Raw genomic sequence first — 141,914 nt, forward strand, 5'->3', positions numbered from 1 at the left:
TGAGGCCACAAAAACAGAAAGCTTTAGGGAGATGGAATCTTGTTTCTGTTTTGTTGTCTTTGATTTCCCAGATGGGACTTCTGGAATCGTTGTTTTGTCCCAATAAACAGCGATGTTTTTATACCTGAGTCACAGATACGTAAAGATGTGCTGTCCAATTTTACTGGGTAGATGGATGGGTGGGTAGACGGACAGACAATCTGATGGACTGATGGACGTGAAGATGGATGGATGGGGGGAACACAGAGCTAAGACAGGAGGTGATGAGTCCACAGGCATGACTGGGGCAGCTCCTTGGGGGACTCAAATGTCTTGTAGGAGCTTGGACTGCCCAACAGGGCCCGCACCTGTTGGAATGGGAGGAGTGTGAACTGGTCTGCACGGTGGACCAGTCACTCTGGCTTCAGTGTGCGCAGTCAATGGGGGGAGGAGGGAGTGCAGGCAGGGGGACCTGAGGCTGCTGCAACCTTCCAGGTAGGAAGTGGTGACGCCCATGATACAATGCTGAAACAGACCCAGAGCCGTGGACAGAGGTTAGGGGTGTCAGAGAGCAAAAATCCACGGGAGTCAGAGCCCCGGGAGGGTCTGGAAAGTGGAGAGAGATGTCCTGGGTGAGGCCCAGGTTTCTGGCAGAGCAGAGGGGTGGGGACCACCAACTGAGACAGCAGCCCAGAGAAAGAGCAGGTCTTGAAAGGGAGCAACACAGGGACTGTTCCGTACGTGTGAAATCTCAGCAAGAACTGGGGACTTGGAGCTCAGGACCTTGGTGGGACCTGGAGCTGCAGGAAGGAGAGAAGGTACTGCAACTGAAGCCTGGACACTGGCAGAATGGGAGGGACCCACGGGGTGACACTTGCAGGTTCCTAAAACGCACATTTCCTACATAGAGATCTGCATTTTCTAAAGCGGGACAGTACTTTGAATGTGGTCTGCAATCTGCTTTAGTTTTCTCTCAACAGAAACATCCTGGACATTTTCCTTTTCACTCTGATCTCATATTTAATGGCCGTTTCAACATACGTCATAAATGACTGACCGTAACCCCTCCTGCTGCGCACTTAGATTATTTCTGGGTTTTCACGGGTAGATACGCCATCCTGTGACTTTTTCCCTCTGAGATAATTGATCTTTGCGAGAGCTCCCCAGCACTCCCCGGGGATCGGGGTGGGGGGCAGGGAGGAGCAGCAGAAGGCCAGGCGCTCTCAGCGTGTGCGCCTGGGCCCAGAAGGTCTGGGGGAGGGGGCGTAGGGACCACACCATCTGGGATGAGCGAGGACACAAAGATGCCAAGGGTGGCTCTTTGAAGAAGCCCTTTCCACGTCCACAGCCAGTCTCGCGGAGCCTCTCCAGGAACTGCCGGGTGAGCCAATCACGTAAAGCCACTCAGGGAAAGCCACTCGGTAAATTCAGCAGTGCAGACACCTGGGCCTTGACTCTCCTTAGAAAGTGGGTAGGCTGCTTGAAGTTCAAGGACCTCAGTGCCTCGTGGCCGAGCACCACAGAGTTTACTTTCACTCATGCAAAGTCTCACAGCATCCAGGGTGGGTCTGAAGGGACCCAGGAGGGCAGGCTGACGGAGGCTCTCCCATCCCACTGTCTGGAACGTTCTGCCTCTTCAGTGTCCGTGGTGATGGACAGAGGCTAGGGAATCCTGAAGGGGTTGTCCACTGTCCCTCACACAGATCGCTTCTGCTCTCAGTCCCTGGGCTAGACACCGTCACGTGACTGTCAGTGAAGACAAACGGGTTACTAGGCGAGCTTTAGTCTCTACCACGTCCTCCCCTGCGGCGACTACATGAGGTCACTTCCCTCAAGCGCCCACTGTATCGCAGCAAAAGACTGGAAACAACCTGACTGTCCTTCAGTAGAACTCTGATTACATTGATTCTACACCCATCGATAGAATTTACTTTAATCAGAAAAGAGAGAAAGCGGTCATACATCAGGACATCATCTCAAAGAATGGCACGAGGCAGAGAAATTAGGGAACGCCAACTTTAGGTAGAAGGGGCTACACAGAGCTGGCCGTGTGCGGGCACCACGCCACCGCACAGGAGGCCGGTGGCACGTGTCTGTAAGGTGCTGGTGGCACTGGTGAACATGTGACACAATAGACAGAGGAGGCGGTAAAGAGCTGTACACCCGAGACCTGTGTGATTTTATTATCCAATGTCACCAGAATAAATTCGATACAACTAAAAGGGAAAAGAATGGGGTGCATGGCTGAGAACCAGGGAGACGGGCCAACTCCCCCTGCTTTTGAGCCTTGAACCACTGTAAATGCATGAACTAGTCAAACAAAGTCCAAATTATTTTGTAAAAGTCTTCATTAAAATGGACTTTGAGACCCCCTCATAGCCAAGCAGGAACTCTCTCTCTCTCTCACTCTCTCTCTCTCTCTCACACCACACACACATACACACACACACACACACACACCCAGGGCCACTGAGAAGCTCCAGGCTGCTGTCTGATGCCTCCCTGGGCTCCGTGTACAGTCACCATGTCACAACCGTGGCTGCCCAGAGCCCTAAGGAGGTCCCTGTCCCCAGGCAGACTTTTCCGCAGTGGTCATTGCTCACAGCACCTGCTGGCCTCCGGGACGGCTGCTGCCTCGCTTCCCCCAACACGGCTCATTCCAGGATGCGAGGTGGCAGGGAAGCCTCAGGCGGGACAGAGCTGAACACCTGCCCCTGGCGGGGCCTCAGCGGCCACGGGCCTTGCTGCTCCCCTCTGCAAGGTCAGGGGCCACTCGGCCCGACCACAGAAACGCCCATGACTGTGGCCTCCCCAGAGCCCCAAGAGTGAGCACCCCAGCCCTCACTTTCCTTGCAAGGGTGCCTCCTGCAGGGGGACAGGTGGCCAGGAAGGCCACGCCCACCAGCCTGGCCTCGCCCCCTGGCCCCAGTTGGACAGAAACCCCGAACCAGCCACAGCTGTGTTTTGGGCACTGTGCACACACAGGAAGACGATGTGCAAGACAGTCCAGGGCAGTGCAAGAGACCCCGGGACTCTCTCGGCAAACTTGCCAAACTCAGCCCTGGCGGGGGGCAGGTTCCAGCCCACAGAGAGGCCTGCACAGTCCCCAGTCTGCCTAATTAATTTCAAGTGTTTGGGGAAACCAGGGGACATTTGCCAAAGACAAACCTCTGCCTCCGAGTGGACAACTGGTCCCCTGGCTCACCTCCTCTCCAAGTCTAGTGCCCATGCAAGTGGGTCCCCACCGGCCCCTCTCCACCATCAGGGGCTGCAAGCCACCTCCCCTTGCCACCGCCAGCCCTGTCCTGGATGAGGTCTCAGACGCAGAGAGGAGCGGGCTTCAGGCTGTCTTGCCCCCCCCCCCCAGGGCATGACACGTGGGCCCATGTATTTCTGCAGGATGGGACTCACTGGCCCGAGGGAGGCCCCCCCAGGGCCTCGAGGCGGATCTGACAGTGAACTGCTCACTGTGCCGGGCACCAGCGGGGAGAAATGCAGAGACAATGCTCCCCTGGTTCTGGAGTGAGAGGAGGAGACACACCACAGGATGCAAATGGGAAAGACTGATACAGAGAATGACGACAAACGATGATACCCAGACCTGGGGTCCCTCGAGGGGCTGCAGTAGAGGGTGACAGGCCAGAGCTGGTTAGGGCAGTGTGGGCGGAGGTGAGAGGACCCCGGGCAGAGGGACAGCGAGGGGAGGTGAGCACGGGACGCAGAGGACAGCGAGCGGGTGCTCCAAGGACTGGAAGAGAAGCAGGGGCAGAAGGAGCCGGAAGGGCGAAGCCCAGTGCTCAGAGTCCGGGGAGGGCTCGGTGGCCCGTCCTCCGATGGCAGCCTGGCACCTGGAGGCACGGGGACTGCAGGACATCAGTGCAAGTGGGGCAGGAACAGACTCAAACTGCATTCGGATTTAAAAGTTCCAGCTGGCAAAAAGTGAAGAGACCAGGAAAAGGCGTCTGCCCCTCAGATAAACAGGCGAGGGAGCAATCAGAACACACACAAACATCTACAAGTCAGCAAGGAAAGGAAAGGACCCGAGAGGAAATGCTTCTCACAGAAGAACGCACCGGAGCCCGCACCGGGCTGCGTCCCGGGTGCTGTGGGGACTCCGCTCCATCCAGCCCCTCGAGGCTTCGGGACGCCTCGCTGCTCGCTGGCTTGTAGAAGGCTGTTGTCTCCCTGTGTCTCTTCACACCATTTGCCTCGGTGGGTGTCCCCGCATCCAAATTGCCCCTCTCTATGAGGACACCAGTCACATTGGATTCGGGGCCGCCCTAATGCCTCATACCAACTCGGTCACCTCGTTCAAGACCCTGTCTCCAAATACGGCCACACTCTCGGGTACCGGAGAACACGTCTGTGCGGCGGGCAGACACACCGCAACCCATAACATCAGAGCAACGGCAGAATGAGCTCATCCAGCTTCTCACATCCAACCAACTAGAAAGCGTGCATCCTTCCAGAAGACCGTCAACCTCTCATCGATGGAGAGGTGGGGAGGAGAATCAAGAGGAGTCCAGGGTCGCATTTATTGAGTCGTCCTGGTGTGCAGTCAAGTGCAAGGCCATAGGCCTGGGTTTGAGTCCCCAACTTTGTCCTCTACTAAGTAAGAACTTGGTCAATTTTCTGAAACCCTACAAGCCTCAGTTCCTTCCTCCCGGCAATGAGACAGAAATCTGTCTCACAGGGTGGCTCCAAGGACTAAAGAGGATGCAGCCAAAATGCCCAGGCCAGTGCCAGCACATAATAAACCCTTGATAAACAGTAGCTGTCATGACCTATGTTCCCACCGTCTTGCATGATGTAGGTGTTTAATTCATGCGTGGGGAGACAGTGGGTGAACCCGAGAACACATCAACATAAACCGATCCGTTGTCATCACTGTTTCGGGCTTAGAAGTGGCCACCGAGCGTCCTTGCTGACAGATGACAAGCGTGAGTTGAGGAGACTGCCCATGCCCCCCGCGTGTTTCCACCGGCATCTTCTGCGGGGATGGTAACGGTGCGTGTTCTCCCACTGCAGAGATTGGGAAACGTTTTCTACGTATCTGTGAGGCAGCACAATTAGGTATAATTATTCCATAATGCAAACACATTATGAATACTTACAGTACCATTTTTCCCTGCCTCTTAAGGAATCTGCTGAACTGTGTGTTCAAGGTGCCTCGTGCAACCAAAACTTGGGGACGGCGTAGGAAGGAGCAGAGGGCCTACCTGGCGGAGGCGGAGGGCACCACGGCAGTGAGCTCTCTCGTTAAGGCAGCACGGCCGCGAGGACTAAGGGAAAGCTCTCCTGGGAGAACCCACCCGGGGGAGGCGGAGGCACCTAGCGCGCTAGCAGCGAGGTCCCCGGGACCCATGCCCGCTGCCACACTGTCTCCTCTGCCCTCTACCCAGCTTCCCCTTCCGACAGCATCCTCACATGTTCACTGGTCTGTGGCACACCTTCCTCACTAGCAGGTCACAATTTCTGGTCTTAGGCAGTGTGTCCTCGAAAGCATGGCACCCCGAAGAGAGCTAGGCACACGGCAAGCACTCCGTAAACACCTGTGGAATAAATAAGCCAGTGCCTAAACGCATAAATCACTCCCCGAAGGAAGGAGCAAGGCAGAAAGGAATGAGCGTTAAGTAAGCACTTGCTATATGGGACAGTCTCATGGAAGCGTTTAATTGTCGCGGACACCCCTGGGGTCTGTATTTTATCCTCGATGCCCGGAGGAGACTGAGGCTCAGAGAGGCATTAAAAGGTGTGCCCAAGATCACACAGGTGCACAGCGGGAGAGACAAGACCGTGGCTCGGCCTTGGCGCCGCCACGGCACCGGCACCGTAGAGCCGGCTCCTGCACCTGACACCAGCACCCCAATAAAGGCACATTTTGCGTGGGCGGCCAGCGCCTCGTAAATCACCCAGATGAACAGGACCGCTGTGATGGAAAAGGAGCCATCAGACACAAAAGCTGTTTTCAAAACTGAAAGAGGGGATCCAAGTGGCCGGGGGAGGCCTTTCATCGGGGGAGCTCGTTTTCCCGACAGCTGATGGAAACCTGAACCACAGCCTCTCGACCTGAACTTCCACTTGGCCTAATTCCGTATCAAATGACAACAGTTTGCCATCTGTCCTGGGTCTGGCCCACAGAGGACCTCGAAGGGCAGATCTAATCTCCCCTCGCTTGGCCTTGACATCCAAATCCCCTCTGCTCTTACCGCAGACACAATAACAGCATTTGTGCCCCGGCCCCTCGCAGATGGCCAGGCAGCCGCCTGCTCCCTTGTCTGCCCTCCAATGGGAGACAGTCAGAGGAAGGGACGGTCACATTAAAGGGTGGGGACGCCGATTAAAGCCCTGGCAGACAGAGAGCCTTTCAAGGAGGGCACCACAGCTGAAGCTGGCGCACCTTTGCCCCGGGGTCAGCCTAAGCAACCAGCCACTCGGACAGAAAAAGCAGACTGGGTGTGACCCTGGGCCAGTCACTTTCCTTCTCTGTTCAGCTGTCTTAGCTCTAAAAATAGCTCATGGAGTTACTGTGAAGATTTGGTTTAATGGGATAACGTTTGTGAACCACCTCAGACTGACACAGAACGCGCTTCTGGAACAGGAATTGTTAGTAGCTGATTCCTTCCACTGAGAAAATGTCTGTGGAGCCCACGAGGTCCCCAGGAATGCAGCTGCGAACCTTACACTCCTCAGCATGACCCTCTCCCTGGGACTCGTCCAGAAAGTCCATGCCCCCCAGGGCTGTGAGAGACCCTCCCTGTCATTCGATTTGCCCATTCGCCTGAAATGGAGGCCACATCTGCCCAGGGACACATGGGCCGAAGCAGGAGCGGAACTCCAGACCCGAGCTCTGTCTCTCAATCCCAGCCCCGGTGCACCGCATTCTGCCCCACTTACTGTCATGTATGCCACCCCCCAAACAGAGTGGCTTCCAACAGCAGTCACGCCCTTGTTGGCATTCAACCACTAAGGCCCCCATAACTGAGAGCCCCACAGATGGGGTGGCTTCAACCACAGGGGTGATTTTGTCCTGCCATTCTGGGGGGCGGGTGCCCCAGGTCAAAGTGCCAGCACATTTGGTTTCTTCCCAGGCCTCTCTCTGTGGCTTGCAGACAGGCACCTTCTCTCTCTGTCCTCACGTGGCCTTTCCTCTGTGCGCCCACATCCCCAGGGTCTCTTCCCCTTTTTATGAAAACACCCATCTCCTTGGACAAGGGCCCCACCCTATGACTTCCTGATCCCTAATGACCTCTTTGGAGCCCCCCCCCCACCAGGGGAGGAAAGTGACCGAGTCCTAGAAGAACACGTGGGATTTGGCAGGGACACCCTGACAAAGACCATCCACCACAAACTCTGTGTTGACTGAAGACGGAGCTCGAGTCACAGCCTCCAGGCCCTCTCGAGCCAATCCAGGCTCCCTGGGACTGGCCACACCCAGCCTGGAGAGACCCCAAAGAATTCACAAGGTGGGGCTACACCTGGGGCAGGAACAGGGGGCGGACCAGCTAGAAGCAAGCCAGCGCCTATGGTCCATGAAGCCTGAATAGGGCCATTTCCCAGGCAATGTGGGGCATCTGCCTGAGTCTTAGGGAAGTCTCCGCTTTCTTACCAGGGCTGGCTGGGGCTAATGGGGAGGGTCCTTCTCATTCTAGAGACCTCTGCCCACCTGGAGCTGCTCCAGGCCACTCAGCCCCAGCCTGCCATCCAGCCCTCTCCCCGCCTGCCCCTCACCAGGGCCAGAGGGACTCGCAGTTGGTTTTTCAAATGCCTTGCCTTGGATGTCAGGATCGGGGTGGACGGAGACTGCTAGCTTCCCAGGGCGATGTGCTGAGCACCCCCCTCACCCCCCCCCAATAGGTATTAACATGGGAGCCTGACAATGCAATCAGTTGGGATGCTAAGGTGCCAGGAACTGTCCTGGTCAGACAGGTTTTACTCCCCACGAGTGTAAGATGAGGAGCGGGGACTCCAGGCAGGTTGTCCCAGGCAAGGGCCTCCTCCTGGCAAGCAGGGGCACGCTCGCAGTGACCGGCAGCTCCAAGTCCACAAGAAGGTTCTGTCTCGCTCCATGAAGTCCAAAGCAGGGTTCAGACTGGCATATGTCTCTTCTCCAAGGAGTGATTCAGGGACCCAGGGCTTCCATCCTGTGGCTTCTTCAACGTGTGGCTCCCAACGTCTCCATGCTTGGCCACGCACAAAGGGGAAGACATAGATGGAGGGCAGGGGTGGGGGTCACTCCATCTCCCCTACAAGAATGCAGACTCCGTGAGGACAGGGTGTGCAGTCTCTGTCATCCTTTCATGGATTCCAGGACCAGGAACAGAGCTTGGAGCATTACAGGCCTTCCCTAGGTCTTGGTTGGGTGAATGAATGAATGAAAAGGCTGGTAGGGCAATCAGGGCTGACTCATGCCCAGCAGGACAAGGAGACGAAATTTTAAAAATCTTTCTGCAGCCATAGAGGCTCTCCTTCTGAATCTGACTGTGGCAATTCAGGAAGCATGTCTACCCCAAGACTAGAACCCATCATCCTTAGTAAGCTGGCTCTTGTTCTGAGGCTTATTCCTCATGGTTGCAAGGTGGCTGCCATAGCCCCAAGCATCACATCTTCATACTGAAGCAATCAAAGCAAGAAGCAAAAAGGGAGACTCTAGCGAAAAGAACTCCCCATACCACCTCTCTCTTCCTGCCAGAGAAGAAAATCTTTCCCAGAAATGTTCCTGTGCGTCTCATGATCCAAAGCTGGAACACATGACTTCACCAAGCCACAGGGCAGCCTGGCAGAGGGAGAGGCAGGGTTTTGAGCACCCAGCATGGAATGTGGGCAAGGGTGAGAGGTCAACAGCCAGAAGGGATTGTCACACAAACTTAAACTTAACATCAGCTCAAAAAAAATGGACACTGCGGAGGCTGCATGGTGAAGGCCTCCAGGCCAAGTTCAGAGAGGTGCCAGGCCAGGCCCAGACTGCCGTGGGCAGCCCAATGTCTAGTGAACTAGGGCCAAGCCGGAATCTGTGACCAAGCCTCCCACCGCCCCGCTCAGAGCCCCTCCCTCAGCTCCACAGGAAGGTCCTGGAACAGCCTGTGAGTAGAGGCAGAGGTGCACCTTCTGGTGAGAAAAATCGCAAAGTTTGAGATTAAACCCTGGCTGCAAATAGCAATCGCTCCTTCGGTCAAAGCCTGCATTTCTGTGATGATTCTGTGCTTCCATTCTCTCCCCCATCAGCCGCATGAGGAGCAGACACTGGGAAGTCCCCATGCACTCGCCCCCCGCAGCCCTCCGCCCTCTGGAAGCTGTCTTACTCCGATTTAATTCCCCCTCTTTTGGCCACTTGATAAAATGTACTACAATATATTTTTCCCCAAGAAAGGACAGCTGTTTTATCAGTATTACGAAGTGCCTTCGATTTGAACTCAACTTGTAACCACAGCCGAAGACTATTTTGCTTTGAGTCCCTATTATGTGGAATGTTATTCATTACTTTTTTTTATTTCCAGCAATATGTTTTCTATCCATGTGTATCTTTTGTAACTCTTTTTTTTTACAGGAATGAATTTTTCTCTACTGCAATATTACATGAGGAGATAACACGCACACTGAACTCCAGCGTGGCTTTGACTTCTTCAAAAAGGAAAGGCACAATGGAATTGAATAAATTCTTTTCCCCGGGCCCGTCCTCAGGAACTGCCCGGTGAGAATGGGCCTCCACGGGTCCCAAAGGGCAAGGTGGGTCTTCCTGGTTACCCCAAGCCCTGGGACTTGGTGGGACCACACATGCTCAGGTCCGGGACAGGGAGGAGTTGTGCATAGCCAACCTCAGTTAAAGCTTTGTTGCGTGAAATCAAGAACGTCCCACATCCCCAGCCAAGGAGCACAGTAGCTACTGTGCTGAGGCGGCAGTGTGGCCCCTAGAGAGGTCTGAGCAGGTGACACGCTGGGATCGTCAGGGTGGCATCACTGGGTGTGATGACTCTCAGGCCTGGCTGCCAGGGTGCCACTCCTGCCCCTGCAACAGGCCAGCGCAGTGACCGAGCAAGGCACTTGGCCTCAGCTTCCTCACGTGTGCAGTGGGGATGGCAAGAACAGCTCCTTCACGGAGCTTCGTGAGCATGACATGAGTTCATGCACGTGGTGACTGGAACCAGTGCCTGGCGCCGAGGCGATGCCACACACACGCCAACCACATATCCATCAGCTTTGCAGCAGCATCCAGCAAAATTAGCGACTTCAAATGGCAGTCATTTAGTGAGCTCACAATGCTGTCGTTAGGCCATTTGGGTGGACCTCAAGTACATGGATCCTCTGCTGCCATTGGCTGGATGGATGGATGCCTCAGCTGTCAATCAACAATCTCACTCACACATCCGATCCTTAGCCAGATACGACTGGGATTACTGGGGAGCTGGGCCATGTGTCTCTCATCTTCCAGGACACCACAGGTTTGCTCACACGGTGGCAGTTGCAGTGACCCAAGAGCAGAAAGAGAAAGCAAGCCCCGTGTGCAAGCCCTTTCCAAGGTCCCCCTTGCATCGCTTTGCTAATGTTCTGGCGGCCAAAACACAGCACGTGGCCAACACCAAGGAGTAGAAAAGAGACTCCACCTCTTGGGGGGAGGGAAAGGATCTGTGACTATTTTTGCAATCTTCCACTGCCCTTACTTGTTCAGAAATGCCAAAGGCATCCAGTGAGAGTTCAGAATGCCTCTGCCAATGCGGAGTTGGATGGCAGGCTAGAAGCCCCACCACCACATGTGAGAAATGGAGACCAGCCAGTTTCACCCCTTATTCCTACTTCCAGCCCTGGATGATAGAGACTGGTTGAGTGATAGGTGGGCTTAGCCAGATGTTGATTTCTGCTGTCTAAATGGCCCTTCAGCTTTTGGGGATGGGGATGGGGCACAGGCCTGGAGCCAGCCCTTTTCCAGGGGGGCACTGAGCTCTCCGTCTGACACATCCTTCCAAGGTGGGGTTCCCTCCCCTCGGCCTCCATGATCCATAAAAGCCTGCTCTCACTGACGGCCTTCTGCTCCAAGGCACTCCTCCCCCTTGACCACTGAGCTCTGCACATAGGGAACCTGAATCTCTCAGCTGAGGCCCTCGTCAGCAGTTACCATTATTGTATAACTAGGGGCATCAGAGGCCATGCCAGGCCCAAGCTCGAGCTCCAACGACCCTCTGAGTTCAGCTGCTGGGAGACGGGGAAACACGGCTAATTGAGACTAAAGGCTGTTCTGCATAGCTTTCTAATTTTCCACAGTCTGCCCGTTCTTATTCTATAGAGGTATCCTTTTGGTAACTGACTTTCAAATACTACTCATTACATGCTGCACTTAAGTGGGGGTACTTGGGGCGGGTTGAGCTGCACGGTGGACGGAGGGGGGTCAGCTCTCCAGCAATGGGGTGCTCACAACAATGCCCACTACACATGGATGCTCGAGAGACACGGGCCCATGAAATACGCCCCCACAGTTACCAGAGCACCATAGAAATCGGGGTGCCGTCTGCTTGCAGTGAGCACATGTGTGAGCACAGACTGCCAACGCCCTTCCCCTCGTTCTGCCAGATCCTGGGAGTTTAGAGCACACGCGATCAGTGAGGAAACGGAGGTTCATTGAAGTCGCCCCATCGTTCCCAGTGCATTTCACTGTACTGCTACTATACGCCAAGCAGTAGAAATACGAACACAATTAAGGCAGCTCCCGCCTCCAAGATGTTTGCAGTGTCGGGGACAGGGATGGAGGGTGATAAAAAGACAGCCAATTGGAACAATGCAGTGGGGAAGTCACGGAGAGACAAAAGCAAATGGGGCCCAGAGGAGGGTGACCCTCAGTAGGGATTAAAGAGATGACAGTCGAGCGGAGTCTGGAAGGATGCCGGAAGTCTCCCCAGGGGCGAGGGGGCCGGGCACCCCGGCTGGAGCGGCGAACAACACTGCACACTGCAGCGGGGCTCAGAGGTTCTCCGGGCCCCACATGCCAAAGCTGAGGCAGAGTGCAGACTGCCCTCCAGGCCCCGGCCTTGACTCCGCGCCCACGGCTGTGCGGCTGTGCGTTACCCAACCATTAGCAAATACGTCCACATCTGTGCCAGAGTGGAACCTCTCGTGATCGCCACGCACTCGTGTCGCTGGGGCTGCCGTTGCACCAGCCTCATTTGGGTTCGCGTTTTCAGGTGGCCACTGCAGTCCGTTTGTAAGCCATGTAACCGTTTTGTTTTTGGAGCAATACATTGTTTTGATCCCAAGTGCTATATTCCTCACTGCGACTACCCATTTCGTTGCTGTATTTGTCTCCCCCGAATCTGGAACTATCTCCAAGCCACGCACGTAGCCTCGAAGGTGATGGCAGTCTCTTCAGTGAGCGTGTTCAAAGTAACACCCTCGTTAGAAGCACCCACATCCAGTCTGCCACCTTTTCGCCCCTGCCCAGGGGAAGGAGCCACTGTCTGGCCAGTCAGCCGCCGGGACCTTGGTTGGCTACTCTGGGCACGGGACCTGGAGCCCGAAGGCTGAGAACCCTGAGGGTTCATGGCTGACACTTGTCCTCCATTCGGTGGGATTAAGTGACCCTGTCCCCATCTCCACCTTGGGGATTCAGCCAACTTACTCTCATCTAAACATACTCACTTTCAAGCCAGGGGAGCCTAGGGCTCCAGGAATTTGGATTGAAGGTTACAGGATTCTAGGAAGCTCTACTTCCTTTGACAGACAACAGTCTTATTAGGATACAATCAATACGAAACGTTTGTCTCATAAAGGCTGATGATTAAATAAAAGCCACACCTGCAGACAGAACCACCTGGGGAGGGCAGCAGCAAAGCACCGTCCCTCCAAAATGTTGGCGAAATCCCTCTCAAGGCAGCGCTAGTGTGAACCTAGAAGGATGACGGGAACCGAGAGCCCGCGAGATTCTCCTCCTCCTGCCCCCCACGTTCGGACGCTGGCTCTGCCCTGGCTGGCATGAGCCCCAGCCCAGAACCATCTCCTCAGGTGGGGAAGGTGCGGGGCACTGAGGTTCTATTGCGTACCCCTTCGGCTCCCAGAATCACAGGCCGTGAGCTACTAAAAACAAACCCGGGACCTCACGGGGCACCGGGAGAACCACTGGCATTTCTGGGCTGGGACCCACGGGCGGAGGCACCTCCGTGGGGTCTGCGGCCCTGCTTCCCCCCAAGCCAGCGAGCAGGGTGACACTGCCCCCCACTGAGAAAAGTCCACGTCCTAGAACACCCCGCGCTGCAGGTACACGGGAGAAAGGTCCGAACAGTGTGGGCGCACAGCATAAACCAGCTCGTACGTGAAAATTGCCTAATTACTGGGGAATACGGACCAGCATATAGTCCTCTGGGCAGCCAGCCCTCTGGGCAGCCAGCCCTCGGGGCTGTGTCAGAGATGAGCGCAAAACCACGGAGTTCTTCATGCCCCTCCCCCACCACATTATTACAGCAAGGGCCGTCTCTGTAAGAACTGCATAAAAACATCATATGCATTTGAATCTTTTGTGTTCATTTCATGCTTAAATAATGTGACTAATCATTGTTTCTTACTCTTTGTCCTTGAATTTTCACTGCGAAGATTTAAAGGGTATAAATTTCATCCATTAGTTTGAAGGCATACCCAGTATGCTATTTGAATGAATGAAATTTTGTTGACTTCTAGTTCAACCAGATTTTGAAACAAGACCAGTGAGCAGCTTGTCTCCTGACCTCTCCTTGTATTTCGTGCGATAGCAAACTCTCTGTGCCCAGACCTCCCTGTGGCCAGACTCTGCAAACAGGGAGGCTGTGTCATTCAGGTATCACATCCCTTTGGAAGCAACACAATTCTTCTTTTAAAGTAACTTCAGAACTCACTTATCCCAGCAAAAATTCCTTTATTGGGTGTCTCATGTCCATTGGGCATCTAGGATTAAGTCAGCAGACAATTTTTCTTCCGGTATTTCTATGAGCTTTTTGGGGAAAAGACAGCATATAGATATTGAATTATAAAAAATTATTGTTTGTAAGTGTAAATAGGGAGCAAGCAGGAGGGATATGCGAGCCAGATTGATGGGATCAGGGAAGGCTTCCTGGAGGAAGTGAAACCAAACTCTTAAAAAATCCAAAGGAATTACTTCCTTGAAAGAGAGGAGAAAGGACTGTGGGGCAGAGGGCGTGCCACGCGCCGCCAGAGGCCTGGAGGAACAGCCCATCTGCAGCACCACGAGGCACCGTCAGGTGCCTCCCACCGATGTGAACTCCGAGGGGCGAACCTCCGTTTCCAACCGGTTTTCCCACACGATTTCTAGAGCACCTTCTGGAGTCTTTCCTCTTATTCCCCTCAGGGTATGATTGAAAATGAGTGCCGTAAGTCTTTGCCATTTTTAGAAAACAGCCAGTATGAAACGGAATACACAAGCCAGGGGAATAGGGATTTTGAGGGCGATGAATGGCAATACGAGGGGAGGGGGTGGTGAGGCTCTTGGAAGAGGCCAGGTGAAGGAGGGTTCGGAGGCCATAGGAAGTAACACTCTGACCATCACAGGAAAAGTGGTGGGCCTGAAGTCCACCTCTAGAAGGGACTGGGGCCTGCGCTCCCACACACACACAACTAGGGGACATCTACGATGGCGCTTGGGTCGTTTGTTCAGGTAGAGGGTGGACTGGACCAGAGCTACGGCTTGTGCAGCCTGGAGGAGGGACCCCAGAAATCAGGGCTACACTGTGGGAAAGGAAGCATCGCAGAGCAGAGACCAACACCTGTACAGGCCGGGCAGCACCAGGATGCTGGCCACAGAATGCAGGTGTCCCCAAGATGCCACCTGCCTGCTGAGGAAAGAAAGCATCTGTGATACAGGGGACAGGTACAACTTCGACCTTGTGAGGTCTTCCAGAAATGTTCCTTCTCTGCTGTGCCGGCCACATAACATGGTACAAGTATGACCCAGCACCACCCACTCGCTGGAATTCCCAAAACTTGTAGTAACTTTGAACTGTTTTCTTACTTTCTAATATTCCCATTTTCCCAAATAAAAGGCGATTCACTCAAGGGAAACTCCTTATCAAATGCATTAATTATGCTCAATCTCTCCCACCAGGGAGCGGCGGCAAGGCCAGCGGCTCCATGGATCACTGGAGGCGCGAGGGGCCAGTGCAAGCGCCCTCATCCTCCCAGACGGGGGAATCCGCATTCACACAGCAAAACGCAGCCAAGAGCCTGAAACTCGTGTGCCGAGCCGGAGACTTAGCCACCCGATCGCTCTTGAACATTCAGTTGATCACTGTCATCCTCCTATTGTCTAAGCGCCAAGAACACAGGGGGAATGAGGGTGGACAGAAGCAGCGTTCCCTGCTGGTGAAGACCAAGGGGCGAGGGCGAGGCGTGCCTGCGGTGCAGGGCTGGAGCTCACGAGGACCCTCGGCGCACCACTGCGCGGCCCCAGTGCCAGGTCGGTGTGGGAGAAGGGGGCACAGGGCTGGCCCTTCCCTCTGTTTGGGGCTCCGCTGCAGGGCCAGCCTCCCTTTACCGTGATGGCACCACAGCTGAACTTCTCCCTCCGCCTCTGCAGGGCCAGCCTCCCTTTACCGTGATGGCACCACAGCTGAACTTCTCCCTCCGCCTTGGCCTGTGTCCCTCACGCCCCCTCGGGGGAGCTCGTGGCAGCCAATTCTGAGGACTGAATTCAGTCACATCGGGCTGAAAGCTAGAAACCGGCCCTGCTGGGAGGGTTTACACCACAGAAACTGGCAAACTGCAAACCAGAACTCCTCCAGGCCAGAAAATTGTTACGCACCACCCAGCACAAAGCTGCCCACGCCGCCAACCCCAGGACCCTCCGTCAACTTCCTGAATGAAGGGCCCCTTTCTCCCCCAGGCTCTGTTCCCAGGGGACCTGATTTAAGGCATTACAGAACCTTGGGCGGGCCCTCTGCAAACCAGCCCTGTCCCAACCCCGGGACTTGAGCATTTCGCCTCATCTCACAGAGCCTTGGGTTCCGCATCGCAAATGAGCGGCCAGGCCTGGACATGTAAGTTTGGGGCTGCTATGTGGAACACCGGTGCCCACCGATCACAGAAAGACGTCTAAGCCCACTGTGGCCCGGGATTGAAGCCCCAGGGGTCCTTGTCCATAAAGTGGGGACAAATCTCTCAGGCCGTCACAAGAAACATACAAGACCAGCGAAGAAAAGCCTCCAGTGCCCAGGCTGGAGCAGTCTCTGCAAATGAATGAAATGAGCCCCCAGCCTGTGCTTCCGGCTGCTGCTCCCAGTCTGGGGCCAAGAGCAGGGTTCATCCCTCAGCCAGAACCTGCCGAGCCCTAAATCGTGTGAGATCATTAGACAAAATAGCACACCGCACAGAGAGAAATGATCACAAGGCAGTCCAAACGCAAGGCTTCCACTCACATTTTGTCTTCTCTGCTGCGCCTTAAGCAGGAGACAATCAGAAAATTCTGGGAAAGGTTCTATGGCCACATTGTGAGATTAAACTCTCTTTAGAATCACTCCAGAGACTTCTGGTCAAGATGGAGGCATAAGTAGATACACTGTGCCTCCTCTCACAACCAAAAGGACAACGACAAATTTAAGAACAAAAAACAACCAGAACTGCCAGAAAATCGAACTGTATGGAAGTCTGACAACCAAGGAGTTAAAGAACAAACATTCGTCCAGACCGGTAGGAGGGGCAGAGATGGGCAGCCGGGCGGAGAGGACTCTCAGCAAGGTGGTGGCTGGAAAACCAGGGCAGGCGAGGTGGTGGCTCATGGACCAAGCACCGCTGGCGGACCGGATAGTCCCACATTCACATGCAGATAAACTGGAAGGAACAACTGGGGAATGAGACAGACCATGCAACCCAGGGTTCTAGCACGAGGAAATAAAGCCTCAAATCTGACTGAAAACACCTGTGTGGGTGGAGGCAGCGGCAGGAGAAACTCCTAGCCTCACAGTAGAGTTTGTTGGAGAGACCCATAGGGTCCTAGAATGTTCACAAACCCACACACCCGGGAATCAGCACCAGAAGGGCCCAATTTGCTTGTGGGTAGTGGGGGAAGTGACTGAAACCTGGGTAAAAGCTGAGCAAGCAGCATTGTTCCCTCTCAGACCCCCCCACATACAGCATCACACCGCAGTGATGTGAGTCTCCCCACTCTGTTGAACACCTAAGGCTCCGCCCCTTACTACATATCAGGCAAACCAAGACAAAAAAAAAATATGGCCGGAATGAAAGAACAGATCAAAGCTCCAGAAAAAATACAACTAAGTGATGAAGAGATAGCCAACCTATCAGATGCAGAGTTCAAAACACTAGCTATCAGGATGCTCACAGAAATGGTTGAGTACGGTCACAAAATAGAGGAAGGAGTGAAGGCTGTGCAAAGTGAAGTAAAGGAAAATGTACAGGGAACCAACAGGGATGGGAAGGAAACCCAGACTCAAATCAATAGTTCAGACGAGAACGAAGAAATAAACATTCAACCAGAATGAAATGAGGAAACAAGAATTCAAAAAAGTGAGGAGAGGCTTAGGAACCCCTGGGACAACTTTAAATGTTACAGCATCTGAATCATAGAGGTGCCAGAAGAAGAGGAAGAGCAAGAAATCGAAAACTTATTTAAGCATAACGAAGGAGAACTTCCCCAGTCTGGCAAAGGAAATAGACTTCCAGGAAGTCCAGGAAGCTCAGAGAGTCCCAAAGAAGGTGGACCCAAGGAGGAACACACCCAGGCACATCATCATTACACTAGCTAAGATTAAAGATAAGGAGAGAATCTTAAAAGCAGCAAGAGGAGAGAATTACCTACAAAGGAGTTCCCATAAGACTATCAGCTGATTTCTCAAAATGAACCTTACAGGCAAGAAGGGGCTGGAAAGAAGTATTCAAAGTCATGAAAGTCAAGGACCTACATTCCAGATTGTTGTATCCAGCAAAGCTTTCATTTAGAATGGGAGGGTAGGTAAAGTGCTTCCCAGATAAGGTCAAGTTAAAGAAGTTCATCATCACCAAGACCTTATTATATGAAATGTTAAAGGGACTTATCTAAGAAAAAGAAGATAAAAACTATGAACAGTAAAATGACAACAAACTCACAACTATCAACAACCAAACCTAAAAACAAAAATGAACTAAGCAAACAACTAGAATAGGAATAGAATCACAGAAATGGAGATCATATGGAGGGTTATCATTGGGGATGGGGAGGGGGGAGAACGGGGGAGAAGTACAGGGAATAAGTAGCATAAATGGTAGGTACAAAATAGACAGGGGGAGGGTAAGAATAGTATGGGAAATGGAGAAGCCAAAGAACTGTATGTACAACCCATGGACACGAACTAAGGGTGGGGGCGGGGGGAGGGATGTGAGTGAGGGGGGATGTGCAGGGCAGAGGGAAATAAAGGGGATAAAAAATGGGACAACTGTAATAACATAAGCAATAAAATATATTTTCAAATAAAGAAAGAATGAACCAGTTCATTGTGCTGCCCACGGTGAGGCCACTGGCTGGGGCCCTGGGAAGCTCTGCCCGGGTCCTGGCGGTACACTCTAGCTTCAGAGAAAAGGTGAGTCTTCCCTGCTACCCTCCTCCATCCAGCTACAGCTAAGGGCCGACTGTCACCAGGGACAGTGCTGCTGTGGCTCCCTCCTGGTGGAGGGCAATCGGGGGGTCTCTCGTGCCTTTCACGGAAGCCGATGGAAGCCATTTGTCTGTAGCATTCGGCTGTGCCCCTTACCGAGTCCCACATCACATGTTCGGGAACACACTCTGAGGCATGCTCCCATGCACGGTCAGCACCGTGCTTTCCTGAGCGCTGACTTGTGGTATTTGAAAATCAGCGGCAGCTGCACCCCAGGTGGGGTTCAGCAAGTATGAATACAGGGAACCCAGTTACATCTGAATTTCAGACAATGAGTGATGTTTTTAGGACAAGCACGTCCCAGGCAGTATTTGGGACATAGCAATACTGAGGAAGAACTCGGGGTTTATCTGAAAGTCAGATACTGAGCATCCTGTATGTAACCTGGCAACTCCAACTTCAGAAATCAAAGAGGAAGAGAAAATGGTGAGGTTTGGCCCCAAGCAGCGGCAGTTTCGCCTTCTGTGATGCAGGAGACGGGCATCCCTGTCAGTCGTGTCCCCAGGCCGACTCTAACTCCTTGTGGGCAGTGGCCAGTGGAGGGCCACCCACTGACTTGAAATGAGACTTCTTGGTTTGGGGACAATTTCAGAGGAACTGCCGGAGTAGTGAGGAAGACGTGGGACCATGTCCCCTCATGTCCCACACACACTGAACCCCGCTCTGGCCACTGGGAATGTCCTCTAGGTGACCTCAATCGCTGCCCCATGAGGATTTCCTGCTGGTCTGTCCCTCATAAGCCACTGAAAACGGAGGGGTGGTAGGGGTCGAGATAGGAACCTGGGTCCTTCTTCAGTTTAGTTCTGGGTTTGGTGTCTGGCTTCCCAAACAAGGACAGAGAACTCTGTTGTCCCTGGGAGGTGGCAGGAAAAGGGAGAGGGAGCGGCCTGAAACCCTGTGCCCTGCTGACCAGCCCTCGGCGGTCTGGCTCCATGGCTTCCCACCTGCATTTCCCGGCCAAACACTGGAGGAGAGGGCCAGACGCAGCCACCAGCCCGATCTGCTGATCAAAGGGACGGGGCCCACATGGTTCCCAGCACTGTAGCCCAAGTCACAGCCAAGGGAGCTGCTGAATGAGGAAGACCCCACGATGCCCTGGAAACCATAAATCAAGACCACCTTCCATGAGTCACCGGAGAACTCCAGTCTCATTCCTTGACATTCTTGCCACTTAGGTAATGACCTGACACCAACAATTTATTGCTATTTTCAACTTTCTAATTTTTGAGAAACTTCCCAAAAATGGAATGAAAACATAAAGAAAATTAGAACAGTCCAATAAGCAACAGCTAGTAGATCCAGAAACCCAAACCAGAGAAATTGGAGTGGAGAAAACAACCCAAGGACGAAGAACACGGCCCAGCCCCAAGCAGCGAGTCCTCTGGCTGGGAAGGGCCGCCGAGTCCAGGCCCGTGTGGATTTCGGAAACAGGCTTCTCAGAGGTCACCTGCTTCTGCCCACTCCTCTCCAGTCTGTCCTCAGAGCAGCTCAGGCGGGCCTTCGGAAGGGCCAGCAGGAGCCTGTCACTCCCGTGCACGTGACTGCGCTTTTCGTTTCCACCAGAACAGAATCCCAACTCCTCTCTGCAGCCCTGTGGGGGGTGGCTGGCACCCAACCCGGCTTCGTTTCCTGCCACTCCTTCCTTCGCCCACCCCTCCCCAGCCGCACTGCCCTCCTGCCCCTCAAACCCGCTGAGCTCGCACCTCCCCTCTTGGTGTTGCCTCCTTCGGGCGCTATCCTCCTCAGGTGGCTTCTGCCTTCTCGCCCCCAGGCCTCAACTCTAACATTGCCTCCTGAGATCTTCCCTGGTCCCCCTAACTAACACAGCACTCGCTGTCCCACAGACAGTCTGCAAATTCATTCTTCTGTTTCATATTCTTCATTGCATTTCTCTCTATCTGAAATTGTTGTAGTTACTTTATTTCTCATCTTCCCCCCCTCCCCACCAGATTATAAGCTCCATAACTACGAGTGAAAACCTTGTCTGTCTTAAGTCACTGCAGAATCTCCAGGGTTTAAGAGAGTGTCTGGGACAAAGTGCTCAATGTTTGACAAATAATTGAGTGCCCAGTACAACAAAGGACAAGAGGCCTTTCCAAGGCATGAAATATTGCCACACTAAGGAGTTAAGAGAAGATCCTAAAGGCTCCCTGGAGAAAAGCGGATCAGGACACACCAGACTTCCCCTCAGGAACATTAAATGCTAGGAGGCAATGGTGCGACATGAATCTGAAGGACAAGAATTTTCAACCAAGGCTTCTATTTTACCTCTCCAAACTAACAGATGCAAAGGCAGTCAGATGTCTTTTCAGACATGCAAAGATTTAAAAAATCAGTAACAACCTCCATGCATGTTTTTAAGGAAGATGAACTAGTGCGAAACAAAAGAGAGAATCAAGAAAAAGCTACAGAAACCAGGGACAGGAGACACAATAGAGCCAGTGGTCAGGAGAGGCCAGGCTCGCCCTGTGTGCGGGGCTGTGCGGGGCCCAGGACTGACTCCTGGTTGATGGAGCAAGAATCTCCAGCAGGGAGGCCTCACCTTAAAAATGAAATTGATAGATTTTCTGGTATGACTGACCATATAAAAAATCTGATGCATATTACAATGGGTCTGATGGAAAAAACTTTAAAGAATCAGAAATATGTAGAAAACTTTATAAATAATAAAAAATAAAGTCCTTTTTAATTCCAGGAAAAATAAAGTTTTACAAAAAAAAAAGAAATATCATACTACATTGAGGTAAGCAATACCTATCTAGTCAAAATCACAGAAACACTGACCATCAGTTTATCTTTCAAAACCCTAAGACCTTACCTGCTGTTACAAGAACTCGACACTTGAGAGCTACGATGGGCAGAGTTCATCGATGTCCGAGGACTCAAGGTCGGCACCCACAACACAAGCACGTCCTTCACACTAACCACAGACCCATGGAAACTGAGACTAAAGCCACAATTCACACCATTTACTAAAGACAACACCATTTACGGTCGATCCCTAGAAAATTCAACACTTAGGCATACACTTAATAAAATACGTGCAGGATCTTCATGCTGCAACTTACAAAATACTGATGAAGGAAATCAAAGAAGTTCTAAACAGACGTGCTGTATTCGTAGCTTGGAAGACTCAAGAGAGTTAAGGGCCAGTTCTCCCCAAACCGACCTATGGGTTTAATGCCATTCCTATCAAACTCCCAGCAAACATGCAAATCCCACGTAAACAGGAGTTTATTTGGAAACTTACACAGAAAGAAAAAGGCTCTTTAATAACTACAACAATCTTTTGAAAGGGCAGAGTGGGAGGAACGGTTGGAATCGGCCTACCAGACACACGGCTTCCGGCATAGCCGTGATACCCAGAACGGCGTGGCAGTGGGAGTGGGATGAAGATACGCATCGACCGGGCAGAACCGAAAACCTGGAAACACACCCATTTTGAACGTGTCCAGCTGACATTTGACAAAGGTGCAAAGCTGTTCAAAGGAGGGTAGTCTTCAAAAAATGGCCCTCGAACAACTGGGTATTTATATGTAAAAAACTGAACTTTGACTTAAAACTCAGACCTCACGCAAACAGTAGCTCAAAATGGATGACAGACCGAAGTGTAAAACACGCCACTGTAAAACTCCCAGGGGAAAACAGAAAACCTGCAGAATCTAGGGACAGACCTGACACAACACGTAAGACACAATCGATACCCTGGGGGGTGTGACGGACTGAACGTTTGTGAGCCCCCCGAATTCCAACACTGACCCTCCCTCTCCACATGCCGGGACCAGGAGTAGGGGCCTCCCCACAGTCACTGGGACTGGACGAAGTCAAGTGTAAAACCCTCATGACTGGGGTTATTTATGCCTCTGCAAAAGTCAGGAGCGCGCCTGCTTCCCCTGCGTTCTGCGCTGTGTTAACGAACAAGAAGTTGGCAGTGACATCCCAGAAGAGGACCCTCGCCAGAAGCAACCACGTCGGCACTCTCAGGCTCCCTGCCTTGGGGACAGACAGACATCGGTTTCTCTTGTTTAGAAGCCACCCGGCCCCTGGTATTTTTGCTACAGCAGCCCAGGCTAAGACAATTGAGACCCTGTAACGATTCAACCCCTGGGCAAGAGACAGGGAGAACCTTCTCTGGGGAAACTGGCCCGGAGGAAGGTAGGTGCACGGAACTTAGAAGATCGGCCCCTGATTCCCAACACCCGAATGACTCCGAGTCTGCTTATCAGCAATGTGGAACCTAGAAGATACCAGAGTAATGTCTTCAAAATACTGCAGGGAAGTTCTTTCCAATCTCTAATCCTACGTGAATCGAACTACCAGTCAAGAGAAAAAAAAAGGTAGGACATTATTTTCAGACACACAAGACTGCAAAAAATTTACCTCCCACACATCTTCTCTAATGGAGGCGATCGCCCAGATGAAAGGAATAAACCAAAGAGGGACATACTGGACCGGGAAACATGACCGCACACAGGAGAGGGGCAGAGAGGAAACCCCGGGGTGCGGAGGAGCCCCCAGGAAGGCTGCTGGGCAGGTGGGGGGCGCTCTGGAAACCCCCGCCTGAGGGCTGAGCTGGGCTGGAGAGCCAGTCACTTGTCCCCAGTGCAGACGGGCGAAGCCAGTATCTTCTACCGAAGGACGCACTAATGGACCCTCAAAGATGCCGTAAAACCGAGGCTAACTGATGAGACAGCACACGCCCGCCCTAACATCGTGAGCGGTTCCATAAAACACGGACAGCTTGACAAGACCCTTCACTGCAGTACAGAAAACACGGAAGCGTTCATCTGCCCTCCCCAAACCTGTAATGATTTCTGTTTCTGGGGAGGAGAATGGGCGCTAGGGAAAAGGAAAGGTTGTTTTGTTCGTTTTGTTTTGGTTTTTGCCATGGGTTGTTTTTAATGAAACAAAAACAGGCTTATTTTCTAGTCAGATTCTTTGGAGGTCCATGATCTTTAAATTAAGACTTTTCACTATTTACCTTTTTCTTACTGATTTTTGTATTATCTAGAATGTGCATGTATTAGCTATTCAAAAACTATTTCCTGAAAGTTAGTTTGAAGTGATGTACGGTTAGGTGAGGTCAAAGGTGCATTAGACATTCACATAAAGCACATAACGGTCCATCGATGGCTGGAGGGTCCCCTGAAAAACCACAGCAGGGCTGTGCCTGCCGTCAGCCCTGACCTCCTCGAGTTGGTGACCTGACTTTCAAAGCCAGTTCTATTTTTATCAAAGGGCAATTAGTTACAGTCATTTAAATAGCGTATGAATTTTAGCATATAAACTAACACCGGATAAAATGGCCTCCAGCCCTCTCTCCCCAGCTCCTGGCAGAGAACCAACACAATGAGGCCTCCAGATTTTCTGATCATTTGCTGAGACAAGTGACACTCTTCACCTTTGTCAAGAGGACCACGCTTTCCTTGGTGGCACCTCAGCCACCTGGCCCAAGGCCAGGGAGGCAAACTTATGAAAGATCGTAAGTGAATGTGGGCTACTAAACACATTTAAGCTGGAGATAGAACTACACCCATGCTTGGGTTCCCTTCACTAGGCTTCGCCTGCCAGGCGGCCCTTGGTCAGGAAGACTCGGCCATCACAGCTGAAGCCTGACCATGACTCGAGGGTGTTCGAGAAAGCCAGCTGGGAGAATGGCCAGGTGCTGAGCAATGCACAGTTTTCAACCCCCCTACTGCTTTCAAACTTTCAGATGAAACTACAATTCCTAGTATCTTCTAAATAGGGAAATAGAAAAAAACACCATTAGGAGTTTTTAAAAATCTGCACATTTTCTGAAGCAGAAAAACCATTCATTTCAAAACAGGACTTTGGCCCAACTGGCCGGGTGGCAGTGAGTGCTTCCCGCACACTGGGTTGAGCGGAGGTGATGGGGCGACTCGCCACCCGTTTCTCTCCGCATCTTCGTTTCCAGGTTCTGATGGTTCAGAACTAAAATGCCGATGCAACATGCCCGGTACCCGTCTAATTTCTTTTGACAACCTGCTTCACAAATTATAAAAAGTTTTGAAGTAGCTTTGAAAATGGAGAAAAGACCCACTGTCCCATTTTGCGGGGAGGAGGGACTGGAAGCAGAAAGTTAAATCAGGCCAAGCTAACACTCAGAGGGTGGGGAGCACTGGCGTGGGAACAGCTGTCGGAATTTAAAACAGAAACAGTGGGGCCTGTGGATGAGGCAGGGTGCACTGTGCGCCTATGCGTGGCTAGTCCCCAATTCTTTCTTCTAACGTCTAGCAAAATGTTTCACAAACCGAACCCGGCGAGATACAGTTCCACCAGAAGGTGCCTCAGAGGGTTTAGTTAATAATTTTGATGAGCTGAAATGGAGAAAAACATCATTTCAAATACCCACTGTTCAAAACCCGTCAACTTGAATTTGGAATATCAAACACACCTTTCTTCCACCCTCTGCCATGGTCAACCAGATAGAACCCAGCCCCAAAAGAACCCTCCGAAACGAAAAGGGGGAGGCAGCGACCCTGTCCAACGAGAGCCTTGTCAACATTCACTGTGGCCACTCGAAGTGGAGTCCAGCTTCTGCGCCACTGCACTGCAGGACAGGGAGCTCCTTCAGGGAGCCCGGGGGAGGCTGGTGATGCTGCCGTCGCGAAGACAAAAGTGAGAACCACCATATATTGGCTTTTGTCTTAATAGCCTTTTAACCAACTCTGTTAATGGACTGAATGCAATTTAGATATGGAACTTGGCTAAAACGTAGCTTCAATTGGCTATTAAAATTTAAGAGCCAACTAAGATAGCTAATTACGAAAAAAGCTCAGGCGATAATGCTACGCAGAATTAGTAATAGCAAACGACAGCCTGTCTCGCCTTATTCCCAAAGGGAAAGAAACTTCATGGAGAAGCCAAGCAGACACCGCAGCCGGCCTAACTGCATGGCTGGTGTTATGGCACACAAATCCGGCAGAGCACGGGGCCCAGCCGTACAAGGGACTGCCCGCCAGTCCCGGGGCCACCGGCCAGGGCCCATCCCGGAGGCTTGTTCTCTCACCCATGGTCGATGGGGAGCTGGTCTGCCACTGAGCCGCCATCCTGTGAAAGCCCAGTGGGGCCCGGGGAGGGAGGGCGTAAGGCACAGAACCCCTCCCCCCCACCGCCCAGTTCCAAAGGGCCGCCACTTGCAGAGAATTAGACTCTCCCTTTAGATACTTAGGTCTAAAGAACCGTTAATACCTGCTACAAAGTTGAACTTAGAGGAAAAAACGTCCGCCTTCTTTGCTCCATCACAGACACCCTCATTACGCATCCGCCGGAGCGCAGCCCGCGCGCCTGTGAAGACCCATCACGTGCGGCGGCCACTTTGAATCGGAGGTGCCGGAGTCTTTAACATCCCTCGTCAAGTGTCCCCCCGCTGTGCCTGTAAATGTCAGTCCAGTTTTTTCACGGCTGTGCACACAGATTAGAAACAGCAGGAGAGCCTGGGAGTGCGACTACAATACCAGTAAGGACTCTCGTCTTCGTGGCATTGCTCAAGTGATTCTTGGAATGCAGGGCCCTGCTGTTTTCTAATATTTACACACAACTGGAGTCATCAAGAGCAGTAAATGCAGTCTAAAGGCAGCTCGCTTCTTTTGTTAGGGACTTTTCATTCAAATGGGGATAGCAACAATAAAACCAAAAAAAAAGCATTTTAAAAAGTTCCACATTTCCCCCCAATTTTGCTGCTGAAAGACCAAGCGAGTATTATGGTGACTGTTCGGCGGGCTCGGGCTCGACCCTCCCTCCCAAACACTTCCGTGCATCACAGGGCTCACTGAAAACGGCGGGTGTTTCGGGTGTGTGACCTCAGTTGTGTTCCTGCGGGCCTGCCTGGCTTTCCCCCACCCCCGACGGCCACCGGATGGGGCCCCGGGAATCACGTGACTCCCCTCCTGCCACCTCTGCCTTGAGCCTTCCATGACATATGAAAGGCGTGTTTGGGGGCTGTAGCACCTGGAATACAGACATCTTTGAAAAGCCTGGTTGGAAACTTTTTAATAAGGGAGACCTGGCCAGGTGGCTCAGTTCATTGGAGCGTTGTTTCCCAAGTCAAAACACTACGGGTCTGGTTTCTGGGTCGGGGCACATACCCAGGTTGCAGGTTTGATCCCCAGCCCAGGCGCGCGTACCAGAGCCAACCAACCGGTATTCCTCCCTTTCTCTCTCTCCCTTAAAAAATGAATAAAAAACAAATCCTCAGGTGAGGATTAAAAATACTTTTAAAATCAGGGGAAAAATCACTGTGACTTTATGTGTACCTTTTAAAATGTCTAAATGACCCTCCTTTGAATTATAAATGGTAAGGGAGATGACATGTTTGTCACAGCTTCTACCTATCTACGCAGGCTTTTCGGGCGAGAAAGCTGGGGGTGCTAGTTGGGGGAGCAGGGACCAGGTCACAAGCCTCTGCCACTAGTGTTAACCGCATTGGGACGGCCCAACCCTTTGGGCAGGGGGGGGGGGGGGGGGGGCGATGTGCAAATCACGCGTTAGCACCAGCGTGAAGACGAAGCTTTCATTTGGGGGGTGGGGGGACTACATTTCCCGGAACAGGCAGGTCTTCTTACGGGTCCCGAAGGCACCTTTGTCCATCTAGAAAAGGTGAGGCAGTGGGCTCCTCCACCAGCGTTTCTTCACCCCAACAGAACCAGCGTGTGCTCCCCAGCTGCCGCTCGCCCTGCAGCACACGCACCACCTGAGACACGCTCAGGCTGAGCAGGCCCTTCGGGGCCTCACTCTGACCCCAAGGACTCACACCCCTAGGGCCGCGGGAGGAGAGCCAGAGAACATGCAGAAGCCACTCTCACACCTAAGAATGACTCCAAGAAGGGCCATCGTCAACGTCTGTACTGAGAATTTGGGGTCAAAGTCAGAAAGACTACTGAACACTGTGATTTTTCAGTTTTTAAACTGTAGTCCAGGTGTTATAAGGTGTTCACTTACACAACTGTGATCTCTTCCACTTACTTCTAAAAGATATCAGAAGCAGAAAGACAACCTACAGACAAATGGGAACAGGTTTCAGACCCCCCCCTCCCCCGACTCCAAACTCTGGATTCACACTTTCGGAGCCCCTCCCAGTCTCTGTGCCCCAGGCACAGATCAGCTCCACTCATGCTTTTGGAAATTCAGACTTCTGACAACAACGCTGAACTTCAAAGTCAGGAAGTTGACACTTGCAGATCATTTGCAGTTGTTTATATATAAAACTAACTGGCTCAACCCTGGCTGGTGTGGCTCAGGGGACTGAGTGCCGACCTGCGAACCAGAGGGTGGCCAGTTCCATTCCGGGTCAGCGCACTTGCCTGGGCTGCAGGCCAGGTCAGGTCACCAGCAGGGGGCGAGAGAAAGGCAACCACAAATTGGGATTTCCCTCTCTTTCTCCCTCTCCTCCCATCTAAAAAATAAATAAATAAAATCTTTAAAAAAGAACAAAGCCCTCATTTGCTCAATGCAAATTTCACAGGTAATTTCACGGCAAGACAAAATGACAAAAATCTAGGAACACAACTCAGAAGTCACAAAATGCCACTGGATTAACAGGAGAAAACCCTCCACTAGCTGAAGGACGAACACATCCTCCGCACAGTGGAGACGTTCGCACTCCGCCTGCAGAACCACAGCTAGTGGCAGCTGCCCGACCCGGACGACCAATGGCGACTGCGCAGAACCCCCGCACCACGGGAGCCGTGCGGACTGGAAGGCCCTTCCCAGCGCTAGTGCCTTGGTGTGTTGGGCACTCTGTGTAGAGCTTCGTGAATGAGGGGCACGGAATGACCCATGAACTACAGGCAAAAACCAAAAACCATACAACTTCATCTACGCGACTGTCTTAACTACGAAAAACTCTGTAGGCACGAACCAGGAGGAAAAAAATCACACAGGCAAAGGATGAGTTTGAATTGTGTTGCACTGGTGATGAGATTCTAAGTGACTTTTTTCTTTAGTTTTGACTCCTACTAATTTGATTTGGGCAATAAATAAGAATTAACAAGTTAAATGACATTAAGTCAGCATGGTGTGGGCATAAGGACAAATCAGTGAAATCAAAAAAAGTCCAGAAATGAACCCCCCTGGTGTAAGAATTTAATATATAATAAACCAAATATCACAAACCAGGGTGGTACACAGGTGGCAAAGAGAATTTATTTAGCAAGTGATACTAAAGCTACTGGGTAGCTATTTGGAAAAAAAACCCATTGTGATTTTACTTCACGGCACACACCCCCTAAAATAAATTCCACATGGATTAAAAATTTGTAAGTATTAAAACAAAAAAACCTTAAAAATTACAGTTAATGTTTCTGATTAGAGGATGGAAAATATTTTAAAACAGTGGCAGAATTTACAATGAAAAACATCAATAAATTAAGCCATAAAAATCAAACTTTGTAAAAATTAAAAATACATCAATAGAAAATAAACCAGAAAAACTCAGCAACAAACAGGACCGAGGGCTACGATTATTACTATACAAATAGTACAAACACCCACGGAAGAGCACGGTGAGCAGTCTGCAAATAAAAACTGCTCAGGTTCACTAGCCATTAAAGGAATTTACATCGTCAAATTATAAAAATTAGTAAGCCTCAGAAATGAAAAAATGTCCGTGGAGCACCTTAACCTACCGGGCAAGTGTTAAGTGATGGGTTTTTGCAAAGCAACCTGGTAACATGTGTCCGTTACCCTCTTCCTGCTGTCTCGTCTGTGGCCAGGTGGTGCCCTTCTCAGGGTCTGAAGAAGTATCTGTGCATGTGGACAAAGACTTCTGCCCCATTTTATTCATGAATAATGCTTATACTCTTGCAATACTGAAAACACACACCCAAGATCAGAGAAATGAGAGTCATGAGAGAGTATCGTGAAGCCACAAGAAAAAAGTATTAGGAAAACATAAAAATTATATGTACTGATTATTATCTGTAATAACATGGGAAGTATTTAATGTGAGCTTTAAAAGCAGAATATAAAGCTTTACATAAAGTATGATAATTATTTAAAGAGAAAAATGACGAGAGGAGAATGTCACGACATTAACAGTGACTGCCTGCCTGTAGTGGCAGCAACATAGCTCGTCCGTCTGTTCAGTTTGCTGTATGTTCCAAATGTTCCACTGCGGCCACGTTTTATCAGTACATATTGATAACCCAAATAATAAAGAAGATCACTAAAAATATAAGTTTTTAAAGATTTTATTTATTTAGTTTTGGAGAGAGGGGTAGGGAGGGAGGGAGAAAGACAGGAAGAAAAATACTGATGTGTAGAGATACACCTATCAGTTGGCTGCCTCTCACTCGCCCCAACTGGGGACCTGACCCTCAACCCAGGCATGTGCACTGACTGGAAATCAAACCAGGGACCCCTCAGTTTGCAGGCTGGCGCCCAATCCACTGAGCCACACCAGCCAGGGGTAAAAAATACAATTTTAAAGTATAAACAAGCATATAATACTCAACTATACACATACCCCTTCCCAAAAGCATACAGTTTATTTATATTCCCACCGCTAATTTGCTGCTATGCAACTTGGCTCTGTACAGACAACCCCCAGAGAAATAACTGGGGTTCGATGGCTCTGGCCTGGTCATGTTTGACCTGTCTTAAGAGATGACTTCTGAAGACCACCTCGAAGCCCTCTCCCTGCAGGGCTCTGTCAGTCACAAAGGCACACTGGTGAGTTTCTAGAAAACACAGAGCACCCATGATCCTGTTGTGGGAGAACAGGAGCCGGTCACAGGTGCAGTGAATGCAGAGGAGGTGACAGGGGAGGTGACAAAGTGAGGAACACACATCAGACACAGACGCTGACCTGATGGACGAACAAAGAATGGCAGGACTCACTGCATGCGGGGGCCGGGAGAGGGGAGAGGAAGAAGAACGGACCAGGAGGAGGAGATCGAATAGCAGGAATATTATTTAACCGTTTTTTTTTTTAAACAAAGGGGTAAGAAACACCAGCGGCTGACCGGGAAGGAAACCGGAAGGAAGCGGACAGAACAGCGCCGCAGCCGCGGCACTGAACTGCCCGGGGGCCGGCCCCCATCCAGCAGCCAACAGAGCAGCACCGAAGAGCACGCCGGCACTTGCTCCAAACAGTATGTGAGGAAGTATTTGATTTTTAATGTTCAACCAACAGGCTCTGCTGTGTCTGTGTTCTGAAAAATAAAAAAGGATACGGCACATACACAAAAACACACCATACATTTTATCCTAGTTGAGGCTCCAGTGTGTTTGAAACAGAACTCAAGGGTGAACCCAGGGTCGTACATGAACTTGGGGCCACAGCACCACTGCAGAAAGAACCCAGGCTCTGGGGGAGGCAGCGGTCTCTGCCCCGCCGACTGGGGCCGGCACTCCGTGAAGGCGCAGAGCTGCAGAGCTTGGGGAGGCGGTGGAGACGAGCCTTCACAGACAAGTCTGAGGGTCTGCTCTGCACGGCTCAGAGCGCGACCGCGGCGGGGTGAACGCTTTGCGAGAGAGCGCCACGTCCACACTGCAGCAGCGCGCAGTTCCAGTCCGCATGGGTCCAGAGCTGCTCACACTGGTACAACCTGGACAATTTTTCATCTGTCTACGTCTCACCCGTGCTATTACTTAATGTTTTCTTCAGATCAACTTGCTTTTTCTAAAAACTTAAACACCTGCACTATTCTTGTAAGAAAAATAATCTGTAAGTGAACAGTAAAATATAAAAAGAGAGAGAGAGATACCAATTAGACAGACAGACAGACAGACAAGAGATACCTAGAAAACCTGTGACCATGCCACACCTGGCAACTGTTCTCTGCCCCCTCACCACGCAGCTTGCACCCCTGCGCACTTGTGCAGCCTTCAGACATGTACACTTGATCTGTCACATATATATTACTACTCCACGTTTCTGTCACATTCTTTCCCTTCTTTATACCTCTCGTTTCGTAGAGAGGTGCTTAAGAAAGCACGGAACTGAACAAAATCAGTACAAACCAAACCTACGGCCACAACAAACTGTGTACTTGCATCAAGCAAAAAGATCCCTTTATTTTCAGCTTCGTATTTCCTTAAAAGGAAGGCCCTGGTCAAGCAGTTTACATTCTCTGGGAAACACATGGAGATTGGGAAGTACAGGTCACAGTCATTTTCTGCAAGTCTCCAGAACCTTTCACGCCAAGTGGGAGAGCTTAGAGAGTATGCATAACCTGGAGAGTCTGAAATTTTATAAGTTAGCCTATAATAAATTGTATTAAAGTATTTATTGAAGTATTTAATAAATTGTATTAAGTATTTATTTTAATTAAAAAATTATTTTTCAGAGACACAGGCCTTTCCCTGTCCCCCACCCCCCACAAGACTCACATGAAAACACTTAAAGTAGAAAAAGAAGAAAAAGTCAAATGAAAGAAAAAACAGAAAATGAGTTCACAGCATGTGATTTACTTCTGGACTCTCTTTCTCCCTCTGGAACCTTGAAGAGAAAATAAAGAAATTTAAAACATTAATCATTAATTTATAACAGCAAAATTAGAACAGAACTGTAAGTATTTCCATATAGATATTAATAGTTTAAATTTATTGATTATGATGATTTGTAGAGATGAAATTCTTACACAAAGGTATCACTGTTAATACCTTGAAGACTTTAGAAAACTGTGTCAATTTTTTAATATGTCAAGAAATATGCTAACAAAGTCTACTTTTAAGTCCCATCAAAACTCTCCCTCTGGTAAGACACACCTGTTTTATAGTGGTCCTGGAGTACAATATTCCTCAAAAAAATAAAACACCTGTCGTACAATTTAAAACATTAACCCTAATGTAAACTATAGAAACCAGGTGAGCATTCACTCCGTGAGGGAATTGATGAGGTTATGTAGCTTATGAAAAGCAAGACTCTTTATTCTAACTATGCTGCCTTTTACTGACTGATTTTTACTGTTATTCCACTGCAGTTGTCCCAATTCCCAATTCCCCCTCCGCCCCCCTCCACCCACGTCCCGCTCCCACAGTCAGGCCCCACACGCCCCCCTGCGCGGCCTTTAGAAACCTGTCACCTACACTGTGTCGGCAGGAGAGCAGGGGACTCTCCCCAGAGAGCCCTCACCACCAGGGATTAATTAAGTACATCCCAACCGCACGGCCTTCTGGAAGAGAACTGGTCTGCGTAACCTACGGCAGCCCCGTGCAACTGCCCCTGGGCTGGCACAAACCTGCAATTCTTCATTGGGAGCTTGAGACCTCCGGCTCACCAAAGAGCCTTTGTTCCCAGCCACCACCCTCCGCCCCTCCCACTCCAGCCCAGCAGAGCCAGGACGACCAGTTTAAGGCTCTGCCAGTGTGTGGGGCAGCGTGGCGGCCTGCGATCAATCAGAGAATGCACCAAACAACGAGGAGATCAATACTTCCTTTCTGAAAGGTACAAAACATTCTTTGAATCTAGGACAAACTGTCTACAACACATGTCTAACAATAAATAGTGTCTAAAGGTTTTCTGATTACCAATTTATTTAGTGACTTAACTGGAAGATCCGTTTAAAAATTAGTGTTTTTTCTTTTAATCTTTCCAATTTCTAGTTTCTATTCAACTGCCATACATTAAGTCAGTGATTTTCAATCAGTGCACTGCAAGAATGTTTCAAACGTGCAGCACCTGACTCTGCAGTCAGGGGCGCAGACCGCTTCTCCCCTAGACTGTCCAATGGGAAAAAGGACAACAGACAACACAACAGCTGTCAGGGGTAAAGGAAGCAACATTACACCTATTTTTGTCAGGCAAAAATATTTTTTGGTGTGCTACAGAATTTTTGTCATTAGTACATGTGTGCCATGCGATGAAAAAGGTTTAAAATCACTGCACTAAATTAAAACCAAATTTCAAACATTTGTAACCATCCTTCCTTCTGCCACTCAAAAGTACAGGCCATAACTATGGTCGGTTTAAACTTCGGGGTTTTTCCCTCAATTTTGATGATATGGCCTTCTTTTACAGTATCCCATGGTAGATTTTTAGGTGTTTATATCAAGAATTTTGAAATTAATTTGGCACAAAAACTGAAAATGCTGTGATCTGAGATCAGCTAAATGGTATCCCAAGATCAGGGTCAACAATCAATACCACAGCACAGCTCCCTCACAATAAAATTTGAACCTATAGTCAAACACTAAGACACTAAAGTTGACAACGGTTGCAGCCACGTCCAGGTCGTACTGTCTCATTAGCATCCCAACTCGACACTTCACTCAAATTAAGTATTGATGCTGTTGGATTTAAAGTCCGCTGCCATGGCCACCTGGAGGTCATTACCTCATTTGCCATATAATCACTACGATGCAACTCAGACACCTTGCTCATGTGTCCATTCAGTACTTCCCTAAGCATTCTGACTGCTGCAGAAAACTTTACTTCTCATCTCTAAAAAATATACTCGTTTCATAATACATTACTGCTGGTAAAACTTTCCATCCCAAAACGAGTACATGTAAGACGTGATATCTGAAAAACAGGATGTGAAGTCTGGGGACACTCTATGAATTTATAACACAGCCAGAGAAAAAAAGCAGGAAAAATCTATGCAGGAAACCCTTAAAAACATCTCTCCCTGGACTAGACCACAGATATTCAAGAGGTAAATATCAATCATGCTCTCTTCAAAGAATCCTCAAGAATGGTCCAAAATCCCAGGTACTTCAAAAATAAAAACCACCGAGACTCCTGCCGTGCACTGCCCACTCTGTGAACGGCGGTGGCAAAGCACCGGTGTACCAGCCATAAGTATCATGGCTGCATTGACTAATTTTGAGCCCAGTTCCGAAATACTGGCATGGTTTTGGAATGCCAGAGTACACACGGCTTTTTAAGGTTGATCATTCTTTGGGAGAAATTATTTGCAGCAAATAACCAAATTTTCTCAACGGATAAAAATTATGCTTTGCATAAAAATAAAAGGATTAGCGGCCTCTGTTCTTCTAGAAAACCGCCCCTTGCCCTGTCTCGTGCTGCAGGAAACCCTACACAGTGCGCGTCCTGAAAGCTTTCAGAGTGTGTTCCTATACAATAGACCCCCAACCAGTCGAAATGAGCTTAGGTGTATCAGGAAAATTATACACGTTTTCACAATGGTCTAAATAGACATTAAAGGAAAGTAGGTCCCATTTTGCTAGGCACAGCGCTCTGAAAGATCGCGCAGTGAGAAAAATCTCTCACCATATTGTAAACCACAAATTGTGTTTGAAAATAAAATTGTTAATGAAGAAACTGACATTTCTAAAGCTGCTGTTAGAGGTAACCATTCTTCAAACACACATTCACAGAGTTGGATTACATTTTTAAAAAATTCAAATGTAATAATGTGCTTTCTCCAAGTTACTTTAAACTAATAAATAGAAATATATACATTTTCCTGACCCCCCTGGCTTTTTTCCTTTTTTGGGGGGGGCTATAGAAGCAATAATATTTTATCATCTCAGGAAAGATTTCTCTCATTTTTTAATATTTAGATAGTAAAATACCTTAACTAGCCTTATACTTAGGGGAAAAATAAATTACAATGGAAAACTAAGCAATATTTAAGCAAAGCAATCCAGAGTTATGTGAATAAGGGAGAATCTGATTCTACCTCACACTTTTATAACAAAAAAATTACCTGACTGTCCTTAAATTAGCAATGGGATCCACTCTCTCCTTTTGTCATTAAATAAAACAAAAATATTAATGTATTTTCTCACAATGAAGACTATCAGTATAAGGACCTTCAATTAAAATTTCAGGTATAAATGACATATTTTATAATTGCAATCAAATTGAAAAGCATTTATGTACCAAAACAAACGCCTCAGATGCCCAGTCAACAAAGCCCAGGTAACAGTGACTCCAGGTGTCGAGAGGCCTGGGCCCTCCCCATGCACTTCTGATGGCACGTGTGCTCACTCCATCTGCGTGTGCATGCACCTCCATCTAAGTGTACGCTTCCATCTGCATGTGCATGCACTTCAGTCTGCATGTGCTCTCACTCCCAACCGCATGGGCATGCACTTCCAACTGTATGTGCATACACTTCAGTCTGCGTGTGCTCTCACTTCCAACTGCATGTGCTCTCACTTCAGTCTGCATGTGCTCTCACTTCCAACTGCATGTGCTCTCACTTCCGTCTGCATGTGCTCTCACTTCCGTCTGCATGTGCTCTCACTTCCAACTGCATGTGCATACACTTCAGTCTGCGTGTGCTCTCACTTCCATCTGCATGTGCTCTCGCTTCCAACTGCATGTGCATACACTTCAGTCTGCGTGTGTGCTCACTTCCATCTGCAATGTGCGCCAGCCTCACCAGAACTAGCATTTGGCTTCAAGGGCTTTGAAAAATAACGATTTGGGTCTTCGATTCCTTGTGTCACCACCTATGGAGAGGAAAGAGGGGCTGGCGCTTTGTGGGCAATGACCAAGCGGGGCGGGCCATTGGAGGGGCAGCTGCAGGCTGCACGTGAAGGAAGGATCCAAGCTGCCCGTCGGTGTGCAGGGACGAGAAGACTGGCAAGAGCCGCAGGCCTCTATGTCTAACCGGTTCCCAACAGCTCTGTCATCTACACTCACTACGTCTTGGGCCACACGTCTGCAAAACGAGAGATGCTCCCGGCCTACCTGCACAATCACTGTGGACAGCGAATAAAACTGCGTGTGACAAGACACAGCAACACACCCTACACAAACCTAAGGCCTTCTCCTACAATACTGACCGACTGACTGTAAAATCTCAGTGTGACGACCCAAACAGTCAACCCCTCACTTCGTGAAAGGAACGGGAATTTGTGTTTACACATGGACAAAGACAATGGGCAAGACGGTTCCACTTACGGGTCTGCACACCTTCCCCTGTCGGGGCGTCCATGCATTCCATGTCTTCCACGCTAGCTTCTGTGCTTTTCTCAACTTCTCTCTTCCGCTGCTTACGTGTGGAAGTGCAAAGAGAGAGAAAGGGATGTGGTCTCGTGGTCAATAAGCAAATGCACAAACTTACTGTATATTAGCACACATATGAATCCATACAGGTATGCTGTGTCGAAACACAAAAGAAACATACAGCACTGCCCCCTTCTCTGAATGGGACACGTCCGCAGACCCCCAGTGTGCTCCTGAAAGGGCGGAGGGCACTGAGCTCTACATATAAAGTATCCTTCATTTTCTCCTGCATACAACCCTTTGCACCACACAGCTTCCCTCTGCCACAAGCCAACTGCCAGCATCACAGCTCTTGTGATTTGGGCCCATTACTAAAATAAGGGCGACCAGAACACAAGCCCCATGGCACCGCACCAGTAAACCCAACAACCTGGATGTCTACTGAGTGACTAACAGATGGTTCACGGGTCCCGTGGGATGGCGAGGGATTTCATCACGCTGCTGAGCACAGTGCCTGATTTAAAACCTACAAACTGCTTATTTCTGAAATTCCCCATTTACTATGTTCAGACCGCCATGACTGTGAGTAACTGAAACAGGAAAGAGGAATGAGGTCTTGGGGGGTGGGGGCGGGTCTACTGTGCAGGACGCCAGGGGCAGGGGCACCGGAGGGAAGAAGGGGTGGAGGAGGGGGCAATGGGACGGAGAGAACCTTTGGGTGGCGCGCCCGCTCGTTCCACCCACACCTAACTTCTTCCGCTTCGCACAGGTCATTCCTGAAAGCCACGTTTTCACCTTCGACTGATTCACAAAAACTCTCTTTCAAAGCCGACTATTTTATCAAATTGGCATCACCACTCATTGAGGCCAATGATACTTATTCTCCCATTTTACAACATGTGTCTGTTTGGGGCGGGAGAGTGTGTATTTTCTTTCTATTTTTATTAAAAGTTTAAGAGGGCCATAACCCTTACTATAAAAGAAGGGTCTTAAAAGAACACAACTCTCTTAAAATCTCAAAAACAGGTTGGATTTTCCACCATTCTCTCAGGTCTTCCTGTTTTTCTATTTATCTCTCCAGTTGAATGTCACGTGAAAGTTGATGCTCATCATATTCTGGAACCATCCATTCTTCCCAATTATTCATTCAACTTTTCATTCCTTTCCCTCACCACACCATTTTCTAACTAGTTCATTCCTGTGTAGTTTTTAAGTCACGTAACATCCCTATATGTAGTTACAACTATAGAACGACCTTAGTAATAAATTTAAAACTCTGCATTTTTCATATAACTTTATCCCATGTAGTCTCAAATTTAAATGTGTTAAAATGCAAATTATAACTCAGAGCTTCTCTAGGTTGCCTAAAATAAGTTTGCATCATCTAGGAAATCGTCTGAGACTGGGAATTTCACACTCACGACGCATCGGCATGTCCTCCTCCGCGGTCTGTAGCAATCAACACCGGGTTAAACCCCATCTGAGACTGGTCCCTGCTCCAGGCCAGCAGAGTGTGAGGCCTGCTGGGAGCGCCTTCTCTTCCTCTTCCTGCCGGCTCCTCGGGCTCTGCCCAGGGAGAACTACCCCAGAAAGCTCAACTCTGCTCAAACCGCATTCTGCTAACACCTCCGATCGGTCGCAACTGCTGCTAACTACGTATTACAATTAATTCCACTGTTTCTAAATATTCTCAAGGGGGCTGTGAAGGATTAGAGCTCAGAGATACCCACCACGTCCCTAAAGAAAAAGCTTCACAAGTACAAGACTAACGACCTGACTGAAGCTTAGGAAACTTGAAAAGCATCCCCTTGGCAGATTTCTGTACGGGGTGTTCCTTCTCCAAACGGCCGGACAGCGGCTGCACCTCCATACAACGGAGGAGAGGGGAGGTGCCGTGCATCTTCCCTTTCCGAAGGGCTGCTTCATGATTACCACCTAAGCCCTGCTGTGCTGAACAGATTGGTTCGATAATTACATACAATAACTGCGGTGGGCAGGTAACCCTCAGCTGGCACGGGCAGCTCCCCTGCGAGAACTTCCATATGCAAACCGCACTGATGGAGCGCATTAGGTCCGTCCTTCCTGCCGGCGCCCGGGCCTGATTAAGGCCAGCCGGGACTCCAAGGTTAGCATGTCAGCAGATTTGTGATGCATTAGGCAGGAATACACACAGACACTTTTGTTCCCTCGGACCAGAATTAAGGAGGAATATTTCCAAGGTAGATTGCTTCCGTATAGGAGGAAATGCATTCTACAGTTTGGGGAAAGCAGATTTCTAAATGCTCATTACAAAGAGAGCCGTCCGACAATCATACCCAAGAACCTAGTGCATTCATCTTGTTTTCGAGCTCATTTAATAAAAAAGAGTTTTCTTAATCTCCTCCACGCAGGTAAATGACGCAGAAATGAAAATCAGACAGTATTCAACCAACGAAAGAAACACCTGTGTGGCAAGCAGGACACGTTGGGTTACACACGGAATTTCACTGATCCGCACTTCACCTGGGCCCTCCCGCCCGGCTTTCCTGGCAGTGCGTGCAGTTCGGTTAGAAAGAGCCAGTGGTCGACAGGCTACGATCTGTTGCTTTTTAAAAAACCAAAACCTTCAAGTTTGATAGTATCCAAGTACGAGGTGCCAGCTGTAAAAACAGCCACTGGGAAGCAAAGCGCAGGGGCTGCGCGTGATGCCAGACAGGCCCCGGACTCACTGCGGTGGGCACTTCATGCATTCATAGCCCTTCGTCTGTAAATGTCTGACCACTACGCTGTGTGCCTGACACGAGTACAGTGCTGTAATGTACGTCAACTGGAACTGGACAATAAATCTTTTGTTAAAAAACAGGAAGGGAATTCTGACCCATTCAACAACATAAGTGAACCTGGAGGGAGTTAACACTCAGGAAAATAAGCCGGACGGCGCACGGTCCCATGCCTGTGAGGGACCTGGGGCAGCCACACTCAAAGTCGCGTGGGGACACGGGAGCCACGGGGAGAAGAGGTGGAGGGTCACTTGGCGTTTCCTGGGCACAGAGTCTGCTCTGTGAGACGAAGAGTGTTCTGGAGGTGGAGGGTGGTGATGGTCATGCAGCAACGTGAGTGTGCTTAGCATCAGTGACCTGGGCACTTGGAAAATGGCTAAGATCTTATATTTTATGTGTACTTTAACACAATAAAATTTTAAAAGCGGCATCTAAGAACGTTATTCTTTTGATAAGGTACCGAGCACAACTCCAGACAATCTGTTGCCAGCTCTGCCTTCTGATTACACCCAAATGCTGCACTTTGTTCTCTGTTGACATCTGCGGCCCCTCGAGGGCACACACTTGTCCCTGGGCATCCAGGGGGGAACGGCTCTGGGGCCACTCCCGTGGGTGCTCAGATCAAGGGACACTCCGGTCCCGGATATAAAATGGCGTGGTACTGAGCATGTCAGCCGTATGCGCACATGCCCACGCGGGGCGTGCCTACGCATCTCTGCGTTCATGTGGATTCAGTGTAGTGCTCGGCACCCAGCAAATCCAAGTCCTGCTTTTAGAACTTTCTGGGATTTTTTCCCTTAGCACTTTCACTCCAAAGGTGATTAGACCCACAGATGCAAAACCTGAAGATACAAAGAGCTGACCGTAATTTGGTCTTCTGAGCGGAAACCCGCTTCACCAAGTGACTGTGCTGATCCGACTTTGCCACATTCCACACCAGGTCTCACCGGCACCCTCACTGGCACTTATAAATGAAACCGGTATACAGGGGTGGCTTGGTGCCATCCTGAGTTCATTCCAGAACTCGTGAGGAGCACCAGAACCGCTGAGCACCAAGCAAATGGCTGAAGCTGAAGCGTCTTCTCTTGCGGGACGACGTCATGACACAGACGTTCTAGCAACCTCAACGAGTCCCAAACCAGTGCCAAGCACTAGAACATTTTTTCTCATCAAAAGCAATGAGTAAAGGATCTGACGAGTCATGAGGCCGATGAGTCCCAAGGTCTGACTGTATCGTACAACACACACAAGAACAGCTTAGAAACTCACGAGAGAGTTGTCTTTTAATTCAGCATGGTCATCTTCAAAACATGAGGTTTATTTCAAGGGCATTGGCATATATAATACACATTGTATTTTTGAAGCATTCAAATATGCTGGGCTAAAATGCAGTTAATTAGCAGCTTCTCACTTCCAATTTAGAAACTGAAAGACAAATCAGCTTGATGCATCCAGGCTGATAATTTACTAACAGTCTAAATACTGACTGGAGACCAGTGACAGGCTTAAAGCTGCTGCAGAGGGAAAGAGAACACAAAACCTTCAGGGGCAAAAAAGCAAGCAAACAAACAAACAAGAACAACTACAGCAACAAAGCCAACTCTCTGCCTCCCAAGTCAAACCTCAAAAGATCGCGTCTAGACATTTCCAATGGCCTCTGGGAAAAGCCAGCCAGAGTCGCGGCTGCAGCTCAGGACACACATACTCGGGGACTACTGTTGGGCTGGTCCCCTTATTACCAAGTCATAAAGGGTTATTATGAAAACTTAAGAATACATAGCCTAAAACCGTTCAATGTTTGGTCCTGCATGTGTCAAAGAACGAAGAATTCTAAATATAAATGTGTCTGCACTAATCAGTCTCACTGCATTTATCTGATTAAAACCACTGCAACCACCAAGTGTACACTTTCATAAATTACTATTACATTCCTTAACGATAACCAAAAATAGGATATTTGTTACTGTGCAGTAACTAAAAAATAAAGATAGAACATATCTCCCATGAAGGTAAGCCAAACACAGCTGTTTCACACAACATTTACAAAACCAATGGATTTTAGCTAAAATTCACTACGCAGACAGAAAAAACACCCTGAGGCTGGGGACAGAAGAAAGCTGAGAAGTTGCTCCGGGTTTCTCCAATGGCGCAAAGACGGAACTCGAGCTCTCTGTTCTCAGCACCATTTCCTTCCGAGGAGCCACACGGCCCCCCGGGGCGACCCTGCCCACGAAGCGGCAGTTTCCAGTTGTCTGCCACTCGGAAGCGGCCCTTCCTGGAGTCGGAGCGCACGTCTGGCACTTGGCCTGGCCCACTCCCACGCTCCTCTCCATTTCTCTCCTACCGGGGATGCTCCCGGAGGGCACAGGCATGGTTTTTCCTTATTTGCTGACCCCTCCCTGAGCAGGTCCTTCCAGAGGAACACTGCCCCCAACCTGAGCGGGGGTGAAGACCCCACCACAGATTGCCCAAGCACCTACTGTGTGCCCGCCACTCTTACAGGCTTCATTCTCAAGTTGAAAAACAGCCATTAAAAAAAAGTATTTTCAGCTTGTATAAAAACATCACACACACACAAAGTTAAACTTCTAAAACTATTTATGTATGAAGTCATTTGAGAGTTCCCTAAATGACCCTTCCTAATAAAGTATCCAATGTAATCCCCCCCATACGGAACTTCATTCCACGAAGTAGCGAGCCGTCCGTCAGTGGAGCAGATGCCTTCGCAGTCACCCCTGACTTCATTTTGTTGTTTGCTACTGTTATTTGTTTAATTTACACTCTCTGTTGCCGGTATATTTTAGTTATCTACTCTGGAGGTGGGAAGAGGAAGTAAGCCCAAGTAGTTTTGCTAACCCTGAGGACAGGACTCAGCAAAAGAAAATACACAACTAGGAAAGTTTGGAATATTTACGTTCTTCACCAGTTCAAGCTATCTTCCTCTTCTAATGCCATGAAGAGTGAAGAACTGACCATCATTTTCTGCAAATGGTGCACCAAAAATTACTGCTAATTCATGAGCGAGCCAAAAAATACCAATGCATTTTTAGGCTTTGTCAAAATAAATAAATAAATGAAAAAATCCAGCTGGCAATCAGAAATGATTGCTTGATCCATGGGCAATACATTTTTTAGCAAAAGCACTGTTTTCACAAAGTGGGCATAATATTGTAACAGGGTGCAGCCAAGGGGGTGCCCCAAATAGAGATTTGGAATGGGGTCCAGAACTCAACGTGTCCAGGAAATATTAGAAAGATACAAGGATGTCCTCACTCTCCACAGGTGTGAGTTGGGGAAGGGACAAATGGAGCGAGAATGTGGAGAGCTGTTTTGTACAGCAAAGGCTCTGCAGCTAACCTCTGGCACAGTCATTTAACATCTCTATAACCTTTAACTGGTTGCATAGATACGTTAAATAGCTGTGGTCATGCTCTGAGCCAGGGGGATGGGAGTGACTTCCACCCAAGACGTAACTGGGGGCAGGTCCCCTGAGTTACAGCGCCTGCGTGAGAGCTTGGAGAAGATTGGCTCCACACCATGGGGCCACACCTGCCCGGACTCACTATAGCAGCCCAGTAAACTTGGAATATACAGGAATGCGGACAAGTGTAGCTGATTGTGGGAGGAGTCTGAAATGGGGCTGCAAAGGAGGACTGGCTCTGGGATTTAAACCCAGACACGGCAGCCATGAAAGGAGAGGGAACCACGCGGCTGTGGAGTGCAGAGTGGGGACCCCCACGGCCACGTGAAGGAAAGAACCATGCGGTTTTGGCCAGAGTGCAGACCCCTGCAGCTCGGTAGAAGAGGCCCACGTGGCTTTGGAGTGCTCCCTTTGGCCGCCTGGCCTGGGAAGCAGGAGAGACTTTGCCTGGAAGAAGGGTGAAAGAACTCCTGCCAGTAAGCCATGAGAAGTTGCCGCGTGGTTTTGGAGTGATTAGAGAATCTGCCTGGATGGTGACCCACCAGATGGTGGCAGGAGCCTGGATCCTGGATGGGTGCTTCTTCTCCTGAGTTACAGTACCCCGAATTAGGGCAGGGGAAGAAGGGAATGCTGTGGGCATCTGTGGTTGTCCTAAAGGACTATGATACATTAATGGGCACGGTGGGTCACTACTTTAAGTCTGTACATCTTTGAATAAAACTTTCCTTTCCTTTTCACAAATCTCTGGCATTGAGAGACATCTTTCTTCTGGCGGCGGACAGATGAGCCCAGTGGTTAGCACACAGTCCCTGGGTGAACCCCGTTGTTCTGTAACAATATGTCTCCTTGCTTATCTGGAGCGAATGTGTTTGCGTCCCTCCGGGGGCTGGGCCTGCTGAGGATGGAGAAGGGCCGCTCCGGAGCCCGGCGACACTGCATCTTCCCAGAAAAGACGCACAGCCGACTCGCAGTGAGCTGGGCAACAAGCGGAGCCTGGATCACGTGATCCGCAGGAGTACCATGTGCCAGGGATCTTGCTCTCAGCAGATTTTCATTTAATAATGGAAATCACAGCCTGGAAAAATCTCCCAATAGCATTTCTGAAACCAACACACACAATTTCCAACGCGCTGGCAACAGGGGCCTTTCCTGACTCTAGTAACACTTAAATCACGAGGCCCACAGAACTTCCAACATGGTCAAACCCGCAGTCACGCCCCAATGGAAAGCAGTTTGCACAGAGTCAGTAAACGAAGGTCTAGAAGACTCTCTGTCCCTGCATTCTCTGCTGAGTTGGAATTAACATGACCCCTGTCCGTTCACATGTCCCACTAATGTTGAAAACGCCCGTCAGTTAAAGTGTTTCAGGGGCAATTCATGAAAGAGGGGCAAATGGGTGTCCGGGTTCGCAGTAACTGTCTTCATATTTCAGGCCTCATGTTACAAGGGGATTTTTAAGTGCCTGGAGCACCGACAGAAAAAAAGCCACACAAATGCCCGAGTTAGTGGTTGCACGGCCCCGGGACAAGTCACAGAACCTCTTTCGAATTTTAGCTTCATCATTTGTAAGCAGATGTATCTCACATCAACGTTGTCAAGTTTACATGAAATAATTTAAAAGTACTTACAGGATACAGAGCAACTACATACATGTTCAACAATAACCTAAAATTTAAAGGGCTGATATCCTACCACCATCAGACCCCTGAAGACTTCCCAAAAGAAAGCGTTAAGATGCAGAACCTACAACATTTCATACCAAAAAGGCCAATAAAGACAAATATTTCAATAAAAACTGAACCCTATGTATGGACTAGTGAGGAATTAACTGATCACAAGCCATAAACGAACAAGTTTCTCACCAAATGAATCAGCCTGGAAGTTCTATTAGCAACAGGCTACCCGACTTCCCCCGGTAAGGCTGCATCCACGGAAGCCCTACTCCCCAAACTCACAGGTGGAGAACAGCAGGCACAGAACTCTGGCACTCCGGGGCCCTGCGTTATGTCCGCTACCCATAATCCTTGAGTGTAGCAATCACCACCTTCAGGAACAAAGTTAACTTCAAACTCATTAGTTTGATTTATGCTTTTTTAAACATGAGTAAGCTATGGAGCTGCATTTTGGAGTCTTTATTTCACAGTAATTACCGTCACGTCTATGTTGCAAAATCAACTTCTACCAATTCCCAGTCATTTCCTATTCAAAACAACCTATTTTAACACACGCCAAGCAAAATGTAAGCCATCTCTAGTTCATAATATCTTAGTTCAAAAGGCATTAACAGAGTCAAGCAAAAAAGTTCCACATGCTATTTTCTTGACAAGAGGAACACAGAAAGACTTGAGAAAACTTAGAGCAACATTAAAAATAGTAATGTATTAACACGTATCAATCACAATACGTGTCTAGCACTCTATCACGCGCTCCGTATATTTCATTTAACCCACACGACCATCTCATGAGCAAGACAGGTAACATTATTTGCACAAAAAAAAGCTTTTAAAAAATTCCTCCCTCATTTTAAAAAATCTTATCAACTTCGACACCCTAAATGTATACATTTAAAATACGGTTTCTCTCTATTGCCCTGTCACGCTGAAAAAGCCAGACAGACCTCCCCCACAGTTAGGGGCAGCCGGGGCAGCCTGACGAACTGTGGGCTACCCGGTACAAACACGTGCCGCATCAGGTGCAGGTGCAATCACCCCAAAGAGCCGGGGGGCGTGGCCCGGTGCAGCCGCAGGTCGCGGGTTTGCAGCGCGAAGCCCCACGCTGGTCCGGCGCTCGGCACCACGGGCCTGCTGAGCGCTGGCAGCGGGGGTTCGCTGACCAACAACCGGAGGCCCTTCTGAGGACCTCTAGAAAAGCCAGCTGGTACGACGTAGCTTAAAAAAACACAAAAACTTTGGATGCACAAAGAAAGGTGTGTGCACCCTGCTTATAAAGAACAACAAGATATACTGCCTGAAAATGAACAAATAAAATAGAAACTGCATGGCCACCCCCTAGACCTACTCAGTGGCTCTCGAGAAAAGAGAACCCAAGCGAATCCAATGAACGGTCCCCTCTTCGCTGGCCTGGGTAATAAACAAGTTCATCAAAACCCTGCAGGAAAAGAGCCAATGGAGGTATTCATGTCCTTATAACTTGCTGAGTTCCTTCCCATAAATTAAGCTCCTCTTACCCCAGATGGACAGGAAGGAATTCTCTAAGGATGAAACTCCATGTTACTGATCTTCATGGCCCAGAGGCCCAGCCTGGACCAGCTGCACGAATCACACCTTGTACGTGACTGTGGAGCATTGCTTTCGGAGGAGACCCCAGAGCCAATAACAGACCCGCACCGCCAGATGCCAGTGAGCGCCAAATGCTGACCACCAATGAACATGCCTGGCGGCGCTTTTAAAGGCAGGTTGATCATCAGACTCTCTTCTTCAGCTTTCCGTCACCCCAAAGTTCTGTGCCTTAAACAAAACTCTTAGGCTATTGATACTAAAAACTCTTCCAAGTGAGTAAGTTTGTATTTCACTCCACTTTCCAAATATGCTGTATCATAATAAATCATGGCTATAGAGAAATAAAAATTTTGCTTCATTCCATTGTTGATCAATTCTTTTTTTCTCTATTTTTTTGGCAACAGGAAGCTAATACAGTGATATCAGGTTGCTTCTTTACCGTTTATTATTCTTCCCTACCACAATGTAAGTGCAATGAGTTATTTTTCCCCTATTTTTCACTGTGATATGCTCAGAGTCAAAATGGTGGACATTATAAATATGTACATGATTGTAGGGAAATGATTGAGAATCACTTAATCCATGGCTGAAGCATGTTGACCAATTCTTACAGGTTTTACCATAAAGGATACTTGTTAGGAACATAAAGGAAAACATATATGGAATTGACTACACCTGCCCCTTTTTGAAAGACATTTGAGTCTGATAAATACAAGGAACATAGACATTTTCCCTAAACTTACTGTGGTAGTCATTTCATGATATATTTAAGTCAAAGCAAGCATTATGCCACACTCCTTAAACAGTGCTGGATGTCAACTATATCTCAATAAACCTGGGAAGACTAGAAGAACAAGGCATTAGCAAAAACGTTCATAAATGTATATGCTGATAGATGGAATCGGCTACTGAGCTGGTCTGGCTGCACGGCGCATGGGCCTCTGCAATCCGAGGACTAAGTGGACTGAAGCACCGTCCCACACACCACAGGGCTCTGAGCTGGGCCCTGGTCAGAGCACACAGAAAAGACAACTGATCCATGTTTCTCACATCAATGTTTCTCTCCTGCCACCCTCTCTGGAAAGAATCAGCAAACATACCCTCGGGTGAGGATTCAAAAATATAAATAAATAAATAAATAAATAAATAAATAAAGCAGCTACTAAGCTGAAGGAAGCAGCGTGCAGTAAAAAGAGAGTGGGATGCTTCAGCTGCAAAGCCTGACTCTGCATAAATCATATTAGGGTCTCTACGGTCCTTCGTAACTCTAAAATTGAACTTCCAAGGAATGAATAAGTTGAAAAACAAAAACTATCACTTAAATACGGAGTATCTGAAAAAACTTTAAAAATCGTGACAAAGAGTGAGCAAATATGCTAATTATAAGGATTATTAATACTATAATTTCTATACTCTCAGAATTATATTTCGCTCTGAGCTTCCTGGTAACCAGAGGAAAAAAGACATCCTGATTACACACCCCTTGCTAAAAAAGAAATGGATACTAACTTCTCAAAAGAGGAAGTTTCCCTCTTGGGAGGCCCCCAACTCTTCAGTCACCGGAGCTCTGCTTTTACCCATTTTAGAGATGTAGTGTTTACCGTTTCTTTGGGGAAATGTTCTAGGTCTTAAAAAAGGTTAAAAAAAATACTAGTCTCTGTAAGAGACCATCTCAGAACAAAAGATACACAATGAAAGTGAAGGGATAGGAAAAAATATTTCATGCAAATAAAAATGAAAAAAAGCTGGAATAGCAATCCTTACATCTGACAAAACAGACTTCAAAACAGGCCGAAGCAAGAGACAATGAAGGTCCCTGCACACTGAACAATACCAAAGGGGTGGATCCAACCCCTGTAAAGGGAAGGAGGCAGCCCTTGTAAACACAACGCCCCCAACCCAGGAGCACCGCCGACACATATACAAGAAAACCTGGATGGGCAATAACAGATGAGCAGCAATACAGTCACAGGAGGAAATGTTAACACCCCACTGTGCGCAGTGGATAGATCTTCCAGACAAAATATCAAGAAAGCAACAGCAATCTTAAAGAACACACTAGATCTGATGGGTTTAACTGATATTTACAGAGCATTTTACCCCGAAGCAGCAGAAAATACATTTTTCTCAAGTGTACATGGAACATTCTCAAAGATATACCACCTGTTAGGACACAAAATAAGTCTCAACAAATTCCAGAAGACTGAAATCATATCAAGCATTTTCTCAGATCACAATGGCATGAAACTAGAAATCAACCCGAATAAAAAACAGAAACAGTCATGTACATGGAGGCTAAGTAGCATGTTATTAAACAATGAATGACTCAACAATGAGATCAAGGAAGAAATAAAAAATTACCTGGAAACAAATGGAAATGAACACACAACATCCCAAACTCTGTGGGGCACTGCAAAAGCAGTCCTAAGAGGGAGGGAAATTCATAGCTTTACAGGCCTATCTCAAGGAATAAAAACAAACAAACAAAAAACCTCAAATAGACATTCTAACTCTACACTTAAAGGAACTTGAAATACAACAACAAGCAAAGCCCAACGTGAGTAGCAGGAAGAAAATAATATAAATCACAATAGAAATAAACAAAACACAGTCTAAAAAAACAACACAAAATATCAATAAAACCAAGAGCTGGTTACATGAAAAGATAAATAAAACTGACAAACCTTTAACCAGACTCATCAAGAAAAAAGAAGACCCAAATAAATAAACTCAGAAGTAAAAGCGGAGAACAACTGCCTGCACAGAAATACAAAGGACTGTAAGAAAACACTACAACTATATGTCAAATTGGAAAATCAGAAAAAATGGATAAATTACTAGAAACATACAATCTTCTAAAACTGAGTCAGGAAGAATCAGAGGAGCTGAAAAGACAGATTTCAAATAGTGAAATTGAAGCAGAAATCAAAACACTCTCAACAAACAATAGTCCTCGACCAAATGGCTTTACCAACAAATTATAACACACATTCAAAAAAGAACACTTACCCTTTTCAAACTATTTCAAAAAATTCAAGAGGAAGGAAGACTTCTAAGCTTGTTTTACGAGACCAGCATCACCCTAATTCCAAAACCAGAAAGACACTACAAAAAAAAACTACAGGTGAACATAGATGCTAAAATCCTCAACAAAATATTAGCAAAACAGATCCGATAAAACATTAAAAAAATCATACCCCGTGATCAGGTGGGCTCCATAAAGATTCCAGGGATGCAAGGTTGGCACGGTATTTGCAAATCAGTGAATGTGATAGATCACATAAACAAATGAAGGATAAAAGTCACATGATCACATCCATAGATACAGAATTTATGATCAAAACTCTCAGTAAAGTGGAAATAGAGGGGTCATACCTCAACATCATAAAGGCCACATATGACAAACCTACAGCCGACATCATGTTCAATGGGCAAAAACTGAAGTGTTTCCCTTAAGATCAGAAACAAGACCGAGATGCCCATTTCACTGCTCATATTCACCATAGCAGTGGAAGTCCTAGCCATAGCAATCAGACAAGAATAAAAAGATACCTAAATTGGAAAGGACGAAGTAAAATTGTCATGATTCACAGATGACATGATATTATACATAGAAAACCCTAAAGACTCCACCAAAAAACCACTAAATCTAACAAATGAATATGGCAAAACAGCATGATAAAAAATTAATATTCAGAAATCAGTAGCATTTTATATATCAATAATAAACTATCAAAAAGAGAAATTTAAAAAACACAATTTCATTTACTCTTGCAACAACAACAAAAGAATAAGGTACCGAGAAATAAATTTAGCCAAGGAGGTAAAAGACCTGTACTGAGAAAATTATAGGAAACTAAAGAAAAAAATTCATTAAGATACAAATAAGTGGAAGCATATACCATGTTCACAGACTGGAAGAATTAACATCATCAAATGTCCATACTACCCAAAGCTATCTACAAAATCAGCACCATTCCTATTAAAATGCCAATAGCATATTTCACGCATCTAGAACAAATATTCCAAAAATTTGTATGAAACCAAAAAAGATCCCAAATAGCCTCAGAAATCTTGAGCAAGAAGAACAAAGTTGGAGGGATCACAATACCTAATATCAAACTATATTACAAGGCCACTGTAATGAAAACAGCCCAGTACTGGCATTACAACAGGTATCTAGATCAATGGGACAGAACAGAGGAGCCCAAAATAGATCTGTACCTTATGGTCAATTAATGTTTGACAGAACGGACTAAAGACAGTCCCTTCAATAAACGGTGTTGGGCGAACTAAAGGGTACATGCAAAAAAAAAAGAAACTAGGCCAGCTTACACAATACACAAGAATAAACTCAAAATGGATAAAAGACTTCAATGTACAAGGGGATATGCCACCCACAAAAAAAAAAAAAACAGAATTAACTTCTGTAGGGTGGGCCCCTTTTAGGACAGGCTTCCCCCACTATGAGTCCATCTGTGTACCAGCTGGCATTGTTATAAGAAGCTACATTCAACTTCAGCAATTTTTTTCGAGGACTCTTTCAATACGTTTGCCCATTGCATGATGAGTTACTTACAAGTGCATCTGCCCACAATGCACTGAGTATTAGGCAGTTTTTGACCAAAAATGGCATCACCTCTCTCCCCCGTGCCCCAACCTCCCTATACACCCGATCAGACCCCGAGTGACCTTTTTTTGTTTCCCCAGACTAAAAAAATCCTCAGAGGAAAACGTTTGGCCGATGTGAAAGAGGTGAAACAGAAAACAGCAGAAACACTTAAAAGCATCAAAATAGACAAATTTAAAAACTGTTTTGAGAGTGGAAAATACGCCTCAGTAAGTGTATTGCATCAAACAGAGAGTATGCTGAAGATGACTGAAGTTTAAACATGTAAGAATACACAAGTTTTTATTAAATAAATTCTGAGATTTTGGGAGTGCACCCTTGTACGTCAAGAAACCATAAAAATCCTAGAAGAAAACATAAGCAGTAAAATCTCAGACATCTCTCATAGCAATATTTTTGTCAATATTATCTCCTGAGGAAAAAAATACACGAATAGTAGTATACCAAACTAAAAGTCTTCTGCACAGCAAAAGAAACCATTGACAAAATGAAATGGGAACCCACTTTATGGGAGAATTTATTTGCCAATGATATATCTGATAAGGGGTTGATTTCCAAAATGTATAAATAATTTACACTATCCAACACCAGAAAGGCGATCTAAAAAATAGGCAAAGAACCTCAACAGACACTTTTCCAAAGAGGACACACAGATAACAGACATATGAAAAGACTCTGAACATCACTAATCACCAGAGGGATGCACATTAAAACCACAGTGAGGTACCACCCCACCCGCATCACAATGACTGTCATCAATACATCAACAAACAAGTGCTGTCAAGAATGTGAAAAAAAATAAACCCTCGTGCACTGTTGGTGGCAACCCAGGCTGGTGCAGCCGCCACGGGAAACAATACAGAGTGCCCTCAGAGAATTAAAAATGGAACTGCCTTTGACCAGCAATGCCACTGCTGGGAACACACCCTAAGAATCCTGAATCACTAATTCAAAAAATCTACGCACCTTCATGTTCACCGTAGTGGTATTTGCAGTAGCCGAGATCTAGAGGCAGCCTGAGGCCCATCAGTACAAAAGTGGATAAAATCTGTGGCACAGTTACACGAGAGACTACACGGCCATAAGGAGGAGCAGGAAATCTCACCAGGGTGGGCCTGGAAAGCATGAGGCTGAGTGAACTCAGCCAGTCGGAGAGAGACAAACACCATAGGATCTCACTGCTGTGTGGACTCTAGTGACCACAATAAAATGACAAACAAGACAGAAGTAGAAGCACGAATACAAGGAGCAAACTGACAGCTGTTGGTAGGCGGGGTGGGGGACTGGATGAAAGAAGGTGAAGGAACTAGCCAAAAACACATACACATAACAACATATATACATAACACCCAGACACAGAGAACAGTGTGGTGATGGCCAGAGGGAAAGCGGGGCGGGGGGGGCCAGGGAAGTGGGCAAAGGGGGAAATGGGGACGGACAAAGACTGTGCTTAGCCTGGTGGGCACATGATACAATGTGCAGATCCTGTTTTCCTGAGATTCACACTTGAAACCCGTATGGTTTTGTGAATCAATGTCACCCCAATAAATTGAATGAATAAATGAATGAAAGAAAGACATTTGTCTGGTCCAACTCTTTCACTTTTACAAAGAAAAGGACAAAAGCCAACAAAATTATTGTATCACCTACAGTTACCTGTCCATCAAGCAGTCTCATTATCTTACCTAATCCTAACTTCCATTAATTTCTTTTTGATAATCAGAATAGCCCTGTGTCATCCATGAAGACAAAAACACAAACAAAACAGTAAACCAATAGAGGCAGTCTCCTAAGAGTTCAACCTGGTATTCACACTCTCCCCCTCAATGAAGCTTTACACATGCAGGCACGACCAACAGGACGCTCCCAGCCTTCCGAACTACTCAAAGACAGCGAACTGCAAGGCCGCAGCCGTCAGCTCTGCAGCAGACTGACCTACTCAGCTGCAAAGTCAGCCAGCCCCCAGAAGCCAAATGCTCTCCAGCACACAGGTCCGAACCGTGGTTGGCGAAGGGCAGGGGAGTGGCACTGGACACGTTCTCCCTGCACAGAGACCTTTCCTCCCCATCCAGCAAAATTTCAGAGAAAAACACTCTAGCAGCTCGCTCAAACACAACGTCAAGAAACCTGCCCTGAGGATGGAGGTGCACGCTGCACATTTAGCCGTGCATGCAAACTGTAAATTCACTGCCTTCCTGAAAAAAAACACTGCGGATTCCATGTTATCCCCCTCAGATCAAAGTTCCAGCCCACCTGCCAACCTCAAAATGGAACAGATGCAATTCACACAAAACTTACAGGAAATTTTTATTTTAATTCCAATCTCCCTTATAAGTTAGAAAAAATATTAAAAATCTTTTTATTTGCTGCTTCTTGAAAAGAGAAAATTTGTTTTTACCCCTTTTCCTTATTAGTTCGGAACATGAGATTTCCAAAGGACCCTACTGGCACTTCCAGAGTTAATGACAGTGAGACTGGTCAGTAATGCCCAAAACATTGTTCTCAAAGTAGTTTTCCTTTTCCATATCAAAACGGCTGGCACATTTTATTACATAATTTCAGAGTATAAGGGAAACGCCAATAATTATTAGAAATAATCAATAAACCAAAAAGTCAATGTACACCTGTAAAATGTAAATATTAAAGTGATGCCAGGAGTTATTACATGGCTACGCAATACTTCTACCATAAAGATCATTATTTCTTAACTTTTCTCTCTAAAAAATGATTCCCCTTACATGCATATACATGACTTTATATAATGACACTTTAGTGAAGAGCAAAATCATGGTCAAATGGTGAACATACCATCAAACAAGGAAACATCCAAATGGTGATTTTCAAATACCGATTTCCACGTCATAAACACTCTGACCAAACCAACAAACGAACAAAACTGAGGGACGAGACCGGCCGCAGGGGCTGACCTGGGAGGAAAGAACGCCCAACCGGGGAGGGGTGCCCGTGAAGCCCCTCCACCAGGGGTTACTTCCCGAGTCTGAGTCTTTGTGAAAGTAACTTGCTACTGGACATAATAAATATACAAATAATTCATTTTCCTAAAACCTACCGTATATTTTTGTATCATAAAGAGCTTGCCTATAGATAATGGTGATAAATATTTAATTGCCAAACAACGTGTCATTATTTTCTTTACTGAGACACTGATTTACTCTACTAAACTTAGTATTTGTTGAAATTATAATCACAGGGCGTCCAAAGGATAATTCAAGAACAAAATTCACCTTTGTCACAGTTTTTGTTTTCAGACCTCCATTCTCCGAAACGCCAAGTTCCAATCTGCCATCGTCCTTACTTCCTATAGACTTTAGTCCTTGCAAAAGAATGTCTTGTAAATTCTGATAAAGAGGTTTCTCGGCATAGTCCAGTAATTTCACTGTTTCCATGTATTTAGCAATTTCATCTAAAAGAATAACAATTATTTTGTAATTTTCAAAGCATAAATACATTTATCCCTTTTAAGAAAATAGTTAGTTACAGTAAAATCAGAATAAAAGTGTTTATCTTGTTAAATGATGTCTTTTCAATCACTTCTTTAATGAAAGTATGCTTCTGAACTCAAGAATTGTCAAATAGCCAAAATAAAAAAAGATGTTTTGCGATACCATGTAAAAGCAGTTTTGTAATGGTGAGGCAAAAAGATAGAAGACGTACTTAAAACTTAAAAATGCACAAAAATAACTGCTATAGTTTTAAAGTTATCAAAAATACAAAAGGATGTAAAATATAGACCATGAAGTAAAATGTGCTTAATTACAAGGAATATAGCTAATGGGGTTTCCTTGTTTTTTTTTCATCTCATTGTGTAAATGAGGAATAAAATATACCAAAAACAGGAAGCAACGCTTGGTTTTCCCATAAAAGAGAAAAATCACCTTCCGAATGATAAAAGGCTTACTGTGCTGAGGCAGAACCATATCCATAAGGAAATCTCACCAGCCAGGACCAACACCTCCCAACACTGAACATCCCTCTGTGGGCTACTCACAGGTGTGGCTCCCCAGCCCAGCCCACTCCCCTGACCCGCAGACCTGGCCACACACGGCCTCCCGTGGTGGCTGGCAGACGAACAAATGTCATCTCAAACCCCAACAAATCGGACCGACACTCTGCCCGGCCCGAGCACCTGCTACCTGTGCCTTCCCCCGTCTGGGTCACTAACTCCATCCTCCAGGTGCTCAAGCCACGACTCTTCTCTTCCCACACCTGCACTCAGCCAACGAGAGATCCCGTCGGGGCCCTGCATCGCCCCACACACCAAAGGGTTGCAGGTTCAGTCGCCAGTCAGGGTGTATACAAAAGGCAACCGATCAATGTTTCTCTCTCACATCAGTGTTCCCCTCTCTCCCCTTCTCTCTCTCTGAAATCAATAAACATATCCTCAGGTGAGGATTAAAAAAGAGAGTGAGCCTGTCGGGGATCTCATATACACCTTCACTCTTTCAATTATGTGTAACGCACCCATTAGATACCTGGCAAGATTAAAGATACTCGAGATATGAGAGGGAAACAGAGACAAAAGAAACCCTCCCTCCACCTTTGTTATTCTGACACAGGGGAGCTGCAGAAAACCTCCAGCAAACACCACCGACTCTCCAAGGCAGCCCACCCCCACCCGCACTGCCTCTTCACAGCAAGACAGAGGGTGGCCGTGGTCCAGCCAGGATGGTAAGGCAAGACGAGGAGGAGAGGCACAGACATGCGTGGAGGATTTAAAGCAGTTTATTCACAAACATGACACTGCGTGTAGAACATCCTAAGGAATCTATTTAAAAAACGACTAGAACTGGTAAACATAACAAGGTCACAGAAGCAAGGTAAGTTTGTAAAAATCTATTCTGTTTCTGTACACTAGCAACAAGCAACCGGAAAGTATTTTTGAAATACATATCCCCTAATATGGCATCAAAAGCACCAAACACAATGAAAGATGGGCACGACCTTTGCAGCAAACACTGGGAAACGGCTGAGAGGAACGGAGACGAGGGGACGGCGGGCAAACCGCACCAGCGGACTGGCAGCCTCCGTGGCGCAGCCACGTCCCTGCCCGCCTTGTGCAGCCAGTGCCCCTGCACGCAGAGTGCCAGCACGCTGGGGCGGGGCGATGTGCACCCAGTGACAAGGTGATTCTTGAATGTACACAGGTACGAAAACGACCAAGAACAGCAAAATAACAAGGTCAAGTGTAAAGAACAGAGTTGGAGGACTTAAACTACCAGATGATACCAAGCCTTCAGACAAAGGTGCAGTAATTAAGACAGCATGGTGCAAGAATAAACGGAAAGAGCAAGGAAAGAGAAGAGTCTGGAAACAGCCCCCCAGATCCGCACTTGATTTCAGACGAAGGTGGCACGCAGCGGAAGAATGGTCTCGTCAAGGAAGGCTGCTGGGCAACGGGATGCAAACGCCGGTGAGGAAACCCGGCCCCTCCCGACTTGGGCGCAGCAATTAACTGCAGGTGCGCCCCACACCTCTCCACCCGCACCTGGCACCCTATAGTTCTCAGAACCGGAAACCCCAACAGTAGGACAGGTAAACAGCAGCACTGAAAACAACAGGACACACGCAGAAACGAGAGTGAACAAACGGTGCACTGTGCGGCCGTGGGGTTCGGCGTGGTGACCGCTGTTAACGGCGCAGCCGTGTGCGCACGGAAGCCGCTCACAGCGAGTCACAGAAGCGTGCTCACTGTGAAAAAACTAAGCATGTGTGGTCAGGGATGTGTTCACTATCTTGATTTTGGTAATTATTCTACAATGTATACATGTATCAAATCATCATGTAGTATGCTTTAAATACACACGATTATGATTATTCCTCGATAAAATTAAAAATAAATAAAAACATCCAAACACCAAGCAGCAGTGGGAATGAGCCGCACAAACACATCACTGAGTGAAAGATACGGGCTCGGACAGACTAGAAGGCTGACTCCACAGGGGCTGGGACTTGCACGTTTAGTTCACGCGGTCACCCACATCCACAGGGCTCAGAAGGAACTCTGGGTGTTGGAAGTGAGCCTAGTGGTCCATTAGACCAGAGGGACAGGCTAGGACCGGCAGTGGATGCCGAGAAGCCTGCAGCGTTCTGTTTCTTCCTGTGGTCAGCAGGCTGCACCTTTAAAGAGCACGAGGTCAGGGCAGACCTCCCTGACAAAGGGACAACTGGGAAAAGGCTTGACCAGACCTCTGACTCCACCCGAACAGCCACTTCCCACTCCCGTCACTGCTACGTCCGAACCCACTGCTGCTGGTCCCTGCGGGCTCCTTTAGCGGTCTACCCTCAAACACAAGCTCGAGAGGTGTCCCCTCAACCCAGACAGGCCGTGTCACTTTCCTACTCCACGCCTTACACTCTTGCTCAAATGCCAAAGCCCTCGTGACGGCCCTGAAGGCTGCCTTCCTCGAAGACACCCGGCACTCCCCGTTCCTCCTGCCCAGAGCTCCCTGCCTCAGCTCCACGGGGTCCACGCCTCCCCTCCTCCCCACACTGCTCACAGGTCCCCAGCTCAGGGAGTCATCTGCACCCCCATTCCAAATCCCAGGCCTCCTCCCCACCTGGCTCCCTAATTCTATTCCGTGCTTCCCTCTCGTTCCCTAGTACTGACCACACAACGTGCTGGACAAGTCACTCCCTTGCTTCCTGTCTCTACTTCCGACTGGAGCCTCCGCTTCACGAGGGCAACAACTTCTGTGCTTTGTTCACAGATGTGTCCCTAATGCCTAGAACACTCCCTGGCACACAATAATCTTCCAAAAAAAATAGCTGAATGAACAGATGAAACCTGGTCCCCTCCCTGAAAGCAGTATGTAACCGGGTGGAACACCCTCACCCCGAGAGCGCACCCCGGAGAAGGAAATGCTTTCCGGGGAGCGCAGACCCATGCGAGGTCACACCCGAACTCCCACGTCACTCCGTGGGCCTCGCGACTTTTTCCTCTCGGAGGAAAAACCCCTGTGGATATAAAAGAAGTCTTCTCCTACCTGGCTTGTTTTTCCCAGGAAAACATCTGTCCATCAAACTTGCAATATCATCTCTGTACCTGTTGAGAGTTAAAGCACCAGTCACTGTCTAAAGCCCCGAGCCCCAGGAGTCATTAACATTCAACAACAGCAAACGGCCCACCAGCAGCGCCATGCTGCCTCTAAGTATGTTTACAGACACTCTCCTAAACTGAGCTGAACAAAAGACCAGGAAATCTTACTGCTTAACAAGTACTTCCTTGTTTCCACATTAGTATCAGTCAAAGCTACAGTTCCAATAAAGGAATGATGACTAGACAATGTCTGCCTCGTTGTGCGTTCGCCCAAAATGATGTACAAGTCTCCTTTACCTAATTTTGGAATCTCTAACGTAGTTAGGGTCTTTCAGATTATCCTCCCATGGAAGATGGCCACTAAGCCACTGGATCATACAGTAACCAAGTATTTCCAAGTCACCACGTCTGGATGGGGCTATGAATACAAAAGAAGTGGATTAAGCACAGTGAAATAATGTTTAAGGTTAATTTCAAGGACATATAAAGCAGTAAGGTAAAACAGTCAACTCTACAGCCCTGTTTCTCATCATAAAATTTTGACTGCATTTAATAAAAATACTGAGTATTGGGTGGTACGAAAAGGTCATTTACCTCCAACTAACAATTTACTTTAAAACCCAAACTGGCAAACTCTAGAGTTTCAAACTGAGACTATTAACCTAAGAAATAAAATATAAAACCGTGACCCATTTAATCCTGCCTCTGGAAAAACTGAAGACATCAAAAATGCTACGAGCCATTAGGAGAGCCAGAGACCTGGAGGGTTCAGCTCCCCAATCCTGGGCAGGAGGAAAGAAGTGACTGCCGAGGAGACTGACTCACTGAGCAGATGAAAAAATGCGAGTCTGCCTGATACAAAGTTACAGCTTCACGCAAACCTAGACTTTTATGGGTAAGCAACCGAAAGAAAGCCCACCACCGGGGCCTGGACCGCCTTTGCTGCGAGCACCCGCATCTCTGAGCTGTTTGGGATGCAGGAGAGAGCACAGGAGCCTGTGGCCCGCCTGGGAGTCTAGCCACGCCTCCTCGCCCACCCCTCTTTATCCTCCTCTCCTCCGAGATTTATGCAGAACTAAGGACAACGTGGGAGCTGGGCTGCAGATGTCCAAGGCGTGTTTCCTGTTCGGCTGCCCCAACGTACCCACGCCATTGTGTGCGTCAATGCTGGTGAACTCAATGGTGCCGTCGTGACGTCTTTTAGGGTCTTCCTTGTATTCTTTATGAACCCCTTCTGGGCGGTACCGGTAAGCAAGGCCATAATCTACCAGGTACACCTACAAATTTCCAAGCACCGGGACAGATTAAGGCCAGAATGATTGCAAGTAGACTGCTTTAAAGACCAGAAACAAAATACTGTCACTTAAGGGTAAATTCACTATAAGACTGTATCACCCCAACAAGTCAGATCCTACATGCGAACAATAGCAAACACTTCGTTCTAAAAGACTTTCTATTTAAAGGAAAACAGTAGGTGACCATGTAGCTGCAGTCCAGATAGTATCACCTGATTTTGTACTCTTTTTTGGATACGTGTCATAGCTGCACTTGCCGCGGGACAACCGCCACACTCCAGTGCGACCCTGCTGACTTTGCTTACACGTGACACATCAGTCGCCTTCCACGCCTCTGCATCCTCACTTGTCAAGTCATCCATGTCAATTCACTCCATAATAGGACTTCAGATTTTAAAAATGATTTCAAGAACTTCTAGATGAGGCCCTCATCTAAATATTATATATTAAAGTCAAGTCTTCAAAACTAAAACTCCATTTTAATATTATATACACACGTACCTGTGGGCATGCCCACGTGGGTCTGCAGCACACAAATCTAATAAATCTGCTTCCTCCTACGCCCCAGCCTCATACCACGTTTCCGGTCCTGGGAGCTGTCTCACAAACATGTGCAGCTGGTCACAAGAGGGACTGGAAGTACAACTGTGGAGGTGGATGCAGCCCGTACACGTAATACTAGGACGATGACCCCATCCAAAGCACATGCCCAAAGAGCAACAGAGCTGCAAACTATTTTCGTGTCGACAAAAGGCAGCACGTTTTAGTCAACTGCAAACTGAAATAGGTTGTGTTGTTATGTATTACTTTATCTAAGTCTGTTCTACTTCAGTTAATGGAATCTTATCATTCAGGTTCTTAGCTCTGTTTTATTTGCTTTTAATCTAAAATACGATGGCTGGAAATTCTGTGCCTGCCTTTAGGACTTCCCCATTGGCACGCTCTGGGGTAGCAACTTCCCTCTGTCTATGTACAGAGATCCCTTACGGCCACCATAATGGAGATGGAGGAGGAGATGCAAATATATGAGATGACAGAAGAGAAGCCTAAGGAAAAACGAAGCAAAAAGAAGCCGAACATAGGTTTGAGGAAAATAAAAATGAAGCATGGACCATCGGCATAAACACAGCTAAAATGTTTAAATAACTGTTTCTCACACAAGACGAAGCGAGAAGCCAGAGCGCACACACTGGAGTGCGTGCAGCAGCCCGACTTCACCGACACAAAATGTCGGCTACACCTGCCGTGCTGAAATCCCCAAAACAGCTATAATCAGCGAGTACAGACCCCTCTACACCAACTAAACTAACTCCAAAAAAAAAGGTAAAATAACATTAGCTTTTCTCCTTTCCTTAAAAAGTAGAAATTACAAAGGAAATGTAATAAGCAAAAAAAAAAATGCAAATCTGAATTCCAAACACTCAGGGCACAGAAATTTAGACAGCTAAGATATTTGTGTAAACCAAATGATTTGAATAATCAACATGTTAAAGACCAAATTTTCCAAGTAACAGAACACTTACATTTGATGGATTTCTTGAACAAAGGAAATAAAAAAATGACAAAGCAGACAGGCAAACATAATTCATTGGTGCACTATATAATTTTAAGTTTCCACCCCCAAATAGCTATTTGAAATTCATTTTGTATCACAAGCACTTCTTCTGAATATTATTTAGGGCAAAATAGCCAGCTTGATAAAGTGCCAACAAATTGCATCAAAAATGCAGAATGTTACCAAGAGAAAAGTGTCAAGAAGAAATATTATTATTATCACATCTACTTCAAAAAGTAAAACTTGTGCATGGGTTCCAAAGTTCACAGGGACCACATTTGTTTCCAAACCAGAGTGTTAAACAGGAGAAATGAGAGCTATAAAACTACCTGGTCAGGGTTCTTGCAGCTCAGAAGAAGATTCGAGGCCTTGATATCTCCATGCACATACTCGTGCTCGTGAACATATTCCAGAATATCCAGCTAGGAAAGCAGCACACAGAGTCAATTAACGCAGTACCTGACACCAACCAGCAGAGGACCGAGCCTCCACTCGGGAGCTTTACTGGTTAAAAACAAGAAACACGTAGTAGCTCACATACAATTCTTAAGCTTAGCTGCAAGACAGTTTTCCGAGAAAACCTTTTGGCATTGGCTTCATATATTTTCTGAAGGTCACTCCCAAAGCGATCCATTATCATAAACCTGTAACTGAAGACAAACGAAAGAAGACAATGAACAAAATATAACTGCAAAACTGACTTTGCAAAGACTACTTTCCTGTCAAAGTAGTTTTCCAGGCAATGTTTAGGGAAAAGAAGAAAGGAAAGGCACACCCTTGAAACCGTCCCCTCTACGCAGAAGTCTCGGGAGCCAGCTGCTCTCCTGCCCTCCCCCGGGAGGCCTCCTCCAGGTCTCCTGCAGCCCGAGGAGACGACTTGCCAGGTCAGACAATGCCCACAGACAACCCACCCGGTTCATTCACAGCAAAGACAAGCCAATCAGAGTAGGAATGATATCCCTGGTTTTTCTCGTAGTTAATGCATGTTTCTGGGTATTAGCTCCCCAGATAGTAAATCACCTCTCTAAGGTAGAGGTGATTTACTAATCACCTTGATTTACCTTTTATGTTGAAGCCCTTAAAAAAGATCATTTTGTTTCTTATATAAAAATAAAGATATACAGAAATCCTCACTTTTCCCTGCAACTGAATAGGTACTCAGCACTTAAAACAGTATCAAGATTATAAAAAATGTCATTTGCTATCACTATTAAATTATTTATACTGATTTCTACTTTCCCACTATTTGCATTGTTTTATTCAAATTTCCAGAAAAGTGTATGTAGATGGGTTATTTTAGAGGAGCTACTCAGAAATAACTTTCATGTTATCACTCGGTGGTAGAATTGTCTTTCCAGAAGAGTGTGGAAAAATCTTTATGCAAAGTACAGAATCATGCCTCAGCAGACGTGGCTAACTTAGAAACATTGAGGCAATTAAGGGGCTGTTTACAGAGTAGTTTCAGAGATCAGTACAGTGATCTGTGAATATAAACAAAGAACTACTTAATGTGAGGTATGAATGGATCCCATGTTGAATTAAGTATCTGTGGGCTGGTCCTTTTTCAGACTGTTAGCAGAGGATGTATTTCTGTTACCCATATATTACCTTATACTGATTTTAGACTCCTATCACTCATTTGTAAAAACCAACATGTACATGTGCCCTGGGTCTCATCCCTCAATCTTTGGAATCAGGCAGTCAACATGATCATTCCCTCTTTGTCTTAGAGGTCAAGGTACTGGAAACTCTTATATGAGTGAATACATTTGCCACTAATTGTAATGACTCTGGGCAAATCACTGTACCTCTATAGATATTAGTCATTTATTAAAGATGTCCACACAAGATTACCTCTGATTCTCTTCCAGTAGAAAAATGGGTAGAATTCTGAATTTTGTATTTGGTTTGTTGAGTTGACATTCCCTCCCCTAATGCACGTATCACACTGTGTTTTTATCTTAGAAGCCAACACCACACGTGGAAGTGGGATTCTTATGCCCTGGTGGCATTTATTCTCCTATGTTGAGTGTAATGGTCAAAAGGCTCCACTACTTATTAAAGGACAAACTACTTTCATCAGCAGTCTTCTGCTATGAAACGGGGCTCAGAGCAGGGGCGCCCACCCGCTCCAGGGGTGGGAAGTGGGTGCACGAATGCACCCGAAGTGCCCACAGCAGCCCGTGCTCAGGCCGAGGCTTCAGTCAACACCGGCTGCTATGATGGTGCTGTCTCTCCCCCTGTTGGAAGGCATCTTGATACATTTTCAGTGTGGTCTTGGCTTTTAATGATTTATTGAGTGATTTAACTAAACAAGTCGGAACCTGGAAAACCTTAATAAAGCAAGCATGATCCTCAGAGAAAAGATAAACTGGATTACCACAAGCTGGTGCGACTTCTCATCTTCACAATAACTCCATAAAGAAAGCACCACTGGCCTCACCTTACACGTGAGGAAACACGACAAAACTGAAAGTAACCAGCCCAGAACCACACCTGATGGAGTCGAATGTAAGCTAGTTCAGTGATGTTTGGGGGTATTTTTGTTGCTGCTGCAGACAATCTCTCTCCATTTCTGAACTCCTCAAGATCCCTAAGAATCTTGCGTCAGAATTCTTAAGTCAGAATCACACAATTTAGCACTTAACTGTTCTAAATGTTTCAATTGTGTTTCATGTTAGCTTTTTGGCAGCAGACAGACTTCGGACTCATAAAAAGAAGCCTCTACAGTGAAGAGAGTATGTATCTAACACGTAACACCAGATTGAGAGGGCTCCATTTTACATCAAGGACGTGGAATCTTTATTTTAAAAGACAAAAAATGTAAGGTGCATTTGGGTTTGATCCTGCTTGTCGTCTGGGTTCCGGGCAGCTGTCAGCACTCGGTGCAAGCCCTCCAGACGAGAGGCGCCCCTTCTAACCAGGCCTGAGGCCTGTTGCTACGGAGAGCGGAGGCGGCGGCAGCATCTTGCTGGCCTGCCGCACACACGACGCAGGGCCCGGAGGAAGGCCGAGCAGCAGCGCTGCAGCCGCTCAGGGTAACCTCTGCACCAAACCAGCCACACGGTGAATGCCCACAGAGAAAAGCAAAACGTGTACATTTTTACCTTTTTCCATTTTTATCATGTAGACCAGATCCCCAATACTTAGGAACACCCAGGTATTTCAGTTTATGGGTACGGATCCATTTCTGAACTAAAAATTAAAACAGATGCTTGTGATTTCAATTCTGTTAGACATAAATAATCTTTTAAGTCATTAAAAGCAAGATTTATATGCGTAATAAAAATTTTTACTTATTCATAAAAAAGTAAAGTTACTTTATAACTAATAAATAAAATGCAACTGAAAGCACTTTGATTAACCCACAGTATTTTGTTAGCCCACCCTAAACACTGTCTTTATAACGAAAATCTGCAACAAAACATTCTTAAATCAGGGTACCATAGTGCCCTGAGTGCAATTAACATCCCTACTTATGTTAAGTGTTTACTTGCTTCCACAAGATACTTTCCCGATCTAAAAGTTTATACCTCATTCGGAAAGTCTTCAGCCAGGAAATGAAACCCCAGGAGGGATGGTGGGCTTGCTCCCTTAGACTGCCAAGCCTACACCATCCTACAAGGAGACGCCTTGGGTCTGGGGCAGGGGCGCCGTACTGAGTAGCAGGAGGAGGCCCTGCTCTGTCCTTGGCAGTCTGTCCTATTTCATCAACAACAACACAGCAACCCCCAGGCCAGGCTGTGTTCTCCAGAGTCCAAGAAATCATCCAAATCAATTTGGAGATCCTTGAGCCATGCTCATGGATGAGGGCTCTCTCTCAATTTTTAACATTTCCTAAAGTATATGTCACTACTCACTTTATTCTATATACCAATACAAGTAAAATCTTGCAACACATTCATTAAGAGATCAGAATTCTGCCATACAAATCTCATTTTAAACAGAACATATTTATAAAGTTAAAAATAAAGAATCACAATGTAAGATGCAATGCTCTAGTCTCGGCAAAACAAGCGGCAGCCATGGTCAAGTGCAGACACAAGTCCTAGATGTCTTACTTTGCTCTGGTTTGGCAGCTCGCTGGTAGAACTTCAACTCCGTGAAAAGGGGTCCGTTGTCACTGGGCTCCTTGAAACACAGGCGTTAGTGAGGACTAGCAGCAGTCAAAACGACAGAGTTATTTTCAGCGAACCGTCAAAAAAGACTAAGAAGTCAATTCTTCTTACCAAACAAGGAAGTTTCGATGCTTAAATTTATAACTATATTTCAGAGTAAATCATAAACTGTTTCAGATGTTCTCAGAGAGTCCGTTAAGTCTAACATTTCTCCCCAGTTCCAATTCTGTTACGTGATAAATTATACAAAATTAAGCGTACAGCTCAGCCTTTGTGAAAGTTGAAGAAAAACATTTAAACTCACTTCATCCTCTTCAAGCAAAGACGAGCAGCCACAGTAACAATTTCACCGAGAGGCTACAAGGCATTTCTGAGATTTGATAAAACGACAATCCGTGACTCAATCAGTTAGTGGCAAAATCCCATTTCTTTCGTGTTTCTCAAGACAACTATATAGAGTTTACCAGGACTGGCAGAAGCCAACCTGACCACAAAAAGAATCTTCTGGAACTGAAGAGACCTCGGACTCTGGCCATTAACTGCGGCCTCTCCTTTCTGACATGATGCTCACGGGCCGAACCAGGGACCACACAACTTACTTCCCACGTGACAAGTGCCAATCCTGAGGAAAGGGGGGCTCAACGACAGCTGTTCCCCCCAATGTTACTGAACTACATTCATTTCACACTTTAAGGGACATGACCATACTCACAAAAGATACCTGACCAACAAGAAGCATCAGCCTGTTGGAAGTCTTGTCTTGTTTTGTTTAAAAAAATATGAAAGGGTGGGAAAGACGTTACAATTTTGTGGGCTTTAAAAAAAAATCATTGAGTTTTTTAAAGAGAAAGGAAGCGAGGAACCAGAGTGGGGTGGGGGAGCGGGGAGAGAGAGACGTTCACCGGTTGCTCCCTGCAGGTGCCCGGAGGAAAGTGGGACCTGCTCCCCAGCCAGGGCCACGTGGGCTTTTTAAACAGTAACTTTCGTCAGATTAAAATTGGTTGGTATTTATTTAGCGTTTGATATTCAGTGTTGGTATTATCCTATTTATTGAGAATCTGAGAAAAATTTTGAACAGCAGTGAAAATTTCAAACGAGAAAACTAACATTTCTAAACTGATTTTACAACTGCTTTTCTTTTAGGAAGTATGAAAAAAGTTATTTTGGACAGAATATCTGTGTAGCTGGAGTTCAAGGGTCAGAGGAGCAGCGGAAATGGTACATGAGGCCCACTGCCGTGAGAGAACATTTGTGAAAATACATCATTTCCAGGTATGCGTTTTGCAAATACTTAAAATGTGTTTTTTCATTCAAGACACCCTCACTGCCATAGATGTTAATTTTGCTCCTTGAGGTTTAAATGTAACCACTCTACACACACAGTTTAATGTCTCGGATTTCGTGTAGGTTAGAGAAATCGGAATCCAAGTTAAAGAACTCACAGGGAAACGACCAAGCCAATCCTCAGAGTCAGGCCGGACGGGTTAAGACTGAGCCCTGGACAGCGAAGAGGTGACTGGCACACAGGCACTTGGACCAGAACCTGAAAATGAGCTCGCCTGGTGCGCTGCAGCTGCGTGCTCCCCAGCCCCCCTTGCAGAGAATGGCACACAGGGACCTGGCACGCCGTCATCGCTTAGAAACAGGGCTGAACCAGCACGCGAGGGTGTGCGGGCCGAATCCCTGATGTGCGCACGCAGCGCCTCAAGGGGCCCAGGACCGGTGGCCCCTGTCCCTGCGGCAGCGGCAGCTGGACAGACACAGGCGCGTGTTCAGAGCTCATGGGGCTGAGAACGGCTTCAGCAGCAGCAAAGACTCGGTGTAAGAAACAAAAAAATGGAAATTCAAAACGAGGCATTTTGGTAAAGTTACTCTCCAAAAGCTAACTTTTAGAACAGCTCATTAATATAATTCAGGTTTGAAAGGGGTTTTCCTAAGACAAATCCTGGCTTATTACACATCAGTAGAAAATTCTGATTTATTCAATTTCAACCTATGTCATATCAAGTTTAATTTGCAGGCTTCCCTCCAGGCAGTAATTTATTGAACTTACAATAATGAGAACCGACCGTATAAACCAGACCGTCACAGTGAAAGCCTCGCTGCATGACAGCTCTCTGGGCTCATCTCGCATCTCTCTGGTCCACGGAGGACTCCATTAGAACCCAATAAGGGAACCATTCCTTGGTGCCGCACTCCGGCCAAAGCCAGCCACTTCTGTTGAAGAAACTACCTTAACTCATAACTAAAATTTTATTAACATATTTCAAATCTAAAACACTTTGCCAACTCTATAATAGCCAAGATTTAGAAAAGAAATCGGGACTGACATTTTAACTAGAATATCACTAAACGTTTCTTTAAGACTTTTAAGTGTCAAAATGAAGATGACAACAGAAAAAAATTAAAATGTGATATATTTCAATGGCACCATCTATAAGCAACTGGCTGCCATTTCAAAATGAAGCTGTATAAAGTTTCTCCTTCCTACCAAAAAATCACGATACATGAATTGAGAATTCAGGTCACTTCTCATAACGTCAGTGAGGGAACATATAAACATCAGTCTCTTTCCAAAGAACGAGACACAGGTCAATACTAGTTCACGCTGGAAAGAGGCCAAGCACAAAGCACATTCAGGACCCAGGACCCAAAGCCTGGCCTGCATGCCCAGCTCCCCTCACCCCTGACATGACCGCAGAGAGGGCGTGTGGCTGAAAGTGCTAGTTATCAAGAAGTCCATTGGCAAGAACTCACAAAGGAGAACTGTTTCTCCTTGCATTATCCAACCTATTATCATCAGTTCCCCACTTCTCCGGGCACATTCGCTCCCTGGGATAAAACACAGAGTGTCTCTCAGCTCTCGAGTCAGAGGCAAGGCTGCGGTCTCTGGACCCCAGCACTATGACTCCAAGGCTGCCCCGTAAGTCAATGAGGACGAACACCCTCAACAAAACCCGCTCATTTGGTAGAAGAGAGAATACAGTTAGCATTTCCCTAAACATTTATCTTCAACATGTATGTCTTCACTTCACTTCAAAGCCAACTGCAAAAAATCGGGGGTTAACTACAATATTTGAGGCTCTTTCGCAGAGCAAATATGCACAGTAGCAGCAACCATGATTTTGGACCTGTCTCCTGCACGAAGGTGGAAGCCCGACCAGAAGCACAGAGCATCTGAGTGCCCCCCGCTTCGAGGACCCCCCAGCAAGGATGAATGTGAGCACGCACACACATTTCACCGGATGTAACTAAGGCGCTCTGCGTGCCAGACCCCGCCAGCGGTTCTCAGCCTGGCTGCACTGAGCACCCTCTGGGAGCTGCGCTCACCGGGCCAGGCACACACAGACTCGGCCGTCACGCTGCACGGGCGGAGCTGGGGCCACTGTCCAATGCATTGTTGCATCACCAAGTCTCAAATCACGTTAAAAAGCAATCTGCCTCTATTCTCAGCAATTGCTGAGACTTTTTTCTCTGAAGACAAAACAGGTGCTCATTTTACAAAATCGGAAATATTTTGAAATATTTTCCTCTATATATAGAGGAAACATATATAGCTAGTTTATAAAACTTCCTCTATACGACAGTTCTATCTTGCCTTTCTTTTAGTAATTATATTTCCCCAGAGCAGGATTTATTCTTTGAAAGCATGGTTTTTAATAGCCCTAATGGTTTATGTTGCAAATGTTCATAAGCAGTTCAGATTTTAGCACTGAAAAGATCTGATACTCGTTTTATATGCTTATATTGATGAACCATTTCAACTTTTAATATTACAAAGCTCTGAAAACAGAAGAATTACAGTATGGACAGAGTCCCAGCACAGCCTGTCACGAGTGAAGCAATTTCAAAATGGGCTTCCTCTAAAGGCAGAGGCAAGAAATGGAAGTGGGCAGTATAAAGAAGTTAAAGAATAAATTATTCAAAAGAATAAGATAGGCATTTAAGGGCAGCTTAAAGAAAATAGTTTAAAACAAGGTCCTTAACCATGAAATAACTTAAAACCCAGTTAGAGAGAGAAACTAAAAACAGAGGCATGCCAAGGGCATCAGCAGGAGAAACTGAAATGAATGGGAATAGCACGAGCGCTACAGGGGCTCGGAGGCGCTCGGGAAAGGCTGGTGTCAGGGAAGAAACGAGCAAACCACGTCGCTGAAGTCTCTGGGAGACCAAAGAGAAAGTTAACAGTGCGTTTGTGCGCGGCGTCCCTCCAGGATCACAGACAAACGGTGACACTGAAAACATTACTGAAACGTTAGATGCAAAAGGGCCACCAACCGAATACTTACGCTGCCCTAGTCACGAAGAGGAGTGGCACGGGCCACGGGGAACAGAACTCAGGAGGAGAGGCAGAGCTCAGAACCAGGTCTGACAGCAAACGGCTTTAAACTACGAAGTGCAAGGTAATTTACCACCTTACGCAGTTAGGAAATACTTGTTACAACATGTATTTCATAACTCTAAGTAAAAAAGGTAGTAAAAGTGAAGTCACACTGAAACACAACAGAAATTCTTAGAACGCCCCATAACAAAGAAGAGGGCCATAATTCAAAATAAAACACAATTTAAAGAAGCCCAGGTGACAGAGGAGGAGACAGACCGGGTCCCACGCCAGCCCCGCCCCCCCCTGCAGGCCGCCATGCAGGCTGCCCCGCTGCAGAGCACCCCAAGGGGCTGCGTTTGCTGAACCTCCAGGTCATGAGAGGTCACGTGAGGACCTTCCTTCTTCTCACAACGGAGACTTTCTAAAGCTCTTAAGAAGAAACTAATCTTACTCGTGGATTTTAACATTTTAACTAATCAAATGCAAATAGTACTCTTCAGTTCCATGCAAGTGACCCAATTTCACAGCGGGACACCGTTCTACAAATGAGACGGAAGAAGACCCCGAGTGAACAGGCACGAAGAAAAGTGAAACGGCGGGGAAACACGCCCACGACACTTCAAAGTTACCAGCTTCCCTTCCACTTACAAACTCGAGGAAGTAACTGGGACCCAATTACCGCCCCCGCCCCCCACTGTAAACAAATACAAAAATGGGACAACATAGAACACCACTATTTTCCGCCAGCAGACAAAACAGGCAGGGCAGAACAGGGACCTGCAACACTAGAAACCAAGTGAGCCCACGATGGCCCCCACTGTGTGCTGGAGGCACCAGGGGTAAAAAGCAAGAGAATGAAGTCACAGCAGGAAAAAACACACGAGATGAGAAATTTCTTCATTTAGAAATATCAGGGACTTGCCATCAAGATGGAGGTATAAGTAAACATGCTCTACCTCCTCATGCAACCGCAGAAAGAATTACAAATAGATCTCAAAACAAATAAACACCCAGAAATGTCAGAAAAGTAAGCTGTATGGCCATCTGACAACCAAGGATTTAAAGAGGCAACAATCATCCAGATGGGTAGGAGGGGCAGGAAGAGGAAAGGGCAGAGAGGCAAGGAGACACGGTGTGGCGCCGAGAGATGCGGCGGCGGTGAAACAGGCCATCCCGCACTCACATGAGGTGGATGAAAACCGGGAGGGCTACCTAGAGAGTGAGCCATCCCAGCCCCACACAGCCGGACCACACAGCTCAGCGCTATCCTCAGTGCCAGGAGGATAAACCCCCATAACTTCCGGCTGTACAAACCAGTGAGGGTTGGGGAGGCAGAAGAAACTGCTGCATTTTCAGGAGACTCTGCTGAAAGGTCCCGCACACAGATTTAAAATATACCCAGACACCTCCCGTCTGGGATTCAGCACCAGGGCAGCAGCTGGAAGGGCATCAGTCACGCAGGGCAAATGCTCAACAACCCTCCAAAAGCCAGGTGGCGGCATGCAGTGGCACTGTCACTTCTCTAAGACCCCCCCACACACACACACACAGAGGCACAAAGCAGTACAGCAGGTGGCCCTGCCCTGGCACTTACCTAAGACTCCACCCCACAGAGTTTTCAGGGGCCTTTTCCACAACAGGCCGCACTACTAACACAGGGACTCAAAGCAGCTCCACCGGATACACAGAAACAAACCCAGGGAGGCTGCCACAGTGAGGAGACAAAGAAACGTGGCCTAAGTGAAAGAACAGAACAAAACCCCAGGAAAATAACTAAACGAAATGGAGAGGACCAATCTATCAGATGCAAAGTCCAAAACACTGGCGATCAGCATGCTCAAAGAACTTCTTGAGTACGCCAACAAACAAAAACATCTAAGAAGAAATGAAAGTTAAACTAAGTGAAATAAATAAAAATCTACAGGGAACCCAACATGGAGGAGATGAAGGTGGGATTCAAATCAATGATTTGTAACACGAGGAAGAAATAAGCATCCAACCGGAACGGCAAGAAAAAAAATTCAAAAAATGAAGGCAGTATAAGGTACCTCTGGGACATCTCCAAACTTACCAACATCCAAGTCATAGGGATGGCAGAAGAGGAAGAACAAGAAATTGAAAACTTATTTGAAAAAATGAGAGAAAATGTCCCTAATTTGGCAAAGGAAATAGACATATAAGTCCAGGAAGCACAAAGAGTCCCAAACAAGTTGGACCCAAAGTGGACCATACCAAGAGGCATCATAATTAAAATGTCAAAGGTTAAAGATCAAGAGAGAATTTTAAAAGCAGCAAGAGAAAAGCAGAGAGTTACCTACAAAGGAGTTCCCATAAGACTATCAGCTGATTTCTCAAAAGAAACTTTGCAGGCAAGAAAGGATGGGCAAGAAGTGATGAGAGGCAAGGATCTACAACCTAGATCACTCTATCCAGTAAAGCTATCATTTAGAAGGAAGGGCAGATAAAGAGCTTCCCAGATAAGGTCAAGTTAAAGGAATTCAACATCATCAAGCCATTATTACATGAAATGTTAAAGGGACATATTTTTTTTTAAAAGATCAAAACAATGAACATTAAAATGGCAACAAATGCACAATTATCAACAACTAAACCTAAAAAACAACCAAACTAAGCAAACCACCACAACGGGAACAGAATCAGAGGTACAGAAGTCATTTGGAGCATTACTGGCCGGGAGGGAGAGGGAGAGATGGGAAAAGACGCAGGGATTAAGAAGTATAATTGGACGGTACAAAAGAGACCAGGGGCTGTTGAGAACAGTACAGACAATGGAGAAGCCAGAGAACGTGTGCACACGACCCGTGGGTATGAACTAAGCAGGAGGGAGCTCGCTGGAGGGAATGGGGTAGTGGGCAAGGCAGGGCAGGGGGGGAATTGGGACAGCTGGAATAGCATAGTCAATAAAGCACATTTTAAAAAATAAATGACAACTTAAACTGTTAAAAAAGAATGCCAGAAAAATTAAAAGCCAGTCTCCCTCATGAACAAAGACACAAACACCCCTAACAAACTATTGGCAAGTCAATTCCAGCATTATGGAAAAAGCACAACACACCATAACTAAGTGGAGTGTATGTTAAGAATACAAAGTTAGTTCAACACTCAAATATCAATCAATATAAGTGCCACACTAACAGAAAAAGACGAAAAACCCTATGATCCATCTCAACAGATGCTGAAAAGGCATTAAAAAACCAAACAGCCAAAGTACAGAATGGGAGAAAATATTTACAACACGTATCTGAAAAAGGACTTATATCCAGAATACCTCTTTTACTACTCAATTATGAAAAGCAAGAAAACCTGGTTATCACAAGAAAAAAAAGTGGGGTGCAGGGCCTGGCCAGTGGCTCCGCTGACTGGAGCATCGTCCTGTGCACCAAAAGGCCGTGGGACTAATCCGGTCAGGGCACACACAGGAGGCAACTAACTGACGTCTCTCTGTCTCCCCCCTCCCTTCCCCCGCCTCTCTAAAATCGATAAACATATCCTCTGGGAAGGATTTAAAAAGTTGGGGGGACTATACTAACTCAACAAGAACAACAAAAATGTTCTTACCACTTTCACAACATAGGGTGCATCGCTGCCCACTGATTTTGAAGAATTCTTATCAGCTGTTTGAAAAAAAATGACATTTAATATCAGAACAAGAAGTAGCATTATTATAAATAGCCTGTTACTAACACTTTACTAATATTTAGGTCCATATATTGATAACCCCATAACAGGATAAATTTCAGTCCCCAAATATGTATTTCAGGATATCGTTACAATATATGTTATCAATTCTAAGGCTTTCTTTTCATGTTTTAACATGTCTGAAACTGGAATGCATCTTATAATGGAACGCATCAAATATGAAAAACTCTAAGTTAAATCTTTAATCAAAAGAACGCATGGCCTTTGATACACTAACATATGTTGAGCATTACCAAAAGAGCAACTGATGCAACTGCTTACACCTAATAACCCAGGGAATCACATGAAGTGGGAGTAAGGAAAGAGGCAGCAGAAGCTCCAACATCACTAGTTTGGGGAGCACACGCAGAGCCCGACCACCGGCCGGAACACTCGTGGAACCGCCGTGGCTGCCACTGCACCTCACAGAATGAAGGAGCACAGCCGCCCTCGAACACTGAGTCAGGAACACGGGGTTGCCAGTACCCATTAAACAAATACGTTTGCCAAGTACCTGCTATCTGCAGATTTCTAAGAAACTGATTTAGCAGTGAACAAGAACACACAATCCCTACCCTCCTGAAGCTAACACTTCCGTGGCAGGATACAGACAACAAGGAAAGCACCGACTCCGCGTGCCGGTGACGAGCGCTGTAGGGAAAACCGAGAGGAAGGGCGGGCAGGCAGTGCTGCAAGCGTGGACAAGGAGCCTCGCCACCAGGGTGTTACTGGAGCTGCGGGCTACACGCAGGGTGGGAATGAGCCGCTCAATGTCTAGGCGAAGGTCACTCCGGGCCAACGGGCCCTGGGCCCTGACGTGGGAGCCTCTGACGTGTCTGAGGAAGGCAGAGCGCCAAAGCAGCTGGAGAAAAGGAGTGAGTGCGCAGCAGCAGGAACAAGCACCAGGAGCTCCCCAGTGACACAAAGCTCTCCCTGAATGAGACGCAGAGGCACGGCTTTGAAAAGAAGCCCGATCAGGCTCTGGCTTTTAAAGAACCGTTCGGCTGGTTGGGGAGAACGGAGTGTGCGGACAGGAAACCGCGCTCTGGGTGAGACGCGAGGGAGGCCTAAACTACAGTGGCAGCAGACACGGCGGTGCTGAACTGTCAGACCGTGGACATACCCTCAAAAGAGAGCCAATGGGATGTGCTGATGAACTGGATGGAGAGGTTAAGTGGGGGAAAGGAGGGGAGGATGACCCAGGTCTTTGGTCTCAGCAACGAGAAAGGGGAAGTTGCTACTTCCAACGATGGAGAAAACCGCAGGAGTTGCTGGTACTTTGGGAGTGTCTAAAATTTGAGATCTGTATTAAATATCCAAGTTCAGATGTTAAATGTGCAGCAGATATACAGGGTGGGGCAAAGGTAGGTTTATCGTTGTTCGTGCAGAAATACAATTAGTAAATAGTAATACAAGAATAAACTCTCTCACATACTCACAACTGCACACCTGCTTTTCTCCACCCTGTGTAAGTCTTCAGTCCAGAAGAGTGATGGCAAGTTAGAAACCAAATGAGGGTCACCAACCTCTGAAACTGGAGGGGGCACCCTAGGAGATGCGCGTAGACAGAAAAGAAGACCCCCCCAGGACTGAGTCCTAAGGCAAGCAGTCCCACACTGGCGGTCCCACACTGGGGGTCCCACACTGGGGGTCCCACACTGGGGGTCCCACACTGGGAGCTGAAGAGGTGAGGAGAGGCAGACCAAGGAAACCAGGAAACCACCAGCGAGCTGGGAAGCAACGCGAACACTTCAGTGTAAAGAACACACACCGGGTCATGAAGTTGGCTCATGGGCAGAAGGGAGAGCCAAGGAACACTGACTAGATACTGAATCGGTAACAAAGCAGATTTTAAAATAAGCATTCAGTGTACGAAATATTAAACTGAGGACAGTGTACTAATAATACTGTACAATTCAAATGAGGAAAGAAGGGGAAAGAAATTCAATAATTCATTCAAACAATATGTACTGCAAAATACTCCAGGCACTAGGAACACCATAAGAAGAGCTGTCCCACCATCAAGAAGCACATGTTTATTCTGGAGAGAAGAAAAGTAATTTCAATACAGTGTGGAAAGAACTATAAAAGGATTAACACAGAGAGACCATAAATAGATCGTGCTTACCCTAAACTCAGCTTTGGAAAATTGAAGTCAAAGAAGCAACATATCCAAAGATCAAGAGGCGAAAGGGAGCATCTTAACCAAAGCACAGATTTTGAGGAGATAAGAGGGGTGAAGAAAAAGTTACAGAGAAACCAGACTGTATGAAGTGTCTTACATGCCGTTCTCAAAATTCTGGCACTTCCTCCAAATGGAACCAGGGAGACATTAAGGACATTCAAGCGGAAGGTCACAGGATCTGATCAGCAGGCGAGGCCACTCAAGCCACAACACACACAGTGGGCTGCCAGGGGACAAGGCTGCGCAGAGGACATTCACTGCTACAGTGAGAATCCAGACAGGACATGAAAACGCCCTGCACTGAGAAGGCAGTGGCAGCAAAGGACAGAAATGAATGGTCTGGGGAGCCCCTCAGTTAAAGCGACAGAACCAGATGAGATGCTGGGGGCGTTGGGGAAGGAACACTGGAGAGCGCCCTCCCAGTGTCCGGGTCTGCAGGAGTCACTGGTTCAGGTAACCCTCTCCCGGCCACAAGCAGCTCAGGAGAAAGAAGAGGATGATACGAGTTTTAGACCAGCCGGTGGGACATCGTGTAGAGGTCCTTTGTTACCTGAACCGGTTACCTGAACCGTACACACTGGCTAGGGGCCTGCACTGAGGAGATCAAGTCCTGGGCTACAGATAAAAGGCTCTGAGAGGACGGGCAAGGTCAGACCCTGATTGGGAAACCTACAGTACAGAGAAGCCATGAGACTGGGTGGGGTCACCCGAGAGGACACGCAGAATAAAGAGTGAGCCGAAGGGGGAAGGCTGGAGAACATGGGGCACCTAGGAGGACAACTGGGCACAACCAGAGAGGTAGGTGGGAAACCCAAATGAAGGTGTGTGGTCAGGAAGATGGCGGAAGCGATTTTTATGAGTGTGAAAGTGAAACCATATGAAATGCTGCAAAAAACACCCACAGGAAACTCAAAAGCAACCTGTGTAATTCCGGAGCAGAAACTGCTGAGTCTTGACTGCGGCAGTTGGGGCGAAACTGGAGGCAGTACTGATGCGGCCCCTTCCCAGATGCATCAATCCACTTCTACAGAAGTGAAGTTTTAGCACAAATAAAACTGCTAACACTCATGCAAAACAAGTCCCAAATCTGCCAAAGGGTTCACGAGCCAAGTAGCCAATGAAAAATTAAGAACCTACTTGTTTAAAGACAAGTTCCCATTCCCGCTATGGGATGTCCTGATCGACACACTCGGCAGGACAGCTTACAGAATCTGCCATATCTCAATTACAAGGTCAAAAACATACACCTGGCTAATAAAGCTACTGACCTTTCATGGTTTATGAGGACTTCACCTTAAGTCAAACACAGCCTAGTTCACCGGAATGGGTTTGGCTCTGAACTAAACTGAAGAATCAACACCTATTTCCTACTGCCCTAGAGGACTCACACTTACAAAATAGAGTCAAGCAGCGGTTTTAGAGCTGTTTTGTGAACGCGCCCCACAGACCAGCCAACCAACGGCACGCGGCCCATCAGACCTGGAGGAGGAGGGGTGAGTGCAGCTGCGCCTTCGGCTCTGGCAGCGGCTGGAGCTTCAGCATGCGTGGGCCCCACACAGCTTCTGACTGGCAGGCCTGGGGTGGGGCCTGAGAGCCGGCAGGCAGGCCAGGTCTCCCCAGGTCTCCCTTGATGCTAGCCTACACTACAATACTGGCATTCTGAGAGATGCTGCTTCAAAGAGAAAGGGGGTTCCACTACTAAAAATAAAACTTTATAAACCTCCAGGCAGAAATTAAATAATGAATTAAGTGATGGACTAACCAAATCAAGATTAAAGGTGAAAACTGAAAAATTAGACAGAAATATCAAAAGCAAACATGAAATGCATTATATCATTATAATGTTCTTGATGAAGCAGACAGCTTTAGATGTAAGCAAGCAAAATATTTTTTACATCAACAATTTAGTTAACCTATAGAATCTCAGGGCTCCACAAAAGTCCCTCAAAATTTCAAGGTAAATATGCTAACAGCATATTAAATCAGGCCTAATGCAGTCTCTAAATCATTCTCCTAATTCCACGATAATGACTATTAGGGTTATATATAGAAAGAAAAATAATCTACATCTGTTAAAGATCTGAAAACTGTCAAATTAAACCAAAACAGACAAGTCAATCCTAATTGGAAGGAGGTAGGAATAAAATCTACACCAATTTCTTCGGGTCACAGAAAAATGTAAGATTATACGTAATGCCTTAAAAACCGGATGACACAGTGCTCACTGACAGCACTAGTACAGACGCTTTGCCCTCTTTTCCAGGCTGACTAAAGCAACCGTCTTCTGTTCCGTTCCCGTGTCCGAGATGCATTTCCGCCTAATCACATAACATTAAAGTGACTGCAGACTAGGAACGTCCTATAAAAGCTCATAACTGAGAAACTGCTTTGGTAAGAAAGTACATAAACTCTGGCCCGACAAATCATGAGACGTAGGCACTCTCTTACCAAGATATATACAACCAAAGCCACCTTGGCCGATGGGCAGTCCCAGCTTCCATTCCTTTTTGGACATGTCGGTGACTACCTCCCCAGCTGCAAAGTCTTCTGCAAGACGTCTCTTTGCAGGGCCCTGTCTTCCAGCTTGTGCGGCTTTAACACGAGGCATCTTCACTGAAACACAAAACACAGCAACACTCGGGATTACAATCCTAGAAGTGTTCAAAAACGCTTTTCACTAAGGAAAGCTTCCATGCAATACAGACGCTTCTTAAATTCCTACTAATGCTAAAACTCAAAGGACATCTGTTCTAATTTATAATCCTATTTGATTATCTCTTAATTTTGGAGAGAAAACAATAAATAAAATGATCTATTTTTATTAATCAATTACTTTCAAGAAAATATTTAGTTTTAAGTGCTACTTAACAAGAAAAAAATTGCTCAATGAAGTTGAGGGGGGAAGGGTGCATTCATCCAATTAGAATGCACACTTCATTGTAATGCAGTGAGTTTATACAGGTCAATACCAATGTGATAAGAGCACAGTATACAGACTGAAAACACAAAACAACACAAAGAGAAAAGGAACAATTTTCTGAACTTAAAAATAATGTGAAGATCAAAATGAAAGACCAAGTCACATATATAAGAAAAATCAAACCAGGATAACCAACACTAAGATACAGCTTAATAAATTACTAAACTTAATAGTCAAAGAAAATATTCATTGAGCACCCAAGCCAAGAAAAAAAAGATATTTTATATGAAAAATAAAATCTGATTGTCATCACTTTGACAGCAATGCTTTATGCCAGAAAAAAATGTAATGTTATTTAAGACTTGAGGATAACAAACATAAGCTGAAGATTTTACACTCAGTTAAATTTCAAGGACAAAGACTTCAAAGTGTTACCGACATGAAAAAGGGAGAATCCACGTGAGAACAAGCCTCAGGTACCCAAAATGACTCAGCGAAGAACTGAGAGCAAGCAGCAAACAGATGCGCACTCGTAGAACCTGAGACTCAAACAGCAGTGAAGGAGAGAAGGGAGCACGTAACGGGTGTATGCTCGGACAACGCAGATGCAGTTCAACTGTGGACATCAGAGAACACCTGCAAAAGGCCATTATGCAGTAATCATATCGTGGTGATACTTGGTTTTGGGAACTCAGACTACTGTACACACAAATGTGGAATAAAGCAAATGAGTAATTTTGTGATGTTTCAATTCTATCATATTCCTGCATCCTTAAAAATCAGGACTCAAATATGGAAGAAAGAGAATTCAGATGAAAGATGTAAGGTTAAAAACCCTATATATTGGGAAATATTTTTAACTCAGATAGCATCTAACCTTTCACAAAACCATACACACACACTTTTTTATTTCCTAACCCCATCCCCCCAAAAGCTCGAAAACAATGACCAACCCAGCAGCAGTGAGCATCCCTAGTATACAAACCACACTCTCGAAATACCACTCACTACTTGTTCAAAGAAAGGAGGTAAAGAAACAGCTGAGTCCAGGCCCGGGGCTGCAAGTGCACAAGACAGACTTGGACACCTGTCGTCCGTGGATGCAAAGGAAGCTACCCCAAACCACCCCAGTCGTGTCAACTGTAAGAGGCCAGCTTGACAGATGTCCCCACTGATCAAGGACAGGCCGGTTTGTGCCAATAAGGATGACAAGCACAATGGAGTAAGGTATAAAAAGGCTAACTCCAAAGGTCTTTAACAGTAAGAAACCCTACATGGTCACCTCTAGAGGGTTAACAGAAGCATTTACCCTTTCTTGCTAATACAAATTGTACCACTGGGTAACCAACAGAAGATGAAGAAAAATTTCTCCTTTTAGAAAAATGTCAGCTAATAAATGACTAAGAATGGTTGGGTTAATACCATTTCTCCCTCCTAATGAATTAATAAATCCAGACATCAAGGCTTAACAGCTACCAACATCAAAATACAAGAGATATCAAGGCATTATATGCCTCCTGATAAAAGAATATACGACTACCCATGAAGCAGTCTTGCCAAAAAGGAAGAAAAAATACTTAGACCCTGAATCTGACCAAGCCTACCAGTTCACGGGCTGAAAGGAACACAGACAGGGTAAAACAGAGGGCGGGAAAGTAGTCAGCACAACCCCAACTGTGGGAAACCCTACGGCATGCGGAACCCACTTCCTCGACAGAAGAAGAGAAGGCATGGGGAGAAAAAAACTAGATCTAAAAAAGACCTAAAGATGGCACACATAAACCAAAACTAAGTCATGCAAATCTAAGCCCGTGTTTAGGAACGCACATCTGAGTATAAAACGATAAAGACAGGGAAGTGATTACCATAGAAACCGAAGTTACACTGGAAACGCAGAACAAAGCTGTGATTGGGACAGGCACAGAGCTGGCAAGGTTCTGTTTATGAAAGTACCTTATAATTCACTGTCTACATCTGCCGGATAAGGTTTTCTGTACAGTTAGTCTATGGTTTTAAACATTAAAAAATACTGTTCCTCTAATAAATAGTCATAAAAGATTCAAAACCAGAAATCTTTTCATACTCCACGAGCTGGTCCAACCACACACACACACACACACACACACACACACCCAGAGAGAAGGAGAAGACTCTTGTAGCAAAATCTGTACTTATTTTCTCTGAACTACTACTGGTACCCTTTTGCTTTTCAGAGGCACTTACACATCGTATTAAAGAATTTAGCTTTTTGTATTGCAAATAGTTTCCCCAATCAATCTGCCTTTTCATACCGTTTGCTTGAGCTTCTGGATTTGACGTCACCCTCAGACGTCCTCTCCCAGTCAGATTACTTTTTTCAATTACCTCCCATGTTTTCTCTCACAGTTTCATATTTTGCTGGTAAAATTTTGATCTGTCTACATTTATCATGGAATAAAATCCAAAGTGGGAATCCAGCTTTTTCCAAATGTTCATCCAGTTTTTTTCTTTTCCTGGAGAGAGCTGGTGTTCACGGAACTTCTACCATACCAACTTAACTAAGCACAAAGTTCACATAAAGTTGTCCGATGCAGGTCCTAGATTACCAGCTTCTTTATATACAAAAAGAAGAAAAAAGAGGAAGAAAGATAGATGCATTTAATTAGCACATGACACTAACTTTCTGCTTGGGCGAAAACCTCTCTCACACTTTGGTCCGTTCCACATGAATGTCAGGAAGTTGTTGAAACACACTCTGTTGCTCTACAGAAAGGCCACTGTAACACAAACTACTTCTTTTAAATGGCCCTAAATGGCCCCGGCTGGTGTAGCTCACTTGGTTGGGGCATCGTCCCATGAAGTGCAAAGTTGAGGGTTCAATCCCCACATGCCTGGGTTGTAGGTCCCCACCCTGGGCACTTAGAGAGGCAACCAATCAATGCGTGTCTCTCATCGATGTCTCTGTCCCTCTTTGCCTCCCTTCCCATCCCTAAAAATCAATAAGCACGTCCTCGGGTGAAAATATATCTAGATGATAGACAAATAGACCCTAAATGAAGCTCCCTTCCCCCTGGGCTTTCCACGGAAAAAGATGTGGACGCCTCCCAGCCCCCACAGTCCGAGGCGGGGCTCAGGGCTGGCTTCCACTGGGGGCGGGCAGGGAGTAACGGTGAATGAATGCACCTTTGGTCAAATAACACATCTCTTACAATGCTGAGAAACGTAAAGGATGTAAGCATGTATAGCCAGTTTGCCACTGCCTCGTACAAGGCAATTCAAATAATAACCATTCCTACAGAAAAAGAAAGAAAGAAAGAAGCCATACATAAGAATTGTTACAATTGTTGGAGCATACTGCTGGATTCTACTTGCTATCATTTTATTTAGGAATAAAATGGATATTCATAAGTAAAATTTTTCTGCAGTTTTTCCTACTATATTTATCTATTTTGACCTCAATATTACACTCACTTCATAAAAAGACTTTAGAAGCTCTTCCTCTTTTACCACAACACAGAGAATTTAAACAGCATTTACTCGGTCAGAGCCTCCAAGGCCTTGAAAACCTCGGCGGCAAACACCGGCCAACTCAAGTGCAGGTAAGGAAGGGGCGCGGCGCCTCCGACCCCGTGTGCCGGCCAGTGCAGCCGCGTGGAATCTGACTCACAGCAGCTGCCCCCGACTGCTCTCCCGCGTGCCCACCTCGGAGAGATGAAAACAGGCCCCCTGACATGGGCAGCAATGGTAACAGCAGCCCCATTCAAAAGAGCGGACCCTGGACGCTCACGTGTCCGTCAACAGAAAGAGATACACAATGAAATGGGTGAGCCCCCCAGACAGTGTGCAGAAAGAGAAGTCACACACCAGACAAGAGGCTGTGTGACTCCATTCCCGTGAGGCGTGACAACAGTCAGAACTCAGCCATGACGACGGATGTCACACAGGGACACCACTTGGGGGAGGCCACGACTCAGAGCTGGTGTCCAGAGGAAAGTTCCTGGGGACAGAGTGATGTTCTATATCCCAACCTGGTACCCTTAAACAGTGTGTTCCCTTCATAAAAATTACTCAAGCTGTATGTTTATGTTTTCCATTGTTTTTGATTATGTAAAATTAATAGTAATTTACATAAATCATTAGTGTTATGACAGTCAGGTACAGTCAGGAGATAAAAAACACACAAGTAAGGGAAACAGGAAACCTGAACGTAAAAATACTATCTGTAAAGGTGCTGCACCACTAAATGGGTGGCAGGGAACGCTAGGCCACGCAGGCACAGCCAGTGCACGAGGCAGTCACTCCCTACCAGGCCACCGGGAACACAGAAAAAGGAACCCTTCGTGGACAAGCCGTGGCTCCAGCCCGCTGGGTGGCCGAGTTCTCTAGGGTGCCAAGTGGGCTGGAGCTGGCCCAAAGGACTCTGCCTGCTGGGGTGCCAAGAACGTCACAAAGAAGCCTGGTTAGCAGCACACCTAAGAGGGAGAAGGAAAAAAACCAAGCACACGGCAACACGAGAGAAGCCCCTTCCGACTTGCCATGCCCCCTCCCTCACCCGCCAGCAACAAAACCTAACGCTGTGCTACAAAGGAGAGAGTGCCCACAGGGTCCAACTCGAGTGCTACCACAAGCCGAGCAGAGGACGGTGAATCATGTGCACGAGATGGAGTCATTTCCCAAGTGCACGTACACCTGGGCGACCGCACCATCGGGTCCCCTGGAGCCCTCCTCCGGCCAGCACCCACTCACTCCCCTTCTCCCGGCTTACTGGCAGCCCCTCAAAGCCTGTCGCTCACTTCAGGGAACACAAGTCTGCCAGCGTCTGAGTCCTGTCTCAGATCCCAGTGTCCCTCTTCGGCACCCTCCCAGGCCCCTATCTGACCTTCACTGCGTCTGGCAGCCCTCTTATTCAAGTTTCAGGGTTGCTTCTGTAAAACTCCTAGTTTTAGAGAACATGAAATCTTGTTTTCCAATCTCCTTGTTCTTTTGCAGGTGATTTCTGAAAATAAAGAATTATTTAAAACCAGAGTCCCTGCTAAAAAAATGTGATAACATAACCATAGCATTTGCTTCAACAAGTTAGTGTGAATTTTCTAAAGAACTAAAGCTTTGGCTGGTGTGGCTCAGCGGACGGAGCAACAGCCTGCAAACCAAAGGGTCGCAGGTTGGATTCCCAGTCAGGGCACATGCCTGGGTTGTGGGCCAGGCCAGGTCCCCAGTAGGGGGTGTGCCAGAGGCAACCACACATTGATGTTTCTCTCCCTCTTTCTCTCTCCCTTCCCCTCTGTCTAAAATAAATAAACAAAATCGTTTTTAAAAAGAACTTAAAATACTAATCTGAATTAAACAATGACATTAGAACATTACAGGTGTCCTCTAACGACGACCCAATGCCTACTTCAGGATTTCTGGCAAAGAGCACACGGGAGGCTGCTCACCTCGAGCCAGCCCCCACGGAGCTTCTGCCGCCTGGAACGGAGAGCACCCACTCTTACGAGGGCCGGCCCAACGGCAGCGTCTCGGAGAGACAGTGTGCCAGCAGCGCACTCAACCCACCGCACACCCGACCACTCCTTCCCATCCACATTAAAGGAAACGCAGACGCAAGGGAAAAGCACATCAGCATTCAAACCAGCACTGCCCCGAGCCGAAATCACTCACTGGTACACTCCACATTAGCATATCCACCAAAATTTAATTGTAAACAGAGTGATTATGGCACTAACGTTATTAAATACACAAAGCAAGCTTGGAACTATACATATTGAAATAGAATTTCAGTGGCAGATCAACTTTTATATCGGAAACAATACCCTAATTAATAGTCAGCTCTGATAATAAAATGGTCCTGTTTTTCAGATAACATTCCAAAAAAGTTCTGCTATGAATATTAAAGTGTTGTGCAGAGAGTTTTTTAATTTCAATAGCTATATTTATCACAATATGGTACTGTATTTAGACAACTGGCACTTTTCAAGTCCTGGATTCAAATTTGGAGCAATTTCTTTTTTTAATCTGTTGAAGAGACAAAAAAGTGTGAATGATTCCAACAATTCCCCTTACACTTAGTGCTACACACCCATCACACCCGACTGGAAAACGACAGCGCTGTGCAGAGCCTGTTACACACTGGACACCTAGTCACACATTTCCCGAGACAGGTGTGCACGCACGACCTGAGAGGGCCGTGCAGTTCAGGAAACTTCTTCAAAACCCTAGGCGTCTCTGATGCCTCTGGGCCGCAGACACCCTGACTCAAGGACACTGCCGCACGCACGGGACTGGTCACCACGGGACTGGTCACCGGTCCGCTGACATGGCACCCAGGGCCCCAGCTCCCCTCTGCACAGCGTAAGGCTGACTCTGGCCCTCCGCCATCTACGTTTACTGCAATTTCTCCACACCCAAGAACCTGTCAGATACGAGCTCTGGTTTCTGCACTGTTCTTACCTCTCACGGAATTTGATAAATGTTCGCTGCAAGTTCGTAAGCTCCCTGAAAAGAAAATTGTCCTGCGATGCACTGCACTTGGCAGGAATTCAAAAAGTGTGCTCTTGGACACACTTTTGTGCATGTGAGTGTTTTTTTCCTTTGAGCTCCTGACATCTAACTTCACACTTGATGGACATCACCCACCTGCGGTGGATACGGTCCCTCTTTCACGAGTCCAGCAACTCAAATCCCTCCCACGCTCCACAACGTCTATGTCGAACCCTGTTGTTCGCCTCAAAACTAGAATCCACCTTCCCGACTCATAATTCTCCAAGATGACTCATCTCCTGGTTTACAGGAAAAAAGTAAACACAAAAACACAGAAGCTTCAGATGGGAACTCCCTGTTACCAAGACCCACAGCTACAAACCACCCGCCCGCCACGTGCGGCCCAACTCCGCACCTGTCCCATCTGCCTTCTCTGCTGTCCCCACGGCGCCGGAACACGGCCCTCCTCTACCAAACACCAGGCCGTTCACCTCCACAAAACGTAACCCAGTCATTACTAACCTCCTCTCACTCATTCAACATCTCCTCCAGCTGGATCCTCCCCACCACCTTTTAAATATGCTCATGCCTCGTCCAGTTTTTAAACATTTTTGTAATCCCCCTCCACTCTCATCCTAACTGTCCTCTCCCTTTGTCTTAGTAACTGTCTGTACTCGGCTACATTTCCCTCCCCCCCTCACCCCGCAGCCCCTCCCTCCGGACTCCACCTTCAGGGTCCACTCTGACCACCCTTGCTAAGGGCACGGAATCCAAATGACACTGGCGGTCATCTCCCCGCCTGGCTCAGCAGCACTCAGCAGCACTCAGCAGCGAGATTGCTGCTCCCTGGCTGGAACTCTCTCCCTTCGCGGTCACAGTACAGGACACCCGGTCTCCCTCCCACCGCACAGGCCACACGCAGTCCAGACACCAGGGGAGACGCAGCGATGAGTGAGAGCTTCCTCTTTCCAGGCGCTGGTTCTGCTTCCTGTAGCACTAGTTTTCACAGCAAGAAACAAGGTCAACTCCGAATTTCTGAAGACAAGTAACGGTGTGTTCATTCATTCGTTCCCTCACAAACGTCTACCGATTATTGGCCCCGCACCAAGCCCTGCTCTAGACACGGGGAGCGAAACAAAGGTCCTGCCCTTGACACTTACATTCTACCAGGAAGAGACAGAAAATAAAAACAGACATAATGGATAAATGATCTAAAATTTTGAAAAATGTAGTGCCCTGTTGAAAAATGAAAAAGTAAAGTGGGTCAGGGGGACAGAGGACAGAAAGCGCAAGGCGGCAGGGGTTAGCTCGCAGCATTCAGACGGGCCACGGTCAGCCCTGTCGAGAAGGTAAGATCTGAGCGAAGACTGGGAGGAGGTGAGGACGTCAGCCCTGTGAGTACCCAGGGCAGGCGACTAGGCAGAGGGCAAGGAGCCCACATGCCCTGAGGTGGGAACATGCCCGGCAACCAAGGAAGGGGCAGATGCTGGCACAGCGGGGGTGGACACACGAGGGCCCCGGAGGAGGGGGAGGCAGAGAGCTAACAGGGACACGGAGCAAGTGGGCCCCAAAGGCCACTGCAAGGGCTCTGACTTCTGCAAAAGGGTGGACATACTTCTTCTGGAACAGGCACTGCACTTGTATTTAAATTCCCAACACCTCGACCAAAATAAAAATCATACTCCAAACACTTCAGGCAAGAAGAATTCTCCCTCAGACCAATTTCTCACTGAAGTTCTTACATTTTTATAGTTGTTGCTAACATGTATTATTCCATTCTCAAAATCCACTCCATCTCTAGACTGAACTGTATACACTTTTTATACAAATCCAAAATTCTGAGTGCCTTTTATCACTGACGTCACTTCAGGGCAGGACTGGGTTTGTAAGGGGTCGAATTCCATTCCTAAAAGCAGAGGAGAGGATTAAGCAGGGGTGTCCAACCTGTGGCCCCCGGGCTCTGCAAGGGGCCCAGGATGGCTATGACTGTGGTCCGACACAAAATCTACACGTAAATTTACTTAAAACAATACTTAGTTTTATTACTTAGACAGGTACATTTTCTATACCAGTGATCACAAATTTGGGACTTTCTCGATGATTCTGAAAGATTATTGAAAGCGCCGTGGCATAATCAGGGTTATTACGAGGACTTCTTTGCTTATTTGTGGTGGCACATACCACAAAAAGTATACACGGGCCATTCTTTCGTTCATCGGTTTCCATTAGTGTTTGTGTATCTAATGCGTGGTCCAAGACAACACTTCTTCTAACATGGCCCAGAGACACCAGAAGGCTGGGCACCCTGGATTAAACTCTATTCTCCTTTCACTTAAACTGCACACTATTTCGTAGTGCTATACCAGAGTCAATGGCTTGCAACTTTTTAACAGTAAACATAAAAACTTTTACTACGTTACACCCCTTTTTAATTCGATATAAAAATAATACTGACCCCGTAGAATTCTACATTATTACAACATGCAATGCCTGCTTCACCAACTCATTTGCTCACCGATATTTGTTGGGCACATTTCTGTGCCAGAACTGTTCTAGAAGGTGGGGAAAAGCAGTGAACAAATCAGACAAAAAAATGCCTGCCCTGACACACACGGCACTGACTTTACCTCTCGGGGAGAGGGAAACCACGGGGTTCCAGCAGAGAAGCTGCACGCTGCCTTGGGTTCTTAACACTCACCCTGGGGGATGCATCGAACAGACTGGGAGGGGCAAGGCAGAACCCACTACCGGGTGTTACAGTGGAGTTACTCCTGGGGCAACCAATGGATTCGTCCTTCCGTAACAGTGAGAATGTCAAGTCACTGACTTTTAGCCACTAAACGGAGGGCTACAGAATAACCTAGGAGGTTTTCTCGTACTCTCTTAACCTTACACAAACTACCCCCCACCCCCAAAAAACAACTCTCCAGTTGGCCAAGCAGAGACAACTGATATCAGTGTCAGATGGCCTCGGACACAAGCTCATCACCCTCCTCTGGAGTTCCGCAGCTCTATGCCTACGGCAGTTCAGTCCACCAGGAAACTGAACACGAGAACTCGCTTATTCCAAAGGCGTTCACAACACATCTCCGAAACCCGTGCCGGAAATACAAACGACAGAAAGGCGGTCTCTGGACCCGGGAAGCCGCGCCAGCTCCACGCAGGCCCACCGTCTCACCGGTGCACCACGGCACCACATCATCAGCTTCACTGCCGAATCGATAAAAAGCCCTCCAGGTGAAGAGGGCTTCTGAATCCCTGATGCAGCTGTCTATCACAGACAGTGAGCGACGCAGACACCACAAACCCAAACTCTTCGTTTCATGGTGGGACAAAGTGCCTCCCTCTCCCTCCGGTGATGGAAGACTTCAAGGTATCAGAGCTCTGACTCCGGTTCCCTCTTTTCCAATCGGGGCCAGAAAGCGCAACACCAAGGTACAAGCGAACCCGCGTCTGAGGCGGCACTGCACCACGGCAGCTGTCCATCAGCCTACCGGGACCCTGCACAAGGAAGGCCCCGCTGCGCCACAGCCCCCGCATCCGACCGTGACCATGTCCGTGCTGCACAGGGCTGTGATGCGCAGGGCTGTGACGCACCAGCCGGCCCACTGACCCAGGTGCTCTGCCCGGTGCACCTGCCTGCCGCCATTAAGTCATCACTTCAGTGCAACGGCTCTAGGACACACTGCTCTACTGGGGTAGATAATCTTAGTAACAGCCCCGTCCAGTCATCTTAGAAGTTGGGCAAAATATGCAAATTAGTATATAAATGCCAGAGGAAGAACAACAAAAATTACCCTTTTCCCATCCCATTGTATCCCAAGCCAAAATCATTCATTTATATTCCTAACTTATTTGGGATTAAGAATTACATGTATTGGTGTAGGTAGCTCCTTCCCAAACTACAGTAAGTTAAAGAACAAAATGAAACAAGAGGTCATTGGTCAACAAAGAACTTCATCACCTCTTTTCCTAAATTTCGTCAGAACAATTTGAAAGCAATACATCTAAAGATAACTCTCCTACAAATGCGCTAGCTATCAGAAATTGATTAATGCATTTGAGTAGAGCAAAGAAATCATGTGAAAAATACCACTTTTATATAGTCAATTCCCAATAATACAGAGAGTCTTCATATATTTACTACATTTCGTCCACGCAAACCCTACCGCTGAGACAGAACAGTAAGGACAGCCACAGAAATAAAAATATACTCATTACCAGCAGCATTTAATGTAAAAAGCTGAGCCACAGAAGGTGAACCATGCATTCCTGACGGGGGCACCCGATCAGTCCCCTGATTTCACTCAGAGAACCACGCGGGTGAATAAAAATATGAGAAACATTCACAGTACATGGTACCTTTAGTAACGCTAATGAATAAAAGTCAAATACAACACAACAAACCACAAGATTACAGAAGTGAACCTCAAGAAATAACAGTTCTATAAATTCAGAGCTTTATTCCTGAAAAACCTTAAGTGAAACTCAAACTATGATACAATCTTTGAAGCAATTGTCACATTCGTCATGTTTTCACACCTAAGCTGGAAAGAACTGGGTGAAGACTCTCGCTTCTAACTCTGAAAAAGGAAATGAGTATCTTTCGAAAAGAAAAATTTCTTCCTAGCCATAATTATTTTTACTTGTATTAGGAAGCCATAATTATTTTTACTTGTGATTAATGTTACAATAGTAGATTTTTGGTATAGTAAATAAAAACTTTTAAAGAGTCAAATATCCTTCCCAATGTCCATTTCCTTTAAATGATGTAACTGAGACCACATGGTACACAAGCCTGATAACCTAGGTGCCCCCACCCCTGAACGTGGCAGGTTCCCGTGAAGCCTCCGCCCCTCACTTCCTTTGTGAGTTGGATGCAGTGGGGAGAAGGTCCATCCCAAGTCCTACCAGGTGCCCAGGAACCAGGCGGGGAGCAGACCCTGCAGGAAGTGCGTTCCTCTATCTATCCCTCCGTCCCCCCCCCCATTAGAAACAGACACTCCCTGCTCTGCCTCTGCGAAGGCGGCATCATTGCTAAGAGGGGAGCAAGNGTGTCCCTGAACGTGGCAGGCTCCCATGAAGCCTCTGCCCCTCACTTCTTTGTGAGTTGGATGCAGTGGGGAGAAGGTCCATCCCAAGTCCTACCAGGTGCCCAGGAACCAGGCGGGGAGCAGACCCTGCAGGAAGTGCGTTCCTCTATCTATCCCTCCGTCCCCCCCCCCATTAGAAACAGACACTCCCTGCTCTGCCTCTGCGAAGGCGGCATCATTGCTAAGAGGGGAGCAAGTGTGAAGGTGAGGACTTCGGAAAGCAGACCAAGGCAGCTGCTAAGCCGCTGTGCAACTTCTCCCTGACCTGCTGCAGCCGGCCTGCATCTAAAAGCATTGCCGACCTGATGAGATCGTCATCACTATGTTCTTTGACTTGGGTCCGTGGAAACACACATTTTTCTTACAAACCCTGGAGAACTAGCCTACACGCACATTTAAAAAATTACTACGATGCTCACCTTTCTCACCAGATGCCCTGGTTTTTGATGGTTCAGAGGAAGTTGTGCACTGAGAGGGGGGAAGTAAAGGTGTAAAGGTGAAAAGGCAGCAGGGAGGGAGGTGGATGTGGAGTCAGAGGCCGGTGACTCCACCCTCTCAGAAGCCCTAAGCAGGGAGCTGGAAGGAAGGCTCCTTTACGCAGAGCAAACGGTTCCCAAAACTAGAAACTCTGCACTATGTTGTTAATATTCCTACACAACATTCAGCATATATTCAGTTTTGTAAATGGCAGCTTTCTCATGAGTTCTCCTGGGTGGGGCAGGGGCATACAAATGACCAGGCTGTTCACAGTAACCTCTCTGGGTGCTCGCTGTCAAGTTCAGGTGGAACAACCGCGGAACAGCGCCGCTCGCTCCTTACCCTCTCTCACAGCAGGGCTCAAAAGGAGAACATCCCTAAACACTCTGAAAGGAAATTAGGGTTACCAAATAACCAAAGTATTGGCAGAAGGGTACCACAGTCATTAAAAAATTTCATCATGAAAACATGAAAAGAACTTTTCAGAATATGAGACAAGGTTTTCTAAGAAACACACAAAATAAAACACAATATAAAGAAAATTGCTAAATTTGACAAAATAAAAATTCTCCAGATTAAAAAATAAAAATTAAAAAGTAAAAAATGCCTACAAAACATAACAAAAGGCTAATTTTCTTAGTACTTAAAAAAGTCTTTATTACAAGGAAAAAGACAAAAATGTGAAGTGGACAGGCAAACGCACAGAAAAATACAAAGAGCTTTTGGAAAATCCGCGTCAGCAGAGGAAGCGGGTGAGTGACACGACGCCCCGCCCCCCGCGCAGCCGTCCCCAGCTCCAGCAGTGGCCCCCACACAAGCACGGGTTTCCTCTGGCGCCTCCAAGGTTCCAGACCAAAGCCGAGGTCGCATCACTTACTACGTGGGTCCTTCTAACAGGTCATCTTCCCTTATCCTCACCTGAGCACGTTCTTTAAGAGAGCGGGGAAAGGAAAGGAAGAGGAGGAAGGGAGAGAGGAACACGGCCAGGGCGCCTTCCCACAGGGCGCACCTCCCACGGGGACCCAACTGGAAACCTGGGTCTGTGCCGGCCTGACAAGGAGTGAAACCCACAGCCTCTCTGTCTATAGGACAACAACCAACCAACCGAGCCACACCAGCCAGGGCCAAACAGGTCCTCCTTTAAAACACAGCCACCATACATCACTGCCACGCCTAAGGAAATTCATAATAACCCCTTACCATCTGGTAAGTACAGAGGCACCTTGGTACTCATCATTAATTTGTTCCAGAACCAGTGACAAGCGCCGACACCAACGAGCACCAAACGTTGACGCATCTTCTCTCACAGGACGGTGTTGTGACACGTACAAGTTCTAGCAACTGCGACCGGTCTCGAGCAAGCACCGAGTGCAGAATCATTTTTTCTAATCAAAATGCAACAAGTACAGGGTTGATGAGTTCTAAAGCCAAGAAGCACCAATGTACAACTGTATGTTCAAATCTCAATTGTCCCCAAAAATGTCTTCTTGTACTGGATTTTTAGTCACTGCATCTGGCTGATGTGTCTTTGAGTCTTTAATAAACAAATGCCATCTTCCTCTTTCATTTTTTCCCTTCCCCTGGTTACTGGTTCTGTAAAGTTCCCTACCTTTTGAATTTTGCTGACTGTGTCCCTACACTGTCCCTTAACCAGTCCCCCTGTAATCTGCTGTCTGCTGCTGCTGCTGCTGCTCACATCGTCTCTAGCTTAGAGCCCTGCAGCCACAGCCCACCAAGAACACACTCGTAGTTAAACAAGTCAGGAGAACACACACCACAGGGACCAGAGGGACACCTCAGTAAGAGAAGGTGTAAAGAATCTATCACAGAATTTGGGCCTTGGCTGGGTAATTTGGGGCAGGACCTAGCGAAGCAGGGTTTTCTCTAAACTGGGTGCTGTCAGAAAGTGGGGTCGTTTCTAAGTTTGGGTATCTCATGAAATCTTTTCCAAGGAAGGGGAGACTAGAAGGAAGAGGGAGCTGTAATGGGTAAGGGAGCAGCAGGCACGTTCTGGCCAGGTGCTCTGTGGGTGGCACGGCACCTCGGTCGAACTTGGGCTCCGTCTCACTCACCAGGCGCTCAGGGACACCTGGTCTGACGTGTGCCGTGGGGGACTTGCATTTAACGGGGGAACCACACGGACTCTGTGCGGGCGCAGTACCTGCCCCAAACACCAGCGCTGCTCTTTTCTCTCCCTCTGCACAAGGCAACAAAGCCCTTCCAGGAGGCCACTGTGTCCTTCTGACATGGCCCCAGCGGTCTCACTGTTTTCTAAAAAAATAAAACAAGACATTTACCTTACTTTCCAGTACAAGACATTCCGGTTTTCTCCCATACATAAGGAATGGTCTCTGAGATTCAGTTAAATAAAAATGTGAGGGATGACTGTGAATACAAGTAAAACAGTTCTATCTGTATAAAATAGAGGGACCTATATCATACATGTTACATACATATAAAAAAACATTTCAATAATTACAAAGAGAGATAATCCAGTTTGTAAAAAAAATGGGCAAAAGACTTGAACAGGCACTTCACAACACAGGATACTCAAATGGCTAATAATATATAAAAAGGAGCCCAAGTCACTAGTTATCAGAGAAATGCCAATTAAAGCCACAAGGAGATCTTCCACACAACCACAGAATGGTTTTTAAAAAAAGTTTTTAATGTTTAACTGACAAGCGGGGACAAGGCTTGGGACAAAGCGGGGACCTGGGACTCTCACGCTTTGCTGGTAGGAATAAGAACCAGTCCAGCCACTCTGGGAGACTGTCTGGCAGCATCAACCTATTAAAGCTGAAGATACACATCCACCATGCCAGCAATTCTACTCCTAGATACCAAACTAAAATGAATACACGTGACCCAAAAGATATGAACAAGAATGACTGCAGCAGCTACAAATCAGAAACTATTCAAATACCCCTCTACAACAGAATGGATAGACACAATGTGCCATATAATTCACAGTAGTTTTAAAAACCAGCCAGCTGCATTCTGACACACCTCCCTTAAAGATATGAGGTCGACGTTCCCTACCCTTGGATAATCCAGGCAGGCTGGCGTCTATTTCAACCAACGGGGTCCAGCACATGTGACGTTACAAGAATAAATAACTCTCCAGAAGCTTCCTCTGGGAATCCAGCCAATGTGCTGTGAAAAGCCAAGGCCTCGTGGAAAATCTGCAACCAGGGCAGAGGCACCTTTAACGCAGACAGCACTGCTGAGAATAAGACGTACGGCGTGTTCCCAAACAGGACAGGAAGCCAGCGCACCGAAGGATGTGCAATGTGCGACATCCGCTGTGAGCACGGGCTCTCAGCCCAAGGGCCCGGAATGCCACTGTAGGAGCTCCCCGCCCAGTGGCTGTGATTGTATCCAGTGCCAGGGAGTCTGAGCTCACCTGCTTTCCAGCGCCCTCCCCTCCTCAGGGGGACCTCTGCCTCTGGCTCCGGACATTAACCCGCCTCCAGTCGTGTAAGGCCATAAGCCCCAGTGCGGCTGAGGCCTTTCAGCGGCCAGACCTGAACCTCAGCAGTCCGCCAGGGACTCCAGAGTTGCACAGAAGCAAAGCAAACTTCAAGTGAGAGTTTCTGTCTCCATTTAAACTGTGGCTTAGACACCCCGCTGGAAAAATAAAATAGCCACGTAAAAAATAGATAAACACAGGTGCTCAGCATCCAGATGAGGCTGGTCTTCAAGACATCCCAGCTATATGTGAGTGAAGGGGCAGCCCATGACTCCTCACCCTAACTAGCCCCAACCCCGACCCAGAGTCCTCGAGCAGACTCAAATGGCTATTGTGCAGTCCACTAAGTTTGGAGCACTGTGTCACGCAGCAATCCACAACCAAAACTACTGTGTTATGCAGTAATAAATAACCAGGTCTAGAGAGCTATTTAAAAAATACAGCAAACACATGAAACAAATGGATGAATTTTAGACACAGTGTTGAATAAAAGAAGCCTGGTAAAAAGGAGTAAATAAGGCCCCACTATTTGGGGCCCTATTGGCTGGTGTAGCTCAGTGGATTGAGCGCAGGCCTGCGAACTACACGATCGCGGTTCGATTCCCAGTCAGGGCACACGCCTGGGTTGCAGGCCAGTTCCCAGCAGGGGACGCACAAGAGGCAACCATACATTGATATTTCTGTCCTTCTCTCCTTCCCTTCCCCTCTAAAGATAAATAAATAAATAATATTTTTTTAAAAAGGAGTAAATAGGGTATAATTGCATTTACATATGAGGGCGAAACCAGATAAAACTAAGTTGTAAGTATCAGAAGTCAGAAAAGTAGCTACGCTGGGTGGGAGTAGCTACTGGGAAGGGGACAGCAGAGGCTTCTGGGATGCTCAGAGTCCGTGAGTGTCTGGGTCTGGGAGGTGCTTGTCAAAAAAGAGGGAGAGAGATCACCAAGCTAGCAGACACTTCAGAACTATGCACTTTTTCCAGGATGAGCACTATTACTCCAAAAAGATTAACCAGAACTTGGTGACCGGCAGACATAAGGGTACAAAGGAGACACCAAGGACAACCCCGACTTGCCCGGCGTGACTGACCAGTAGTGCTGCTGAGGCTAAACCTGGGACAACCAAAAACAGGGGCAGGAAGCAGGAAGCAGGTCGCGTTCATGCTGTAGTCAAGTACCCGCCGCAGCACTGCACTCCCAGCCGCCAGCTCCCCAGACGGGCCTCTCAGGTCCACCCTGCCTATCCATCCACCCTCCCCTCGGTCTGCTTTGTTGCCTCCTTCCCGCCCAGCTGCTCTTAATATTGGGATTCCAGCGTGGGGGTTCCCCGGGCTTCCCTCCTCAATCCTCTTTACACACACACACACACACACACACACACCCCTTTCTCCTGTATTTTCGATCTCAGTTGAGGGCATCATCATGACCTATCTGTACTTTTGAACCAGAAACTTCAGAGTTGACCAACATTTAAGACTGCAGTTAGCTAAATCCAATAAAAGGAAAATTAACAGTATAAACATTAACTCTCATGGTGGGGCCCCAACACTAATGCATAAAAACAGATGAAGAAGATATGGTTTAAATAAACCAAGGGGTTTTGGTCAACCCTAGGTTGAATGGTATGGTCACCAAAAGGATACAGCTGACACTAAGAACAGTACGTAGAAGGCCGTAATATTCTTTCCTATATTCAGAGAAAAAAGTGCCATCTCTAGAACAAGAGCCATGCCTCAGCACTGCGCTCAGTTCTAAGATCGACAGTTTAAAAATGGAGGTGAATCGAGGAACGCCACTCGTGGTACTGACAAGAAATCAGCCTTCTAAGGAAGAGCTCACTACCTGGATGGAGACGCGCAGGTTCGAGGCCAGTGAGAAGCCCGGTAACCACCTTCACACATCGAATCCATGTGTGGAAGGGGGACTCGGCTTGTTCTCCACGTCCCCAAACGGGGGAACTGGGTGGGAAAATAACAAAGCAGACTTCCACTCAACACAAAAACTTACTCCCAGTCAAAACTTTATTGAAAACAGGACAGGCTGTCTCTAGAGCAGTCGTTCTCAACTGAAGACGATTTGTCCCCTGGCCAGGAGTGATGCTGAACATCCTAAAGCTCGGAGAACCCTCCAGAACAAAGAATCACCTGTAAAATGTCACTAGTCTCCTGGCTGAAAATGCTAGAGGCAGAGGTCCCTGTCATTGCAAGCATTCTGTTATGGACCAGATACCGTGATCATATCTAGTACGTGACTTTCAAGAAAGATAGGAAATGAGTTTCAAAAAAACCCAACACATTATCTGTTTCAATAACTCCCCAGAGAAAAACAGGGATGTTAAAATGATGATGATGGTGATGCTCATAAATGTTCACTGAACAAAGACTGTGGGCCGGGCATTGTATCAAGTGACTAATGTACACGCTTCACATTAATCCTCACGGCTACTCTGAGACAGGTATTGTCTTACCCTGATCTGAAGGTGAGCTCCGGCTGCCCTCACATCATACAGCGCTCACTGTCTGCACTCCGATCCTCCTAACCCCCAGTGTATGCATCACTGTCCAAACCATAAGTACCAAACGACTTCCGCAGCCTTTACTCTCTAGAAAACAAGTAGAGCCGCACGTATTCTACAAGCGGCAGGGCAAAGTCTGAACAGGTTTGTCCACACTGTGAACTTAGCTGGCGAGGAGAACGGGGAAAGGATTATTTGAAGCCACCCTGTGACGAAGGAGGGAACAATTATCCTCACCGTCCCCAACTGCCCACTTCGGTAAGAGCCAAGCAGCTCTTATATACCCATGGACTCTCAGTCAGACGCTGAGATTAATGATGACATCCCTTTATCCACAGGCGTGAAAGCTCGGGATGGACAGACGTTTGAACATCCCCAACTGGGAATCCTGCCCTTAACAAATACACTGGATGCAGACACATTGTTTCTTGGCTGCCGACACGCGCGCCCATCTGTCAGGATGGCACCGTGCCTGCTCACATGTTGGTCAGACTGTCACTAGGGCATAGGTGCCAAGCAATGATAGTTTTAAACGGGCAGCTTGCATAGCGCTGTACGAGCTTGCTCTTCTGCAGAAAAGCGAATTTTCTGTGATAATACCGGAGGCTCGCAATCCAAAGTGAAGTATTCTTGGTCAATTCAACATTTCAATGGGAAAAAGATCTAGAATGGTAGAAAAAAAATCAGACTAAGAAAATTAAATCAAACAGAAACAGTACTTTGAAGACAAATAAGTGGTTTCCCTAAAACTTTTCATACTGCCAAGCTTTCATTAATACACAGCGTGTTAATCTCCTATGCGTGTAGAACCCTCTACTCAACAAGCCTTCATTGATTTTTTAATGGGATAATACCCTTTTCCATGCTCTAAATTAGAAAGCAGAAATGCACGGACATTTAGTAGTCTATCTGACATTAAATAAGTTCTATTTGTTGAATGGTTATTTTTTAAATGACAGAAGTCTAATCTATATCCAAGATAATCATTTAAATGCACAAAAGAAATCAGAAACCAAACAAGACTCCCAGAGGTAAGTAGAAAAAAAGGATAATTTGTTCAGAGAGAGAAAGCAGGAGGTGAAGCGGGTGCTCAGAAAAAAGAAACCGAGTGTCGTCCTTCTCGATGAAGGAGGCGCCAAGGGCTGCCGCCCACCACGCAGCCTGACTACAGTGTTCCTGGACTCTGTCTGGGCTCCCCTTCCACCACTCAGGGTTTCTCGGATCACTGACATGACGTATCTTAATGTCCTTGCTGCCTGAATTCACTTCCCTGAGACGAAAACCTCGGGCTGCTGTCTAGGCCACGTGTCCTTGTCGGGTCCTCCGCGGTGCTGAGAACAGCTGGTCATCATCATTTTCTGCGCAGTCCTTCATACCCAAGAATCAGGGCACACTGACTAAACGGCCCCTGAGTCTCCTCTCTGCCACAAAAAATAAAAGTGATCCCACTAACTTTTCCTCTTTGGACCAATGTATCAACCCTGTTTTTATCATTTCAGTTGCTCACCTCTGGGACCTTTATTAGGCCCAATAAGAAATGTCATCCACATGAACAATGAGCCAAAAAAAATTTTTAACTACTCTTTTCCCCACATGTACAACTTACTAAAACTTCACCAATATGAAGAAGTTTGAAAGTCCAGTATAGTTCTCAGTATCCATCACCAAACATAGCAACAAAGTCTAAAATCTACCGTTATTCTTTCATAAACTATTAGGGATTTAATATTCAGAAGAGATGCCAGCTTTTCAGCTTTCTGAAAAACACATGTTATGCAAGGTTGTAATTCAAGTTAAGGGTCATGGTTACATCCGGTCCATCCAGCCAACCTACCACTGCCACACACAGCCCACAACCTACCGAGTATTATTCCTACCACACTGATTTCCTGCTCAAGCTCCCACCACGCCTTCCTAGCAGCCACCAAAACCGATTGTAAACTGCTGTCTGCCCAGCAGTTTTCCATACTCAGAACCCAACGCCCCCCTTTACTTCCCTCCCCTTCACTCCGTAGCTCCCCCAAACAGCCAGTTCTTACTTGTTTTCTCTAGGAGCTATCTTTGCTCAGCTATTCTCTAAATGTTTTCCCACTTCATCTCAAAATTACCATATTGTGCTGTGTATAACACGCACCTTTTTGCCCAAATTTTTTAGGGAAAAATAAGGATGTATTATACATGGTATAATGATTATATGCCATGGGTGTAACAATCCCATGCATAATGGGTGCAGAAACGTGGGCACGAATTATACACAGCAAATATGGTATACTTACTTCTAGGAAGACTTGAGCCGTGTCATGCCTTCATAAACCTGTACTAATTTTCATACTTAATAGCTTACTCACTTCCTGTCCTCACTCTGTGCAGTTTACTGTGTATGGCCAAATAATTTTTTCATCAATATAAGTTTTTTTTATTTTTTAAACACTAATATTTATTTATTTTAAATATATACCTTATTGATTATACCATTACAGTTGTTCTATTCCCCCCCTTCATTCCCCTCCACCCGCAAACTTCCTCCCCCACCATTCTCCCTCCCTTAGTTTATAACCACGTGTCGCAAGTTCTTTAGATTCTATATTTCCCCTACTATTCTTGCCCTCCCCCCATCTATTTTCTACCTACTATCTATGGTATTTTCTGTACCTTCTCCCCCCTTCTCCCCCTCCCACTCCCCTGTTGCTAACCCTCCATGTGTTCTTCATTTCTATGGTTCTGCTCCTGATCTAGCTGTCCTCTTGGTTTGCTTTTGTTTTAGGTGTGGTTGTTAATAACTGTGAGTTTGCTGTCCTTTCACTGTTCATATTTTTCATCTTCTTTTTCTTATATAAGTCCCTTTAGCATTTCATATAATAAGGGCTTGGTGATGATGAACTCCTTGAACTTGACCTTATCTGAGAAGTACTTTATCTGTCCTTCCATTCTAAATGAAAGTTTTGCTGGATAAAGCAATCTTGGCTGTAGGTCTTTGGATTTCATGACTTGGAATACTTCTTTCCAGCCCCTTCTTGCCTGTAAGGTCTCTTTTGAGAAATCTGCTGACAGTCTGATGGGTACTCCTTTGTAGGTGACTGTCCCCTTATCTCTTGCTGCTTCTAGGATTCTCTCCTTCATTTTAATCTTGGCTAATGTAATTATGATGTGCCTTGGTGTGTTCCTTCTTGGGTCCAACTTCTTTGGGGCTCTCTGAGCTTCCTGGATTTCCTGGAAGTCTATTTCCTTTGCCAGACTGGGGAAGTTCTCCTTTATTATTTGTTCAAATAAGTTTTCCACTAGTGGCTGTTCCTCTTCTCCTTCTGGTACTCCTATAATTGGGATGTTGGAACGTTTAAAGATGCCCTGGAGGTTCCTAAGCCTCTCCTCGTTTTTTGAATTCTCATTTCTTCATTCTTTTCTGGTTGGATGTTTTGTTCTTCCTTCTGGTCCATTCCATTGATTTGAGTCCCAGTTTCCTTTCCATCACTATTGGTTTCACGTGCATCTCCCTTCATTTCAATTAGTTTAGCCTTCATATGTTCCTCTAATTTATGACTATAATCAACCAGTTCTGTGAGCATCCTGATAAACAGTGTCTTGAACTGTGTATCTGAGAGGCTGGCAATCTCTTGGTCGCTTAGAGTTATCGGCTCTGGGACTTTGAGTTCTTCTTGCGCCATCTTTTGGGCTGTTTGTGCCTGTTACGTAGCAGGATCAGAGCCCTAGGTGTTCACCAGAGCAGGGCAACTCAGTTGCTGGGTTGTGATTCTGTATGTGGGGGCGGGGTCAAAGAGGAGCAATGGCATCCCATCTGCCGCCTCCCGCCACTGACGCCACAGGTGCTGCAGCTGCCACCGTCACCGGGGCCCGCGCATTTCGTCCCACTGCACTCGAGTGTGCCACCGCCGTCAGCCCTTGCCCCCTGGGGCCTGTGTGGTCTGTCTCACTTTGCGTGAATGTGCGACCACGGTCAGTCTGCCCCGCACCCTGACTGGTTCCGGGCTACCTGTGCGCCTAGGTCGGGGGATCTTTCCTGCCCGACCCTGCTCCGCTGCTGGCTCCGCCCCTCTTACCCATCCGGTTGAACGGTTAGTTGTTGTGGGACTTCAGTATAATTCAATTTTCTGTTCTTTGGCTGTGTCTTTGTTCTCCAAACCTTTGTTGTATTCAAACTTGGTTGTGGGAGAAGGCACAGTGTTTCCACCTATGCCTCCATCTTGGCGGAAGTCCAAATAATTTTTTAAATAAATGTTAAGATAATTTTGCAAAGAAAGGATCATCTTTTCTACAAATGATTCTGGAATAGCTGGACACCCACAGGCAACAGGAAAAGAATGAACCACGACCTAAACCCCACATCCTATGTCAGAATGACCCCAAACGACCCCAGCCCTGAACGTGAGACGTAAAGTGGGAGAGCACGCAGAAGAAACCGCAGGAGGACGTCCCCCTGATGCAGGCGAAGGGCTCTGGGACGCGGGCACCGAGAGCACAGCCACATGCGAACAGGTCGGGCTTCCTCACGAGAGAAACTGTGCTGCACAAGACACTGCGGGAGAACGACAGACGGACGCAGGCCAAGGTCATGTTTACAAATCACTTGTCTGGCACAGGCCTTGTATTCAGAACATATAAGGACACTCAATCCAACGATAAGAAAACAATCCAGCACGAAGTGGACAAACGATCTCAACAGACAAGTCACCGAATAAGGTATTAATGGCAAATGAGCGCATGAAAATGTTCGGCACCGTGAGCTGTTGGGGAAATAAAAATGGAGAGCCATGATGAGTTACCATCACATGCCCATTGTCACAGCTAACACAAAACATCGCCCACACTAAACGCTGCCTGCGACCCGGGGAAACTGAGCACCCCACACAGAGACGACAGGACTGGAAAAACAGCACAGCTACTCTGGGGCGGGACGGCAGTTTCTCACTGAGTCAAACATGCATCTGCCCCACGACCCAACAGCCGCACTGCTGGGCGTTTGCCTTGGAAAACGAAGACTTATACTCACACGAACACCTGTACATGAGTCTTCACGGCAGCTTTACCGGAAGAGCCAAAAACAGGAAACAACCCACAAGTCGTCAACGGGGGAACGGCTCAAAGAAATGCGGTGCAGATGTCACGTCCTGGGACCGGCACAGCGCCACCGCCAGAACCAGGCCACTGCGCTGACACAGCATGAATGATTAAGCCACTCACTGAATTCCAGTTTTTCCATTCTTTTTGTCTGTGTTGTGCACAGGTCCAAGGCATTTACCATGTGTAAAACCTCATGTAACCACCACAACAACTGGGACCCAGAACTGCTCTGTGACCCGGGAGAAGCCCCCTCGTGCTACCCTTTCATAGTGACACCCCACCCCCAGCCCTAACCTGGCAAAAACAAACCTGTTCGCCATCTCCATAACTTTGTAATTTCAAAAATACTATAGACATGAAATCATACAATCTCACAATCTTTTGAAGTTGGCTTTTTTCACTCACTGCAGTGCCTTCAGCTCCATCCAAACCGATGCATGCGTCACTAGTCTGCTCCTTTTTCTATGACTGGTGTTTCATTTTAGGCTGTTCCGCATTTTACTGACCCGCTGGAGGACATGTATGCTTTTTTCTGGTCTCTGGCTATCACAGCCGAAACCCCCACAAACACCATGCACAGGTTCAATGTTACTAAAAGCCTTTGCCCTGGAGCATGAATAGCCAGGGGAACACTGCTGGGCTGTACGTCAAGCACGTGTTTATCTTTTTAAGAAACTGCCAAGCTAATTTCCGAAGTGGCTGTGCCACATCACATTCCCACCAGCAACATGAGAGGTAATATGCATCTGAAAGTCACAATTTCTAAAACGTTTTCTAAAAGCTAAAAAAAAAAAACAAAACTGAGCCTTGAATGTTATAACCTGATCTCAGTTTTTAAAAAATATGTTTAATATCTTTTTCCTGACTCACGAATAAGAGACCTATTATCCCCAAACAATTTAGGAGACAATGAGTGTACTGACGGCTGCTGCCATGTTGTACAGCAAACTGCACTAAAAGGTGGAAAACGGCAGCACAGCCATTAAAAAGAGTAAAACTCTATGTCTGTCCCCCGACAGTCTGTGAAGACCAACAGTTTAACAGCCATTTGCAGCACTCAGAATTGTGAATGTGATCACAATGCATTTAGACACAGCACCAGCAAACAATGCTTGATCAGCTGCTACTCGGAAAGACGACGTGAGAGGCGTAATTCACCAGCAATTACCTCAGACAGTTAGACAGAGAACGGTCTCTCCGGGTTCCTGAAACGAGGAGCACGGCCCAGAGCAAACCCATCTGCCCCCCATGAGAACAGCAGCAAGAAGGCCAGTCTGCAATGAAAATTAAATAAACACACAGGAAGAAATTCGAAAGCCCCCAACAGAGTGGAATGGTGCTTTCCTTGCTCCTAGTGACTTCCCAGTTCTCATTTAGTCCCTTAAGGAACCAACTAGGCTGTTCCAGACACTGAGTCCACAAGACAAATGTGTCCTTCCAATACAGTAGGCATTTGATTAAAGAGTATGGTGAGTAAACCACATTTCAAGTTCCCTACAATGATAGTGAAGTGATATAAAACATACAGTTTCTATTAGTGACCAAGTTGTAGGTATTGCTAATTCTACTTGGTTTGTGTCTGCATCTGTGATTTAAAGAAATCCTAAATTTCCGTGGGAATAAAAAAAATGTATATAACAGAACACGCCCAAACCTCAAAGTAATAACCCTGCAATTTAATTATATGACTTCCATCCAGTATATCTTCCCACTTATGTGGCTTACTGATACACATTTCAGTGTGGGTTTAATGTCCATCCTAAGTACTAGGCAGTGTGAGCAGTGTCTATCATTTCAACCCCTCGAGTGCTGGCTGCCTTCCTATGGGCCACGGACCCGCGGACAGACAGGCGTTACTGCAGAGCAGCAGGAAAATCCCTGCACCCTCGTGAAGACTAAATAAATAATACGATTCACAACGTATTTTTCTCAGCTGACAAAGTTGGTGCTGCGGCTAGTAAAATTCTTAATAAGTTTACTGAAGAATATTATTAAGTAGTTTCTTATCATTAGAATTTATTGGTGAATATTAAAAATCTAATTCCTATCAGGGAGGAGGGCATACCTCATATCTCTCTAGAGAGCTTTTTCTTTTTGAAGTGTTGCCCATACATCATCCAGAACAAGAAGAACGAACACGCTTGCATCTGAGTGCAACGATTTACAACATTGGGGGAGACGGAGCAGGAATAACCGGAAAGTGCATGAAATTACCACCAAACAGCAACCTCGGCCCTGGCCAGCGTGGCCCGGTGGACTGGGAATCGTCGACAAAGTGAAAGGTCCCTGGTTCATTCTGGGTCAGGGAACTCGCCTGGGCTGCGGGTTAGATGTTTCTCTCCCTCTTTCTCCCTCCTTTCCCCTCTCTCTAAAGTAAATAAAACTTTTTTAAAAAATAAACAAACACAAACAGCAACTCAGAATGCTAGGTACTTGAATACATACATTCAGGAGGGGGGGCAGGGGGGCGCAAGTTGGGGTGGGGAGTAGGCATAAAGGACACAACCTTCTGTGCATCTTTACAACGGCCAGTACGGGAAGTTTGGTCAAAAGAGCCAAATACACCCTAGAGTACAAACACACCTTGGTTATACCACCTGGCTGAGTGCTTTGTCAGGATTCTGTCATTTTTCTAAATGAATCTTACATCTCTAACAAAAATTCCTTATTTGCTCTATTTTATCAGTAAGAATACAATTTTTCAAATGTGTCCTACACATTGACTGACTTCCTGTGTGCTGGATGCTAGACAACCAAAGTCAAGAAGAGTGACCTCTGTTCATTTAAAACAAAGAAAACTCGCTTCAACAAAACACTAGAACAGCAAGAAGAGACTGCGCCTAGCGCTTCTGGACACACAGGAGGCACAAGACAGCCGGGGACTAGATGAGCTCCTCTCTGCTCCCTCCGAAAATAACCTCGGCAAGCAGGTCGAATTTCCAACCAGTCTGAAAAATATTCTCCGGTCCTACTCGGTTACCGATACATTCTCAAACTTCATCAAGACCAACTTTTCTGAAAGCCTCACCCCCACACACATACACAAAGACGCAGAATTTAACTCCCATTAAGTTCACTGCCTGGTATCAGCATTTGCACATTTGTATGAATTCAGGAGTCACCCTTTATTTGATACAAGGTAAATTGTAAAATTTTGTTTCATTTTCAGTGAGTTTTATTCTTGAAATCAAAATTCTACTCATAGTAAATTATATCTTAGTAGGAATGGCTTTAAGAAAAAAATACGGTTGTCAAAATAAAAATCTTGTTTTTTCTCTTTGAGACATCTGAGACATTCACTTACATAGCTATCATTATTTCACATTAGTTCTTTTTTAAAAAGATTGCTGGCCTATTCAAAAAGTTTCATTTTGGGCCCTGGCTGGTGTAGCTCAGTGGATTGAGCCTGGGCCTGCGAACCACACGATCCGAGTTCGATTCCCAGTCAGGGCACATACCTGGGTTGCAGGCCAGTTCCTAGTTCCTGGTTCCTGGTTCCCGGTTCCCGGCAGGGGACGAATGAGAGGTAACCATACACTGATATTTCTCTCTCTCTCTCTCCCCCCTTCCCTTCCCCTCTAGGATAAATAAATAAAATCTTTTTTAAAAAGTTTCATTTTGGGAGCTGTCGCCATTTTGGATGCATTGCTGTTATTTTTAAACTGTACACCTACATCATGGAGTAAAACTTAGGGCAAGCTTTTCATATCACCATTTCTTGGGCACTTACTACCTGACCACATGCTGGAGTCTACACTTGACACATTACTCCATTATCTCATTTGTTTAACAAATGTCCTCTCATAATTTTTGCAGCCCTGAACGTAAAAAGCCATCACACCATATCTACAAATGGATACCATTTGTACTACATACTGGTCCTAATTTGACAGTAATGCTGACCACAAGTTTAGTGTTATCAAACTCAAGTTCGTTTTACTGTATTAGCCTGGAATGTGATCAGCAATGCTGAGACGCACAGGAAGACCATGTGATAGCTTCTGCAGACAGAGCTCCTGGGGTTACATCCCCTTCTCCAGGTGGTAGATGAACATAACCTTACCTACCCGGAAACTTAACTCCAATTACTACCTGCCATTTTGCACAAGCACAATCACAACCTGAATAAAATGATTACATAAAGAACAGTTCCTTCCCTCTAAAACTGTAGATTAAATTCTCCCCCAAAAGTATCATGCTCAGCATGCCATAAAAAGGTGTCTTTACTCTGAACTCTTAAAAACAAAATGCCGCTCTCCCTTTTTTTTTTTACTCTTGCAAATGTCAGCGTCAACAGATAGGCAATTTCGGTTTCAAAAAAAGAGAAAGGAAACTAAAGAAAGACGCTCTACAAGAGTTCCCTAAAAGCACCACCCTCTCAAAGCAAAACCGCTATTTCCAAGTTCTTCTGAAAAAGGGAGATGGGGAGGGAAGAGAATAGCCGCTAGGAAGAAAAGCAAAAACGGTTGCCTTGATAGAGAAGTTAGAAAAATGGGCGGCCTCGGTAGGAACCTAGTCTGTCTGTCTGTGTCTCCCCAGGGACTCTGGTGCTGTATGTTGAGGTTAACTAAATCACCTAAGAGTATGAGACCAAGGCCCAAAAGCTCTCCCGACGGTAGGAAAAACTGTCCATTTCCTTTAAAGACGTGCACCAGCAAAGGGTGCCGCCTTGCCGGCTAAGGAGATCTTAGACCAGAAGAGGAACTGTCAAAGGGGCCTGCAAATCCCTCGTAAAACCGCTCGGGTCTCTACTGCCTGGCGCCAAACTCTCAAGTGCAAGTTCTCACCCGGAAGGGGACAGGTGGGGACAGGAAGGCACAGGTGAGGTCCTGAAAGCTATCCTCAGGAGGATGGACTCCTTCTCCCTTCTTAGGTCTCAGTCAAACGTCACCTGCTCCGAGATGCCCCACCTCGCCCCCACCACCCGAGCCCACAATCGCCTGTCCTCGTTTTAAAGGAGCTTTTCGGCACCTGGAATGATCGTATTTGCATCTACTCTGTTTACTCTCCAGCACGCCAGCCCCGTGACAGCAGAGGAACCTCGTCGGTCCAGGCAGGCACAGACCCCATCCCTCAAATCGGCCCCGAGCACCCAGGACAAGCCGCCCCAAGACGCCGCCAGAACGCGCCACCAAGCCTGCGGGCCAGCCTGGGCGCCTGCCAGGCCCCTGTGGGCAGCCTCCGGCCGCCGCCCGGACTCGGGGGACCAAGCTGGAAAGGACGCGCGCACCGCGCCGGCCCACAGCTTCCCCGGTCGCCCAAGGTCGCAGCCGCCCGAGGTCACGGTCGCCCGGCTGCCTGGCGCCGGGCCAGCCCCCGGGAGCCCGCTGCGTGGCCCCTGCTCGGCGCCCGCGCTCTCGGACTGCGCCGCCCGCAGCCTCCCTACCCCGAGTCGCAGAGCCGTCGCCTTCTTCCTAGTATGAACTTCCCGCCGCTTTCGCCGACTCGCAACTCCGCTGCGGCACCGGCTCCCTCGCACTCTGCAGTATAGGGCTTTCCCATTGGCTCGGCGGTGAGCGGGAGAGGCGGGGCGAGCGAGAACGTCGCGGAGCGGGGCGGAGCCTGCTCTGGCTCTGCTGCCTCCCTCGGAATGCCGGGAGCCTAGGGCCCGCGCTCCCGTTGCATGCTGGGAAATGGAGTCTTTCGCAGACCGAAGAGGATCACAGTCCCTCTGGTCCTAAGAAATGTGGTTTACATGCTCTGAGTCAGTCCTGCTCAGAGGCTGTACGCCTCAAAGCCATACCACCGGAATAATTATTGCCAGTGTTCGCAGCAGCTTGACTCATTAACTGTTGACAACGAGTAGGATTTAAAAGGAGTCCTATGTTCCCATTGGCTGAGTGCCTCCTCTGCCTCCTCGACTTTAACTTACATTTTCCCACGGCTGGTGCACCTGCCCTGGAACGTTTGTGCCGCTGTGTACAAGGGCCTGCCTCTGCAAGGAAACAGCCCAGCCACTAGTTCAAACTCTAGCACTTTCACATTGTAGCTCTGTAACCTAAGTTTTAACCCCTGGAGTCTCGGTTTGCTGTTTCCATCAGGATGCAATAAAATAATCTATAGACAGTGCTTTGTGCATAGTAGGTGACCAACAGTAGATAGTATTATGTATATTACTCTGACCACCCATTGCCATGTGTCTAAATCCCTTTCAAAGCCTCTTTCAGTGTCCACCTAACCTTCTCTAGTATTTTATCTGCAATTCTCTTATGCTACAGTTTGCTTTGTACTTACAATCAGTTGCCTAAGCCTCCATCCCACCTGAGACTGTACGCTTATTGGGGAACACTGCTCTGTCCAATCACCAAAGCCACAGGCGGAGGGAGATCTGCAATGAAGCCTCACTCGCACATGTCCCTTCCAAAGCCCGGGGAAGGGCCCTAACAGTGAAGTCACATGGTTGTTTGGGATCAGGGTTTGGTTGGTTGGTTTTGGGTTTTGTATTTGCCATGTAGGATATTTTTGTATCATTTCCTTAAAGCAGACCTCCAACACTGTGTAAGCTCTAGTCCCCACAAAACTTAAGTCTCTCTGTCCATGGGACAGTGCAACATTGTCCGCGATGACTGACATTTGCCCCTCCAGCCGGCCCCCACCTCCACCAGCAGGAATCCCACAAGACTGCACAGAAAGACAAAGGGTCCTGAGGGTAGGTGTTCCCTCTGATGCTCATTGGCAAGGTCACGTCCAACTGGTCGGCTCCCTTAGCTGAAGGTCCTGTTCCCTGGCTCTCACTGCAGCTTGTGGTGACAGCGGCTCCCTCCTCCCTCCCTTTGTGCCTTAGATGTTCCAATGAAAAGCCAAGGGCTGCTGCTGAAACTCAAGTTCCTGTTCCATCCCTGTGGTTTCCATCCCCACCCCTTGGCTAGTAGTCTCATTGCACATAAACCTTCCTCAAATTATCCTCTTTCAAATGTGTCATCTGCTTCCTGTTGAGACCCTGATAGAAACACATCCGCAAGGTGAGCCCTTGATGAACACTTATCTGCAAAGGGGTCTCAGGACTCACACATATAATGGGTGTGGAACTCCCCAGCAAGACTCTGTGGTCAGAATCCAATGAGAGAAAGACATTCTACACACATGTTTACACACACTCACACGCCCACATGCATGCTAAGAAGCCTTGGAACAGAACGTATCCATCACATGGTGACCATGCTCCCTTAACCCCACCATACCCATGCAGAACACTGTCCTAGCTTTCACACTGGGTTGACGATTGGCTGACCTTAAAGCACCATTAAATCCGAGGCAGTGCACCAAGTATTCCAAGGTGAGAATGGAATATACTTAAGCTGGGGTTCAGGGCTCCCTCACCTCAGCAGGGTGACTTCCTGTTAACCGCTGCTTTGACGCATCTATGTTCCAAGGGAGGTATCAACGCCTCTAATACCACCCACACGTGCTGAGATGTCTGTCTTGCCCGTGCCGAGTGTGGCAGGACACCGGTGCAAGCTGCCATCGTGCAAACAGCATGTCTGAGGGCTGTAGGGGAGAATACAACTCTGGGACATAGGAGGTCCTCAACGAATTCAGAGGAGTAGACAGCTTGGCAGGAGGATCTGTGTTGTGCACAAGAGTGATCAGGGAGGACTTGCTGTGTGGCCGGGCTTTAGAAGTTAAGAATTTAACTAGGGAAGACAGATTCATGAATATAGTCCTGCCCCATCTTCAAAAACATCGCTACAGTCCAAGCAAATGTTTACTGAGCACCTACTGTGAGTCAGGGGTTGCACTAACCTCTGTGGGCTCTGGTTATCCTAACGTTTCAGGAGGCCCTACTGTGTGTTAGATACTATATGCTTTCACATGAGGTATCTCAATTCTTAAAAGGAAACAAATCTCAAAGAGTTTAAATGATTCCAGGTCTCCCGAATCTGCTCCTAAATATTGGTTTTTACTTCCTTTTGATGCACAACTTCAGTTCATGAGGAGACTTCTCAGAAAGAAACAATTTCAGTGCTGTGATAGAGATTTGTGAATTCTTGTATAGTCAAGTAAAGGGTTTCCTGGCTGATGGATCATCATGGATAGAACAAGGTGGCTGTGAGTGGGTTCAACCCAAGCAATAAAAGTTTTCAGCCACCCAGCAAGAGCAGACCAGCTAAAAATCCATACATGGGGTCTGTGCTGATTTGCCCTCTTTTATTCCCAGAAGCCCCTCCAACCCAGGTAACCCCACACAAAGAAAAGCCACAATAACACAGGAAGTTTGGGAAAGGGTGGGGAGGTTGCTATAGTGTGGACCACAGCAGAAAGTCTGTGATGTTCAAACAGGATCATCACTAGCAAACAACACTGCCCTGGCAGGCTACCCAGGGTGCTGGCTCCACACATGAGTCAATTCATGAGTCCTTGGCCTTGCTGCTTTCATCTGAAGAATGGGAACAACCATCCCAGCCCAACCGGTCCTCTGCCTCCCCAGGCTGATTGGGAGGTAGTCAGGTAATGTATGAGAAGAACTTTGATCTCCCAGGAACAAAAGCTAGGGTGTCATTACGCAGTGTCAGCAACACAACAACAACAACCCAAGATGCATCGCCTCCTGGGAAGAGGGAAAAGGGAGAGAGATGAGGAGCAGAATGAATTCAGACTCCTGCCTCGGGCTTCTGCTCCTCCACCCCCTTTCGAGGCCTTGCCTCCTCCCAGGTGCCCAGAGTCCTTATTTTCATTTCAGAGAGGACTTTTGAGCATCTCCCACATGCCCGTCACGGGGTCCTTCACAGACCTATCATCCAGTGGGAGAGGCAGGCTTGTCTGTTGATGCTATCAGCGTGAGTTTTGTGAGCGCTTCTGTGTTGGGCAAACCATTTCAGGAGACTCCGAGAAGCTCAGCATCCCCACGAGGAGACAAAGCCCCAGAGAACGGGACTGGTTTGCTCAAGGCCATGCTGCAGTAACCGGTAGGGGTGTCTGACTCCATGTCACCCCAATATCGAGCCCAGCTGCTGGTGGTGGAAAACGTCACGAGAGAAGAGCTAGCTGAAGGCACAGTCTGTGCAGTGAGGGTGCAAAAAAAGAGCAAGGCGTCCTGCCAGGTGTCCTGCCCAGTGTCATAGACAAAGGAACACCGACCCATATACTCTACTGACCTAACCCAGTGGCTCCCAATAGGAGTCAATCGGCTCAGCAATAGGTTCTTCTAGATTTGAAGACATTACAATGAACAATTATAGATTATCCTGAGGTCAGAAGTGAGTGATCGGGGTTTTAAAGTTTTAGGAAGACGTTCCCTACTTCTAGGAGGAAGTGTCGTCCCGATAATGATGACATCGATGATGATGATGACGCAGCTTCTCTTTTTTAAGTTTTGTTCAGCATTTTCCAGGAACTGTGCCAAGAGTTCACAGACGACATTTGAAGAAATCTTCACAATAACACTTAAAGTTTGAGGTTGTGCCCTCCCCACGGCAGAGCTAAGGAAACTGAAGCTCAGAGAAGGTTAGTATCTGGATCAAGGTCACCCAGCTAGCACATGATAGATGCAGTTTGGGCAGGTCTTGACTGATCCGAAGACCAAACATTTAGCCACTCTCCATACCGTGCAGAACATTTCCTGTGTTTTTATCTCCTGAGGTCGTTCTCAAGATGCTGTTGTTACTTTTCTTCCCCAAGTGCTGAGAAATTCATGGTACCGGAAGATGTAACGTGTGCGCCTCTGAGAAAGACTGGATTGTTTCACAGTATGCTGGCAAAGCTCCCTGAGCAGAGGGTGACGTGAGCTCTCTGAGTTGGGCCGCTTTCTGCCCACGCATCAAGAGGATTGGCGGATCTGGTCTGCAGACGCTCCGCACTCATTTCTCCTCCCTCCTGTTCTCCCTTCCTGGTGCAGAGGCTGCAGAGCTGAAACCGACATTTCCCAGACACCCTAGTGCTTAAGGCTCGGGGTGCAAATTAAGTCCCATCCGTTAGATTCCTCGGGGAAGGTGTGAAGGGCAGCACGAGGTGCCAGTACCATTGTAGAGCTGTGAGATTTCTCTGCAGCCGGGTCCAGTGCTCTGTGTCTACCTTCGGGAACATCAGAAGGCGGTTGTACTGGTGGCTGTAGCAACTTCCCAATCCTGGGGGCAGGTACAGTTGGGAATGTGTGTAGTAAAGAATTTAACTTTGCTGCAAAGGAGCTCTGGCCTTTGTCCTCGATTCCTGGGAGGTGGTCTCTAAGGCCTAGGGATGTCTTGTCTAATAAGAGTATCTTTGCTCAGCCAGGAGCCTTGAGTCACCGATGTGATTTAGGGCAGGGGCTGGTCATGCCAGAAGGATCAACGATGCAATGGGTGGTCGGTGCTTTGAGTCACGCAGTATCAGTCACCCCGTGAAGGACTAGAGCTGGAGATCAGCCCATTGGCCATCAATCACACCCTTGTGATGAAGCCCCAGTAAAAACTCAGGATGCTGAGGCTCAGGTACTGGGTTGGCAATGCTCCACGCGTGTTGTCACACACGGGTACTGGGAGAGTAGTGCTGTCATTAACTCCACAGGCAGAGGACAAATGAAGCTCCGCATCTAGAACCCATCAGTCCTCTGCGTCTTCTCTCCACCGGTCTGAACTGTGTCTTTTCCCACAATAAACCACACCCACAGGCATAACAGCCTTCAGGGAATTCTGTGAGTCCTCATGAATGATAAAAACTGAGGGTGGTTTGGGGAACCGCCCCCCGCCACGTGCAGTTGGTGTCAAAGTGAGGGTGGTGGATTCCCTCTATCAGCACCGTTACCTGGAATCCCCACAGTGTTCCCGAACCCTGAGTCCTGATGGCAGGCTCCTCCTTCTTCCCCCTTTTCACTGTGGCCCAGACTGCAGCTTCCCCTGCAAGGCATGTCTGCGATACTTCTGTGGGTTCCCTGCCAGCCCGGCCCAGCAGCAGTTTTGCAAGTACTTGACTCTGTAGTAAATCATTTTGTGCTGAAAATACGTACAACGCTTACTGTGTCCTGTGTTAAACTAACACAGGAGAGGACCTGTCCTCGATAAAGGACATCGCCCCTCTGTTCTAACACGCAAGCTTTTCACGTTTTCACGTCTCTAAAATTCAGCTGTATCTTGCAATCAATGCTAACTGTATTTAGTGTCGGTTTTATTTCTTCTTGATGAGTAACATAAAATAGTTGGGCTCTAGCAGTGGGGTACAATCCGTGGACTCTCAGATTTGATGACACTCTGGGACACCTCGTGCTGGTCTCATGAGAGCATTCCTTCCAGGTCACCTCTCCTCCGCACGCCACCTGCCACCCTGCAGACCAGGTCCAACTCCCAAACTCCCGAAGGCATGGGCCTTTCCTCCCTCCTCCCACACCACCATTTTGAAAGTGAAGACAAATGTCCCTAGGGAGAGAGAGAAGCAGCGTGGTACAGAGATAGGCGCTTGGGTTTCAGGAATGAGCCAGGCCTGGAACCCCCTTCCACCTCCTCACTGCTGTGCAACCTTGTCGAAATGACGAACCTCGCTGAGCCTCCTACCTCATGTGCACATATTTTCAGATTTGGGGGTTAAATGAGATCACATGTGAAATGTTCTCAGCCACTCAGGGAGGTTGTTTCCTCCTCCCGCTGCTCACCCCCCTGTTTCTCCTCCTAAGCAGCACGAGGCCCACCTCTCACTCCGTCTCCAGGAGCCCAGCCGCAGCAGCTGTCCTCACATTTTGTCTGTGGTCGGCCACAGACGCAGGTCAAATCCACGTACGTGTTCACATCCAGCTGCCAAGTTGCAAATGAGGAAAGGAAGGGAAGCTTTTCCAAAAACAAAAGCAAGTTGTTCCTTTCATTTTTGCCACCACCCGACTTTCATGTTTTGATTTCAGAGCTGCTCCAAGACTCTGGGACAAAAGGCACTATATATAAGCATCATTATGGGACTCAAAGGGGCTCGGAGCAAAACAAAATCCTCTTATCACAAGAGAATGGGAGAGACTTGTTGCCAAATATAGTCACGGCATGGAAAATGCATTTTTCCCCATTTTTCACACATCACCACCATCACCACCAACCTGGTTTTAACCAACCCCCTAACCTATCAATCCACAGGAAAATATTTTAAAATAATAATTGACACATTTCAGCAGTTACTGGTCGTGCCAGGCACGACCCTGAGAATTTCATAGCTAGTATCTCCCTTGGTTTTCCCAGCTGTTCTGTGGGGTACGTCCCTAAATTAACCTGTGTGGCAGGTGAGGAAATTGAGTCTTGGAGTGCTTCGGCCACTTGGCCCAAAGTGCTTCGGCCACTTGCCCAAAGCTACATGTGGTGGAGCCAGGATGTGAACTCAAATCCAACCTGAACCCATGGGAACTACGCCAATGATTGCACTCTGCCTTCGTGTCAAAGGGAACGTGGGATTAAACAGTGGAAATAGCACATGGCCCTGACCTTCAGAAATCTGGGCTCGGAGGCCGGTGCTAACTCAGGGGCCGGGAGGCGAGTTTGAGCAGACAGTGCAGGGGCTGCACTGTGTTAATACGGCTCTTTATAGCCCGCTCCCTCCTCCTGTCCATTTCTCTGCGGCCTGTGGTTCCTCTCCAGTTCTGGTCACGAGGACGGGCTCCAGCCCAAGGCCTCAGAGGAGGAACACTGCAGGGACGGGAACCAGCGAACAAAGAGGGCGATTCTCAGCTTTTACAGTTTCAAATACACTTTTGAAACTCATGGCAGAGCAGTATAATTCAGGAAGGTTTGTGAGTCAAAAGCCTGGGCCTCTGAGTCTCAGAGGTCAAGGTCTTGAAAGAAAGGCCAGGGCACAGCTGAAGTTCCAACAGACCACTGTCTGGTCTAAGTCTGGGGGTGGTGGGGGGAGGGGAAGGAAAAGGGAATCCAACTGGGGAAGGTCCAAGGTGTCTCTGAGAAGGGCCCTGTGTGTTCCTGCCCCCTCCCCACCCCACCGAGACCAATCCCAGACAGTGGTGACAATGGAACCTGTAGGGGACAGATCTGACATAGCTCAGGGGTGGGGGCTCGCCTTGACTCCCAGGCTCTGGGTTGCTTACCCTGCTCCCAGGTGTTACGGACTGAGTTGTGCACCCCCGAAAGTTCAAAGTTCACATGTTGGAGTCCTGACCTCCAGCATCTCAGAATGGGACTGTATTACAGACAGGGTCATTATGGAGGAGACTGATTAAAACAAGGCTTGCAGGAAGAGGACATGGATGCAGACACACACAGAGAGAAGGCCGCGTGAAGATTCAGGGAGAGGGCCTCAGGAGAAAACGGTCCTGCCAACACTTTGATCTTGGACTTTCAGAAGAATGAATTTCTGCTGTTCAGGTGCCCCAGCCGGTGGCGTTTTGTTATGGCAGCCCCAGCAAGCACGTGTCCGCGGTGACCAGACCTACAGCCACGGAGCGGTGTGGCTCTCACGTGAGCCACTCCCCAGCCCCCACCCCACCCTGCTTCCAGAGAGGCTTAGCGCTGCCCCCCATCCACCTCTCTTGAGCACCCACATCTTGCTGCTGCCTGGCTATGCCCCAGGCCAGAAGCCCTTTCTTCTGTCCCTCAGTTCAGAGGGCACCTCCTATGAGGCCAAAGGTGTGAACGGAGGGAGAGATGTGGGTGTCACTGTACCTTAAAATGTTCACCAACTGGACAGAATTTCTAGAAAACAGCAGAGGGACAGGAAGGCGAGCGTGTAGCACTTGTGTGATGGGCAGCCCCGGGAGGGGCTGGCTTCTTCAAGCCTCATTCTCAGCCCTGAAAGGCAGGCGTGACGACCGCCACCTAACAATGACCGAATGGGGTTTCGTACCCGGGACTGTCTGACTCCACTGTCTGACAGCTCCACGCTGCCTTAGAAAACTAGGTAAGTGGACATTTTCCCCCCTTTTCCTGCATAGATGTCTCTGTCTGACACTCTGAGAGAGAATGAATGATCAGCTAGTTGGTAAATTGTATGCAACTCAAGCAAACAAGCCAAGTGTTTGGCCTCTAACAGGTGTGGCTTGATAGCAGACATTAGTGACCATTAATAAAAGAAACCCAGGCTGTAATTCACCCGTATGTTTGAATTTCTCCAAATCTGCATTTCACACCAGGGAGCTGAGCTCAGCCAGTATTTTTATAAGCTAGCACCTGCGATAGTGGCATAAAGCATGATTTAACTGATGTAACATTTATCTTTGGAAATTAAAATATAAACCAAAGGCTGATCTGTGAGCCTGGCCATTCTTTCTTCTGTCACTGGTCTTAGAGACAAGGCCTCGGGAGTTTTAACCTCTGTCAAGCAGCTTTGAGAGGATTTAAGACTCACCACGCAGCCCCGTGATGCATCCACTAGTTTGATGGGAAGTTTATTCATTTACTGTTGGAAGGCAGTTTAATGAGCACTTACTCCACCCCTGGCACAGTGCTGGGCTGTCGGGACGCGGGTGAGCCAGCAAGATCACCATCCCTGAGAGGCCACGCTCTGCTGGGGCAGATGGACACAGAGGGACAGCTACAGGATGGGGACCGTTGCACTCTGGGAGGGGACTGCTGTCTCCACCTTCGAGTTCCCATTGAACTATCCCCTTCCAGGCCCCAGGGGAGCATTATTGGAAGTGAATGTTGGCCCTTCTCCTCCTCACTCCTCCCAAATACGAAGTGACTTGTCTGATTGGAAGACTGGCACACAGGACTCAGCATGGAGCCAAGTGTCTGTCTGTCTGTCTGTCTGTCTGTCTCTCTCTCTCTCAAAGCTGGGGTCAGCACAAGTCCTGCCTTCCTGACTCAGGTCTGGAAGCAAAAACCACTCTGTTAAGAGTCACAGGCATGGGGCAGAGACCCTCGTTGCCTCTGGTTGTATACATAGCCTTGCCCAGGGGAGTCAAGTTTAGATCTAGGGAAGACCATTGGGCCACAGGTCAAGCCGTGTTCTCCAAACCAGCTTTACTGATTGTGAAGTAGACATTCAGATATCCGCCTGTTTGCTTCTATGTCTGTATTGCAGTTTATTTGAAAACTCAGAGGGAAGGAGATGAAGTGTTGATTGCTTGAGCCCCTGAACCCCAATGGCTGTGACAGAGGTAGCAGGCAGACAGAGCAGGGGCAGTGGGCTGGGGGGCGAGGCTGGACCCTCGAGCGGACTTCTGGAGGATGAATGCATGAGAATCAGGCAGACAAGGATGGGAAGGGCATTCCCGGCAGGGGGAAGGCACATGCGAAGGCGTGGAGGATGAACGCAGCTTTGGAGCGATTGTAAAAAGCCACCCCTGCCTCGTGGACGGCACCTTCTCTAGCCGCTGCCCCTCACTCTGCATCTTTGTCTCCATCCGTGTCTTTGCCTCTTCATCTCCCCTTTGACCCCCTCTCTGACCTTTCCAGCATGCTGTCTGCCTTCTTCATACCACCCAAAGCATTCCTGCTCTGGTCCCCAGTGACCACGTGTTACTGGTTACAATGGCCACCGCTCTTATTTCGCTGGCCTCCTCAACCCCGTTGCCCACTCCCCTCTGCTCACATCACCTCCCTCCCAGCCTCTGGAACTGCCTTGCCCTCCGGTCTGTTTCCTTTTCTGAAAACTCTCCTACAGGACCGTTCTCCTGCACTGCATCTTCGGTTCCAACTTCTGTGTCTTCAAGGCCCTGTTCTCTAGCTTCACGTTCAAATACGCAGATTCCAGAGGGTGGAGACGAGGCCTGGGAATCAGCAGTGAAGAGCTGGCTTGTTAGAAGTGAGGACTGGCTATCTATGAGAACAGACAACCTACCCTAAGGAGCGAGTGTAGACCTAAAAAGAAGCCAGAGAGCTCTGGCGAAGAGCTTACACCATACTAACCCCTCACTGGACAGGAGCCAAGGGCAGGCAGAAACGGAAGGGGTTTGGGCCTTGAAAGGAAGAGGCACACAGTGGGACATCGTATTTAGCCGACTTTTCCACAGAGAACACTCCTGGGTGACTTGCCACACCATGGCTTGAACTCAGGAAGAATATGGCAATCTTACTAGCCTGAGAAGCCAAAAGATGGAGCGTGAACAGCCAAAGCTACTGGAATTCGGGGAGGTGGGGACTCCAGGAAGGAGGGCACTGTGGGGACAACCCTAAAGCCTTCATCTAACCACCCCTGATGCCTGTGGCCGATGAACGAATTGCACCCACACGAGCAAGACTTCAAGCAGCCGAAGACAGAAACAACCAGGGGGTGGGGGGGGGGGGTGTGAAAGTCAGGCCAAGGCTGTTGCCACGGCCCACTGCACAGGAAATGCAGCTGGAGTCTGAGCCCTGCCCGCTCAGCGGAGCTGGATCTGTGTCTCAGGCTGCCCACGAAACTCCCCCAAAGACCAGGACTTAAGAGGGAAGGATATGTCCTAGCACACGGGAACCAAGAAGCAGGGGTCTACCATGTCAGCAGCTGGTCTTGGGTGCACAGCTAATGGGTGAGTGCCAAAGCTGGGACTCAACCGCGGGGCTATGCCTGCAGAGCCCATGCTTCCAACCACTGCCTTTTTCCTGTTAAAGCACCCACCACCAAACTCAACCTCCAATGTCATTGCCCATTCAGCTGTTGGTCTCCTGCACTAGACCGGAGACCCGTCAGAGCAGAAAGCTTGCACGGTGCCGGGCGCACAGTCCCATGTGTATCTGTTGAATAAAGAAATGAGTGGGCTGGGATGGCTAACTCACCAAAGCCCACACACTATAATGCACTAATATGTTTTTATTAGTAGAGACGTATGATTAAAACTGCATTCCTGCCGTGTAATTCCAACCGCCCTCCCCCACACACATACACCTTATGATCCAGAGTGAATCAAGTTGCCAATGATCGCTCTGGGTTTATTGGTGGCTGGGTTTATTTGTGTGTATGCGTTACGGACCATTTTTAAGTGCGATCAGGAATTTCGAAGGGCAGCATGGGTGACTCAGTATTTTGATTAATCAGCTCAGTAGGGAAAATTCCCGTGGGTAATCAGACTGAACATAAAGACAGGGCTCCTGCTGAGAGGGAATGGAGAGGAGGGGAAAGGGGGTGGAGGAAGGCAGAGATAAGACTTTTGTAGTCAGAAAGGTGGAGTCGACGCTACGGAACTTAGAAGGTTTCTGTTTCATCACAAACTCAGGCTGGCCGCTGTTTTGGTTTCCTGTGGCTGCGCGACCAGTGACCTCAAACTTGGTGGCTTGAAACAACAGAAATGTCTTCTCTCACAGTTCTGAAGGCCAGCAGCCCAAAATCAAAGCATGAGCAGGGACCCTCTCCCCCTCAGAGGCTCTGGGGCAGACTCCTTCCTGCCTCTTCCAGCTTCTGGGGCCCCAGGCCTGCGGCCACCCCACCCCGCTCAGCCTCCAGCTTCTCCTGGCCTTCTTCCTGTGAGTGTCTCGTTTCTTTTTTAAGGAACACGGTGACTGGACTTAAGGCCCACCCTCTGTGCAGAACGGTCTCATCTCAAAATCTTTAACTTGATTACATCCACAAAGACACCGTATATATAAACAAGGTCACAGTCACAAGTACGGGGCTTAAGACGTGGACGTATCTTTTTGGAGACACAACATCACCTGCTATGTTGCCATGACTGATGTGGTTGCTTCCATTCCTTCTAATGGGACAAAAAGAGGAGGCTGTGCTGACAACTTCTCTCTGTCCCCAGGTGTCGCTGGTCACGTCTCTTGCTGCCACGCGTCCTCCCCGAGTTGGAGTCTGTTCTGACCAAGCACAACCACTGAGCAAGGTACCCCCTCTCCAGAGAAGGAGACAGAGGTCTGAGAAGGTCACACCAGCTGCCCAAGGTCAGACACCGGGAGGAGTCGAGGCCTGAACCAGGTGTGTCTTCTCCAAAACCAGGGATATGGCCATCCCACGCTGCCTAAAACAGCCCCATTATTAGAGAGCCCACACTGTATTCTTTAAGTGTATTTGTTAAAATATAAACCTCCCCTGAGGTTTCCAAGCCTTCATGGAAACCCAGGTCTTGTATTAGATTAGATCGCCTCCTTCCAGAACACAAGAGATGCGTGTGCGAGAGATGCGTGTGCGTGTGGCGAAAGAGGCGACGAGGAGGAGTGTTTGTAGGAGGGTAGATCTACAGACTGAGAAACTGGTGCCCAGAGAGGTTACGTGACTTGACCAACAGTACCCAGCTAAGCAGCAACGTGTACTCAGAAATCTGCACAAAGAAACTTGGCAGGCATCCACCAAAACTGGGCGGGGCCAAGGGCGGCCGGCCGAGGAAGCAAGCTGGAGGAGCAGAGGCCTCTTCTGACGCTGCCAACAGGCTCCCCGGGGTCAGTCCTTCCCAGGAGGCCCCCCCAGCTGTGCGGTTCAAGGAGGAGAGTTAAGGAGTGCGGAGCTGAGGGACAGAGCTGCGACTTAACCGAGGGCCCACTACAAGACTCAAGCGACCTTGAGCAAGTCACCCCACCCCCAAACCTCAGTCTCCTCTATAACTTTTAAAGCAAAAAAAGTTAGACTTCATAGTCTCAAAGGTGCCTCTAGCACTGAGCATTTAGTATTTGTAAGCTTCTACAGTGTGGGCAAGACTGAGGGCCAGCTAGAGCTAGCTCAAACCGCAAACACAGATATCCGTTGTTTCCTTTGCATCCCTCCCCACTTCCTTCATCAGCTGCTCCTCATAATCCCATGGGAAACAGCCTCTAGAACTTTCACTCCACAGTTGCAGTGGGCTCACCCTGCTCCCACCTCTGCTCTAGAGTGAGCATGTGATCCAGGCCTGGCCAATCGGTGTAGTTTGCACCCTGAGTATGGTGATTGGTTCAGGGATAGATAGGGGATCCAATATGAGCCAATGGAATTCAGCCCAGGGGCTTTTGTTGAAAATACTGGGAGGAAGAAGTTCTTCTTGAGGGTGTTACCGAGCAGTGAGAATGTGATCCTGGACCAAATGGAGGGAAGCAGGAGCAGGGAGTCTAACTGACCATGATATCAAGAGACTGGTAACCTTGCTGGAGCCCCTAGATGCATCCTCACCTGAAGCCAGAACATTTGTGAAATGTTGAGCTACATGAGACATTATAGTCCTTCCTTTTTTCCCTTTTTTCTTTTGCTTAAGCCACTTTCAGTCCTCACTTGAAATCCAAAGTTTGCCAATTGATTCAAAAGCCCTCATTTTAATGAGGAGGAAACAGAAGCCAAGAGTGGAAAAATAGCTTTTTCATGTAACCTGACAGCAGAAAGCACTTCAGAGCCCATCGAGTTCAATTCCCAGTATTTACAGATAAAGAAATTGGTGTCCAGAATAAGACAGGACTTGTTATGTATATACAACACACACACGCGCGCACACATGCACACCATCAGTCGCCTTATTGCAGTGCTGAGAAACTCGATTTATCGTCAAACATTTCATACCTCCTATTACACGTGAGAGAATTATTATCTAGCCCGGTGCCGTGAAACGCTTTTTCCCATAATGGAATTTCACTCTGGAAGTGTATTTTGGTATTAAAAGGTTTCACTTTATAATGTCGATGGTTCAGTCTGTGATCTAAAAGGCACTTAAATGCTTTGAACAAGAGGCATAGAAAGCTTTTATTGCAGAAGCCTTGCTGGATCTCCCAGTTTTGCCATTGGCCCTCCCCCGAGAAGGCTGCTCTGGGAAGCAGCCCAGGCAGCAGCAGCACAGCCCACGGCGAGGCCAGACCTCCAGCCAGGGAGGGAGATTCGGTTCCCAGACATCACAACCATTCTGGATGGACCGAGAGGCCCATCGCTCATGAGTGACAGCCAAGTCATCAGAAATGGAGCTTACGCCTCACCCCCTCCCTACCGTGGCCTGTTTCCTTGGTTGAGTCCCTTCAGCTACGATGTAAGTTCTGTAAGACTCACTTCCCGTGTTCTTGTGATGGGTCAATTAATACAGTTGCCGGGAAGCCTGATACACATGGGTGCTCCGTGATGTCCCTGGTTGGCGTCATCCTTCAATAACTGAAGGGTTCAGGTCCCCCTGAGGGAAGCGGTGCAATGCACAGAACCCTGCCCTGGGAGCCCAAAGACCACAGCCTCTCAGCTCAACACTGGGCGAGCCGTTCATTTCTCTAAGACTCCTCTTCCTCACTGACAAGGGCGCTTGAATATGCCCCAGAGTTGTCATGGTGACTCATGCTGTGCCTGGACCAATAAGGCTGCCTCAATTCCAAGTGCACCTTCCAGCTCAGTCACCCGCTACGGCACACAGGATGAGCTTGGCCCCTTGGTCACTGACCCACCCTTTGCCGATAGCTGAGGACCATGGATGCTTGGTCCACTGTCTGCCTTGTCAACAGGGGCTGGAAGCAGGACTATCCCCTGAAAATGGTGGTGGACAGAGCAGCAATGAGAAGTCAAATAAAAAATAACATCCCCCAATGGCCCTGCCAGAGCTCCAGGGTGAAATAAGTTTGGCAAATACGACATCCGTACTTCCTGTGAGGAGATTTTCAATGCCCACCAGCGTATGGAACTCCTATAGTCAAAGGGAAAAAATTAATTTTGTCTAATCTTGGGCTTCCCAAACCTAGTCCACCCCAGAATATCTTTCCCCCAAGTAACGTCTATCACCACTCCATGGCCCCAGTGGAAGGCAGAGCATTCTCGGGGACAAGGGGCAGGGGACCCCAAGATTCCAGAAGCTGAAAGGGGATCCTTCCTCTATTTCTAAGCCCCAGTATTCCTGCCAATACTTCATATGCGTCCACTCAGGCATTCCAACTCGCGGCCATTCCTTGCCCTTCACAGGAGGCGCCGGCCTGTTCTCAGTGCCTTCGTTCATTCATGCACTCACTCCCCTCCACAGAACGCACCCCACCTCCCATGTCCACTCCTTGGCAAAGACAATGCCCTCAAAAATACAACTTCTGGCTGCAAGGATGTCATTGTCTAAAAGGAAAGACAGTTACGTGCGCAGGCAATTACCAGTTACCGAGTAGAGTGACAGGTTCCATGAGATAAATCTGCACCCTATAGGGTGGGGTGGGTGGAACTGGTCAGAGGAACCTGTTTGAAGGATGAGTCACTGCTGAGGAAACAGCCAGAGGCGGCAGTAATGCTGCCTCGTCAGCAGGTGCAAAGGCTCAGAGGATGATAAGGGGGTTTCCTGATTTACAAGGAATTGAATTAGGGTGGGGAGTGGGGCATGAGGGAGGAGGAACGGGAAGGGGAGCAGAGGCCGGGCCGTGCAGAATTTGCTGAGCTGTGTATTCCGAGGAGCTTCGGAATCCTTCTGTGGCAATTAGAGAGCTGTGTGGTTGTGGGCACATGTGTGCAGGTGCACGCACATGTGTTGGGAGGGGGCGCAGGGGAGTGACATGCCTGGATTTGGGGTTAAGAACAGGAGTTCGGAGGCCCCGTGGAGAAGGGCTTGGAGCGACCACCTGGAGCCTCGGATAACAGCTGACAGGCAGGATGAGCTTTAAAAGTTAAAGATGGTGGCAAGTTCTGTCAAACTTCTGATCCAGAGATGAGTTTCTTTCCCTTCTTCTTGAATCAGGACTTGCCTTAGTGACTCGCTTGGCCAATAGAATGTGGGAGAAGAAACACAGGTGGGTTCCACACCCAGAGAGTAAGACCCCTCGGAGCTTCCACCTGGCCCTGGAAGCCTCAGGATTCCGAACTGCCAGCTTCCCTAGAAAGGACCTTAGTAATGAGGTCATTGTACATGTGATCTGTTAAGTGGGGTCACACTGGAGAAGGGCGGGCCCCTGATTCAATAGGACCAGTGTCCTTATAAAGAGGAGAAATTTGGGCACAGACGTGCACACGGGGGAACACCATGTGAAGAGCAAAATCAAGCTGCCCCAAGCCTGGGAACCACCAGCAGCGGGAGGGAGGCCAGCTGCCCATTTTCCCTAGGGACGCCACGCTATGGGGAAGCCCAGGCTAGCCATGGGGAGAAGCCTGTACTGCGGGCGACAGGCCCAGCCCCCAGCTGTTCTAGTGCCCCCCACCCAGTCATCAAACACAGAAGTGCACACGCCATCTCGGACAATCCAACCCTAGCCAACACAAGGGGAAGAAGCAGCAAGGACCAGGGCCAACGGCCAAGATCAAGGCCCCAGCACGGCCCCAGCTGGTCGAGCTGCTCAGCCATTTCCGGTTCGAACCATCTGCACGGAGGCCTCTGTGGGGCAGGGACTGGCTGTCTGGCGCCCCTGCCCCAATGCCTAGCCCACAACTCTGTGCGTGTAATTAATGGCTGTTGTCGGATGTGGCTAAGGGTCAGAGTGGTTCAGTACACGGCGAGGCATAAGCAGAACACTGGGCGGTCTCAGAGCATCAAGTCTAGTGAAACCTGTCACGTGAGGAGAGAGGAAGCAGGACACGCACACACCTCGGGCACACCTCTGATTTCATCACGCACTCTCACGCTGTCTCCTGCCCCAGCAGGAGTCCGGGCACAGCCATCACTCAGACAGCACCGGGACTGCCGCCCTCCGAGGACGAAGAGCACAGCCCAGGCACAGGGGACGTCGTTAGTGGGTGGGCTGTGCTGATTACTGCAATCCCAGGAGCCGAGCAATAGCGCTATGTCAGTCGGTGTTTCATTCCCACTACAAAACCCTGGGTCAGATCCAAGACCGCCCCGCCTCACTGCCAAAATCCGCCCTTCACGGGAGGCACTGGGGGCAATTTCCAGCCATTCATCTCCCCCCAAGGCACAGAGTCTTCCCAGAGCAGCCAAAGGCAGTGCTCAGCCTTACCTCAGCCTTCTGTGGGGGCAGGGCTGACCAAGGCCTCGGGGCGGGGGGGCCATTCTGCAGGAAGGAGGGAGACAGTCCCGGGGGGCCGAGAGCCAGCATGCGGGCCAGGCCCCCTGCTCTGGGAGCCAGAGACCTGTGCTCACTCTCCGCTCTGAGCCTGGGGGTCCCTGTCACAGGACAGCTGTTTCTATGTCTCAGGGGCATTGTGAGGCCACAGTGAGACAGAACATCTGCAAACTCCCTGTGGAGTCTGGGGGACGAAGCCTTGCGACAGGCACCAAGGGCTGTTAGGAGTTGAGCTGTGTGCCCCCAGGATGCCTGGGTTGAAGTCCTAACTGCCAGTTTCCCTAGAGAGGTGGCCGTTTTAGTGATGGGTCATTGTAGATGCAGTCTGTCAAGTGAGGTTGTACTGGAGTAGGCTGGCCCCCCATTCAATAGGACCAATGTCCTTACAAGACGGGGACATTGCACACAGACACACACAGAGGGGGATGCCCTGGGGACCACCAGCAGCCTGGGGGAGCGAGGCCTGTGGCACACCTTTCCTAGAGGGAAGCACGGCCCTGCTCACACCTTGACCTCAGACTTGTAGCCTCCAGGACTGGGAGACAGAGACGTCCTGTTGTCTGCACCTCCTGGGTAGTGGTACTTGTAAGGGTAGCCCCAGGACAATACAGGGGTCACTCGCTGACCCCTCCTGTGCCCTTGCGTCTCACATACGGAGGAGTAAGAGATGGCCCTTCCTTGCACTCAGGGGCCTTCTTGAGAGAAACACTCATGCAAAGTGATTGCTAAGTTCAAAATCAGGCAGTGCTTGGGGCACAGAAGGGGTTCCTAGACCAGCACAGGGAATCCGGAAAGGCTTCCAGGAAGAAGCGACATCTCACATTTGGGTATCTTCCAAGACCGTGAGGGACAAGTCCCCGATGTGCTAAGGGCCACTGTTATGTTCAACCTGGAGGACTCTGGCCCTAAACACATGCTCTCCTATCTCAAGATACAGCCCCACACGGCAGCGTGCAGCCAAGATAAGGATCCTTTTTCCCACACGGGGGCTCTGGTTAGGAGAGGAGCAGCTGGGTGTGAGAGAAGGCCAGCAGGTCCTCGCCATGACTTCCCTGTTCCCGCTAAACTCCACAGGGCGGATGCGGGGGGTAATTTCTAAGCCCTGCAGGGTCCAATCGGGGCTTCGACTGGAAACTAGCAGGCTTCTCTAAAAACGTTCGCCCAGTGGGAATGAGAGGAAAGTCGAACCCCAGCCCAGCCCATTCCCAAGGTCATGGACACAGCTGTGACCACCTGCTCTTTCACATCTGACAGTGCACCCACCTGTCAAGTCAACCCATCGGTGGCCTACGCGATCGGTCAGAGGTGGCAGGGGAATGGGTGGCATCATACAAAACGGCAGCCAGTTGGGAATGTGACCCAAATGGAGCCAATCAGTACCTTCCTTCCAGGATTTTGACTTGAAGAATGGGAGAAAGAGGTGAGGAAAGAGAGACAGATGGACCCCAAGAGAGCTTGCAATAGAGAGTAAGACAGAGGGGGGGAGAGAGAGGGAGAGAGAGGGAGGGAGAGGGAGGGAGAGGGAGGGAGAGGGAGGGAGAGGGAATAGGAGCACTCTCTGTCCTTGGTGCTGGTGCCTTCCTGAGGCCAGCAAAGCTGTCTTGGTAGACGCAGGAGCTGAGTATTCCTTTCATGTCTGTCTCCAATCCCCATTGGCTCTTTGGAGGAAGAGCATTAAGGATGCCTACCGCCAGGTGCCTGGTGGCTTGTTTTACAACGACACAATGAAAAACAAGAGAAATCTTGGCAAACTTTAAAGGAAATACAGTTAATTGCCACTGACATTCTTCCTTTAGTTACACAAGCATGCCCTGGGTTTAATCGCACGCATTATTGTAATCAGCCTGCCAATCACATTTTGAAATATTTCATCTCTGACATAATTACAGTAGAATACCCGAACCCATCAATAATATGGAGAAGGCAAGACTGAGATCGTGTTTCCAAATGGGACCTGACAAAGCCAGCGGGGCCTTTGTTCGGAGGAAGGCAGGTGACGCGGGAGGCATCTCCCTCTCACGTTGTGACTGGGTTCGGCGGGACTGTCTGGCACGTCACTCAGCAGAGGCTGGAAAACCCCGCTCGGCGGAACGGTAATTGGGAATTTTCAATTATCCGAGCCTCGTATCTGCTATTCTCATTGAGTCACAAGTGCAAAATGAACGTTCCAACCCAGGGCCTTTGTGCATAGATGTTATTGTGAAATGAAGGCCTATGGGGAATTGTTCTTTTGTGTTCATTTTCCTCATTTTCCTTATTAGTTCCTTGCTGTTTATCGGTGTATTCATGTCTACTACCCTCAAAAGGAAAACATGTGAGTGAGAAACTCTAAAATTTGGACTTCTGACTTTTCCAGGTCGCTCAGCCACACCCACCCCTGTCTGCCACCCACACCTTTCAGTCTTTCCATGTCAAGGCAGAGCTTGGCTGTCACAGGGGGTGTTGGGGGCCCTGGACAAATCCACGGACAAACGGTTTGAAGAATGACTTTTTTTGCCTACAGAATCCCGTTCCTTCAAGAGAACCTTCTTTACCCACTTAGCTGAAGCACTCATCTTGGGAGAAAAGGGAGGAAGCCCAGAGCATGTCCTCATTCAAATGTTGTTTCTAGAAGCTTCCCTTCTTAAGGACACAGTGCGGGGTGTGTTTAACTCACAGAGGTGGGCATGAAATAGCTCAAAAGCAAGTCCCCGGGGTCCAGGACAGAGGCTCAGGTGAGCCGGCAGTGAGACTGAAGTTGCCGTAGCTCAGACGGCTTTGCACGTCATTGCATGCTCACCCGGGGAGCCACGCTCCTCTCTGCAAGGCCCAGGCACCTGCAAACAGCCTCTGGGGTTGACCCCTGGACCTGACACTTGTGGCCTCCAGACTGGGAGGCCACACGTCCCCGCTGTGTAAGCCTCCCAGTTTGTTAGGGCGACTCACACCGACCGACACACCCAGTTGGGCGTATCACTGAATCACCCAGAGCCCTCGTTCCGAACTGCGCCTCCGTTCCTGGTGAGCCAAGGTTGGCCCGCTTTCAGCCTGGAAGGATCGCCTTATGGCATTTAATGCAGGCCAGAGAGAACAAATATATAATAGACACGAGAGAGGCACAACTATGGATAGAAGCGTTTTTCAAAATAGAATTTATTAAAAACGTGGCTTATGTGAATTAAAACAAAACAAAAAGAGAAGTTACTTTTCATCGGCTCACCTGTTCAGAAGCTGGCGTGGGAGCCTCTGGGCACTGAGGGCTCAGGCCGCCCCTGCTTTTCTGACCGGCCACCCCAGCCTGGCACCAGCTGACTCACTGCTGGGGCCCCTTCTGGGCAGCCCATCAAGAGCAGAAGGGAACACACACGTGCCAAAAGCCTGGGCCCGAAGCCGCACGCAACATCACCACCTTTCTGAACTGGATTCCGAAATCCTCCCCAACCCAAACTTTGGAACCTGGTCACATGCAGCCACAAGAGAAGCCAGGGAAACGTGTCTCATTCCAGGCGTGTACACCCTGCTCCAAACCAAGGGTTCTCTTTTCTTTGACAAAGGACAGAATAGGTATTGTGAACCATTAGCGGTCTCTGCCACAGTAGCCAAAGATCTGTCTCTAAGAGACCATGGTGCCAGATGGTTGTAAGGACAGATTCTCCTAAGCATTCAAAAAATAGATCATTTCACAATATTATCAACTGTTACAGAGTGTGGAAAAGGCGGACAGTCCTCTGGGCCATCCCTGCAGGTTGGTGTGGCCCCGGTAATAAAACAAGAGTACCGCACACATGAAAACCATAGGTCCATCTCGCTTATTAACATAGCAGCCATCCTGAGTAGAGCATGGGTAACTTTGCTGCAGGAACAGTGCAACTGGTTCCACAGAGCTGCATCCCAGAAATGCTGATGTGGTTCTGGTCCCCGCTACCTGTTCTCTCCGTCCGCGTTTTGTTTCAGTTGTACCTAACCCCAGTTTTTGCCGGCAATCTGGCTACCAAGCCAGATGCTGCATTTCCAAGCCTTCCTAGCAGTTGGTTGTAATCAGGTGATTACATTCAAGCCAGTGGGACGTGAGCAGAAATGATGCCTACAGTTACCAGGTTATTGCTCTAAAGAGGAAGGTGTTTTCCGTAGAAATCCCTCCCCCACCACACTCCCCCCCACCCCCGCCTTGCCCGCGGGCTGGAGAATGGCAAGACGAGAGCAAGTTTGAGGAGAAGGGCTTTGGGCTGCTTACCCTGACTATCTTTGTGAACTCTTACATAAAAGAGAAATTCGCTTCTGTGTTATCCAAGCCACCGTATTTTGGGGTGTCTTTACTGTGCCATTTAGCCCGTGCCAGAATTAGTACACTCATGTTACAGTTACCAGAAATCACCACAAACATCATTTCCTATGATGAATCATAGAAAGGTTCTCATTAAAGTCCGGAACAGGAAAAAGATACCCGCTATCTTCTGTATTATTCAACATTTCGCTGGATGTCCTTGCCAGAGTGATTAGGTGAGAACCAAATAATGAGTATTAGAAAGAAGTATACATTTCCACTAAGTGTAGGCCATAGAATTATCTGCTTTCCCACTGAAAAAGTACTAGAAATAATCAGAGAGTTCAACGAGTGGCCGGGCCAGATACAGACGTGCGCCACATGACAACCACGCTTCCCTCCGCGATGGACCACGTGGACACGGGCTCCCACAGAGACTAGCGGAGCTGGAAGATTCCCGTGGCCTAGTGATGCTGTACCTGTCCGAATGTCGTAGCACCATGCATTGCAGCTCAGTTTGCCTGGCAACCGACCTAGGTCCTTAAATCCCTCTACCACCTGTGCTTGAAGGCTCCCAACGCCAGCGGAAGCATCATCCTTCTTCAGTCTCCCCACCCACCCACCCACCCACCCATCCACAACACCACTGCACAAGCCCTTTGTGAGCACGTACTATGCACCAGGTACGAGGGGTTAACAGTGAGTCTTTTGAATTGAACATATCATGGTCAGGCTGGCAAGGAGCTCACAGTCTAGTGTGTGTAAACAAAAAATAAAACCACGCTGTGACACGCGCTATAACAGAGTCCCCTTTACAATGCCGTGGGAGAACAGAGATAGTAACTTCTGGAGACGTCAGCATGGACGGCATTTTGGGCCAGGAGCTGAAGAATGTGTGAGCGATATTCCACAAGCAGAGAAGAGAGGAGGGAGAGACTAGACGGACTACATACAGAAACGTAGACACGTGACATGTTCCAAGGACCTAAAATCATAGGGCGTGGGTGAAGGCACATGGCGGGGTGGGGCCTGGGGCAGGAGGAGGAGTGTCAGACAGAAGGTCTGGAAAGGTGACAACAGACAGAACTCTGCAAGACTGCAATCCCTGCTCAAGTTCGAGTGTTGGTGAGTAGTACTGTCATTCTCTAGAAATTTCCTTAAGAAAATATTCAAAGAATCCCCATGATGTTCTTACATTAATCTGTGCTGCCGGCTTGGGCTTAGACGCAGCTTTGCAGAATATATTTTTTAAAGTTTCATTATGCCGCTGTACATCAAAATAGGCCAATATAAATTATAATACGGTCATGCCAATAGGACTTGCAAACACAATATTTTAAGTTTATATTACATTCCAAGACCCATAAAAATTATTCCGAATGGCTGTTTGCTTTTTGAAGCCAAATGAAAAGGTATTTGCAATTTGATTATTAACAAATCAAATCAGTGATATGATATTGGATTTGGTACATCTCAAACTGACTCAGAGCGAGAAACCCTCAGTGGTCAATTATGTAGCATGGCTGGTTTATAGTTTCCTGTGTGTCATTAAAAATAAGCACCACAGCCAACTCTGATTTTATTTTGATTTATTTTAACCATTTCCCTGCTCTGAGAATTTCTCTCTAGGCCTTGGAGCTTGTCCCTGANTACAGAAACATAGACACGTAACATGTTCCAAGGACCTAAAATCATAGGGCGTGGGTGAAGGCACATGGCGGGGTGGGGCCTGCGGCAGGAGGAGGAGTGTCAGACAGAAGGTCTGGAAAGGTGACAACAGACAGAACTCTGCAAGACTGCAATCCCTGCTCAAGTTCGAGTGTTGGTGAGTAGTACTGTCATTCTCTAGAAATTTCCTTAAGAAAATATTCAAGGAATCCCCATGATGTTCTTACATTACTCTGTGCTGCCGGCTTGGGCTTAGACGCAGCTTTGCAGAATATATTTTTTAAAGTTTCATTATGCCGCTGTACATCAAAATAGGCCAATATAAATTATAATACGGTCATGCCAATAGGACTTGCAAACACAATATTTTAAGTTTATATTACATTCCAAGACCCATAAAAATTATTCCGAATGGCTGTTTGCTTTTTGAAGCCAAATGAAAAGGTATTTGCAATTTGATTATTAACAAATCAAATCAGTGATATGATATTGGATTTGGTACATCTCAAACTGACTCAGAGCGAGAAACCCTCAGTGGTCAATTATGTAGCATGGCTGGTTTATAGTTTCCTGTGTGTCATTAAAAATAAGCACCACAGCCAACTCTGATTTTATTTTGATTTATTTTAACCATTTCCCTGCTCTGAGAATTTCTCTCTAGGCCTTGGAGCTTTTCCCTGACTGAGGCTGGGATGGCTAAAACAGGTAGATAGTTGACTCTGTGAACAGAGCAATGGGTGGACGGCGGGATGGATGGATGGATGGACGGATGGAAGGAAGGTGGAGTGATGGACGGACGGGTGGATGGGATGTGCAGGGCTCGCTGGCTGGAGAGGTGGATGGTGGACGAGTGGGGGGCTGGGGGCATGGGTGCACGGGTGGATGGATGCCTACCATTTCAATGCACACCAGATTTTAAGAATGAGATGCTCAAGAATTGAATTGGCCACATAGTGAAAAGAGCACTGGTTTTCTGACTTTTAGCATCAGGACTTTTTTTGACATTACCTTGTGGTTTTGCCCTGTGTCCTTGACTAAAGATAAAAGTTCCTCTCTGTGGCTACGGCAGGGCTGTCTGAGCGTGATGACTAGAAAGAAAACACCATGGACGCCCTCAAGCAACACGGGTCTTCCTAGACGGGGGCCTCTCGTGCAGGGCCTCTGACCTCTCAGCACGGTGCCTCTCTCCCCCTTGCTTCGTGCTGAGACCTGGATTTCAGGGAATCCTCCGATGACCCAAACTGCTAAAGCCCAGAAATGCGTGACCCAGGAAGAGCAGGGCATGTGCAGTCTCCATTCCACTTACTGATTTGGAAACCTTGCGTTTGCGTTCCTTTCCTCACTGAGGATGGATTCGGGTTTGGGGAGCCATATCCAGCCCTCCTCAGCTCAGCTTCTCAGCTGTCAGCAGGTTGTGGTCACCTCTTCCAGGTACGGACTGTTGGCAGCTTTCACACGCTTCCTGCTGGAACCTTCTCATACTGAGCCTCACAATCCATGCAGCAGGACAAGAATTATTTCCTGAATGTTCTAAAATAAGAGGAAGGAAAGGTATAGCAAAGTTAGGTTTCTTACGTACAGTTCTGGGATTGGACCTCTATTTGTGCCTATCCAGGGTCCATTTTCTCTGCTTTGGTAACAGTCCCCTTAAACATTTTTTTAGGAAGTGTCATCCCCCAGTGCTCAAACGCTGGTTAGGGCAGGGAACACCCTCTCCTGTCACCTACTCCTGCCTCTAGAGCTAAAGAATGTCCCCTCCCAGCCCTCCCAGCCCTCCCAGCCCTCCCCTCCGGCCACATCAGGAAGGTTCCGGGAAGGTCATGCTACTAAGCCAATGAGACACGCTTTCAGGAATTTTGTTATAATGCTGAGAAAGAGCAGGACTGCCTGGAAGTATTGCTGGGAGCAGGGGGCACACAAATCCACAAGTTCAGGGGCACAGCAGTGAAGAGAGGTAGCTCAGGAAAGAAGCCAGCAGAAGAGTAAGACACTCGAAGGAGAGGAAAAACAAGATCCAGCCATCTTATCTGGGCCTCGGAACCCAGCCACGCCTGAACCTAGACCTCCCTGGACTTCTGCTTCTGCATGTGTGCTGGTTGTTTATTGCTACGTCACAAACCATCTCAAAATGTAGTGACTTAACACAGTAATCCATCATCTCCATGGCTCTGTGGGTTAATGGGCTCAGCTACATGGCTCTCACTTGGGGTCTTGCATGCTGTATTGAGATGCCCCCCAAGCTCAGTGTGCAAGATGGCATCCTCCTAACATGCCTGTTGGCTTGGTTGGCGTAGCCGGACCAGCCAGGGGCTGGCCGGGCAGCTCTCTCCACGCAGCCTCTCCACACGGCGAGCTGAGACTTTCTCGTGCTGTGGAGGTGTCATCCCAGGGTGTCTGGCTTTCCCTAGAGTGAGTATTCCAAGAGAAGATGATGATAACTGCAACCCTTCAATTTCCAAAGCCAGGCAGCATTACTGTTGCCACCTACATTGGTTACAAGGGAGTTTTGGGGTCAATCCAAATTCAAGGAAAGGAGCCTCTCCAAGGTATGAATATTAACAGGCATGATTCACCGGGAGGCCTTTTAAAAAGACTAGTTACCTCCATACACCAGTACATTCCCTTTGATGTCCTTAGAGGTAGGTTCCATTACTTGCAACCAAAGCAAGTTTGAGCAAGTTTGAGCCTGGCTTAGGATGCAGGGCTGCTCTGGCCTGTCTCCTATTGAAACCCTAACTGTCAAGCCCACATCAAATACACTTCTTGGTGTGCCCCCTCCCCCAACTTTGACTGCCCCAATTTCTCCTCCCTAACCAGAAGTCATCGCTTCCTTCTTGATTCACTGTAGTGTCGGAAATCAGTTGGAAGAACTGGACAGAACCTGAGACCTTACTGAGGTTCAACATCCCACTTTAGCAGCTAGGGAAAACGGATGCCCAGAGCGGCAATGGGAAGCGACCGAAATCCCTCCGCGGACCAGGGACTAACTAGGGAAGTCTCACAGCGCAATCGCAGTCTCCCTGGTATAATGGGTGCTGTACGCATGAACGATACAGGGAATAAGCTCTCTCTACTGGACCGCGAACTCCTTAGAAGCAGGGACTGTGCCTGCTCCATCTCCGTACCCCCCATGCTCCTTGGAAAGTTCTCAGACAGGGAAGTAAATTGTCTAAAATTGACAGAGGCCAACCTTACACTGAACATTTCTCCGGCCTGCTCTGCCCTAAGCTGCTGTCTGTTGTCTGGGACTCATCCTCCTGCACCTCCAGGAAAGGAAGAGGAGAAAGGACCAGAGACAGCGTGATGAGTGAGCTCAGCATCCTGGGCCTGGGCTCCAGCATAGGCTCTGCCAGTTGCCAGGCGGCCCTCCATTTTCTCATCTGTAAAATGGGATGGAAAAAACCACCCCCCCCCCCAAGCTGCATGGGTGTGAGACGCAACGATGTATGCAAAGAGGCTCTCCAAACCCTAACGGGCTACACAAAAGCAAGAGGCTGGCACCATTCACAGATCGGGACACACAGGCTCCAGTGTGCTGATGGGGTGAGGGTGGGGAGTGGAGGAAGAGCTGCCACCCTCCCCCTTGCCTGTCCCCTCCCCGCTCCCCAGGCCCGAAGGATGAGCACTGCCACCCAAAGGTGTCCGTCACAGCCCAGGACCAAGGGAGACCCCCAGCTCCATCAGATTCTCTCCTTCCCCCTCAGATTCCACACCCATTATTAGCCCTGAGTGGAGAAAGAGACATGACTAATTGTGCCCACAGTTGCCTCCTGGCATGGACAATTAGCCACCTGCATCTAATTCTGAGGGACCCAGAGGCTAATTGCATCTGCCAGACCCCATGGGCGGTGTGTGTGTGCCTGTGTGCACGTGTGTGCCTCCTCCAGCTACCAGTGGGCACCAGAGCAGAGGCTGCTAAAATAAGTGAGTATTCTTGCATTTCACATCCACCAAGAGCCTGCTGGCCCCAAGCACAAAGAGACCAGAACAGGACATTGAACTTCCCCCAAGGAGGAGGACAAAGGTGGCTTTCACGGGTAAACGGGGACAGCACAGTGCAGTGGCTGCTGAGCGCCCTCTGAGTCATTCTGGGGGTGTAGGAGGGGTCCACTTCTGGGCTGCCCCTGTGCCCATAGCCACCTGCCTCCAGGTTCCAGAAGATGCCCTCTGAGACCCTCCTTCCCTCACGTCTCCGCCACAGTCAGAGCGCCGCACACACTCCATGTTGGTATGGACAACATAGCAACATACCTCCAGCAGTGGAGGCCCCTCCCAGGCATGGTGTCAGGCATGCTAGTCCCTTCCCCTGGCTTGGGCTGGGCTCACAGTGGGCGTTGGAAAATGTGTGTGGGATGAACAAATGAATGAGTGGATGACAAATGCTGTACTGTCAGGACAGCCTGGCACACCTTCCCATCTCACAACCACCCTCACCAGCAGCCAGCAGGACCTCACATGGGCTTGGTTTCCATCCTCGGCTCAGACACCTGTCCTGCACTTGGTCCAGGCTGAGCCCCTGACCTTGGCCCCCATCCTCTGTCCTTGCTCTCACTCCTGTGGCAACTGCTCCCTCTGGCTCCTGAGGGCCCTGGACCCCATCTGAAGACCTCACACTGGGATTCCCAATCTCCTGGTCCTGGCTGATACTTTCTCCTTCCTTAGGAAGTGCCCTGCCCTGGCCAATCCTTTGGGACCTAACTGTGTCAGGCCAGTTCACACGACCCCAGGAGCGGGTGGCGGGGGAGTGTGTCTGAGCCACGTGAGGCTCTCCCTGACCAGGCCCCCCCCGGCCCCATTCTCTCCCACAGGCTTTGCCCGATGTGGTTCAGTTGTCCGAGGAGGCCCCGCCCTAGCAGCAGGGGTGAGTTGGGGTCCGAGTAGATGGCTGTGGTTATAAACTCCCCAGTCTCCGTGGTTCCCCACAGTGAGGGTCATCCACACACACAGTGCAGCCCAGTGTGGGCTTGTGGGGTGCTCTGCCCCATGAATCATTCCACGTGGCTCAGAGTCCCCCACTCTCCCACCCACATCCAGCGGCAGGAGAGGGAAAAGTCAGAGTGTGCAGGTCTGTGTCCACAGCTTGGCCGTTCTGACTTGCTTTGTCCTCCTATGCGCACGGGCAGAGGGTGCCTCCCTGCAACTGAATTTGGTCTGAGCCATGTGGCCTCCTGTGGCCACTGCCATGTCAGCTGATGAGACTGAGCGCAGGGTTGAAAAGCACTTCCATACTGGGACTTGCCTCGTGCACCTCCAGCACGTGAGAGCTTCTCCCCGGTCATCACTGCTCCAAGAGTCTGGGCCCTGAGATGAATGCCCTTCACATAGACCTGGGACGAACCCTCTGGGAGAAGCCAACCCCAGCCTGGAGTTGCTGGGTCCCAGACCATCTGCAGAGGTCTGAGGGGAAAACAAATACTATTATTTTATGTCTCTGCAGTTCTGGGATTGTTTGTTACACAGCAAAGACTGACTTACACATCCCCACATGACCATTTTCTCCTGAGATGTTTGTGCTCACTCTCATTTCCCCGGATCCCAGCTCCAGCCTCCTGACCCTGACCTTGACTTTACATAGGGCCATGGGCTTCCCCACACAGCTGGACCCTCAGCTGACCCATCCATCCTGCCTCTGGGGTCACCTTTCCAAGTCAGGCTTCGGCTCTAGGGGGACCTGGAAAATCACAGCGGTCTCATTATTGTGTGACAATTAACCAATAACACATCTGTGAACCTTCCAAGACCAGGACCATCCAACAGAAATAGAATGAGATTCACATCTGTAATCTAAAAGTTTTCAATAGCCACACTAAAAAAAGTATAAAGGGGCAGGTGGAATTCACACTAATCAATTTTATTTAACTTAGTATATCTAAAGTATTATTTCAACATGTAACCAATATTAATTAAACTATGTTATATATTTCTAACATGTAATAAGTATGTATATTTAAAAATATGTATTATTCCAAAGACATTTTACATTCCTTTTCATACTACAGCTTTGAATCCCGGTGTGCACCGAAAATGTGCACCACACCTCCCATCTCACATTGCCGTGCTCCGTGGCCTCACGTGGCTGTGGCTGCCACGTGGGGCAGCACAGACCAGGAACGGGGGAGGCGGGGCTCAGTGCCACCAAGGCTCAGCATGGCGCCTGGCACATGGGAGGGACTCAGTAAGTCATGCCTGCAGGAATGAGTGACACACAGGCACGGTTTTCAAGCTGGTGTGGGTGGTAAGAACCGCCACGGCTGAGAGGGACCTCGTTTCCGTTGCAGAGAGCACTGGTGTTGGAGGGACAGGCACTGTACCTGAGTCTGCCCAGCCGTCTCGCTCAAAGATGGCATGTACGAACGAGAATATAAACTCAGGTGGTAGCTCCCAAACGTGTCCGACCGCGGAGGATAATCTGAATTGCGCTGTTTTGTCAGGGCGCCAAATTGAGGCTCATGGAGTATCGTTTAGATTAAAATAGACAGCAAAAAAAAAAAGGGTCTCACAGTTGAATTAATTGCGGTAAGAAATGATCAAAATTTGATCCATATGCTTAATATAAAGTAAACATTGAATAATTGCAGCCATACATGTTAAAATTATGAGATAAAAGGCATAACAAAGACTGGCGATTGTCAAACAGAAAACGCACCGCTTGGCAGAAGGAAGGCAAAATGTGCAGCCCTCTGCGGAACCGCAGGCTCCCTGCTCGTGGGACCTGTCATGTGACTTCCTGACGTTGCCAGGTACGGGACACACCATTTCCCGGAGGTAGGCGATCACTTAGCAATACCAGCTACTGCCAGTCAAAGGCCTACTGTGTGGCAGGCACTCTGCTAATCCTCTGAGGCAGATACTACAGTTGGTGCCGTTTGGGGGGTGAAGAAACTGAGCCACGACAAGTTCGGGTGATTTCCTAGGCCCATTTGCGCCTGAGGACTCTGGTTCCAGAGCCCGCACTCCGTGAAGCCCATCAGCCTCTCCTGTTGGGCCATGGGAACAGCTCCATCAGGAAGCTTAGCATTTTTCCTTTTCTTTTTTTTAATTCTCACCCGAGGATATGTTTTTATTGATTTTAGAGAGAGGAAGAAAGAGAGAGCAACATTGATGAGAGAGAGAAACATCAATCAGTTGCCTTCCATACGCACCCCGACTGGGGACCGAACCCACAACATTTTGGTGTACAGGACGACGCACCAACCAATTGAGCAACTCGGCCAGCGCTTAGCATGTTTCTGACACACACCTTAAAAAGCCACCAGCTGTGACTGCCCCCTGCCCACAGCCATGGAACGGAGTTTGGGAAATGGTGTTTCAGAGACATATGCAAACTCCATTAACACTGCCAAAAGCTATTATCTTCCATTTATTGATTGACGTAATCACTGGACTTTCTCCCCATCTCCATTTCCAAAGAAAAAGCGGCTTGCAATACAAAGAGGACACGATTAGCTCAAGCGATGGGGGCACCGTATTCTGGGTCACGCTACAGAAATGAAGCCCCGAACCTCCGTCCTGCGCCTCCCGGCTCCTGCACCTCCCGGCTCCTGAGGGGAGAGTGGAGGAAGGCAGGCAGGCAGGCCGTGGGTTCCCATCATCCAGAGGTAGGCTCCAGCCTCTGTGTCGGGAGAACCTGTTTTTCTTGGCCCGGTGCCCTAGATGCACTTGTCATAGGGACATTAGCATAAGTGGCATTGAGCGGAATAATGAATTATGTCCCCAATAGTCATTTTATTTAAAAAATGCAGTGCTGTTCCTTGAGTGGCTCTACTTATATCATTGTGTAACCTTCGCTGAGGGCAAAACATGAAGGTGTTGCTCTGCCAAGGGGACTGGAAGGAGGGATTTACATACAGGCGTGCCTCGTTTTATTGAACTTCATTGAACAGATGTTGCACTTTTTACAAAATGGAGGCAACTCTCCCCCAGCAAAGAGGGCAAGGCCCACTGTATTCCAATATTGCTTTACCACAGCAGAACTGAACAGCGGTACCTCCGAGGTAAATCTAGTGCCTTCGTGCTAGATAAAAGAACACCCAGAAATTATTCTGGAATTTCAGTTTACGGCGCTTTCGAATCTGCCCCCTTAGGTTCATCGCTGTGGCCTCGGACCAGCTCCTCATCTCTCCCCAGCCAGGAGTCTCAAGAGGCTTCTGACCTCCTTGACCTCCAGCCCCTCCTCCAAATTGTCACCCCAGTGACTGTCCAAAAACTCAGGCCTGAGCACGGCTTATCTCGTTCAAAACAGCGCCAGCACCCACTAGGACGCGGGAGCAGCCTCCTTGTATGCTTGTCTGTCCCTGAACCCCCAGGGTCTGGCACATAATAGGTGCTCGACAAATATTTATTGCTGCATAAAGGAGTCACTGGAAAATAAAAACAAAGTACAGTGTCTCAAGTCACTCCTGACAACGTGCTGGTCCTCAAACTCGATGTCCACTTGCTTTGCTCTGAGCCTCCCCTCTACGAGCCAAGCCCCATCTGCAAAAAAAAAAAATCGCTAGCTCCTCTGTAACGTTTCCCTTCCTGCCTCCCCCCCCCCCATGGGAAAAAACTCCTCCTTCTCAGGTCTCCACCTGAGTCCCCAACACCAGGCAGAAGAATGTCCACATCTATCTATACAATGACAGTGGTGCCAGTAACCACATGTCAAGGTGGGAATGAGGGGTGAGTGGGACTGTTCTCTAAGTTACGGTCTAAGGTCTAAGACCTGTACAAGGTCTAAGTTGCCAGTCTGGTCCCCTGTCCCCTGTAAGCTGCACCCACCCAAGGGCCTACCAGGGGCCTTGCTTGGAAGGACTGAAGAAATCTTGCAGCTTTAAGCATGGGGTGGGGGGAGCGGGACATGCATGCTGGATGGCTGGCGTTCTAGGTCTCGAAACCAATTTTTCTGGGCAATATCCATAAATATCCAGAATAACTCGCAGCCCACGAAATCTGTTGGACTTCATGGTTCTAAGCATAAAAACAACGTTTTGACTTTAAATAGAAATTGGGGAGCTGAAGACCGGTGATGAACGTCGTTCAAGGTACCCAGGCCCGACTGCCGGGCTCAGGCCGGGCACCGACCACCGAGGGGCACTGTGCCCGACCAGTCGCCCAGCGAATCTGGAGCCCCGGAAAGCAGGGCTGCGCTCCGGCTGTGCTGCTAACAGGCACAGCCCAGGCAGGGAAGATGATCAACAGTAACTGCAGAGCACCTCAGGGGACCCTCCTACAGACGGTCTGTCACCCAGTGTTTTTACCATTCCATTCCAAAGTTTAATTAGATAATCACTTTCCAATGCTCAGATGCAATTAACCCCTTTGGAGCAACCCTGCCTGGTAACGCAGTCAACTTTCACGGGCCAAGGAAGCGGAAAGGCTCGAGACAGTCTTTAGCCTCACAGACTGGAGGAAAACGTGTCTCAAAGAGAAAAAGAGTGGACACATATTTGCAAGGTTTAGAAAGAGAACTTGCCCTCAAAACGTCAGGAGAAAACAACGTCTCACCCAGGAGTTCAGCTGCCACGATCAGGGCTTGGGCAGGAAGAGTTCTCTCCAGCCGCAGCCAGACTTCACATCCCCGTCCAGGGAGAGAAAGGAAATGCAACCTTCCCTTCAAGGCCAAGGTCAGGTCAGTTGGTTGCTTTGCTGGTCCCACTGCATTTAAATAGGTGGGACCATATAGGTCCCTCTGGTCTTCCTGACGCCCAAGCCTAGCATGACAGAGAACTGAGGAGAATTTAGAATGCCCCTGGACTTCTAGAAGCAATCTGCTTATTTGCATGGTTTCTCAAAGCATTCCTGCATTTTACTTGAGCCTCATAATATCCCCATGAGGTGGACAGGAAAGAGATGACATACCCATGTAACACACAAGGACACTGACTCAGAGAGGGGACATATTCAATGTCACATGGCTGGCAAGAACCAGAGCAAGACTCAAACCCAGGGCCCCAGATATGGAGCCCAGCCTCACATTCTTTCCACTAAGCTTTTTCGTTTATTTACTCATCAAGTACGTGTTGAGCACCTACTATGTGCTAGGCCCTGGGCATTCAGGGCACCACCTTCCCTAAGGAACTATAAATCTAACAAAGGCAGAAGACAAAAAGCGGCCATGTGAGAGTCCAGGGACAGATGTGAGCTCCGGAAGCACATCCCAGAGGATGGGCCCAATCTGACGCTGGGAAGCCAGAGGGAAGTCACTCAGCAGAGCCAGGAGGAGTGAGAGACAAGTGAGGCACCTAGTGAGCCAAACTTAAGGAAGCCCTGGCTCCTAAGGGCATGGGAGTGGTGGTCCTGGGACGCAAAGATGAGCTAGGAAAGTTTTAACTGGCTCTCTGGGGAGACCGGGCCTGGTTGGCGGCGTTCGCCCATTTCCTCAGCGTGACGGCTCCTACAGCAGCTGGTGTCAAGCTGCCCACATGAAGTCACCGCAGCGTTAGGGAGAGATCGCCCACGCGTATGCTCGGCGAGCAGGCACAGGCTGGTGCAGGCCAGGGCCCGGGACCCCGGGGAAGAATGTCTAGACGGAGACCTGAGGGCCAGGAGCACTGGGCCGGGAAGGGTGGCCCTGAGTTGGCGTGAGAGCGGACACAGGACCCAGGACAGGTTTTACAGAGCTGCTGTCTCCCTACTGCGGTCACTCGCCATAGCTGGCCGCTGGATTTCAATTTAAATTAATTAAAATGAAATTAAGCTAAAAACGCAGTTGCTCAGGGGCACTGGGCACACCATAGGTGCCCCACAGTCACATGTGGCTAGTGGCCACCACATCCGACAGCACAGGTCACAGGATCTTTCCAGCGTCATAGAACGTTCTGTTGGCGCTGTGGGGTCAGAGGGAGAGAAAGCATGCATGTCCAGCCAGAGAAGAGCCGTTCCGAAATGGGAGCTGAGAGGTCATCTAAATAAACTTCCCCCACTTCAAATTTTTTCAGGGATCGGCCTTGAAGGAAGGATGGAGTGAATGGAAGAAGAACAGTCAAGGCGTGGAAGGTCTTCTCCGAGGTGAGGCCCCTGCTGGGGGGGCAACTCCCTGTCTCTGAGGGAGACAGAACCCTGGGGACCATGTCCCACACAGGGTGCCACGGAGCATACCTTGGAAAACACCTGTCCAGAGACTGCTATTCGTGGTACACGAAGCCCAGAGCTGACGCCACTGCGGAGGGAAGGCCCAGGCGTGGGCCACAGGGGGGCCGGTTTTGGTTAACACCCTAGAGGGAGTAGCTTTCTCTCCAAAGACAGCGTACTCAGCACCTTCCTCTGGTGTCATCAGCACTAATGACAATGGTAATGGCCACAGGGGACAAAAGATGCAAACAAACAGAGGCTGGGCCAGCAGCTGAAGAAACCAACCCCACGTTTGACAGCTGACGTGGCAGCAGGCATTGGTGGAGCCCAGCACCACCCGGGGTCAAGAGTGGAGGCCGGATTCGAACCCAGTTCCATTTGTCTCCCAGATCTCGCCGGGCCCCTGCCCCTCCCCCTCCCTCACCTTAGAGCCCACCTCTCATTCTCAGCCCCTGGTCATCCTGGGACCTCGCTTCCTTCCCTTCCTTCCTCTCGCCTTTTTCTTGGGGCCCAATGTCCCTTTTACAACCACTTTGGAAAACGGGGGAGAAAAAGGCAACTGGTTTTATTCCATTCTAATGGGAAATTCATGCAGCATCCAGAAAACTAAAAGGCAAACAAGAAGAAGGAAAAGGGGGAGGAAAAAAAATACCGCCCCTGGTTCTGGCAGGTAGATAGGGACATGAACGCTTCCCACACACGACTTTCCTCGTGGAGTGTCATTGCGATCATGCTGTGTAACTCAGCTTCGTGTCTGCTATGGCCCCGACATTTGACGCCCCCTTACCTCTCAGGCCATTGTCAACTTGAATCGGTGGGTGAACAGACCATCGTTTACTTAAACAAGCCCACTTTCGTTGGACATTCAGATTATTTCCAATTTTTTCTCTTGTAAATGGCAACTCAATTTACATCTCCAGGCAGAAAGCTCTCTCCACATTTCAGATTATTTCTTTGGGCTACATTCCCAGAAGAGAAATTACTGGATCAAAAGGTATGCGCACTTTAAAGTTCTTGATACAGACTGCCAAATTTCTTTCCAAAGGGGCTACACCAGTTTATACTCTCAAAGCTCTGCAGACTCCTCCCCACGTTTCGTTATAGGAGTCTTCTGCTCACTTCCTCCAGGAAAGTACTGACTCATTGTTTCCATCTAAATTCCTTCATTATTTGGGTAGTTGGTCCTTCTCTCAGATCCCAGTCCATTGGAGGGTTGAGGAGACTGAACGGGGTCAGTCTGCAGGAAAGCTGAGCCTGGTTCAGGGTCTGCCAACTCTCTGGGCAGGAGCAGTGGTTTTCCTAGCAAGTCCAATCTTGGAGAGCCTGCCAACTGGCACTTGGGCCCCCACCACCGTACTGCCCCTCCTGGGATGAGGACAGTGCGTTCCAGAAGAATTCCTATTGGCCTGTGTTTTTAAAATAAAACACCAACAGCCAGATCTGGGTGGGCTGCAGAGGGGCACCGGGACCACACAGACCAGCAAGCAGCTTATCTCCCCAGGTCTGGACAAGCAATT

General features: G+C 48.1%; 1 protein-coding gene across 3 annotated transcripts; it reads right to left on the reverse strand.

Moving 5' to 3' along the window:
* Positions 1 to 30,732: 30,732 nt before the first annotated feature.
* On the reverse strand, positions 30,733 to 106,257 carry VRK1 (VRK serine/threonine kinase 1). Of its 3 annotated transcripts, none has more exons than XM_037031405.1 (13): positions 106,157 to 106,257; positions 77,211 to 77,375; positions 72,458 to 72,513; positions 64,498 to 64,567; positions 63,544 to 63,631; positions 60,978 to 61,086; positions 60,766 to 60,858; positions 58,731 to 58,863; positions 57,884 to 58,004; positions 57,534 to 57,592; positions 53,775 to 53,953; positions 36,436 to 36,523; positions 30,733 to 32,055 (listed from the first exon to the last, which is right to left on the reverse strand). In XM_037031405.1, the coding sequence occupies exons 2-13, from the start codon at positions 77,368 to 77,370 to the stop codon at positions 32,024 to 32,026; spliced, it is 1,188 nt and encodes a 395-aa protein (XP_036887300.1). In that variant the 5' UTR covers positions 77,371 to 77,375; positions 106,157 to 106,257; the 3' UTR covers positions 30,733 to 32,023. The 3 variants fall into 3 exon arrangements, with proteins under 3 accessions (XP_036887300.1, XP_036887297.1, XP_036887299.1); XM_037031402.1 differs by having other exon boundaries at positions 31,932 to 32,055; positions 36,436 to 36,526; XM_037031404.1 differs by lacking the exon at positions 106,157 to 106,257 and adding an exon at positions 105,742 to 105,856 and having other exon boundaries at positions 31,932 to 32,055; positions 36,436 to 36,526.
* Positions 106,258 to 141,914: the final 35,657 nt, after the last annotated feature.

The sequence above is a fragment of the Sturnira hondurensis genome, unplaced genomic scaffold (assembly GCF_014824575.4).
Source record: "Sturnira hondurensis isolate 20B ecotype Veracruz unplaced genomic scaffold, ASM1482457v3 Scaffold0021143, whole genome shotgun sequence".
NCBI lineage: Eukaryota > Metazoa > Chordata > Mammalia > Chiroptera > Phyllostomidae > Sturnira > Sturnira hondurensis.

What these genes read in the sequence shown, in the direction of transcription:
- VRK1 (XM_037031402.1), bottom strand. Translation starts at nt 77,370, where the DNA reads ATGCCTCGTGTTAAAGCCGCACAAGCTGGAAGACAGGGCCCTGCAAAG. An exon ending in CTTTGGTTGTATATATCTTG is followed by an intron (nt 72,514 to 77,210) that starts GTAAGAGAGTGC and finishes TTTTTCAAACAG; the next exon opens with CTGATAAGAATTCTTCAAAA. An exon ending in TGACGCACACAATGGCGTGG is followed by an intron (nt 58,005 to 58,730) that starts GTACGTTGGGGC and finishes TTGTATTCATAG; the next exon opens with CCCCATCCAGACGTGGTGAC.